This window comes from Dipteris shenzhenensis, chromosome 14, assembly GCF_047967505.1.
Source record: "Dipteris shenzhenensis isolate YYH24624 ecotype China chromosome 14, Dip_SZ_1.0, whole genome shotgun sequence".
In the NCBI taxonomy this organism is placed as follows: Eukaryota; Viridiplantae; Streptophyta; class Polypodiopsida; order Gleicheniales; family Dipteridaceae; genus Dipteris; species Dipteris shenzhenensis.
In genome coordinates, this window is record NC_141609.1 from 46684475 (window position 1) to 46803831 (window position 119357).

At 43.6% G+C, this 119357-nt stretch overlaps 2 protein-coding genes and 1 pseudogene across 6 annotated transcripts; 2 read left to right on the forward strand and 1 right to left on the reverse strand.

Moving 5' to 3' along the window:
* Positions 1-18962: 18962 nt before the first annotated feature.
* Positions 18963-22185, forward strand: LOC147894725 (early-responsive to dehydration stress protein (ERD4)). The gene has a single exon (XM_087385200.1). It carries the CDS (start codon positions 19369-19371, stop codon positions 21904-21906), a length of 2538 nt encoding a protein of 845 aa, XP_087241326.1. The 5' UTR covers positions 18963-19368; the 3' UTR covers positions 21907-22185.
* A 10012-nt stretch (positions 22186-32197) lies between these two features.
* LOC147894726 (transducin family protein / WD-40 repeat family protein) lies at positions 32198-104024 on the forward strand. 5 transcript variants are annotated; one of them, XM_087384933.1, is made up of 14 exons: positions 32198-32457; positions 52793-53008; positions 53135-54223; positions 66098-66220; positions 66331-66512; positions 75536-75767; positions 76059-76268; positions 76461-76580; positions 76721-76789; positions 76928-77050; positions 90429-90479; positions 102913-103076; positions 103249-103335; positions 103523-104024. In XM_087384933.1, the coding sequence occupies exons 1-12, from the start codon at positions 32221-32223 to the stop codon at positions 103063-103065; spliced, it is 2805 nt and encodes a 934-aa protein (XP_087241059.1). In that variant the 5' UTR covers positions 32198-32220; the 3' UTR covers positions 103066-103076; positions 103249-103335; positions 103523-104024. The 5 variants fall into 5 exon arrangements, with proteins under 5 accessions (XP_087241059.1, XP_087241057.1, XP_087241058.1 ...); XM_087384931.1 differs by having other exon boundaries at positions 102913-103087; positions 103523-104022; XM_087384932.1 differs by having other exon boundaries at positions 102913-103087; positions 103545-104022.
* Positions 77639-82486, reverse strand: LOC147894727 (uncharacterized; annotated as a pseudogene).
* Positions 104025-119357: the final 15333 nt, after the last annotated feature.

A 119357-nucleotide genomic window follows, 5' to 3' on the forward strand; every position in this document is an offset into this window, starting at 1 on the left:
GATGGTGTTTTCATTATCCTTGTAGCCCTCATAAAGACTTCGTGAGAAACACTCACTATACTTCCTTTGATTAGTCAATAAAGAAACTTGATCAATCTGCATTGTCGACACAAAATTGGTCCATCCCCCATATGTACCCTCTTAAGAAGAGTGTAATTCTAGCATGCTTATAGAAACCTTGGATAAAAGACAATCTATAAGTGCAACTTCTTCATCTACATCCTCTTCACTATCCAACTCCTTGCATGGTTATCACACTGTTGATTATCTAATCATGGAGGTGGAAGTCTTTTGGCACCTCTTTTGGGGATAAGTGTGGTTGTCACACTACTTACTATCTCAAAAATTGCTTTCCCTTGCCTTTTATAGTTAGTGATGGTGGATTTTCAGTACTTTGTGGAGCTTGGACTTGCACTTGGAGGAGTGTATCTTGAGGTGCTCCGAGTACATTACAACTCCGTTAATCCATCCCATATATACTTCAAAGAGTCCAAGTCTCAAACTATATGTGGAAAACTTGTAGAATCTAGCAATTGCTTCATATTGATGGTTATAATCATCCTCTATTATTGATGATAATACCAAATAATTTATCAATGGTGTCTCACTTATAAATTTATCCTTTTCTTGAAAAATGCCATTAAAAGCTATGTTAGTATCTTGTAGTGTTCAATATGTAACTATAAGCCCACTTTGCCATGGGCTTATCATGATCAATAGTGAAAACATACACAAACACATAACTCACATGAAATCATTTATTTTCTCGAGAAAAAATATTCCCAAAAAACAAAGTGACATTCAATGCTTATACTACTAAAGATCTACCAAGTCTAGTGTTTAATCTATGTCTTTTGCCATGCTAACTTGTCAATATTGTGGATGATTCCATGTTAACACTAGTGTTATCGCTGTTGTGTTTGATTCTTGTCATGATGATATTGGGATTGGTTGATCTAGTGATTCATGCCATTGATTGTTAACAACTAATGTGATTGGGGATTGAGTATAGGTGATGGAAATAATGACAAGGATCACAGTTAGTGCAAGAGTACCAATTGAGGTGTCACAGAGCACATATCATATGGCCATAGACCAATTTTTTATAACGTTGATAATGTGTACCCTAAGCAATATTTTTGTAAGAGGACATCAATCATTTTTTTTGTGAACCGATCTTAAAGAGGCTTTGAAAACATAATCCCTTATTTGGATGAGAGAGGGATAATTTTGGCTCCTTATTCTTTAATGGAAGATCTTAAATATTCTAGCTGAGGAAGTGGAGCCACTCATCTAGGGCGGGGATATTGTATCTAGTTGGTTGTTATTGCCTCTTTGTGTATTGGTTTTTCTCTTCAATTTATCAAGTAGTGCGTTGGGTATTTGAGAATTCCTATTCTTTCTTTCGATTCCTTGTAGGTTCAATAATGTTGAACCTGCAAGCTAGATTATTAGTGTCCCTTCTAGTGCTTCAATCTTTGCACTTTAGCATTAGAATTAGAAGCAAAAATTAAAGCAAATTTAAGTAGAAACTTAAGATACCAATAGTTTCTCCACCCCTATCTTCTTTATGCTCAATGAAAGACTCTCTACTCTATTCATCTTTTTAGGTAATGTTCCATTAATGACTTTAATCTCTTGCAAAGTTAGAATGGTTGGAGAGAGATGTTGAGCCTCAATAATTTTTCCAATTCCTAAGCTCTATTGAGGTATGCAAGCTCACAAACATTCAAACTCATGACACTCATAGTTTGACTTACCATTTTCATTTTTTCTAGAGCTAAAGATTAGAAAGGAAAGGAACAACTTGTGTCCCAAAATCAATCATCTAAACAAGCCACATGGTACAAACATGTCTTCCTTTAATCCTCCTCTTGTTTTGAATTATTTGCAACCTACTCTTTAACCATTGCATCCATGAATATTCTTGCATTTCCTCTATTGTTTCTAGTCCTCCTTATCTTGACTACACATCACAATTGCATCTACTCACCATCTACCTAATCTACTTATAAGTCTAGTTCATCTCTTCATGCAATAACATCTCTTAATGTACGCTTTATTTACTTATTAATCAAACTCAACCCAAACATCTAATAAGGTTTCTCAATATCCTATGTGATCCTCCTAGTGCTAAGGAAATTATATGTATTCTAGCATTTCCTCTTTTGTTTTGAACTCTGTCTTGTCTTGACTATCCATTACAATTGCATACTCCTAATTCTTATGCTTCTAGATCTTTTATCCATGCAATTTTATCTCTTTATCTAACTCCTCCTCACTATCAATTGCAAATGTATCTACCTAATTTACATATGCTTCTACATCATTTCTCTATGGATGGTGCTTGAGATGACAATCCCATCGTGCTGACCGAGACACTTATCTCAAGCAAAAGTGTCATGCTCCTATGCTGGTAGCCTTACACCATGATGGGCTACCTCATGCTATTTGGCAATACAATTGTGCTACTTACTAGGTCAAAAAATCGTTTAATCATGAATTGGACGGACTAATAGTAGATGGCAGGGTGGTATGTCTAACTATCTATTGTGGCAATGGTAGTAGCGTGACTCCAAGTAGAGAATAATTTATGCTGCATTTGTTGATTTACCAATTGCTACAATAGATCTACAAGATCATGAGTTGTGGCTTAATTCTACTTTAGATCCATGTCTTCCTTCAATGTAATAGGATTGCTTGCATTTGGCTATATTAGAATTCAAAATCATCATTTATGTGGTTTTTGCCTATATTAAAACTCAAATATCTGTTACCGATGGAACCCAAAAAAAACCATGGATGGGTTCTTACCACATGGTAGCTTGGAGGAGAAGAGCTTAGGAAATGCTACCACATGCCACCCTTGGACTCTTGGACTATCACAAGCTCTTGAATTACCACCCTTGGACTTTTGGACTTTTAGGGACTCATGACCAGAAGCTCTTGGACTACCATGAGCTCTTGGAGTACCACCCTTCAACTTTGGACTCTTTGACTACTGTAGCATTGTGCGGGTCCCCTATTAGTTCTCTTTTATAATCCTCCTTCATGATATTATTTTAATATAATGTTTTTTGAAATTTGGCACCTTCTAGTGGTTTTAAACAACTATTTTTATTAGCATTGCCTCCTCAAAGGTATTAGTATTGCCTCGTCAGAGGTAGTTCTAGAGTGAAGGATTAAAACTCTCTTGTGAATTTGCACATGTAATTTTGAATATAATTATTTAATGTGTGTCTTATAGATTGCCATTTATGGAATTCATTGGCGATTCATGGAGGGGGGGGAAGGATTGAGAAAGAGCATTGAAATCTGCTTTGTACTTCCTTTTTATGCTTTTATGGAGCTCTTTGGCATCATAGGAGGCTCTTGACTCCTGAGAGCTCATCTCACAAAGGACAATGGCTAGTCTTCTTAACAACCTTCATCTCGTCCCTCGTCAGATAAATTGTATTGTATATACATTCATGCGCCTTTGCTTCATTGTTCGCAGAAATTGGAAGCTCCATGCACCTCTGCTTCATTGTCCGTAGAGATACTGAGGCCTTATTTTTGGTCCTGTGCCACTTCTCGATGCCCACAATTCTCCATGCCCGCTTCATCTCCTACTTGCGGCTCCTCAAAGCACTCCCTGAGTCCTTGCCGCTCTTCAAAGAACACTTCTCACTGTCGCGGCCTTTTGAACAAATATTCATTTCAACAGCACTAATCTAAGGGACGAAACTACAAATCAGAGCTCCGACTTACAAAATCAGGTGAGAGGTGGGGTTGGTGGATGGTGAGAGCAAGAGGGAGAGGGAGGCCCATCTCCAACATCTAATCAAAACTTTTTGAATAGCTTTAATATGCTTAAAGCATTCACGGTTTAGATCAATGGTCTATATCTATGACATGTGATACGAAGCTAAGAGATGATTATGATGATGCTACTGGTAGTGTTGTTGTTGCTAGGGCTAGGACTAGGGCTAGGGCTGGGGTTGAGAAGAAGCTGCATTTGGAAGAAGTCTCTACTACAGTAGGATTGAATGGCTCGTGTTGGTTCAAAATTTCTTCTTTCACAATATTTTAATCAGATTCCACTGGTGTGTTAGATTTGGGTCAATCCTTTATTCCATTCAAGACGAGATTCAATAATGCCTTCATGGGTTCAAGTTTCACTACTACTATAAACAATAATCTTCTTTTTAACATAGAGAAAATTCTTGAGATAATTTCTCTTTGTGGTTCCAACTCTTTGATTCAACCGCCCCCGTAGCTCGCATGAAATCTGAATATAGAAAGCTCCTCCAGAACCAAGCATTCATCAATGACTTCATCAACTAGCACGCAACAATCTAGCAATAAAGAAAAGCTCAAGGCCTCAAACTAGAAGAAAATGGAGACAAGTAAAAAAAAGAATCTGCAAGCTCCAAAGAAGAACAAAATGAAGTTTCAAAGTCGACCCAAAAAATAGAATAAAGTTCCTTCATCATATCTTGATGTCCTTCACCTATATGGCGAAGGAAATTTTGACTTTCCTTGTATGTAATAAGGGGAAAATACATACGCTTGCATGTCGACAATGACAAACCAAGCATTAGAAATTTTGAGCAAAACCATTGTCTATATTGAATAATACATCGTTGCAATTAATGTACCTAATATTGTCTACACACATATAGCACATTCAATATGTGTACTGTAATCTTAAATATAATTTGAAAACTTTCACAACTTGCAAGGAAAGTTTTTTAATGTGCTAATTCAATATTTGTTAAAGGTAGTAAGAATGACATTGTTCTTTCGATATGCACTCCATTTTTTATGTTTCTTTTTGCACGTTTGCAAAAGGACACCCATATATACGTACTAATTTCGACCAAGATATCTCTTTCCTGCAGTGTAGTACAAGATCAATAATTAACATTCAGGTACAAAATTAGCATCCTATGCATTGACACTACCTCTTTGTGATGCTACAAGATGCTACTAATCTTGATGCTTGAAAACTCAATGCCTAGGGAAGGGCCCATTCCCTCGGATTATAACTCTTTGGGGAAGGAAGCACGTTGCCTCCCCGCCCACAATATGTGTGGTTACTATAATTATACTTTCTATTCTTAGACGAACGTATTTCATTCCTCGTTCTTTGTCACCTTCTTCTTGTTTCATGATCTAACTTCATTTCCTTGCATTGCTTGAGGTGCTTTTGCTCTCCCTAAAGTTCTAATCATCTCAACGAGCAGAAGATACTTTCCTTCTCTCTAACTTTGTTACGCAATTGTTATTGAATTCTAGAAAATACACATAATAGGTGTGTGATATTCCTTTCGCATAGAATATGTATCGATTAGTTTGAGAAATGATGAAACTAACTTATATGCTTACACCTGGCAATAGGATAGCTATGCTTACAACTACCTTAAAGATGAGGCAGTCGATTATCGAGAGGCATCGCCTTGCTGTACGAAACGTTTGATATGAAGAAGTGTAAATTACAGGCATCAACAAGAAATTGGATCTTTCTAGATTGAACACTAGTAAACTAGAATAATGATTGCTCACAACGAATTAAAAATCTCCAATTTTGTGCTTCATGTGGAAAGTGTGAGCTCTGGACCGGCAAAAGTCAAAAACTTTCACAATTCCAGAATACACTGGAATCAAACATAGTCCCTCCTTATTGCTTCTCTAATATCACGCAGAGAAAGCTCACGGTAACTTGGCACCATATATGTTTAGTAAGGGATGCATCTCTCAACCTTTTCGAAAGTTATATTAAGTTCCATATGAGGTTCAATATATACAAGGCATCCTTTGCACAAATGCCTTCCACATGCAAATGCCATCGCTACTAGATGTCAGAATAAACATCAGCAAAGTGATGCAATCATTGGTAGTAGGGCAGCTGACATCAAGATCATTGTTAGATAATCCTCTCATTTGCTGGAATCGAGAAGAGCAATTCTGTCAAGACACTAAAGATTTCTTGATGGCCACTAGAGACATCCTCTCTTTAAATCTCGTCTTGAACTCAGTGTTAAAGCAATACAAGACAATGCTAGAAAGACCTCATCCAAGACTATGGATCAGCGTTGTCTTGCCAGACGCTATTGCAATAATACTAGAAAAACACTCTGCTAATTCTCCATTTGAGGCGATGGGTGCTACACATGAAAGAAACTATTTGTCTATTTTTGAACGCACTGACCAAGTTCCCAATAAGTCACAATGTTCTAGGCCAACTAGAGAGGTTGGGTCGATCACCGTAGGTACAAATGAAAATTCAAGGGAGTAAGTGGCAGTCACCACAAGAACGACATGATACTAAGGCGAGGAATTGATGATTGAGAGTGCCCTCTCTCCATTTCTTTTCCCTTTTGGGCATGGTTGGCACGATGGTTGTCTTTTCTTCCATGACTATTTCAAAATGAGGGTATCTACATTCTTCTCGCTATTCACATTGTACAAGCCGTATCTTTTGCTAATGTATCAACTCCGTCAAGTATTTGCAGTAGCAAACGGGACATAAACAGCTATTCTTCAAAGAGACATCGATCAAAATTGCCATGAAAGACCAAACTCAAAAAGTGAGGACTTGATAAGAGACATAATCAAATTTGAGATCCCAGCAACACTCCCAGGCTATCCCTTCTCGCATAGAAGAAACCTAAAGGATCTAATGGCAATGATGGATCAGTGGGGTCTACCCCATATATTCTTGACTTTAACAGTTGATGAGGTTATAGATACATGATGGCTAGAGTTTGACGATCTTGAGCATCTCATAGAGTAGTACAAACCATAGTTCACTTGGCGAGATTGCCCTATTTAGTGTGCCATGATTTTCCACCTCAGGTCAACAGTTCTTGCAACAATATATTTTTAGCAAACAATAGCTTGTTGGGATGAGTCAATCATTTTTTTAAATGCAAAAAGTAGTGCTAGTTATATTGCTTGAAAACGAGAGTACAAGAGGGCCTAAAGGCCAGCGGGCTGTAATCACAAAATGGATACAGCCCGTGGTAACAAAATACTAATTACAAGCCTCTTAGGGCATAATCATTGGAGTGTGGACAAACAACCATGGTGGGGGGGAGTAATGCCACTGAAGACTCTGAGCAGAGTGCTGGAAGAACAGCTCTCGATGGTCCCAATCACGAAGGAAGCACCATCTCTTCTCCTTCCCTACCCAGGACTCCCCCAGAATCTGATCCCATTGACCCTTGAGCGTGTGAATGATCGTGCTCCAAATGTTCGCTAGGGTCTGGGTAGCAGAAGAAGCCTGATCTCCTAAGGTCTGTGCGCATCTAGAAGTCCAGATATGCCAGCCTACAATACTCCCTATGATCTCCCAAACTGGGTGCCGAGTCATCGCTCCTGCATCTGTCTCTGTCAGATGCCAAGGGAAGCTGTCCATGTATGCCCAAGTGGCCTGTGTGATGAAGAAAACTGGATCCTACCTAGAGAACTCATAAGCCAAGTGCTGTCCCATCTCGATGCTGCACCAACAAACAGCTCCCCAAGTGACCGGTCCTAGCTCAGGTGCAGCCCTCGCTAAGATCCCCATGACTCCCTTCCACACTATCTGAGCATGCGAACAGCTCCAAAGGCAATGCTTCAGGGACTCCTCCTCGTGAAAACACATCTGGCAGTGCCCCTCCTGCCCCATCTGCCTCAGCCAACTGCCAACTGGTAGCCCCGTGTGGGCCACCATCCAAAGAAAGTAAGAGATCTCCCTCGGCCGCCAGCTTGCCCAAAGAGTCTTCCAGAATGTGCGAAGAAAAACCAGAGATATCCCTTGGGCATACCAACTATGTGCCTGTGTGGGTAGCCTGCGCTGGAGGGCCCCAAGAGCATGCCTACCAGTATGCGCACTGTATGAGAAGAAGGGGGTAGGGTTTTCTGAGGTCTCCAGTGGTGGCCAGCGCCACTCCCCTGGGTCCCACTCCACCTCTGTTAAGGAGCGGCCCTCCCGAGTCTCCACTCCTGGTCCTGCATAATCAGGGGGTCTATATGCCACGTTTTCCTTTGCAGCCCTATGATGCGAAGGCACTGCCAGGGAAGTTGGGGGTCGATCACGGCCTCTCTGCTCTGGAGATGGCTACCATCGGCGACAGAGAAGAAGTGAATTGAGGAGTCCGAGAAAAGGCCTGCAACCACCAAAGGAATGCCACGGGGTGTGAACTGCCCTAGCCACCTCTCATCTCCTGAGAGGAGCTGTCTGGTGATCATGGGAATCCTCTAACCTGAAGGAATAGCAGCATTGATCTCTGCTCACCGAGCCTGGATTCCACGTGCCGTACCTACTGCTGCTGCCAGCTCGCCTGGGCTCAAATCAGCTATAGACGTCCCTCCAAACCCGGAGCGAGCGCACAGGCCCACGCGCCCAGAGCGCCCATGGGATATGGAATCTCTCTCCAAGCTGGCGACCTGTATCATCTGTCACTTGGCTGCTCCAGATCAAGGGCTGTCTGTCTATCTCCTCTCGGCAGCTCGGGGAACCTGGGAGAGGCTGTGCCGCAACTTCCTCTAGACCAAGACGAGGCTATGGAGGAAGGGGGAACGGGGCGGAGTCAGTGGGGTAGAAGTGAAAATCCACCGGATAGATGGTTGCCAATCACCCCCTCTCTAGAGGATACATGTGCTGAGACCATGCTGAAGCAAGAGCTTCCACGTCTGCCCTCGTGGGGTCAGACTGCGGATGACTAACTTGCCAAGTAATGCCTGACTCTGCAGTTCTGGATCTATGATGCCAAGACCGCCCTCTGTTTGGGGGAGAATGATCGTCTGCCATGCGACTCGGGCTCTGGTGGTGCCGGAACCATCTGAGCCAGACCAAAGAAAGTTTCGCACTAGTCTCCTTAACTGGGCTACACACAATCTCGAGAAACACCAGAAAGATGCCACGTACCAAGCGGTGGCAAGAAGGACCTGGTTGACCACAAGGGCCCTGCCTGCCAAGGATGGCCAAGCCGTGCTCTAGAAGGCTAGCTTCTATCGTATGGAGACTAGGACCAGTAAGAACTGCTGAGCCGGCGTGATATCCAGACCTACCTGGAATCCCAAGTAACGTGTCATCTGTCCTCTAGGGATCCAACGAAACCCCAAGAAAATACCCCACCATTGTGAGCTGGCTCCCGGATCCATAAGAAAACCAACTGACTTATGCCAGTTGATTTTTGCCCCAGCGGCTAGGCAAAAAACCTCTAAAGATATTCTCACTCGCTCCAGTGACTCGATATCATCCTGCACATACAGGGCCGTGTCGTCTGCATACTAGGAGTCCAGAAGTTTTGCATCGTCCCGAATAGGGAGGCGCATCCCTCGAAGAACAGTGGTACGGGCTCGTAGGAAGTGAGTCATGGCCTCTGCAAAAAATAGGAAGAGGTAGGGCACAACCGGGCAGCCCTGACGCACCGAGCGCTCGAGGGTGAATCTCTCCCCCATCCTGCCACTGATGATAACCCGACTAGAGGCCGACCTGTAGAGACTAGCAATACCTCTGATCCACTCATCTGGAAAATCGAACCGAGAGTGTACCTTCCAAGAAGGACCAGTCTACCCTATCGTACGCCTTCTCAAAGTCAAGAAGGAGTATGGCAAGGTGCTGGCTACTGTGCCGGGCCCACTCCATCGCCTCTGAGAATGTGAAAATGTTGTCCAAAATGCTGCGATCTTGGACAAAACCAGCCTGGGTGTCATGGATCAAGTCATGTAGTAGGGGGCGGATACGGCCACTATTCATCTTGGCAAGGATTTTGTAGGCAATCGGGAGGAGGGTGATAGGGCGCCACTGTTTGATCTCCTGACGGTCCCCCCCTTTGGGGATGAGGCAAATCAAGCCTATTGCAAGGCTCTCTCGCATCTGTCCGCTGGAGAATATATGCTAGAAGGCTGCGAGCAAGGGCTGGTGGACCTACTCCCAGAAGGTGGTGAAGAAAGCTCTAGAGAGCCCATCCTCACCTGGGCATTTCTGCCCATCAATAGTGCTCACCGCATCCTGCATCTTTGCCACAGTGAAAGGGGCGAGAAGGGTTTCACTCATGCTAGGCTGCACGAGCGATGGTGTATACCGCCACACCTCCTCCCTACAACGGCGGGCACGAGGGTCTGGGGGCTCCTGTTGGAACAGGGATCTATAGAAATCTATCGCCAAGTCCCGAACCTCGTCTGGATCTGTCCTGACACTACCATCCTGCGCTCTAAGAGATTGGAGTTGTTCCCCTGCTGACCTCTGGCCATGAGTCCTGAAGAACTCTCTGCACATCCTGTCACCTTTCCTAGCCCAAAAGGACTTAGAAGCATGAAACGAGAACTCTGAGTGTCACTGGGTGATCTCCTCTAGCATGGCTCGGGCTCTAACCTCCTGTTGTCTGAGCTCCTCAAACCTGGAGAAGACTGATGTATCCGTTGTATCAAGGCAAGATCTCGTCTAAGACCCCTCTCCTTCACCCACCACTGCTACCTGACCTGAATCGCCTCCTGCTAATAGATGAGACTAGACTCGGCAAGAACCTGAGCTACCTGAGCTGCCATATCCCCCATGGGGTCCCAATCCTACTCCCACAGGTCCACTATCCTGCTGCGGACTACTGCTCTAGAGTAGATGGAGTCTAGGATCTGGCACGAGCGTGGAGGTAAGGAGCGAGAGGCTAAGTCCAGGACTAGGATGACTGGGGCATGGTCAGAGAGGGTCGTTCGTGGAACCACTCCTGACTCTCCACCTCTGCCTAGCACCCAATCGCTGACATAGAAACGGTCCAACCGCTCCAGAAGTCTGCCTCCCTCCCTCCTGTAACCCCAAGAGAAGTCCAGACTCCCTGTCCATCTGCAAAAGGAAGGCTCCCTCTAGCTGTCCCGACCTCCCACAGCGAACAAGAAGGAGTCCCAATCTGCCTGCTCCGCCTGAGCTATACCAAGGAACTCTGGGCCCCATCCCTACTGATCCTCTAAAGTCTCAAGGTTATTGAAGTCCCCTCCTACAATCCAAGAATCCATCTCTAGCAATAAGTCTGTTAAGGAGCTCCAGAAAGCAGCTCTTCTGGTCGGGGCATAGATATTGAGAATGCCGATGCGGGATCCCTCAATATTCAAGCCCACCCAAAGTGCTCGTCCTGGGATCAGGGTGCCAAAACCACACACATGCTGAACTAGAGAAGCATCGATGGAGGTACAGACACCCCCGCTCCTCCCCTGCTCGCCAATCGAAGGTTCCCAATAGGTGTGGGAGCGTCTTGTGAGGATCTTCCCACACTTACTGGTCTGAGAAGCTGAAAGCTTGTGTTCTCGCAATAGGAGCACATCTACCCTTCCCACCAAGGCTGGCTGGAGCTCTTGTCTGAGCACCATCTTCCCGGGGCCGTGGGTTCCTGATGAGTGGAATCCGTTGATGTTCCAAGAGATAATGCGTATACTCATGAAGAGGGGAGATGGGCCACAAACAGCTGTCTGCTTGCGGTCGATGTCGAGGTGGTCGGAGGATGTCCAGTGTGCAGACAAAGGCGCTTCTGTAAGGGTTTCGAAGGAGAGGCCGGATCATCGGACCCATCCTCTAAAACCTTCAACAGAGGGGATAGGCCCTTTGTCCCATGGTGGTAAGCTCTCTCTAACCAACTCGAAGCCTCCACCAGGGAAATATTGTAGAAGCCCGCTACCTTTGAGGTCCTCCAAGGGTGGAGCCCTTCCGCGTAGATCCACTTGAGGTGGTCAAATGATGACCAAAATGTGGAATCGTTTGGCGCTGTGGCGCCATCTCAGACGAACATCACCCTCCTTCCACTACTGCTGAAGAAGCTCCGCTGCTCTGCCAGTCCTGCACCTGAGTCCTGCACCTGCTCCTAGGACTGATCTTGAATCTTCTCCCAAACATTTTCATTCGTCCATTGCTCATTCCCGTCACTGGTGATAGTGAAGGAATAGCTAGGACCATCATGGGGGCAAGGACGGACACCTTACCCTCCGCCCCCTTTCGGAGGAAGAAGATGTTGATGTCTAGGCATGCAGGGAAGGAGCCAATACCTGCTGCATCCAAAAAATCCCAAGGTCCTGCTCGGTAAAACTCCAAAGGTAGAGCTCTAGGAGCTGCCCTTGGGTGTGGGGACGAGGATGAGGAGTGTGAACTAGAAGGAGGGGTGCTGGATGTCAAACAAGCTGGAGTGGTGCTGGCCATCTGCGGGGAAGGGCCTCTCCCCTCCACCGGGCCAGGAGGGATAGGCGCGGAGGAGGTCTGTGCTAGCTTTGGGGCTGCAGGTGGCGCAGGCGGAAGGGGGGGTTCCCTCGGGATCATGCTCGAGGGAGAGAGGGGGGCTGAAACCAAAGGTGCTAGGGGGGATCCTGGAGGGGGGGGAGGTATGGGGACCGAGGAGGAGGGGGGAGGGGGGGGGGTAGGGTGAAGGATGAGGGGGAGGCTGGCTGATCTTCTCCTTCCCTTTCTCCTTCCACTTACCAAGCTGCTGCTGATTGGTGACCACAGGGGTCTCTTGCTGTAGATCGGAAGGCCTTTTTGGTCCTGTTTTGTTTCCTTTCCGTTTTCTTTTGACCTCAGTCCAGCCTTCCCCTTCGGGAGGGGGTGTCGATGCCTGGCGGGGGGGATCCTCAGTTGCCTGGATGGGGGCCATCTGAGGTTCTGTCCTCGTGAAGCGAGGGCAGGAGCACGCCTGATGCCCGAAGCCGTGGCATCTCAGACACTGATCTGGGCGACTAGTGACCATAATGCGCTGTGTCACCACACCTATGTCCGTCTCAATCTTGAACTCCAAGGGGATACTCTGCAGATCTAGGACTGCCACTTTGACACGTGGCACCCCTTGGGCTGTCGTCGCATCAACGAAGGTGTCCTGCATGAGCCAGCCAAAGTGCACCCCCAGGTCCTTGATGATCGGGCGAAGCTCTATTGCGAGGCCTGGGAAAATGAGGGTAACTGGATGGCGAGGAATGCGGAAGTGGGCATTGAAGTCCGCTACACTGAAACCCCTATACCATGGGACCATAAGGATGATCTTCCCACCCACAGAAGTAGGGGACCGTCTGACCATATCGCTCGTAGCCTGTGCTGAGGAGAGCTTGAGCCAGAAGATACCACATCCCATGAGTGCGACCTCCTCAATGTGGCTGTCCTCAAGGTAGAGGGTGGACTGCAACCAGTCCCTAATGTCTGCTCGTGAAGGGGCATAGCCAATGAATCTCCCATAAACGGACGTCTGGGAGAAGTTCGTGGCGGCCTGCTTCACCAAGGAGACCTGACGCTCTATCAGTGTTATGCGGTAGGCTGATGGAGGGGGGGGTCCGTCTGGGCCACCAGTTCTGGGCTCACGGCCGCCATACCACACCGACAAACTGCGAAAGCTCCAAAAGGCGGGGGAAGGAAATGGCAGAGGTGAGGGAGGGGGGAGTGGGACGGAGGTGGGGCAGGAAAGAGGGAGGGATGGAGAAGTACGAGGAAGCGGGGGGAGGAGAGGTGGTGGAGAGGGAGTGAATGGCGAAGGGGGAAGGAAAGGAGGAGGGAGGGGGGGGCAGCGCAGCGCAGGGCGGGGAAGAGGAGGGAGGAGAAGGGGGGTGTGGCAGCATAGCGCGAGAGGGGGCAGGGAAGAAAGGCGAGGAGGGAGGGGAAGGGGGGGGTGGCAGCATTGCGCAATAGCGGGGAGGGGGTGGAAGGGGCAGGGGGTGGTAGCGCAACGCGAGGGGGGGGGAGGCAGGGAGAGGACGGAGGGGCGGAGAAGGAAGGAGAGGGGGGGATGGCAGGCGGAGAAGGAGGACAGGGGGACGAAGGGGCGCGACAGGCAGCTGCGAGCTGGGAGGCAGTGGAGAGAGAGGAGGGGGAGGGGAGAGGGGGCCGTGCAGCACGAGGGGGGGGTAGACGGGAGCGGGGGAGGGGTGGGAGCATTCGCAGGAGCTCCATCCAAGTTGGGCTCTTATGGAAGAGTCAATCATTACTTGATTACGTATGAAATGCAAAATTGTGGATCACTTTATGCGCACATTATGCTACAACTCCATGATGATGATGTCAAGCAAGTGACAAATGAAATAGACGCCCACGTTCCATATGAAGAAGATCGGGTTCCACAGCTTTCGCATGCTTCCTCATAGATAAAACTACGAAGGCTGGTGTAGAGAAAGTAGATACATAATTGCAACAATTCTTGCAAGCGTGATCCACAGATTTCAAGCAAATGCAAGTATTGAAGTATGGCTTCCCATTTGATGACCATCCACACACAAAGTCTTCAATAGATCCAAAGACACATCGATGGTTGTATTACCACCCAAATCAAAAGCACCAAAATGTTGTACCATATCATGCTGCAATTCTATTATTATGGCAAGGACATGAATATTCAAAGAATCACAAATACCGGTCTATCGTACTATTTGTTGAAGTATGCAATGAAAACAGAACCGGTAGGCAGACTAAACCTAAATGTCAAAGATGCCAAGGGACTCGGTCTTGAGATGCTAGATCCATTGAAGCTAAAGATGATCTCAGCATACATCTTGTCAAAATCACATCACCGACTCAGGCAACATTGGCATGTTTGCAAGTACCAACATTCCATCGCAGCGAAGCTATGTACTTGATTGACACATCTCCTCCAGAGCTTCATCAAAGATACTTGCGAAACTATTGTGTCGCAACAATGCATCCAATCGACACTTACTGTGCGCGTCCAGCCGAACTAGAGCACATCACATTTCAACAGTATTGGAAATCCTTCACGAAGCAAAAGGAATGAAGGCGCGAGACAACACATACAATGATGAAGGATTTATTCGGCAACTATGTATATCCTAGCACACAATTCGTGCGCTTCACCAATTACCATCCCGCCCATCACTTTGAGGGCTTCTTCTTCAACTAATTGCTTAAGAAGGTCCCCTTCAGGAATGAGAATGAGTTGCTCTCGACATCCAATCAAACAAGATCATACTTTTTGGAATGTCACATGCATGGCCAAACAAAGCAGGGGATCAATACACTTGTCTTGAATTACTATAAGATTCATATGCTTGTCAATGAGACAAGGAAACAATAACCAACATGATCTTGCAAAAGAGGCCTATGCAAAGCCATGGATGATACTTCTCTGACCATTTGCGAGGATGGAAGTGACAACACAATCGAGAGGAGCCGAATAAGGATTTTGCAACTACTAGAAGAATTTAACGGCATGGAAAATAGTAGGCTTACAGAAGATCAAAGTGCTATCTACAAAAACATCTTCAGACAGAAGCGGGGCTACAAATTGTTTGTGGAACTTTAAGCTCAGGTAAGACATTCATGATCAAGTACATTACATACAATCACGTTTTGCACAAAAAATCCATAGTTCTGTCTACAACAACTGGTGTTGCAGCACTATGCTTGAGCCACCTGGCAACAACAATCCATCATAAATTCGCCCTTCCAAAGAAGAACGATATGTTTCATAGTACACTTGCCAATTTAGATGAACGCTACTCTGCTTTACTCGCAGTAGACACAATCATCATCGAGGAGATATCTATGATGACATCCCAAATGATGAACCTAGTGGTTCGACAATTATGTGGGGTTTGCAACAATAGTATACTAGACCCGTTCCAATCCAAGAAGGTAATTCTTTTTTACGACATGCCACGACTGCCACCAGTATGCAAATGTAGAGTCGCTACAAAGGACTATTATCGCAAATGCCACATTAGTAATTAACCCTTCTGGAGAATGGGAAGATTTCACTATCTATATGCATGCCTCAAAGAACCAGATTTCGATACCTTCTTAAACATCATTCGCACAACACCACCAACAGAAGACCAGATCCAACGATACCTCGGTGGCCTCATGATCACAGAAGAGGAGGCAGCAACATTCATCGACACAAAGACAACTATTTTATGCACTCACAGACAGGATGTACATCGATTTAACAACGCAATATTAACATCATGATTCGTGGGCTTCGACATCATACCAGTCCAAGTCATGTTGAATTCCACCGACCTTGATGAATTACAAGATTGGATCATGGACCTAGATTTCCACGAAGTTCCACATGTGGCGATTGGGGCAAAAATCATGCTAACAGAGAATATCAACTTGATGATCGAGGCGGCCAATGGAGCAATAGCAGCTATTCAAAGGCTGGAGTGGGAAGAAAAAACATCCACATTACTAAGGATTCATGGCATCATCTCCTCGACAAGAGAGTGTATAATCCTTAGATGCTCAAAGCACAAATGAAAGGTGCTAAATGGAACATGGTACCACAAAATGACATTTCCAATTACACTCACATACGCCATGACTGGCCACAAGTCACAAGGTGCAACACTGCAAGGAAAGGCATTAATCAAGATACGGCAGTCGTTCGCTCTAGGACTTACGTATGTCATGCTATCTCGAGTGACTACTCGTCGGAATCTTTGTATCTTGCATGACATAAAATTGAAGATATTCTTCAACGACAAACAAATGCGAAGAGCTAACATAGTAGGAGTACTACCAATAGAATACATATACAGATTCCATTCTCATGAAGAATATCATCCACTAATGACAAGAGTAACCTAGATCTTGGTAAACAAACCAAAAGGGTCCAACAACCTCACAGATGGGCTAATTAAGTACATCATATAGAAACTCTCAGATGGAAACAAATCAGTCAACGAACAATTGACTTGTTTGATGGTGCAGATGCTCCTTGATAAATATGGCAAAGGAATATCCATGTATTACATGACACTCCTATAATTTGCATTTAATGTCGACATCAAAGAGCTCACCCAATTAGACAAAAAAGAAGTGGATAACATACTTCATCAATTGAGAGACGTATACAATGTGGAGGCAAGTCAATGGTCAGTAACTATTGAAAAAGTGACATACAAGGTGGACCCAAAATTTGCTGAAGAACATTACGAGAAGGCAGAAACTATCTTCCCAGCACCAACAAAGATGAAAGCTAAAGGTAAACTAGAGTTTACATAATTGTCTACTAGCTTGCTTTGAGAATACCATGAAATTACACTAACACTTTTATCCACTGTATCCACAAACATTGCAGAGATAGACCAAAGTGCCAGCAGCGATAAGGAGACTTCAGTAATGAATTTTATCTACTGCATCACTTGTCTTAACAACGGAAAGAAATACATTGGCCAAACTACGGACACCGTAAAGCGACTACAACAACACAAGGCTAACCCACCAACTAAAATGCTCAATGATGTACACAAGTACGCACCATTTGAAAGGCACTTCAAGATGGACATACTAGCATCAACTCAAAGCAAAATTGAGGCAAATATCTTGGAGCGCCAGCACATTCTATGCCTAGGAACAACAACGATCTCAAGGGGTTACAATAACATAAAAGGAAACCCAACAAGTCTTAGGAAGTATTACTACTTAAAGCGAAGGAGACTTATTTAATTGCATTCTTTTTTTTGCTCCAATCTAGCTTGATTTTTCGAGGCAACTTCATCACAACTATACGTTTTGGTTACTCCTTTTCAAATCATGTATAAAAAATTTTCGACTGCTTTTTGTTACTCCTTTTCAACACTTTTGGCTCTTTTGGTTATGGTTCACCTATATTAAAATTCAAAAAACTACAGAGGAAAATCAGTGCTCATTTTTGCACCAGTGTCATTTAACAATAAACAAAAAACTGGCAAAAAAATAAATTCATTACATTTGGCAGTCTTCTTGATTATGCCTCACTGTCTGCCTACAGCGAATCTAGTTCCTTTTTACAGCGGTAGGCAGATAGTGAGGTGTAATCATAAGCACTGCGAATTGTGCTTTTTTTTTGTCGCGTTTTTTATTTTATTATTAAATGAGACTATCCTAGGTGTAGAATGTGCTGGCGCTCCAAGATATTTGCTTCTTTTTTGCTTCGAGTTGATGCTAGTATGTCCATCTTGAAGTGGCTTTCAAATGGGGCGTACCTGCGTACATCATTGAGCATTTTAGTTGGTGGGTTAGTCTTGTGCTGTTGTAGTCACTTTATGGCGTCTGAGTTTGGCCAATGTATTTCTTTCCGTTGTCAAGACAAGTGATGCAATAGATAAAAGTCATTACCGAAGTCTCCTTTTCAATTTTGGCACTTTGGTTTGTGTCTGCAAGGTTTGTGGATACAGTGGAGAAAAGTGTTAGTGTAATTTCATGGTGTTCTGAAAGCAAGATAGTAGACAATTATGTAAACTCTACTTTACCTTCAACTTTCATCTTTGTTGGTGCCGGGAAGATGGTTTCTACCTTTTCGTAATGTTCTTCATCGAATTGTGGGTCCACCTTGTACGTCACTTTTTCAATAGTTACCGGCCATTGACCTACCTCCACATCATATACGTCTCTCTCTGTATGTTATCTACTTCTTTTTTGTCTAATTGTGAGATCCTTGATGTCAACATTGAATGCAAAGTATAGGATTGTCATGCAGTACGTGGATATTCCTTTGCCATATTTATCAAGGAGCGTTTGCACCATCGCACGAGTAAACTGTTCGTTGATGACTAATTCATTTCCATCTAAGATTTTTTGTATGATGTGCTTAATTAGCCCATCTGCGAGGTGGTTGGTTTTTTGCGCAAGGCAGCTAATTTTTATAATCAAGGGGAGCTTGGACAAGATAACGAGTAGATCATGGACGCTGCTATGGAGAACTTCAGCTCTGGATTCACGAACATGCTTTTCGTGGATATAAAGAAAAACACATAATCAAACGAGAGCAAAGTACCTCGAGCAGATACTTCGTGGGCAAAAACTTCGTTGAAGAGTACAAAAAGATTGGCAACTAACTCTATTAATAAGTGACGGAAAGGTAGAAATCTCGAGCTTCCACTAAATTAATAAGTGAGAGAAAAGCTACAAAACTTTCAAATATAGATTTTCTTATTGAAAAGCGATGAAGGTTACCTACCATAATAAAAATTTTAAACAAAAGCGAGTGGGGCCATGCGCAGTTGTGCACTATTTGTTGTGGTTGAATTTTCTTTGGAAATTCCACCTTTAACGTGACTTAAACACAAGTTAACGAAAGTTCAACACGTTAATTTGACGCCTAAAAGTCAAGTGGAACTCGCCCTTCATTTGACTCGAACTCGCAGGGGAAATCTGTTTCTCGAATCCGATTTACTCACTGGTTGACATTGGAAGAGAACGGAGCAGCAGGATTCGGATTTAGGAAGTTCGGTGCAAGACATCCCTGCAGATTTTAAGTCAGGAAGGTTAACTTATATTTCGCACCAGCGAACAATTCAATATCTATTCGTAAAGCTCTGTGCTTCTGAGGAATTTGGTGCTTTTGATTATTCCTATGGTGGGATAACATGGGTGACTGGTTCCGGTGTAAAACCCGAGATCCTTAGGGGTAAAAACTCGTTGTTTTCACAGAAATAGCTATGATTGCACTCGACTCTAGAGCATCCTCTGCAGCTATGTCAGGAATAGCGTTCTCGTTTGTTGGATCGACCCAACAAGAAGAAGATCGAGGAGGAGGAGACTGGCAGCCTCCCGAGAATTGGTATGGCAATATACAATACTTGATAAATATATCGATAATTGGAGCATTTTGTTGTATGCTGCTTTTCCTGGTCGTGAAGCTTCGAAGTGATCATCAGTTGCCTGGTCCTGCCAGCTTGGCAGCCAAGCTTTTGGCTGTTTGGCATGCAACGGGCCAGCAAGTAGCGCGCCTCTGTGGGGCAAATGCATCACAGTATCTGGCTGTGGAGGGCTTTAGCTTCGTAGGCTTCCTGACTATAGCATTGCTCGCATTGCTCTTGCTTCTTCCTTTGAATTTGTATGGCGGTACAGTTCCACTTCAAGACCAATTTACCAGGTCCACAGTTATACATGTAGAAAAGGGTTCTTCCCTATTATGGGGCCATTTTTTGTTCATGGTTGCAGTGGTGGGAGTGATGCATCTGTGTATACGAGCTTTGGATGAAAGACTTGTATCCACACGATTTCATGGAGAGGTAACTACAGACTGTATTGCTGCATTTACACTTATGATTCATGGGATTCCTAGGACGTTAGCAGCAAACACGAGACCACTACAAGAGTACTTCGAACACCACTACCCTGGCAAAATATATCGTGTTGTTGTGCCCCCAGATCTGTCTTCTTTTAGATGTCTCGAGAAGAATTTGGTAAAAAAAAGAAAGCAGCTGTCATGGTTGCAAGCACAGGCCCGGAGAAGACTTCTTACTTTCGGAGAAGCAGAGCTTTTCGTGGATTACAAAGAGGATGCAAACGGTTTTGTGGATTTGGCAGGGGCACGGAGGAGCAGGTTTGCGGGGTTGAGGGAGGGTTGGCATTTATGGAAATCAATATTGAAGCAGTGCTGGTTCAGGTTCTTGGCATGTGGGGGATGTACTGAAGAGGATGCCATGTCTAAACTTCAAGCAGACTGTACAGATATCGAAAGTAAATTGATGCCATACAGGGAAGGCAGAGCACCAGGCGCAGGCATTGCCTTCATTGTGTTCAAGGATTTGCATACTGCAAGCAGAGCATTACAAGATGTTAAGTCTCAGTCAGAAAGGTTTATAACTTTTGTGACAGAAATAGACCTGGCTAGAAGCTGCTGGAAGGTAGAAAGGGCACCACCTGCTCGAGATATCTATTGGCACCATTTAGGCAGCAGTAGTTTGTCCAGGATCATTCGACGAGTTGCTGTGAATGCTTGTCTGCTCTTTTTGCTCTTCTTTTGCAGTTCCCCACTCGCAGCTTTCACTGCCCTTCACAATGTCGGGAGATTGATAAACCCAGAAGCCATGGATCATGTTCAAATCTGGTTAGCTTGGGTACAAAGTTCCAGTTGGGCAGCAGCTGTCATACTGCAGTTCTTACCGAATGTCCTTATTTTTCTCAGTATGTATATAGTGATCCCTGCAGCGTTAGCGTATTTATCCAGTTTTGAGAGCCACTTAACATTGTCAGGGGAGCAACGTGCAGCCCTTGTGAAGACAGTATTATTTTTTCTGGTAAATTTGATCTTTCTTAGGGGCCTGTTGGAGACTTCCCTCGAGGCTTTACTACTGCGAATGAGGCGCTGTTATGAGGAGGGTGCTGATTGTAAGGATATAGAACAATATATGAGTTCGTCATTTCTTGCCAACTCGTGCCTATCAGCTACAGCATTTCTAATCACTAGCTCCTTCTTAGGCATTTCCTATGATTTGCTGTCTCCAATTCCATGGATTAAGCGCAAAATACAGCAGTTGAAGGGACGGGATGGTGGGCTAGATCATGACTCTGGAATCCTTTCACTGGATCACACCATAATTGCAGAGGAAAGTTTGCAGGAGGAGCTGCTACCAGATGGCTCTTTCAACTTCCCAAGCGTGGAACCTGTGACACCACAAGTTGGAGGTTCCATGGGTATAGATGTTGATGGACAGGATTTATCTGTGTACCCCTTGGCAAGAAATGTTAGTTGGCAGACACAAGCGTTTGACTATGCCCAGTATTATGCATTTAATTTGACTATATTTGCTATGGCTCTCATCTATTCATCCTTTGTACCAGTGATTGTGCCCATAGCAGCACTATACTTTGGTTATAGATATATCGTAGACAAGTACAATTTCCTTTTCATGTACAGACTTCGTGGTTTTCCGGCAACTAATGATGGAAAACTGATGGGCACAGTGCTCAGGGTTATGAAGATATGCATCATTCTGTACCTTCTTGCGATGCTATATTTCTTCTATGTCAGAGGGGATCGAGAGAGGCTACAGTTTTTGTGCACTTTAGCAGTTGTTTTGCTAGTTTGTACCAAGTATGGGATTGAAAAGCTTATCTCCCCTCCGAAGGATGCATTTGATTTTACAGCTGTTGAGAGCTTGGGCTCAGTTGAGAATTTCCTGAGTGGACCATTGGAGTATGAAGTGTTTGCTCAGCCCAATTTTGACTGGGACACTCCAGATTCTTAGATCTCCAAGTTACCTCATGAAATTGTATATATTAGATGTGGGGATTCTTGTTATCTGATTTTTAAAGACAGTGTATTCTTTAAAGAAGCTGTTAAATTTTAGAACATCTCCTGGTAAACTTTTGGGGGGGTGTGGAGACAAACAAGAGAGATGAAATGAAATGTTCTTCTATGATCCTCTGGAGAACCAAGAGGACTTAATGGACAAACTACATAAAGCTGAGCATGCTTATCTCCTGTGGAGGTTGAAATAGCTGCATGACTTATGACAAATTATGAATTCAGTGAAATATCCACACTATGTAGTTTTAATTCCAAAGTTTTCAATGATCTTTTTGGGTGCTCCCACATGTTTTTAATTTAGCTCCCAATTTGCTTGGGAGACAATTCAAAAATATTGTAGCGAGGGTGCTAGTTCGGGATGCCAAATTTCATTCTAATGTGCTCATAGTTGCTGCAATAAAGCATTTATGTGTGCTTCATCCTCTACCAACTCTCTTGTACATAGCTTGCAGATCCTCTCTTCTTGGCTAGTATTCCTCCATCGGCCAGGTTCACCTTCTACATTGTGAGAACTGACTCCTACCCTGCATATCATCTGCCTTCTACGCATTGAGATACCATCTTGGGGGTTGTAGCATGGATATCATGATCAATATCAAAGCAAAATCTCACATCAGAAGCTTTATACATGGATGCTCGCCTGTCCCTACATACCTGTTGTATAGGTGACAGGTAATACAAAGGGCAGCGTTGAGATTTGCCTATCAGGTAATACAAAGGACAGCTTTATACATGGATGCTCGCCGGTTCCTACATACCTGTTGTATGGGTGACAGGTAATACAAAGGGCAGCATTGAGAGATTGGAGCAGTTTGGAGTGACTCTAAGATTTAAGATTTCTACTTCGTCGAACCCCTCATCAGCCCTGAAAATAAGGTTAATAGTGCAAACTTCCAGCTCAAGTGTTCCGAACCATTCCTCTTTACAGAGATTGGGCTTGCTGAGCCATTAGTGTGCTCCATTTCTATTGAAGTTATTTTGTTCAATTTTGGAAATCAGAGCCATGAGCTTACTCTTGTAACGAGTTCAAGTGGTCTGAGGTCCTAAACCTGCAGTGTAATGACAACTTCTGCACAATTGCAGGCAGCGGTGTAGCTGCAAGGCACCACATATGTTCGAATGGGGGAAGGGCTGCCCTGTTCATAAGCTTTCTGACAAAAATGCTGAAGTTGAGAAAGGGAAACTGCAGACCAGCCTTCTGCAAAAGGCTGCTTCATCGTACACTCAATCATAGGTTCCTGATTCACATGTTGAGTGTCCAGTAACAATGAAATTTCTCAAAAAAGAATGCAATCAGGAGAACATTTACCAAACCACTTTGTACAGGTCATGCAGGGTCCACCTTTTGAATGACTTGATATGCCTTCTGAATTGATACAGCGCTGCTAACCTACACTAAGAGGTAATCACCAAGTCCCTTGGCATGTGTTCAGCTTGTCATCTTCTTATTCAGTTGATTCATCAATCCTCTGCATCAGCTAAAACAGGAAGAACATGGCTGCCTGTCTCACCAAGCAACCATAGGCTCCGTGATAGCCAGTTTCAAGTGTGGCTTAAAATTTAACACATTAAGCATGCATTTTTTAAGCTTGCAATCCTTCTGCTCCTTCACTTCCTGTACACAGGCTATCTGATCACTCCATAACAGGTAGGGCATGGCTGCTCAACTCACTGCGTGATCATAGGCTTCCCACAAGAGCCCAAAACTTGACAGTTCAAAGATCCTAGCTCTACCTGTAATGCATACCATGTCTGCTGTTAAGTATAACCTATGGACTAACCTGGGAAAGCCCTTACCATGTGCTAGCACCCAAGCTACCTAGCTAGGCATCTAGTCGCCTCATTTAGGACAGTCCTAAGTAGGATGCATGAGTTTAATGTTAGGAATCAGTTGGACAACCCAACGATGGCACTCCTTGGGTGGTATGGAACACATGAGTTACTAGGTTGAAGTTTTGACCTTAGGTGTGGGGGAGACCTTTTTAGGGATTCGAGGTTGGGTTCTAAGTCTGCTAGCCGGCCTCACATTGTTTGTAGACGCCAGTCGAGTTTCTGTAAGGAAAGTGACTAAAAGTTTTGCATAGGAATGACCACTTGTGCATTCTATGTGTGTAAAGACCTCATATGTGCTTTCATTGCTGAATGTAAACAATGCCTTCTGCTTTTTCAACTCTCAGCTTTCAAAACCAAACAAACAATTCCTTGACGTATACCAAGCTGTTTGTAAATGATTGCCACAGACGGGATCATAACCGGCAAGTCCTTTCTAGTTGGATGAGGAATCTAAACAACTATTTTGTGCGATGTGAGTCATAAAAAAGGCAAAGTTGAACTTTGTTTGAGCATTCAGCCACCTTGTGGCAGCAGGTTTGGAACAGGAAGGAAAAATGGTAGAGACATGGGAAGTATTTAAAAAGCAACTCCTATCTCCAGAGTTTGAGAGGGAGATTCTCATGGAGTGGGAAAATTTCAGGCAAAGATTGAGACAGTGTTGGTGAGCACACCAATGGTTTTTGCATGACTTGTGTGTGAAGGTGAAATCATTTTTTGTCCAAGAGCAAAGAAGAACATGTGAGGATGTATGTAGGAGGTTATTGATGTTATTGAAGGATTTCATCACCTTAGCATTGCAGCCAAGTTGGGGAACCAAATTTTGTTCAATCTGCTGAATAGACAACCTCTGGAGAAAAGAGGAGCAAGGATAGAAGGCTTGAAACTAGGAGAGAGAGACCAAAGTTCAGGAGAATAAGGGACTGATTTTAGTTTAATAGACGACAGGCTTTTCTAGGCTGAGGAGGAGGAAAGCCAAATATTGTACAAGGAGGCGGCAATATGACATTGTCTAGAAATATAGGAACGGTTGTGCATGAGATATGATGGAGCACACAAGTTTTTGTGCGCTCCATCTCATGCGCAACCCTTGCTAGATTTCTAGACAATCTTTTCCCCCTTAGAAATTCGTTTTCTTGGTCATATTGTATCTGAGGGAGAATTAAAGATGGATCTAGATAAGTTGAAGCTTTTCCTAGAATGGCCAAACTTAAGGAATGTCATGAGGTTGGGTCTTTCCTAGGCTTGTGCTTTTCCTATTGGAGGATCCACGCTTTAAGGCTTCACCATTATATGACTTAACTATGAAGAGTATGCCCTTTTGGATGGGGTAAGAAAGAAAAGGTGGAAGAAAATAGTGAGACGGCATGCCTACTGATTGAGGAGGAGGTTATCGTTTGGTGAAGGTATTAGAGACCCAAATGGAGGAAACTCCATTTCAATTGACAATAATGGGGTTGATGCACATGGTTGGAGGCAAGTGGGAGAAAATAATCATGAATGTTGCCATTTGGGCATTTTGTTCTAGGCGGAGACCCGTGACAGAAATAAAAGCATGATAAGGGAAGGTCTGCTTTGCAGCACCTACAAGCACCACCTAAAGATTCTCTTACCAGACTAGCACCTTTTTTGCATCCCCCCCAACACTTCCATGCAAGAAAGAGCTAGGGTTGCCATCCATGATGATCCATGATGCCGCCGTTTAAGGGATTTTTCGTAGCTTTTTGATTTGTGAAGCAATCACACAAGGACATGGGATTTCACATTTTTTTTATATGTTATATCTCATTGTTGTTCTCAAATGCTAACACCAAGGGTATGCCTCACGGGCGCATTGTCTGAAGCATTAAGTTGAAATGCTCTACTAAACAGAGTTGTCCTATTTCTGATTGATGATAAAGTGACAGCTGGGTAGTTAAGAGGCATTACATTACTAGATGGGAGTGAGCTTATTTGTAGACAATACTTAGCTGACACCTAGGAACACTGAAGAGAATCTCAACATGGTCGTTGATTGTATGATGACTTTTTATGAGGCATCATAATTAATCAGATTAAAACTGAGATCCATGCTCACATGGTTAATACTGAGCAAGCTGCTTAGAGACTAGCAGCCAAATAGATCCTCCACATGCTTGATAAACTTGAAGAAATCAATTCCCAACTTCTTTTCATGAATTTAACTACATCAGACCTAAAAGGTTTTTGAGATGGAAAGATTACCCACAATGGGTAGCCTTTTCTATCAAGAACCTACTAGATCTACTTCCAATGATCTTTGGAAATCTCTTTGGCTAGATTGGGAAATAATGAAACATCATTTGCAATCGGAGCATCCTAGGAAATTTATGGCTCCAAACTTGATCAGCTAGTTCTTTACTCTATTCCAACAAAAGCCTTTGAAGATGAAGATATTATTTGTGCTTTCAACATTGAAAGGTCATAGTATGGGAAGATGCTTGGTACAAGACTAAGATGAGGTGGAAAGGTTGGAGAGAGATTAGAAGAGAGAGAGTTTCATATCAATGCTTCAACGTTGATACGAAAGGTCATAGTGTGTTTGGAAATGGTTGGCACAAGACTAAGATAGGGTAGAAAAGATATAGAGAGATTAGAAGAGAGAGATCATAGTATATGGGGAGATGTGTTGCACTAGATTGAGATGAGGTGGAAAGGCTAGTGAGAGATCAAAAGAGAGAGCTCATAATCTGTGGGGAGACACTTAGCACAAGATTGAGATGAGGTGGAAAGGTTAGAGAGAGATGACAAGAACCACAATCGAGGTGTAGTAATGAGCAGAATTAATCTTTGGCAAGAATCCATGATTACTTGAAAAGGGGGCACTCAAATTAATAACCTCAGGGAATTTGTGTTGGAAGGAAAATCTTCACTAAGATATATTCCTTTATTTACAAAGAACATCAACGAATTGATTAATTTGTTGAAGAATAAATAGATGAAGAGAGACTTTCCTCTATGAATTATCAACAAAATAGAAATCAAGGCAATCACCTTTCAAGTGGTAACTATCAAAACAGAAGTATTTCTTTAAACAAAGGAAATTTTCAATGTAGAGGAAAATCATTAAGAAATATATCAAGCATACAATATAAAATTATTGTCATTATGTAAGACATTATAGAAAGAAGCAATATGATTAACAAGTATGTACAACAATAACAAACAAAATTTCAAAAAAAGAGGAAATTCTCATGGACAAAATCAAAGTCACAGTCATAATTGCCAATTAGCAAGAGCAAGGTTACGGATATAACATGAGAATGTGTACATTGCAATGGAGAGTTTGGAAGGTGAAATAGAAATGCACCTGATTACATAATCAAAAGGTGAAGGAAATTACATGTTAAGAATGTGAAAGATAAAGACCAAGACCCACGGTATATTGACAATGGAACATCATCCTACATGATAGGTCATAAAGAATGGTTCACAAATGAAAGGATCAAAGAATGCAAACTATAATGCTGATGATACACTGAATCCTATTCAAGGAAAAGACAAAGTACCCGTGGACAATTTTATAGGTAAGAATGGATTGATAGAGGATGCACTTGATTTTCCAAAGCTTAGTAAGAATCTCTCATTAGTTAGACAAAAGACAGAGAAGAAGCATAGAGTAATCTTGATGGAGATGAATGCATGATTAGAGACAAATCAAAATCATGTAAACTTTTTGGAAAAGCAATGAAAGAAGGTAGATTATTCAGAATGATAGCCTCGATACCAAATTTGCATGCAATGTTGGGTGAAAAACAGCCTATGCCACTTTCCAAAAGCTTGATGTTGGTAAAAAATAAACGATGGCAATGAAATTCTAGGACTGGAATTCTTGCAAAAGTTTGTTAAGCATGTGACTTTGGCAAACAAACAGAAGCCTTCTTTGGCAGAGGTGCAACTAGAGCGAAAGATGCTCTTGACTTGATATATGTATTGGGTTGTGCATAGACTAGAAGCATCCATGGTGCATTATATTCTTTTAACTTTATTGATGACTAGAACAAATAGTATTGGATGTACTTTATCAAATAAAAGTTTGAAGTCTTTGACAGATTCAAAGAACCGAAAGCCATGGTTGAGAACCAGACAAGAAGAAAAGTCAAGGTACTAAGGCCAAATGGAAGAGGACAACTAGATATTCATTATTTGGCAAGAATCATGAAATAAGAAGGCAGTTATGCAAATACTCCTCAACATAATGCATTTACAAAAAGAGCAAACAGAGTTTTAACAAAAAGTTCTAGAGCAAGGCTCAATGAAAAGCATTTTACTATACGAATATTGGATAGAATCCATTGATATAACAAAGTATTTGCTCGACAAGTTACATAACTGATCAAGGAATGATCCCTTTGAGGCATGAAATAGGTAAACACTAAGGATTGGACATCTCATAATTTTTAGATGCATAGCATATGCACATATTCATGATGATACATGAGAAAGTACAACATATAAAGCTATATGGGTTAGAAGACTATTGTTAGAGATAGATTAGATCGCTTTTCTAAAGAACTCAAAACGAGAAGCATAAACCAACTTTGGTTTAACTCAGAATAGACATTTCCATTAAAAGAGTGTTATAGATAATAATACTAACATGTCAAATAGGCCAAATACTTTCTTCTGTACAATTCTCATATCTACTCCCACCCTTATCTCCACAATCCTTCTCTCCCGCTCTGAATCCACCCTTGCAACCTTGAAACTCTTAGATTAGACTCCTCAACCCTGATGCCATTTAATCCATGAAAGAGACTCGCTCTCTCATTTCTCAAGCCTATCCCCTTTTTGAACTTTGAAACCTTTTGCGTGAACCCTACAACCCTTAAAACTCTCGAAAGAGTTGAAAACCTCCATCAACCTTCATGGACAACTTGTTTAGCAAAGCTAATGCAAGAACTGCTTTGCACACATTAGCCTACATTTCTAACCAACATACGACTCGATGCCCCATGGCACAAGTGTGATCACTTTGCTACAACGAGCAACTAAACATATTTGCAGGTGACCAAAACCTCAAAACTTAGAAATGAAAAATAGTGGCAACATTTTGGCACTATTTCCAAGGAGATTAGCGTCTTAAGAACAAGTAGGTCATCCATAAGCATGTGTGAGGAAGAAACGCTATGAAAATTATCATGGATGAATCACTTTAAGGGCAAGAAGTGCAATAATGATTCCAATTATTGACATTCTCTATGTGATGCTAGCATAAACACTTGTAAAAATTCCTGTAGCACCACAATCTTGCTTCAAACAATATTAGGGGTCATATCCTTTAGTCTTATTTCATAAAAGTTGAAAGTCTATTCTTTATAATTCTAGGGACTTCCAAATCACAACCGTGAATATAGGTTGTAAGAAATAACTAAACTTAAACTAATTAGATTTGAAAATTATGCACAAACTTTCCCATCCTCATAGGTTTTCCAACTTGTCATATAATGCATTAGTATCTTCCTAAACAATAAAAACTATATAACATAGCCTGGGCACAGTATATCTAAAAGAAAAGATCTACTGCTAGATAACTCTAAGAAAAGAGTTTCATTAAGAATAAAAGGAGAGAGGAACATATCTAATGCAAGGTCTTCAAGGCTTTAACTAGGGTAAGGGGCCAGTCTTGTGCACCCTTAACTCTTTAATAGTGTAAGTGGTTTTTTCTATTGATTTTTTAAAATATAAAGGCATCAAATGAATAAATGAATAAATGTAGAGGGAGAATATACATTTTCAAAAAAAAGAGGAAAAAATTAGCTTGGTGGAAAACCTAAATACCGCGTACAAAAGGCATTGGTGGGCCAGTACGATGCCACATGTTAACTAGCTCGAGTTTTTATAAGAGATTGACACACAAGCACACTTTACCTTTTTCATGCCTCTTTATTGGGTCTTCCCATGGAGAAAAAAGGGGGCTACTGACAATGTGAAGGCACTTGTATAAAGCTTTCTGAAAATCTTTGCGAGCTTACGTTTAATGACTTTAATAGTTGATTTTGGGTGTGACTGTGGCGGCACAATCTGTAGATCTGAGCTAGCATGGTGGATGCAACTCTTCGTATGAACACATCACATTGTACTCTGATCTGGCTATTCGGGGCTACTAGCTAGAGTGCAATGCTGCAATCTTGGCATAAATTATAGGTTTGGAGCCTTCAAATATATGTGCACAAATCACACAAAAAGCTAACACATCTAGCCTATGGTATTGTACTTTGGAATTGCCTTTGCAGGCTATAGCTATGTTGCAAATTACAAGCCTGTGCTACTATTGCAAACTGTGCAATCTAGAAATCTAGGCTAGTGGCCTACCTACACTATGCTTAAGGTTGTAGTTAGATACAATCAGAATGATTACCCTTCATATATGAGTTATGGAGAAATGGATCGTTATACCCATTTTTGGACTTCCATGCTTCCTACTATTTAATGATTAAATGAGAGGAATTAGATGACAACTTATTGCCCTAGCCCCAACTAAAGAAGTTGCTTCTTCTATGGCTAGTAAGGACTCTTGCTATACCCCACTTTTAAACTATTCCTTCAATGTGTTATATAATCTATTAGATATTGTTTATCTTTAAGTTGTTGGTCATATGGCCTTCATAAGTTTGTTTGAAAGGAAATTCCACTTTGTGCTAATACTCCTTCATGTACATCAGATGTAACTCATCCTCATTTTAGTTTTTGTATGTTCACTAGTCATGCAAGTTCAATTAATCTTTGGCTTACTACATAGGATCTTATTCATTGACAAATTCTATACAATATACAAAATATCATCATAGTAAGTCTCTCAATATTTTAGTTTGTAGGATCTTATTTATTGATAAATACTAAACAATGTACAAAATATAAGTCTCTCAATAGTTAAGGTGCTTGTTGGGTTAAGGCACTTCACTTAAAAGAACATTAGATTATATTGATTTATTTGCCCAAGTTAATCTATTCTATATTTAACCAACTTTGAAGCCCTTTTTGTATTGATTTATTTGTCCATAGTCTATTCTTTATTTTAACCAATGTTGGAGCCCTTTTTGTTGTAAGTATTCTTCATACTAATCCTCTATGGGTTAATGTTAATTGAGAAAGGTATCAAGCTTTCTAACAAACCTATTGCATCTACATACTTTCTTAAGTATTGGAAACATTTGGTGATTGACTATTTAAATTATATTTATTTTATAGAAAGGAGATGAAAGAAATCCATGTTAATAGTTTATTTGACTTAGCTAAATGAAGCTTGTTTAGATAAGGAATAATAGATTCATGATGGCAAGAAATTTTTTAAATAGCACTACCAAGCTTTGTGTTATGCATGCATATGTGAGCAGCTTAAATAGCCATTGTGGACTGTCTATGAAGCCTATCTACCAATTGCTAACATTAGGATGGTGATAGGTTAGTCAACCTGCTTCTAATTTATGTATACATGACTTGGTTCTTGAAACTTTGCTTGTTGCAAATTCTTGCACTAAAAGATGGATTGATGTTGATGTCCACTATGTCTCCTATCTCTTTTCACCAACTTTTGACAATATTGTTATCTAAAAAGGCTACTCTCCTAGCCTTTTTAATGAGTCACTTATAAAAAGCTAAATGATCCACTTTTGACTAAATATTGGGATTGTTCCAGAGATAGGGAGAGGCATGAAGGGCTCATCAAGAAGGAGTGGGAGCTACAAGCTCAAGAGAAGAAGAGGCAAGAGGGCACTACAAACTAGATGCTTAGGCGGAAATGCAAGAGAGTGATTCTTTTATAGGAATTGAAGGGCAATCTGACTTGGCATTATCAATCCAATGTGGCCATCTCATGTCGTGATGACTGGTTTGCCAATTGTTTCACTTTGTGTACGATATTGCCATGTGCTTCTTGTTATGGCCTAGCCTTGTAGTCAAATTGGGCTTTATAAGGTTCATGCTTTTTAAGCTACTACTATAAACTTAAATGAAGACAACGATGTACTACCTCATGTAGATGCCCAACATATTTCTAGTTTACCAATCTTTTTGTAGCTATTTTGTGAAGCTTGTAAAAGTGTAAATCTCTCTCTCTCCCTCTACTAGGCCCGTTTCACATCCGTTCGGACACGATGGGTGATTATTCCTATCCTGGTGGTATTCCTTTACACACATAGTCCAGGATGGGTTTGCACTAATCTAATCCTTGGAAAGGAGAACTCCAAAGTCTTGATCTGAAGGATCTCGAACTCATGGAAGTCAAAGCCCTAACCAGTTTTATAAAAAAGGCCTCCAATAATCCCCAAGCTATGTGTGAAACCTGACTAAAACTCGAACTTAAGTGGCTTAGAAGAGACTAAGATTAGATTAGAGAGGCGATTTATTATATGGACCTAAGCCAAGGTTTTTGGATTCAGTTGAAGGAGCCCTTGAAGCTGCAATGGTGAAAGCTTACCTGCGCTACGAGCACAAGGCCGTGTTTGGCTTGGTGGCCTCCGTGGATGCCAATGTATGCTATGATCATTCTGGGAAGCTCTTGGTCGCAGGAGCTTTGGAGAGCTTGATCGTTTGGAACGTTAAGCAAGGTCGCTGTGTGCATGCGCTTGCACCTTCGCTTTCATCTACCCCACAGGCGGGCGTCACCTCAATCGCTTGCATGCCCTCGTCCACGTCCCTGGTACCTCTTGCTCGGAACTTTGTATTAAGCTACCCAGACGATCGCAAACTCTGTCTTCATTCTTGATCCAAGCCGTCAAAAGACTTTTGGCATGCATTAGACAAGCCAGGCGACATGACATTCCCATATTACGATAGCTTCTTCCGTGCTGGAATAGCCTATGCAACCTTGTCGTCTGAAATTTCAAATCACTTGTTCGTAGCTTCATAAGGGGACAAACAATTGCAGGGTTTCTTCGTGTCGAAAGTACACCAACATTTTTCACAAAGATTGTAAAGTGCTAGCTAGAAGACCGAGTTTGAAAGGATATTCCCAAATGTAAACTCTAGAACGTACACGTGTTATCATATGAGACGACTTGCTTTTACAAAAGCAACTTGTATGCGGTAGAGTGTGTTTTGGGTGCTCTTAGCCTCGGCGAGGAGGAGGAGGGAGGGGTGGAAGGTAAAAGAGAGGGGAAGCTTAACCAAAGGTTAGCATCTGAATTAATTTGTTAAAATAAGGGTGGCAGTCGCTGAATGAAGTTTGACGGTCATTTTTGCAGGGCAGTTTTTAAGAGGTTACTGCTCTAAATATTAGTACGGCATATCACTACAGAGTGATGGTCAAACTTAAGGGGTTAAGTCAAGTCATAGTAGTAGGATATGCTACTGCCATAAGGCAAACTAATTGGGAAGAGTATCCACCCATTTTAGTATTTGGATATAATAATGCCGAACATTTTGCAATAGGCTTTAATCCATGCTTGGATCCAGGCAGCTAAGGATTTTCTCGAAGATGTGGATCAAATGCTTAAGATAGCTAAAGCAAGAAGCTATGAAAATGCACACTTTAGAAAGGTGAAGGGAGAAAGTCTATTGACATGCTAAATGCGAGAATCTTCACAAACGCTTAGAATGGATAAATGTCCAAAGTTGTCTCTTAGGTATTGTGGACCATTGCTAATAGTCAAGAATTAGAGAACGTACATTGGCTCTACAGGAAGGACGTAGGGTGCATCAAGTAAAAGCAAGCTGGCTGATGATAGATAAAGAAGTCCTGGTTCTTTACCACAGGAAGTAGAAAAAAGAACAATCTGGATCCCATTGAAGCCCTTCCAAAGGCATGCATGGCAGATCTACTGGAGGACCCTTCTCTCTACATTCAAATTAATGCACAGAAGAATTTATACCCAGTGGATTATTGGACCCGTATTAATATGGTGCAGCCGGATAAATAGGACTGGCGCCTGCAAGTACGGAAAGGAAAGGGCTGGAAAAACGATTTTGAGGAGGTACCTTAGCTCTGCACAGTCTCCCTTGAGTGTATTTTGCCCAACACTCTGCTGGATGCTTGTGACTTCACCCTAAAGCAGTTCGGGTACTCTTGTGGTGACCTAAACTGAGTATATTTTGGTGGCTGCTCTATGTCTCTGTTTCATTTACAGTTTGTGGATTCAAATTTGATGGTGTGTATTGGAGAGAGTTGTCTGCGTTTTCCACTGTGCACAGGTGCACATTTCAGCGCCTGAAATTCTGAGATGGTATCAGAGCCTCATCAGCGACTCTTGTAAGTTGTGATACCCCTCAGCAGTGAAAGAAGGAGCCCCTCCATGAGAAAGAGGCAACCCCGTTTTCACGAGCAGATTTCTGTCTTCCGACTCCCGCTCCTATGCCTTTTACATCCTTGTCATGGCCAACAAACTTCCCATCCAATTCCCAAACGTTTGGGGACTCGGGAAAGCTCGACGGAACAAATTATCCCCTCAAGAAGATGAAGATCTGGAGCCATCTCATGGTAAGGAGTTGAGCTAAGGCCACAGGACATCAAGAATGCTGTTGGGGTAGTGAACTCTCCGTAATTGGTCAACAGATGGATTCGGCTTGGATTGCTAGGCTTTTGTGTAGAAGCTACAAGGGTTTCATAATGACTGTGATTGCAGGGCAACGGTTGGCACCAATCACTTTCAAAGAGCTAGTGTAACCGGCCTAAAGGAAACTAAGGGCCAGTGAACCTTTGCTTAACTGTCAAATGCCTCAAATACAGCCACAATGCATTATGCCAAACACTTCCTTTACTTAAATTCACTATGAAATAAACTGAAAAACAACTGTATGGAGGCTAGAATGCCCCTGCTCAAAGAAAACAGTACACAAGACACCCACTGGTCCCAAATGCCTTGGTGCCCCTTTCGGTATTTTTTTAATTCTTTTGAATGGAAAAATGCTTTACACCAGGGGCTCACCCCTGCATTGTTCCTCTTGCAATTCCTCTTACTGTCTTCTGGGCATCTATTCCACAGTGTGACATGCTTGTTGAATTGATGGCTGTAGCAAAAATGTAATGAAGGTTTCCTTCACCCAGCACTACCAGGGCTCACCTTTGTCGAAAGTTGGTGACTATCCCGGCAATGGAACCATTGTAACCGGCCTTCAAGAAACTAAAGGGCAGTGAACCTCTGCTAAACTGTCTAATGCCTTAAACACAGCCACAATGCATCATGCCAAACTCTTCCTTTACTTAAATTCACGTAGAAATAAACTGAAAAACAACTGTGTGGAGGCTAGAATGCCCCTGCTCAAAGAAAACAGTACACAAGACACTCAGTGGCCCCAAATGCCTTGGAACCCCTTTCGGTATTTATTTAATTCTTCTGAATGGAAAAATGCTTTACACCAAGGGCTCACCCCTGCACTGTTCCTCTTGCAATTCCTCTGACTGTCTTCTGGGCATCTATTCCACAGTGCACCACCAGGATCCAACTGGCAAGGCAATCTTAGGCATTCACTTCTGTCTTGAATCAATTGAAAGCATCAAGGCATCCAGACCAACATATAAAATGTGCTCAAGGTAGCCTCAAGGCTCTTGAGGGGAGCACATGCATTCACATGCATGCCATTTGGCCCTTCATTAAAGTCCTAACCACCATACCGCCCAACTTTAAAACCCCTCTTAAATGCCTTTGCCTTGCCCCTAGGACCTAGTGGGTACACCTAGAATTCGCCCCTAGGAACTTTAGGAAGTCTGCACTTCCTCTAGCCAGTCCCTCACGGCCAAAGTATTACTTGACTTAACCATAGTTAACCCCGGGTTGACTTACAATAGACTTTTCATGAGTTACAATAGACTTTTCACGTCCCCATGACATACCCTCCTCTTAAAACAGCAAACCAGCCAAGATGCTGCTGAAAACTTACAGGAAAAATAAAGAAAATAGGCAAAAATAGCCCATACCAGAATATACATCATCTGTAAGATACAACTTGCAATGATAATATGGGCTAGGAGAGCTCGAGAGTCCATCCATACATCAATGCATCCGCTCTGTGGAGTGTCGCCAACACTCATCATGAAGACCTTAGGGTAGATATACTGTCAGCAAGCAGCATCTCGGGTGAGACAATCGGTGTCACTAGGCGATCTCCAAATCTGTGAGCAGTCTGTATCAAGGAAGTTGAGGTGCTACTCTCTGCTCGAGCACCAGGCAATGCTCCAGATCTCTGCTTTGCTGAACCCGTAGGAGCCTGCATTGCAGTGGGCTGAAGCTGAAATGTATTCAGGTAGAGCAGCAAAACTCTACCAAATCACCCTCCTCCCTCCACTTCACATCCAGTGCAGGATTGTTCTTGAACTTCACCAGGTAGCGATGGGAAACTCTACCTCTTACTTTTCTTTCCATATGTGCCAAAATCTGTTTCGGAACCAAGATTTCATCCTACTCTTCAACCATCGGGCTGATCCTCATGAAGCAGGTCAGCATGCACATCGCCATGGAAAGGCTTTAGTAAACTCACATGAAAGGCATTGTGTATCGTCCAATTTTCAGGTAGCTTCACAGCCTGTAAGCTATCCTTTCAGAAACCTGGAAAGGACCATAATGCCTCATCTTCAGCTTTGTGTACACTTTGTCCTTGCCTTTCATCTTCCTGAGTCGCGCTTTCTGGAAACGCAGCAGCACCCAATTGCCCTCTTTCAAGAGCAGCTTGCAGCGATGTTTATCTGCTGCCTGTTTGTGCTTCTCCTGGCTTTTCTGGAGGGTTGTTTTGACGTGATGATAGGCAACATCCAGGCTTTCCACAAATCTGTCCACTTCAAAAATCTTCTTTCGTATGCAGAATGGGAGGTACCTTCTGTTCTCCTGCCACAATCTCGAAGGGTGCTTTCCTTGTAGATGAATGTACAATGTCGTTGTACGCAAACTCAACAAGTGGTAGAAATTGCTCCCATTTGGATTGCTGGTCCAAAACATAACACTTGAGAAGATCAAGAGCAGTGGAGTTGGCTTCTTCTGACTGTCCATCAGATTCAGGATGGAAAGAGGATGAAAAGTTCAGCGTGGTACCCATATTCTCAAAGATACCTCTCCAGAAAAGACTTGTCATCCGCGGGTTTCAATCACTGATAATCGATTGAGCCATCCCGTGATGTTTGAACACATGAGACGTAAAAAGTCTCGCCATGTGGTCTGCTGTAATCTTCTTCCGTATGGGAATAAAGTGCAAATAATGGTCCATATCTCATCATGTCCGATGATGTGTGTGGACGATCGAAGATGAAATCCATGGCAATGCTTTGCCAGGGTCGGTCGGAAATGGGTAAAGGCTGCAGCAGTCCAGCCAGCTTCTGTTTGTCATATTTCACCTTCTGGCAGGTGATGCATGTCCTGACATATGCCTTGACATCCCGCCTCAATGTCGGCCAAAAGAAATAATGCTCCACAGCTTTGACGGTGGCATAAATGCCTTTGTGTCCTGCATAAGGTGGGGCATGACTCTTGGTCAAAACTTTTGGCCTTAACTGGTGCGTGACACAATTTGCCATGCATCATCAGAAAACCCTCCTTGAAAGTATAGTGCTCATGTCTCTGGCCCTCGACTAACTGATCATAAATCCGTGCAAAATCAGCATCATTGGCATATTGATCCTTCATGGCATCAAGCTCATCATGATACGCAATGGTGGTAGCGGCTGAAACTTGCGGCTTAATAGACACTGCATATGCGGTGGGCTTTCGGGAAAGTGTGTCTGCAACAACATTCTTCTTTCCAGGCACATGCACAATCTGGAAATGAAACATAGAAAGAAAGTTGGCCCACCTCATGTGCTTTTCAGGCAGCTTTCTCTAGGTGAGAAAGTCACTGCGAGGATTGGTGATCGGTCTGAACATAAAAATAAACACCTAAAAGATAATGCTTCCAGGTCGAAAGAGCATATATGACATCCAACATTTCTTTCTCACGTATGCCACCACTCTATTTCTTGGGGGATTCCAGCTTGCTGCCCTTTGACTTTGGTATCTCCTGGTGGCTACCTCTGAACCCAAAAACCTTCCCTTACATGAGCACATAAGCTGTAGTGGCATTCTCAATTAATCGAGACATGTTGGAGACCTTTGTCTTTGTGCAGTAGTCCCGAATTTTTTTTGGCAGCCCGCAGCAATACCTTTCAATTTTCTCGGACAATGGTACATGCCTGTAGGAGTTCACTGGCAACAAGGATTTTGAAAACTTCTTATTGTATTCTTCCAAATTTCTGCAATTCCCCGCATCTAGCTTGTACCAAGCGGCCATAATATCCGCCTCGAAAGTGGTGGTTAACCATGCGGCTGAGAGCACTCGTTTGAATTCAACCCAGGTGGTAGGTGCTCTGCCCTGCAAAAAGTAAATTGGTCCACCATTGGAGTGCATCTCCCTTCAGAAAGGTGGCTGCCTTTCGAACTTTGGAAGAGACTGTGAAATGTCCACCTGAATAGGCGGCATCAAACTATTGCACAAATGTCAAAGCCTTTAGTTTCAAACTCCTCCATCCCATTGAAAGTTTCAAACTTCACAGTTGCCCCTTCCTCCTTTTAATCTTTCAGCTTGCCTTTGGGGGTAAGATTATCAAAAACGGGGGGCTGTAAAAATGGCGGAGTCACCATTGATCCTGCATTTTGAGCCATACCACAAGTGCCCATGGTGGGGTTAAACATTCCGGGTCCCACTCCTTGCATTTGTGGCATATCTAAGTCCCAAGATTTGCATACATCATGTTGGCATTAGCAGGGGGCACACTCATCATATGCTGTTGCGTGGCATTACAAGCCCTACCGTGGGCTGTCCCACCATTGCTTGGAACATCGAACCCCCTCCAATATACCCTAGATGCAGCATGGTATGTGGAAAAACTTGCTGTCCTTGATTCATTGAGTGAAAGTTAATTGGCATTGCCCATTCCAGTGATAACCGAGGGCATCACTGGTGGCTGTTCGTATGAGGGAGCGTGCCTGTGATTCTTCTTATGCTTCTGCCTGGATGTCTTTTTGCTTCCAGGAGGAGCTTGCATAATCTCCATAAAACTCTGCTGCAACTGTGACAAGACTCCCACTGCATTTTGCATTTGCAACTGAAAAAGGGCATTGGGATCAAGCTCCTCAGCCTCATCTGCCTCATCCTGTGAGTCCTCAGTGGCATGCTCAGGAGGAAGAGGCTGTTCCCCACTGTCTTGCTCCTCATCACCTCACTGGTACTATGCTTCTCCTCATAGCTCTTTGATGCGCTATCTTCCTCTTGCCCCTCTTGCTTTGAGATGGTCAATGACCTCTCAAGGTGTGACATGCTTGTTGAATTGATGGCTGTAGCAAAAATGCAATGAAGGTTTCCTTCACCCAACACTACCAGGGCTCACCTTTGTCGAAAGATGGTGACTATCCCGGCAATGGAACCATTGTAACCGGCCTTCAGGAAACTAAAGGGCAGTGAACCTCTGCTAAACTGTCAAATGCCTCAAACACAGCCACAATGCATCACGCCAAACTCTTCCTTTACTTAAATTCACGTAGAAATAAACTGAAAAACAATTGTGTGGAGGCTAGAATGCCCTTGCTCAAAGAAAACAGTACACAAGACACTCACTGAACGGAAAAATGCTTTACACCAGGGGCTCACCCCTGCACTGTTCCTCTTGCAATTCCTCTGACTGTCTTGTGGGCATCTATTCCACAGTGCACCACTAGGATTCAACTGGCAAGGCAATTACAACCGAGGTGGTGGGGAAAATAAAACAGCTATGGCTTCACGTCATATACTGAATTACATGCTTCAAAGACTCTCCCTCACTCCCTCTCTCTGAACAAACACTAGGGCCCAGGACAAATAGTCGGGCTGGACCCCCCCGAAGGTCTTTATTACTTTCAGAAATTCCGTTACAGAAGTTCAGCCGGAAGCTGTCTCGTAAGTCTCTCCTAAAACGTGAAAAGAATTCTCTTTCTTACAAGAGCTTCAAGCCCCATTCAAATTGGCAACATGCCACTTGTCTAAAATCTAGACTAACTCTTATTACAAGCCACTTAGGGCCATTCTGGAGTCTTCAAAACTCTCGGTCACACGAACCGCTTCCTAGGTGCTTGTCAGGCTCCCATTTCGCTTAGGAAAAATAATCCTTCTAGTACCTGCAACAATTAATTAAAGCGCACCACCATGGTACCCATTAATTGTTAGCACTTTGCATGCAAATAACACACTGTGGACTAATCCTAGTCACGGTGGGCGTCCCCACTGAACACATGTGCACATCTAAACAAATATATATATAAATAAATAAATATATATATTTTCTCTGGTTGACCGAGGTCAACACTCTTGATTATAATTAAAGAGCTTCGACCAAAGGTCAAGGCGCTTTAATTATAGCCAAGTCTCTCCAACCGGAGTTGGCACATCTTGGTTAACCGGGGTTAACCCTCTTGGCGCAGGCCAAGTCTTGTTGACCGAAGTCAACATTCTCTGACCGTAGTCAGGTTTACTTGACTGGAGTCAAGTATCTTTGACCGTAGTCAATCCTTTGACCATTAAAATGACTCTTCGACCGTAATTAACACATATAACATTCTTTAATTAAGATCAAATAAATGGTCAACTGTACTTTGACTTAGGATATTTACATTGTGGTGACATCCCCTCGGCTTCTATTCAGTTGACCTCAACTGAAAAGCTTCCTTGTAAACATCCAAAAGCTGTGGATGATCGGATAACATGTCTTCGTCCATCCACTTGGCATCTAATGCCGTATAATTCTTGAATTTTACAAGATACCTGTAAAATTCCTTACCCTGAGGGCCTTTACGTACAGTATGGTACACAATTTGCTCTGGCTGAAGGACTTCCTCCAGCTCATCCACTTCTGGTGGATCTTCTGATACTGGTTCTGTAGGCTCTGGTCCTTGAAATTTCTTTAGAAGACTCACATGGAATGCATTGTGAATCCTCCAATGCTCTGGCAATGCTAATCTGTATGCAACCTCATTTATTCTTTCTGTAATCCTGAAAGGGCCATAGTATCTGGGAGATAACTTTGCATACACTTTGTGTTTGCCTTTAAACTTGCGGAGCCTAGCTTTTTCAAACTTTAAAAGTACCCAGTCCCCTTCCTTGAGATCCAACTGTCTCCTATGTTTATCTGCAGCTCTTTTATGTTTCTCTTGAGACCTTTCAATTGCTGTCCGGACTTGGCTGTAAGCTGTCTGGAGGTCCCTCACAAACTGATCAGCTGCAAATATTTCATCTTTAGTCCTTAATATAGGTGGCAAAATCACCTTTCCATATATGACTTCAAAAGGGGCTTTCCCTGTAGAGCTATGTACTGTATTATTGTAAGCAAACTCTACTAACGGTAGGTACTTTTCCCAGTCTGAACTTTGGTCACCCACGTAGCATTTCAGCATATCCAAAATGGTAGAATTTGCTACTTCACTTTGACCATCTGTCTGGGGATGGAAAGAAGAAGAAAAATTCAGATTCGTCCCCATGTTATCAAATAAAGCTCTCCAGAATAGACTGGTCATTCTGGGGTCTCGATCACTAACAATGGACTTAGGCATACCATGATGTTTAAAGATCTGTGCCATGAATAGCTTAGCCATATGATCTGCCTTTATGGTTTTGCGAACCGGAAGGAAATGAGCTTGCTTGCTGAATCTGTCTATGATAGTCCAAATTCCGTCATTCCCTGACTTTGATCTTGGCAAATCAAAAATAAAGTCCATTGTAATATCTTCCCATGGTGCCTGAGGCACGGGAAGAGGCATAAGTAGGCCAGGTGCCTTGTGTCTATCATATTTCATTTTCTGACACGTAAGGCATTCAGTAACAAACTGATGTATATCTTTGCGCATTCCTGGCCAAAAGAAATACCTCTCTAGTGCTAGAGTTGTTGCTGTAATTCCTCTATGTCCAGCATAGGGAGGTGCATGGCATTCCCCCAAAATCTTTTTCCTCATCTCCTGGGTGATGCATAGGCAATCATCTTTCATTAAATACCCATCTTTCAGGGAATAGTGACTGGTGGGTTGCCCTTCTTGCATCTGCTGTAAAATTTCACCAAAATCAGAATCATGAACATATTGTTCCCTCATGCTTTCCAGGTCCTGATGATAAGCAATAGTTACATTATTGACCTGGGGTCTTCGGGACAAGGCATCTGCCACTCTGTTCCGAATTCCTGGAGTATGGACAATCTGAAAATGATACATTGACAGCATGTTTGCCCATTTCATATGCTTCTCTGAAAGCTTGGTCTGAGTCAAAAAGTATTTCAGACTTTGGTGATCTGTTTTGACAGTAAAATCTGCACCCAAAAGATAGTGTTTCCATGTATGGATGGCATGAATTACAGCCAATAACTCTTTCTCATAGATTCCTAAATATCTTTCCGCATCCCGAAGTCGTCTGCTTTCATAGGCTACTACATGACCATTCTGATGCAATGCAGCCCCAACACATTCTCCACAAGCATCACAATCCACATCAAAAGACTGATACAGATCCGGAACTACCAGAATAGGCTCTGTAGTCAACTTTTCCTTGAGTGTATTGAATGCTTTCTTCTGTGATAATCCCCATGTGAAAGCTGCATTTTTCTTAGTGAGGTTATGTAATGGAGCTGCGATATCAGCAAAATGTCTGATAAATCTTCTGTAGTAAGAACACAAGCCTAAAAAGCTTCGAACTTCATGCACAGTTTTCAGCTCTGGCCATTCCTGAATGGCACGGATCTTCGCTGGATCCATTTGTATCCCGTTCTTGGATATTATATGCCCCAGATAGTGGATTTCTTCCAAGAAGAACTCACTTTTCTTGCTGTTTGCATAGAGCTGATGATTTCTTAGCTCTTGAAACACTATAGCAAGATGTTCTCTGTGCTCTTCCTCTGTCTTAGAAAAAACTAAGATATCATCAAAGAAAGTACCCGTAAAATGCCTGTACTTCCGGAAGATGCGATCCATCATTCTATTGAATGTGGCTGGAGCATTTGTTAACCCAAAAGGCATCACTAAGTATTCATACAGCCCAAATGTTGTGCGGAATGCTGTCTTATGCACATCCTGAGGTTGTATCCTCACTTGGTGGTAGCCACTCTTCAAGTCTATCCTGCTGAAAACTGAAGCTCCATTTAACTGATCCAAGACATCATCAATACGCGGAATAGGGAATCTATTCTTGATGGTCATTTTGTTCAGTGCGCGATAATCAACACACATACGAAATGAACCATCTTTCTTCTGTACTAACAGTACAGGGGAACAAAAAGGAGACGAGCTGGGCTGAATCAAGCCTTTGGACAGCAAGTCCTGTACCTGAGCCATAATCTCCTCTCTCTGAGTCGCACTGACTCTATAAGGGGGTCTGTTTGGTGGCTCACTACCAGGCATTAACTCTATCTGATGATCTTCTGGTCTCTCTGGGGGTAACTCCCCTGGCAAAACATCAGAAAAGCAATCTTTAAAGTTTACCAAAAACTGAAACTTATCTTTGTCTGCATCATTCATTTCAGCATGCATATCAGTCTCTTTTTCTTTTACAAAAACCATGTACGCAGAAATTGCAGACTTTATTGCTTTACCGCATGAAACATCAGATACAATGGGGATAGTGTCCCCTTTATTCCTGGCAATTACACGCTGATTTTTCCCCCTATGTACAAATTCCAGCACTCTTTCAGGAAGAGTCAACTTCACTGCCTTGCGGTGAAACCAAGGCATCCCCAAAACTACATCATAATGTTTCAGTGGAGAAATAAAGAAGTCTTCCTGATCCACATAACTTTGAACATGTAGACGGAGTTTCCCTATCAAGGGAGTAACTGGCACAGGGTTCCCACAAAACATTTGATCGGCATCCAAAGCCCTGCCTAACTCTTCCGTCTTTATTCCCAGCCTCAGGGCTAGATCCTCTGATATGAAATTATCAGTAGCCCCTGGATCAAATAAAATTAGCGCTTGCTGGTCTCTAACTTTGCCCCATGATAGCAGCAATTCTCGTTCTTCTGGGTTCAAAGCATGACCCAGTATATCAGGAATACCCCCCGCCATTGGCTTTTGCGGTCCTCGTGGCTTCTCTGCCTCTTTTCCCTTCGATGATGAAGGCTTTTCTGGGCACTGGGCAGCCACATGCCCCTCTTTACCGCACCTGAAGCATTTCCCATCTCTACGGAATTCCGCTATCTGTTCAGGGGTAAAAATAGATTTGCCTTTATAGGTCTTTGAGAACTGAGTACCCCTCGACTTCTGAGGCTGAAACCCTTTCTTTTCAGCCTTAGGGGACTCTTTCTTTTCTGATTTTATGAAATCAGATTTCTTTTTATCAGCACGTCCTGCATGCAAGGATGGCACTGTAGATGGATCTTGTAGCGGTACAAGACTCGCTACTGAGGCTGAATGCATAAGATCTTGAATATTCTTTGCCCCCAAAGCATTCACTACTGCCTGAATTCTTGGAGTGAGACCTGCTCTGTACTTTCTCATCTGGGTACCTTTGGAGATCTTTTTGAACGGTGCAACCTGCAAATAAGCATCCCAGAACTTTTGGTTGTACCCATCCACTGTATCTCCTGCATCCATGTGCAAGCTGTCCCAGTCTTGAAGAACATGGTCTCTGAACTGTTTAGGCATGAACTGCTGGTAGAAGGCTTTCTTGAAGCCCTTCCACTTTCTTGGGGCTGACCCATCTGTAGTCAGTGCACTCCACCATGCACTAGCCGTTGCTGTTAAGTGTAAGCTGACCATTCTTAATTTGGAGGATTCTGAAAATTTCTCTGTACCGAATGCAGCATCAAACTGTCTGATAAACTGCAATGCTTTGTCTGTATGACCATACTGTCCATTGTAGGTCATAAACTTGACAGATTTTCCTCCCTCTTTAAATCCCCTGGTCGCTTTGGAAGACTTTCTCTTCCCAGACTTCTCGTGTTTCCTTCTTTTCCTGGATGGTTTATCTGATAAGGAAGAAGAAGACACAGAAGTCGAACTCAAGGTAGACGGTGATGGACTAGGAGATCGGTGATGACGCCTCGATCTCTTTTTACTATGGGACCGTCTCCTATGAGATCTATGAGATCTCTCTCTCTCAGACTGTACACGGGAGTGTGCCTCTGGCATTGGCACGTCATATACTGGATTAGGCATAGCCTCTGCTGGAAACAAACGCTGAGCCCTGGGATCCCTTTTAAAATTTTCCAGCTCTTGTATACGAGTGCGTACCATTTGTTCAAATTCCTGTTGAGTTTGTGGCACATTCCTCTGTCTTGGATGCACATCCCTATCTTGAGAATCCCACTGGATAGGTGATTGATCCATATTCTGAGATCTGCAGATTTTCTCACACAGTGCAAGTAACTAAGGCACACTACCTTTGCTTTTCCAACAGAAAAGGGTACCTCAACAAGAGGTGTTTTGCATTCACAATCTATACCAGTACTGGCTGTCAGTTCAAGGCATGTACCCACACAGTTGCCAAAGCATCATCAACTATGTTGCCCTTTTCTGGCTGCTGCAGATGGCTTCAAAAGGCATCTGTTTTTCCCTCTTTTTACTGCTCAAAGGCATGCATTCTCCTTTTTCTGCAAATCTCTGTTTTCTCTGCTTTTCTCTGGTTTTCTGCTACTTTTCTGACAGTAAAAGTCTGACAGGCAGGAGAAAATTGATAGCCAAAACTGTCTCTGCAACTGTCTCTTTTTTTTTTTTTTGTGAAACAGTAACCAGATGAGTAACTACTGGTTACTCTAACCGACTGTCTGGTTCTGGTCTGGTTAGTCTGCAACTGGACTAACTAGACTGATTACACCAACCAAACTGGTCTGGTTAGGCCAGATTAACTGGACCAAAGTTGAACTAACTGGATACTGGTTCAACTAACCAGAGTTAACTGACTGCGGTTGACTTAACCAAGGTTTCACTAACCACGGGTCAACCAACCAGGGTTTAACTTTACCAGGATTAACTTAACCACTGGTCTGCCAGGCTGGCTGCCACATGTCAGTGCCATGTCAGCATCTGAGCTGTCTGCCACCTGTACTGCGCCACGTCAGCGCCACGTGTCCTGTGCCACGTGTCACTGCCACGTCATCTGGTGCACTGTGTACCTGCTGGCTGCCACGTCAGCATCGCGTCAGCACCACGTGTCAGATCTGCCACGTCAGCAGAGATGACATCAGCGCTCCACGTCAGCCTCAGCGCAGCACCCTTGCAGGCACCATGATGCCGCGCGTGAAGAACAGGAGTCACCGTGACACCCGTCTACAAAAATTCCAGCGGGAAGTGTTCCGTCAACGTACACCTGCGTGGAGGTGTGTTAGCGCTGTTCTCTGGTGAAGGCGCGTCAGGTCCCGTCTCAAGGAACAAAGCCTCTGTCGACCAGCGTAGCTCTTCGTCATCATTCACCAGCTGACACCCCCGCGCTTGCCTTTGGGATCATCAGCAGAAGATTGCCTTCCCGATTTCCATTGTTCGTCCTTTTGCATTCACAGGAGCCCTTCCTTTGCCGTTCACGATGGCTCATGGAATCTCTCCTTAGCTTCCTTTGGGAATTCCATCACATAATTACCCAGCAAGACACGACGCTGCTTGGGCTCTTGCCTAAAAAAAGAGTTGCACTTCCGGTAGGGCAATATGTTTAGCCAGACTTGCCGCCGTATGCATAAACACTCGCTTGCTCCTCTTTATTCCAACACTTTGAATCGTCAAAAACTTCAGTAAGTTTTTGAGCCTCGGCTCTGATACCAATACAACCGAGGTGGTGGGGAAAATAAAACAGCTATGGCTTCACGTCATATACTGAATTACATGCTTCAAAGACTCTCCCTCACTCCCTCTCTCTGAACAAACACTAGGGCCCAGGACAAATAGTCGGGCTGGACCCCCCCGAAGGTCTTTATTACTTTCAGAAATTCCGTTACAGAAGTTCAGCCGGAAGCTGTCTCGTAAGTCTCTCCTAAAACGTGAAAAGAATTCTCTTTCTTACAAGAGCTTCAAGCCCCATTCAAATTGGCAACATGCCACTTGTCTAAAATCTAGACTAACTCTTATTACAAGCCACTTAGGGCCATTCTGGAGTCTTCAAAACTCTCGGTCACACGAACCGCTTCCTAGGTGCTTGTCAGGCTCCCATTTCGCTTAGGAAAAATAATCCTTCTAGTACCTGCAACAATTAATTAAAGCGCACCACCATGGTACCCATTAATTGTTAGCACTTTGCATGCAAATAACACACTGTGGACTAATCCTAGTCACGGTGGGCGTCCCCACTGAACACATGTGCACATCTAAACAAATATATATATAAATAAATAAATATATATATTTTCTCTGGTTGACCGAGGTCAACACTCTTGATTATAATTAAAGAGCTTCGACCAAAGGTCAAGGCGCTTTAATTATAGCCAAGTCTCTCCAACCGGAGTTGGCACATCTTGGTTAACCGGGGTTAACCCTCTTGGCGCAGGCCAAGTCTTGTTGACCGAAGTCAACATTCTCTGACCGTAGTCAGGTTTACTTGACTGGAGTCAAGTATCTTTGACCGTAGTCAATCCTTTGACCATTAAAATGACTCTTCGACCGTAATTAACACATATAACATTCTTTAATTAAGATCAAATAAATGGTCAACTGTACTTTGACTTAGGATATTTACATTGTGGTGACAGCAATCTTAGGCATTCACTTCTGTCTTGACCCAATTGAAAGCATCAAGGCATCCAGACCAACATATAAACTGTGCTCAAGGTAGCCTCAAGGTTCTCACATGCATCAACACTGTCCTCTGGCCTTTCCCAAGCACACCCTTGCTTCTGAGTGCTTGCTTGAGCGTGTGGGAACCAAAAAGGACTTCAAACACAAGAAAAGTATTGCAAATAGGTTCAAAACAAGAAAGGCAATCAAATGGAAGACAAAAACCAAATACCTGCTGTCTGTGGCAGAGGGGCGAGCTCAGTCCTCGCGCCTATCCCATGACCAGGCTCCCAGTAGGGTGTAGGAGTTTTCCAGCTTCCAAGAAAAGAGAGAATGAACAGATAGAAGGCAGAAGGAAGGCAAGAAAAGAGCTGTAGAGGCTAGGTTCCACAGATCTGCCCCAAATTGCAAGGAATATCTATACAGATGGACGATCTACCTCGGGATTTGTTCCACCGCTATAATCACCTCGGAATCTGTGCCTAAATGCTTGTACAATCACCTCACGGCAGCCTACACTGGTTAGTATGGAGTTCGTACAGTTGTACGGCTGCTGTAAATGCAGCAAATGTTGCAATGAATGTGTGAAAGCAGCTGCAAGCACCTCGATTTGTGTGCCAGAATAGAGCAGGTGGAGTTAGACAAGTTGCAAGTGATGCAGGTGCATTGGGAAGTGTGCCAGCAGGTGCAGATCAGCCACAATGCATGGAAATGAACAAGAAAACATGGAAAACTGTTATGGTAGCGTGGAAATCTGCTCCAGACTCCTTCTACAGGCTCTGGGATGCTCCAAGAGGGTTAGGGAGAGAGATGGTAGGTTGGGGGAAGCACATGCATTCACATGCATGCCATTTGGCCCTTCATTGAAGTCCTAACCACCATACCAAGGACAACGTTGGTTGTCCTTGGGCCCAACTTTAAAACCCCTCTTAAATGCCTTTGCCTTGCCCCTAGGACCTAGTGGGTACACCTAGAGTTTGCCCCTAGGAACTTCTAGGAAGTCTTCACTTCGTCTAGCCAGTCCCTCATGGCCAAACTATTACTTGACTTAACCATGGTTAACCCTGGGTTGAGTTACAATAGACTTTTCACGAGTTACAATAGACTTTTCACATCCGCGTGACAGCTAGTGTCCCTTCTCCTACTAGAAGAAGATCGGGAGAGGAAGTTCGATGTTTTCAGCGACACAGCCTTTCCCATGAAGCGGAAAGCAAAGGATAAAGCCACCGAGGGTAAGCCACAGTCTGATGGAGACTCCAAAGAAGACAAGTCAAGTAATTCAAAGAAGAAATAGAAGTGCTTCTACTGTGAGAAGGTAGGGCAATTTGCCAAAGATTGCTAGAAGAAGATGGAGGAACTTTTCCTAGTCAAATCATTTAAAAGTGCCCATCACTTGCAGTGATTGATGGATGAGACAATTGGTATGCCGACAACGCTGCCTCAAAGCACATGACAAAGAGGAAGCAATGGTTCAAGAATCCAGCTGGAGTTAGTGCTGCTTCATCCATGACTGTGGGGGGCAATCAGAGCTGCCCAATCAAAGGCATTGGGAGCGTCCCATTCACAACTACTACGGGTGAAGACAAGGTATTAACACATGTTGTATATGTCCAAAATCTTCTTTCTCTTAGTGAGCTTGCAAAGAATAGGATGAGAGTCATATTCAACGCGGACGAAGTGGTCATCGCATCCAAGACAATGGAGAAAGTGATAGTTGGAAGAAGAGGGCATGTACAAAATTAGTGCTATGGTGGTACAAGGGAACATTGGGATGTCTTAGCTAAGAACGAGAGATTATGGCACACTAGAGGAGATGTGCAAGGCAAGCATGGTGGATGGACTTCACAATTGTCAACAAGCAATAGGTTTGTAGGGCTTGCATGGATGGCAAGTAGAGAGCCAGTGGACATTGTTTATTTGGATATTTGTGGGCCCACCCAATGTTCCTAGCTAAGAACAAGAGATTCTGGCACACTAGAGGAGATGTGCAAGGCAAGCATGGTGAATGGACTTCCATAATTGTTAAACAAGCTTGCAGGGCTTTGCATGGATGGCAAGCGGAGAGCCCGTGGACATTGTTTATTTGGATATTTGTGGGCCCATGCCTACCAAATCACTTTCAGTACTTTCTCACTTTTATAGATGATTTCAATAGAATGACTTAGTTATATTGTTATTATAAGGGTCACAGGGCCTTGAGAAATTCAAGGAATGAAGGCAAAGATGGAGAAAGAAACAGGAAAAAGAGTCAAGACTTTCAGAACAGACCAAGGGGGAGAATTCACGTCAGATGAACTCAATAGTTACTACAAGGAGAATGGCATCAAATACAGTTGACGACAACATGCACATCCCAACAAAACCGGGTGGCTAAGCGAAAGAATCAAGCAATAGTAGAGATGCCTTTGAGCATGTTGAGAGGCAAGAATGTCCCAATGTCCTTTTGGGAGGAGGCGGTCAATACTTCTGTCCACATCTTCAATAGGATGATGGAAGACACCTCTGGAGGCTTACTCTGTAAAAAACTCGTGATAAAACATTTAAGAGTTTTTGGTTCTGTGCATGCCCACAAAAGATGCCAGAAACAAATGGATATATATGTGTGTGTGTGTGTGTGTGTTGTGTGTGTGTGAGAGAGAGAGGTGTGTGTGTGTGGTGCGATGGAGACCTCCTCCTCTGCCCTGCCAGCCTCGTCTTCCTCTCCGTTTCGATCCGTACAGTCACCCTCGACGTCCCTGTTGCCTACCTTGCCTTCCGTACAGCTGCCGTCAGCTGTACAGCCTTCCGTATAGTGTCCGTGCAGCCTGCTGCCCCCCGTACAGCCCCCGTCCTCCCTGCACCTCCTCGTACGGCCATGCGTACAGCCTGTACGGATGGCCGTACGAGGAGGTGCAGGGAGGACGGGGGCTGTACGGGGGGTAGACCGTACAGCCTGTATGGTCAACTGCGCAGCCTCCTTCCTCCTCTTTTGTTTTCTTTGCCTCAGCGCCTCCTTCTGCCTCTGCTCCTCCTACTCGTGTTTTTCTTCGGCGGAAGCATGGTGGTTTGTCTGTCTCACCTTTGATCAAATCGGCAAAGCTGGTGTTTTCGATGGCCCTTCTTCTTCCCTCCAGCTGGATCTTCTTTGCCAATTGTGCTCTGCCTCTATCACAGAAGTTCCTTCATCGAGTTTCCCACTTGTTTGTTCCTTGGATTTTGCCCTTTTGGTCTCTGGTCTTCGACAGGCTCAACAATTTGGAGTCTGCCTCTATTTCATGGGCAGGGTTTTATCTTCAGCTCAGCTTCGTTATTGGGCTGATGTTGCAGTGGGTCTGGATTGTATTTCTTCCTTTGTCTTTCTGGGCAAAGGATTTTACTATGCCCACTGCTCTTCAACTGAGGTGGTAGAGCGCCTTGTCAGTCATGCTGGTGTTCCTGGGGCTGGTTTCTTCGCTTATGTCATGCCCTGGGATCCACTTTTCGATCCTTCTGCAACCCTTCTGACTCACTGTCCGGTTTGGATTACTCTCAAAGCGCTGCTTGTGCCTCTTCTTCAACATCTTTCAACTCTTGCAGCTTTTTTGGGAAGGCCTCTTCATGTTCCGAGATAGGAGTTCTTGCAAGCCTCCCGTGATGTTTGTCTTTGCATTTTGTGGGATATGATGCACCCCATGCCATCTACTCTGGATCTTGATTTGGGATTTGCCCACCTGATGCGCATCAGGCTCCATTTTGCATCTTTTCCCACTGCATGTTATCGGTGCCGACAGGTTGGTCATTTTGCACATGCTTGCCCTTCTATATCCAGACCCATTCCTCCTGCTTCTTCTTCAGCTGTCAAGGTTACTCTCCCTTCTCCTCCGGTTTCTGCTATGGCTTCTTTGGCGAAGCCCTCTACTGCTCCGAAGCACTACTGGAGGAAGGTTGATAAATCACCGGCAAATCTTCCTCTTGCTGCAGAAGCTCAGGATTGCACCCTTGTTGAGCACCATCAGTTTCCTTCTACTCAGGATATGGATGTACCCCTTGCAGAGGGCATTTTACAGGATGATATGCATGCTCTCTCTCAGGATGCTGCCCCTGCTCTTACTCAGATTGATCCTCAGAATGAAGCTCAAATGCTAAACCCTGCTTTATCAGATGCAGCTTTTTCATTGGAAGATACGGATGTTGATTTAGATTCTCTGCCTTTGATGCCTGTGCCAGAGTTTTCTTCTGTCCGGGATGCAGAAGTACCTTTTTTATTGGAATCTTTTCATCCCATGTTACAACAGGTTTTTGACCCTCTGATTCAAACATTTCGGGTACCAGCCTATCAAGAAGAATCACAAGGGCAAAAAACAGCTTGTTTTTATTGATGGTGTGGTTTCATCACTGCATCAGTTTTTACAGAGCAACAATTTGAAGCTGGAGGATGCCGTGTTTGATCCTCCTCCAGCTTGATATGTCACTTTTTACTTGGCTACCTCATGACTTTTGCTCTGAGGTTTTACTTGTAAAAACTTTTTCCTTGTACTTATTGGTGGGTTTTTACCTCTTTTGAGGTTTCCCACACAGAAATATAAAGATTTCACTATTAAAAAAAAAGTGTGTACACACACACACACACACACACACACATGTAAGTATGTATGTAATTTTTTAATCTTTGTTTCAGTTTATTGCCATACCTATTGTACACTTAGGGACAAGGTGTGAAATGCTATGTAATTATGTGTGGATAATTTTGTTTTTGCTGGTGACTTCAACATGATTGTGGTAAAAATAGATTGATAGATGTGGGAAGGTTACCATCATTAGAGGAGAATTGAAGACTGAGAAGCAGTGAAAGTAGTTGACATTGGGACAAAAGCTGAATTCACATGGTCCAATAGACAAGTAGGAGAAAATAGGAGGGAAGCAAGATAGGGCAGAATGTATATCTCTAAAAAACTTGTAGACGGAGCCTTAAAAGTTTAAAGTGAAGTGTAGTCCACCCTTTTTCTTTCAGCTAATAAGCCAGTTTTGGCCAATGTGGTTTAAGGCCATCTCAATATTTTTAGAGATCAAATAGTGCAATGCCAAATGCACAAAGTTTGAGCAAAAGGTCTCTATCGTGCGTGCGTGCGCGCACGCACACAAAGCAAATCCTTTTTCTCTACCTCTTTCTTGCATTTGTTTTGATAAATTTCAGTTTGTAAATTCCAATCATGTGAAGTAGATTGTAGATTTTGTAATCTCATAAGCTTAATCTTAGGAAGGTAACTTTCTGTCTTCTCACCCCCTTGTGGCAATACTTTAATGTAATGTCGAGATTGGACAGACTTTTGAGTTTTAGCCTACTGCGGTATGTGGCATGTTATTTGTTCCTTGTGCTTATTTCTGTGTTCAGACATAATGAGGCTCCAATGCTGGCAGGTTGCTGTAGGGTACAATGATGGTTCTGTCAGAATATGGGATATTCTCAATGGTTCATGTGAGACAACTTTAAATGGCCACAAGAAATCTGTCACTGCTTTGCGTTACAACAAATTAGGCTCTCTACTTGCTTCGGGTAGTAAAGATACAGATATCATAATCTGGGATGCGGTTGGAGAGATGGGATTATTTCGGCTACGTGGACATAAAGACCAGGTGGTACAGCTGTTTTCCTTGGAGAAATGATTAAATAGTGTCATCTATTCTCCTTGTTTACTTTTGTGTAAGATTTTCAAATGATTGTTTTTTTGCAGTTCTAACTGACATATATGGAGATTGCAGGTTACAGATGTGGTCTTCCTGGAAAAGAGAAAGAGGTTGGTGAGTTGCTCAAAAGATACATTTGTGAAGGTGTGGGACCTGGATACCAAATACTGTGTGCAAACAGTGGTTGGTCACAAGACTGAGATATGGTCTTTGGATGTTGATCCTTCAGAAAGGTATCTTGTATCTGGTTCAGCAGACGTAGAGCTTCGGGTCTATTCTGTGAATGGAGAAATGTCAGAGACAGAAGGGAAAACTTCTGTAAAGGCAGAAAGTTCAAGCAGTTTAAGGCATATTGGTGACTTAAAGCGTCAAAGCGCTGATCGCGTTGTTACAGTTCGTTTTGATAATACTGGATCTCTTTTGGGTTGTCAAATGGCTGGAAAATCGCTAGAGGTGTACAGGGTCCGAGATGAAGCAGAGGCTCTGAAAAAGGCAAAGAGAAGAATGAAAAGGAAGCGTGAGAAGATCAATAAAGCTGCAGAGGCTGAGACTGTAGGCTTGAAGGAAAACACTGAGAAAGAAACGGAGGGAAAATTGGAAGATGCATTATCTGCATCAGACAAGTTTCAGCTATTACAAGTGCTGCGTCTGAAACAAAAAGCTCGTTCATTCTCGTTCTCCCCTGCTTCGTCTAAAAAGGGTCATATTGGAACTGTGGCTCTCTCTTTGCACAATAATATGTTGGAAGTGTATGAACTTACAGATGAATCTTCATCTCGGACACATTCAATTGACCTACCTGGTCACAGGTCTGATGTAAGAAGTCTCACACTGAGTCATGACAATACTCTACTATTGTCAACAAGCCATAATGCTGTAAAAATTTGGAATCCAATGACTGGCTCATGTCTGCGTACTATAGAAGCAGGCTATGGTCTGAGTGGAATTTTTGTGCCAGGGAATCGGTATGCTGTTGTTGGTACAAAGGCAGGAATACTGGAGATCTTTGATGTTGGAGCAAGTGAGAGGGTGAATGAGGTAGAAGCCCATTCAGGTGCAGTATGGTCAGTCACACCATTTCCAAATGGGCAAGGGTTTGTAAGTGGGAGTGCAGATCACGATGTCAAGTTCTGGGATTACGAGCTAGTAGCAGATAAAAATGATGTACGAACTGCACAGTGATTTTGAATTATGACTTGCTTTCCTGCTTACATGAAATTTTCATGTCTATTCAAGTCTTATTAGATAATGTGCATGTATCCCACCACAAAATCTATGATTCAAGTTAAAGAACAAGTGCATCCCAAATATTACTATTTTGTATAGCATAGATTGGCACAAACTTTTGTCACAAAAATACCTTCAAGGATGGCCGGTAATTTACCAAATTTGATGCCTCTCCTTCAGTCTACAGTCCCAAGCTTGGTTATCCCAGGCATAGTTGAAACATGCTGTAGATTTTTACTAAATAGCTAACAGGCTATCGACCAGGCATAATTTACTAGCTTAAGATGCAGCCCGCTGAGCAGCAATTCATCCTCACTTAATTCTTTAATTCTATGTAGTCCCAATCAGCTACCTTTGTGGGCTAATTTCTGGTAGTCCTTCCCTTGCAGTGGAATGCATTTTTCTAAAGGGCTTATGGTACAGCACAAACCTGCTCTTCTCATGCAGCAACTTGATCTTCACATGCATATACATGCTTTTTACTACTTCTATTAAATTATGTTGGTTTTACAGGTTCAGGAGAAGCATTTAGGCTTCCTTTTTGATGTATTGACTTTGAATTCCATATTGGTCCCTTCGACCCTCTGGGTCTTGGTAGACATTCATGAAATAGAGGGTCACATTTCAAGCTCCAAGTCATAAATGGAACCTTGCAAGTGTCCAAAAAAATGTCATTTTATGTAATAACTGTTCATTCACTCAAAGCTATTAGGCCAGGTATTTGAAACTCTTCAACGCCATTTTGTTTATTCGGTAACTTGGGAGTGACAAGGGGTGGGGCTCATGAGATCTAACAGGAGGGCAATAAATGTGGAAATATATGGGACATGTGTCTGATACAGTAAGAGCTCCATGAGCAGCCACTACATTGATAATGAAATTTCAATCAATTTGAGTGGGTTGTTTTACCCAAGAGCTTTTAGCAAATGCAATTAGATGGTAACATTTTTGAGTTGTCTTCATGCTACCCAAAGCAACACGAGTTTTGGTTTGGGCACTACTTTGTGTCAGTGCTAGATTGAAAAGAACATTTAAAGCGTTGTGTCTTGGTGGCTTTGTACTAGTAATAACAATTAGCAGGGGAATTTCGTAAAGGATTGATTGAGATCAAAGCCAAATGCAGCCTTTGATTGAGGGCACAGAGTCTAGAGTTTGCAGTTATACCAGCATTGAAGGAGGTACAAACGTTGTGATGTTATTGATCAAAAAGTAGTCAAGGGAAAATACTTTTTTTAAAGCACAAGGCAAGCCCTAAGGGCACACATAGGTATGCATATGTGCTCTATTGCAGAAGAAAATAGGTATGCTGATAAAGTAGGCCCTGTGATGGGCTAGGTTGTGTAGGTATGAAGCCCATGATAGAACGCTGTCAAATGTCTGGAAGTGTAGTCGGCTATGACCTCCCGACGACGACTCTGCGCCTGACAAGTACCACAGTGACCCCTGTCGGCATGTCTTGGGTCTGAACATGGATGAGATATCAGCTAGTGCTCTGTCGAATGTGTCACGTCTCGATCTTGGGGTCTCTGCTTCGCTTGCTATCCATGATCAGGGGGGTAGCATGTTCTGGCTGGAAGAACTGCGTGATCACACTCTGAGATGAGTCTGATAAGGCCCCTCGTCCGTGTCTCTGTGATCTGATGAGATGCTCTCTATGTCGAGCCACCTCATAACTGAAAGTGGCGATGCACTTGTGGTTTGGGTATGAGAGAAGTCTGGAAAGGGGCCCGAAGCCGTCTCTGAAGAGGCAGTGGTATCGTCCACGGATCTGGTACTAGACTGGGCAATAGAAGGCGAAGTGCTCCTCTGACTCAATCTCATGTTGGTCACATAGTGTGTAGATGCGGCTCTCTCTAGGTATCCCCTTCGCTCATGCACTCTCAATACGGAGTCGATCACATAATTGCCCAATGGAAATCCTAAGCAAGTATGTTAAGTGGATCTTAGTGTACCTTGGCGGGTCAATGAAACCCTCCTTGGAGATGCGCAAAAGCAATGATCCCTACATAAGCTGAGCTTCACAAGAAGCTCTCCCGGTGCCAACCAGGTCTTGAATGTGTATAGCTGTAAAAGGTCCTCTCGGATGATCGGGTTGAACTCGTTGCCCTGAAACGGGACAAATAGGGCGTGAATGCTATACTAGAAGGGTGGCAGCTTGTCTATGTGGAAACCTGGTCTCTCAAACCATCCGCGTGTGTGCATACGAACATCTTTGATCACCCTCAGCTGCTAATGCCATAGAAGAGGACAGCGCCAACCAGGTAAGTAATAGTCTGGAATCCTGCATCCAATTGCAATGGAGATGCCCCGAACTCAGCCTGAACAATCTGATGATGAACCGATGGCTTGCTGCGGATCATGTGTGATAGCAAGAGAGCTTGTAATCGCTCCACTCGATTCCACTCTGTATCCTCTCCTGGGTTCAATCACCGAATGTTCATAACTCTTTTGCACTTTGTGCACTCAGCTTTTTCGGCTCCGGCGGGGTGGGTCCTAGACTATTCAACGACAAACCAGATTTATCTCCAAGCCATGCCTGCGGGTCGGACCAAGGAGTGGAAGAGGAGAACCTTGGTTTGTGGGTCCTGAAAATGTGAGTGGAAGCATTGTCTCAAGCGGGCCTGCATCGCCGGTCTCATCGTGGAAATAGGGCCAGAGAATGGAACCCCTAGGTATTTGTATGATGAGAGAATCTCAACCAGTGACCCGTCAAAAGTAAACTGGTCTGTGTGCATAGCAGCTTGGGAGGTGTTGAAGATCATAACCTTGGTTTTACCTAGGTTGGCCTTCAAGTCATGGGACTCACAAAAAGTCAGTAGTGCATCTAGGTGTCTTTGGAGCCCCTCAACGGATGAAGATAACAACACCACATCATCAGCATATAATAGAATTTGGATCAAGGAGCCTGCAAGAGAGCATCCAACTCCCCCTAGGGTCCCCATAAAAGACTCAAGCTCGTCTATATAAATGCCAAACAAGGTTGGAGAAAGGGGGCAACATGTGTGATGTGAAGGCAAGGGGTCCCAAGATGTAATCAATCACACTAGTCCCTCCATGTGGGAAGCAGGTGAAGCCACCAGAGGAGGGCCATTGCTCAAGACCATTGTAGAGAATGAGATCATGTGCTGTACCCAGACCAAGAAGCGCATGCCCATAAGAGGTGATAGGGGCCTACTTGTCATTGAACACTCGTGATATGCCAACACCAACAAGATCTATGTTGGGTAGTAGAAGTGCATCCTCTTGGAAATCTAGCAGTGGTACCTAACGTGCTCCTGTCCTCGCGTTTAAGTCTCCAACTAGGAGGGCATCTCTGCGACTCGAAAAATTCATGATATCTTGGTGAAGAGGTGCGCACGGTGACATCTCGGCCTCCTCTCGTATTGCTCTAATGAAATGTGATGTCTCTGGTGGAAAGTAGCAAGATATCCCGAGTAGTCGTGCATCGTATCCGTATCTAAAGGAATCTAGAGTGTGGGTCCCTCCTCTCAATTGAAATCGTCCCAATGAGGGATGATCTATATAGTACTCCCACTCCACTGGATCCCACGTACTCCACCTGTCTCCCTTGTCTCCTCCCTATAGCCTGATTCCCAAGTGTACCCACTGACTATTGGTGGGGGACGCTCTAGGCTCTGATGTGTCTTTGTACAGAAAAAACTGTCTTGTCCTGTGTAGGATTTCGAGAAATTCCCAGGTTCTGACCAGGCCCTCAATATCAAGGGGTGATCTCGTAAAGTCGATCGCCACGCAATGCCCACATGCTCTCTTGTAATTAATGCTGCCCAACTAAAAATTCTACCCTTGAATAGGTTGTGATTTTGAGCTGCTCTCTATTGGGATATCTCCCCACTCGCCGTGCTCCCACAATAGCATGATTAGGAACCCCTAAAGTGTTTGCAACAAAGGTGGTTGCATTGTCCTTCGGTGTGACCTCTGTGCGTGGGATCCCGCGGACTCTGATGTTGAGAGCCTTATTGGCCCTTTGCTGCTGTTCCAAAAGGGTAGCTGAAATGGTTGCTTTCGTAGGTTCCCGCTTCACCACATCTACCCATTTGGATGTCAGTGTAATGGCAGACTTGCATAGGGGCCATCTGGGCCTGCTTTGTTGCTGCTGGTGTGCGCCCTGAAGCAATGCTCAAAGAAGACATCTCCTTCTTGAGTTCTACGATGTCTTGCTTGAGCTCATGAATGAGACTAATGTGTTGCTGTATAATAAGTGCCTGCTCCTACGTGAAACGCGCCTGCTCCTGTGCAGAGTGGGTCAGCTCCACCTACCGCGCACGAATGCTATGTACCTCTATGAGAAGAGACTCGTAGGCATCCAGTGTATCAACCTTTGTGAAGCCTGGTCCTCTCGGGATCTCAAACTAGAAGGGAGTTGGTATAAACGTGGAGGGGTGGGGTTGGATGCTAGGTGGCGATCGAGTGAGCTTAGCAGAGAAAGAAAAGAAAAAAATATATATTAACGTCCACGGAGGCCTCGCGGGCCTATGGTGTGAAGAACCAGACTTTTCGAGAATGCAAATGTGTGCAAAGTTTGGAGAATTGGAATGCCAATTGGCCCTCCAATGGGGAAGAGCGCCCTCGTGAGAGTACTTGTTGCTAATTCGACCTACATGCAAGGTGTGTGTGAGATGGCAGATGAATGCAAGGTGAATGAAGAATGCTACGTGAGATTCACAATGAAAGGGTGATACCCTTTCATTAATGTCCCTCGAGATCACTCAAGTTCCATCTTCCCATTTACACCTACCCTTAGCCTATGACCCATGCATCTACCATTCAATGCACCTTAGTGCACCCTTCCCTTCCTATTGCCCCTAGGACCTAGACATGTGTGTGCACATTTTTATTAATAGAATAAGTATCACATGTCCAAATTCGATGCCGTCTGAAGCAGTGGCTCCAGCTTGACTAGTCCTATCTACTCAGATGATCCACATTTGCATCTCCTCTTCATAATCTGCAAATAATCTTCTCTTGGTAGTACACTATCTCTTCTGAATCGGAACTTAAATCCCATCTTCAAGTTCTGATTCCTCTTGATGCTGAATATTCAAAATGCAGAAGTACCACTGCAGTGCCTCTTCAGTATCTCTTCATGCTCAGAATCTTCTTCTGAATACTTAGCTGCTGAAATCTCTTTACAGTAAGCTGAAACGTATTCTCAACAAACTGGTCAGTATTAAAACGATTCCCTCACCCAAATGTTTCATTGAACTAGGTAGACCTTGGCTATGGATGATTTTGCGATGGAGAGCTACTTAGTCTATAGAAACTATAGACCTTCAATCTCTTTTTCCAACTCTTCTATTTCAGCCCTATTTATCCTATCAGACGCTCTACATGGAGGAGAAAAATATTTATTCTCTGTCCATACTCTACAATGAATATGCTTACTCTCTATTCAGTTCACACATCCATACACCAGTGTTGGCTGAATGGATAGCATTTACTCTTGGTTCTATGTTCACCGTAGAGTCTTGGGATGAGGAGGTTGAAGCCTCACCCTCCTGCTTGGATGCTTTTCCTTTCCCTTTTACAGAATTTGTTTTGGCAATTTTGGCTAATAGAATAGGACATTTATGCCATGGATGCCTTGGCTTGTGTTTCGGAAACATTTACCCTCCTTAATTAGCTTTTCCTTCTCATCGTCAATCATGGAAGGAAATGGTATCCATCTAGTACGTGATTGGCTGTTAACATTTTGTACAATAGCTTTCTCCTTTCCTTTGTTGAAGGGTTTACAAGGATTCAATTTCCTCTTAGCAATCTCAGCCAATTTAGTGAGGTCTTTCAAGGTGGTTGGCTTGAACATTTCAACCTCATACCTCACTTTCGGGGTTAGGGTCGCTAAATACTTCTTCCTTCTATAATAGTCCCAACAATCGTGATCGACTACAATCCGCTCTCAATCCCTCCCTCCTCCATGGGGTTTTGGCATGGAGCATCTGGACCAACAAGGGGAGCAAGAAGGGTGAAGCGAGGAGATGGAGAAACTAAAGGGGCCACACCAAGAGCATGGATGGTTTTTTCCTCTTACTTTTGTTAAGAAGAAAAAAATTTGTATTGGAGTTGAGAGTTTGTATGCCCTATTAAAAATGAAGGATTGAGACATTTGAAGAAGTGTGCAGGATAGAATACGTGCATCATGACACAAAGAGAGAGAGCTCAAGTGAGGCAAAATCCATGGATTAGAATGAAGGAAGATCCTCCATTATAGAGAGTGAGAGGAAGGTGTAGGCACCTCCCCTACATTAGTGGCAACATCAGTGGGACTGGATAAATCAAAGGAACCTCCCATGTGGGGGCCTTTGTGCTTACATCATCTCCCCTAGATACACACATGCACCTAAAAGCAAGCCCTTGATCACAGGTAACTCTAAAGAGAGTTTCGAGAACCTAGCTGTAAATTCAGCGTTACTCTCGTTTTCGAATTGCCTGAACCTTTCCGAGCGGAAGGTCAATTCTTCTTCATGCCTCGAAGGCATGAAAGTGGCCTTAAGTTGCTCTACAAATTTGGACCATTGAAGAATAGGCTCTTTTCCTGTTTGTGATAAAGACCACCACATCAAAGCATCCTTCTGTAGATGCAGTGTGGCAAGAGCAAGCTTCTCGTGGTCGGTCTTATCTTGATGGGCAAAATATAGCTCAAAATGGCGAATCCAATTGAGGATTTTATCCGCCTCTGTTGCTCCATCATACTTTGGGAACTCTATTCTTTCTCGAGGTTGGAATTTAGCTCTCTTTGAGGGGGTACTTAAATCATCATCCCCAAAATTCAGCACTCTCTTAGTCCCTAATTTTGTCATAATGGATTGTTCAATCATATGGCTAAGCTAAGAAACCAGCTTATCAACGGGAGACTCCTCTTTCCCTCTTGCACTTGGATTATAATCCATGTGTAAGGGATTTTGAGTTAAAGGCGTAAACTCAACGTCTTGCTCTTGGATGAACTCATTTCTCCCTTCATTTCTAAAGGAAAACTCCCTATCAAGAGATCTTGAAAGAGAGATGAAGGTAATTCTATACGTGGGTTATCATACTCAATATGTGTGTAACTCTCATCTACATTATCCTTTTCAGGAGGAGGTGATGGTGTTCTCTCCCTATGTCCTTCTGGTAGTGGAGGGAAAAGGACAAGTTCATTATTAAATATCCTTTCTCCTTCCATTCTTTCCTTTTAGTAATACAAGAGAGAAAATGACTTCTTGTAATTTCAGAAAAGGGGTTTGTTTTACAGCAAAAAGTCAAGTGTTGTAGAGTTGGTGGTACTTATTTGACTCACGCTTTGTTTGTGTTGAGAAAACACTTGAAATAACCTCTTCTTCCTTCTTTTTTAAGCTTTTCTTCTTGTATTTCTGCTGTAAACTGGTATGCTCCGTTTGGGCTACTTGTTTTGAGTGGATTGGAGCTCTAGATACCGTTATAGGAGGTACTTGATGGGTGGATCACCCCCTTAAAATCTTGTTCCAATCCGACTTTTCGTTGGGGAGAACAGGGGGGGGGGTCTCTTTTTCCCACGGTTTAAGGGTTTTAAGGATCTATTCGCACGGGGGGAGTGTCACCCCGTTCCCGTCCAAAGACCAGAAAAATCAGGGAAAGCCCTTTCCTTTGGGGGGTTCCTATTTGACCCGTTCAAAATTTTACTGCAGGAATTCTGTCGCCCTTGTCACCAGGCCACGATCTTCCCACACAGCGCTGATCTGCGCAAAGATCTGCAGCACTCTGTTTGCTCCTTCACACGAGGCTTCCACGCACGTTGTCCTTCATCCGGCTCTTCTCGCACATGTCTTTCCACGCCACTCCCCTGCTGCGCCTTCCGTGTAGCCTTCCCTCTGTGGCTCTCTTCCGCGCGGCCTTCTCGTGCCCTCACACCCTCCGCCCCGCGCACTCTCTTGCTGTCCCGGTGGTGGATCGTCGATGCTTTGATACCAAATGTGAAGAACAAGACTTTTCGAGAATGCAAATGTGTGCAATGTATGCAGAATTTGAATGCCAATTGGCCCTCCAATGGGGAAGAGCGCCCTCGTGAGAGTACTTGTTTCTAATTCGACCTACATGCAAGGTGTGTGTGAGATGGCAGATGAATGCAAGGTGAATGAAGAATGCTACGTGAGATTCACAATGAAAGGGTGATACCCTTTCATTAATGTTCTTTGAGATCACTCAAGTTCCATCTTCCCATTTACACCTACCCTTAGCCTATGACCCATGCATCTACCATTCAGTGCACCTTAATGCACCCTTCCCTTCCTATTGCCCCTAGGACCTAGACACGTGTGTGCACATTCTTATTAATAGAATAAGTATCACATGTCCAAATTCGATGCCGTCTGAAGCAGTGGCTCTAGCTCGACTAGTCCTATCTACTTAGATGATCCACCGCCATGACAAATCGGTCGGTGTCCATCATAAATACATATTCATGATACACCATTGGCGTATAATATATAATAATGTTTTAATGTCTACTAATCACGGATTAGTGATTTCTCTTGTCATGAGATATGGGACAAAGTGACATCAAAGAGAGAAACTCATACAAGCCACAAAGGGCTGAGGCAAAGGGTGCGCTAAGGCCCCTTGCTGAGTACTGTGCTGAAAAAAAAAAGAGAGAGAAGATGTCTGAGACAGTGATGAAGTGACTCCGATTGAGTATTGGAAGGAGGGCTGGTTGAGAGGGAAGAGAAAGAGTACTATGGACCAATTTAGGTCTTCGGAGACTGCGAAGTAGGCGGTGAACTTGGTGTACCGACTGTAGTAGCAATCGATGTGGATGTCAAAGTCGATGACCCCAAAGTGGATGTTGATGATGCAGCCGAAGGGGATGATGTAGAGTGCTTCATTATTGCTTTGCTGTCCACTCCTAGTCCGCTTTGATTGAAGCGTGTGTTCACATCCTCTAAATTTGGCTGTTTTGGATTCTTGTCCTCTTTCTTGCTTCTCCCCTTGTTCTTGTCATTCTCCCTTTCTCCTTTCCCCATGTTTCTGGCGCTGATTTTTTTGTGTTCTTTTGGGAGATTTGTGAAGCAATGTATCTAGGGGGAGCTGCAAACCTCATAGATGTCTGCCAAAACATCCTTGGACAAGACAATGGGATGCGGAGCAAAGGGGGGAGGCTGCAAGACACCCTGGGGGGGAGGGGGCTGAAGCGGAGAGGGGGGTTGAGATGGAGAGGGTGAGGTGGACGGTGGGGCTGAGAGCAGAGAGGGGGACTGAGGCGGAGAGGGGGGACCGAGGCGGCAAGGGGGGGAGCTGCAAAGAGGGGGTGGGGCTGAGGCGGCGAGGGAGGGAGCTGCAACAAGGGGGGGGGCTGAAGCACATAGAGAGAGAGAGAGAGAGAGAGAGAGAGAGAGATTTACGTCTTCATCAAGCCTCGCGGGCCTATGAGACAAAGTACAATCAAAGAGTAACTCATACCACTGTGGGTTGAAAGAAGAAAGAAAGAAGAAAGAAAGTTTATTAAAGTCTTCGGAAGACCGATGGGTCTATGAGACTGTGAAATACCTAGTACAAACGAGTTGTGGTGGTGGAGCTACTAAACGAGCATCCACACCAATGCAAAATGCAAAAAATGCAGAATGGTAGTACTAAGTCCTAAGTACAACATAGTCATGAGGCAAAGGGCTCGCTAGGGCCTAGGGCCCTTGTTGAGTGTTATACTAACAAGCTCAAAACACAAAACTCAAAACTAGTACTAGTACTAAAAAATACATTACCAGGTGCCATTGTCATGAAAGTGGACCAGTCGAGAGAGTGGCCCAAAACCAATCCCCTTTTGAAAAAGACAATGGTATCCAGGTTCTATCCGTGAGCTTCTACACTACAATGCAAGTCTTGTTCGTCTCGTCGGTTCCGAGGAGTGATATTTTGTCAATCTCGAGTTGCTGCTCTAAGCAGGTTTGGCTAGCCGTGCCATGCGACAATGGGGTTATAAATCCCTCCTGGACCTTTGTAGCGCCTTGTTCTGCGAATTTCAGAAGACGGGGCAGGGCATGGTAGCTAGCTCGAGCACGAAATAGGAAGCACAAAACGGCAATGGCATAGGCTTGTCTAGTGAACTGTCGTCAAATTCAATCGACGTCTCACCGTGGTAGTTCTCTTTCCAGTGAATCGCTATCAAATTCCATCAACGTCTCACCATAATTGTTCTCTCTCTATCGAATTGCTGTTAGATTCATCATAGTTGCTAATACATAAAAATGTCCGCGCCCATGGAGAGGATGGAAACTGTGGTGTAGATCACTATAATGATCCTCTGGAAGCTAGCGGGGTGGTTAAGCCCAAGGGGGAGCAGGAGGCTGCGGTGCCATTAAACTTGTGATAGAGTGCTGGCGATGCTTGGTATCTGTGATCTGGCGTGGTCTCTTAGCTATGGCCCTGCGTGGGACAAGAGCCACTGCTACCCCTGTCGACCGTGCCTTTGGTCTAGTGAACATGGACGGAAGGTCCCCAAGCCCAATCTGTGCATCAATCTGTGGCGAGTTGTTGGGCTGCCACATGGGCAGCACATGGGATGCCATGTGGGCAGCAGAGAGGATGCACAAGTACCTGGCAGAGGAGATCCACCATGGAGGGCAGATCTGACAGAGAAGGCTCTAGATGCTTGGAGAGGACATACTGCACAGGGAAACCAGCAAGCTATGGATGGCCAAAGGGCTTGGGAACTAGGCTGGATATGGGCAGGCCTGCTTGGGCCAGTGGCAGCCACGTGGCTAGGCAGGGCTAGCAAAAGGCCTGCAAGAGTGGCCTCGGGGGGGGGGGCGTATGGTCTGCAGCAAGGAGTCGGCCTGTTTGAGTTGGCTACAGTGTTTGGAGCAGTCGGTTATTTTGGCCCTGTAAAAGGGGGCATTTGGGCCCCCATTTATGATCACTTGGAGCAGCCCTCAGGACCAGCAAACAAGAGCAGCAAAGGGGCAGCCTTCGGCCTACATTTCAGGAGAAGAATGTGACGTTGAAGGAGCCGTAGATTGAGCTAGAGTGGCAGCCCACCTAGGCTGGTATCCAGACAATAAGGTGGAAGAGATCCTTTGGACAGAGACTCTACCTATGTTCAGTGGAGCACGCGGGCTCAGAGGTGTAGAGGTGATAGTAGGAGGACATTTTGGTATTGTGTTATGTCTGGTTTTGGACGGATGGAAATATATACGCCTTGCTTCTATATTTGTCTTTGAGCATAGTCTATTTGCTGCTTGCACTCACATGAATGGTTGTGAAGTACAACCATGTTGATGAAGCTTGATTCCATAGTGAAACACTTCCGCGTGCAATTCCTGGGCCCATCTATCAGTCTTCCGTTGAGGGATACCCTCTGTAAGGATTTCATCTTCTAACAAGTTTGTCGTGTCTCTTAGAAGTCAGTGTGTATGGATATTGCTAGAGTATCATGGTCGATCTGCAAAAAGCTTGGCTATTTCCGTGCCAACTTGAAAAAGTATGAATAATTTCACATGCGGCTGTCAAATCTGGTACACGATTGTTGCCTTAGCTTATACAACTTTTGAAGCTTTCATTTGCAAGTTTCTGAAATGGAAGCAAATGTATATAGTGGATAGTGATACACCCAAAGTATTGGCAAATGCCATGGGAAAAAGGCTGGTTATAGTTGAATTGTAGACATGATTTTTTGAACCACTGGATTCTGGCAAAATATAAATTCAAGATTCAAAACAACTCACTAATGGGCACACTAAATATTGTGTGCATGTTGATTTCAAGTGGAACTTTTGTGCAAATTAGTTTCTTGCTACCCATATGGTTGTTCCACCTCCTTCCACTCTTATGATTGTTTGCCTCTTATTCCAGGCAACAAAGCGCTTGGCCATTACAAATGTACGCACTTTGAAGATGGCTGAAGATGTACTCTGTGTGCGCTTTAGTCCTGATGCCAAGTATATTGCTGTTGCTCTTCTTGATTCAACTATCAAGGTAAAGGTTAATGAGTCTTTTGAAATTTAGATTAGTCTTTACGCTCAACGTAAATTGTCTTACAAGCATCTGTTTTGGATGCATTGACATGAACCCCTTTCCTGTGGCAGGTCTTTTTTGCAGACTCTTTGAAATTCTTTCTCTCACTTTATGGTCACAAGCTGCCAGTCCTCTGTATGGACATCTCCTCCGATGCTGCTTTGTTGGTTAGTGGATCTGCAGACAAGAACATGAAAATTTGGGGATTGGACTTTGGAGATTGCCATCGGTCATTATTTGCTCATGCAGATAGGTCAGCTCTATAGCCTATCGCTTTTATGCCAATGTTTTGATAACATTTAAAGCGGTTGAAAGATAAAATTGCACATGTTAAAGGATTGCATAGGATGACGATTTTGGGAAAAGGAAAGAGAAAATGAGGGGTCTCCATCTGCATCAAAAAACCTGCCACTGCCAGGATGATGGATATTATTCTACTCTAGAGCATAGTTGGGTCCGTATGCGTATGGTTGGCTGAACCATACACGTATGAAATAATTATTCCGTACACGTATGGTTGGTCAATCATACTTGCTTTTTTTTTGGGGGGGGGGGGGGGGGGAACAGGGTTCCCAGACCTTTATGGAAACATTTTAAAATCAGTTTCTTGACTTCAAAATTAATAAAAGTTTGAAGTGGAAAGTTTTGTAGCTCTCTGTCAATTAAATGTGAACAATGTATATTTCCTGTTCACGCATGATTCAGCCCCAGGGGCTGATCCATACTCAATCATACTCCCGTACTACCCGTATGCAGTATGTGTGTGGTAATGTATGGAAAAAACTATGCTCTAGGGCTGCACAGTTTGGTTTCCTCTAATTTTATTAGATGACCTCTAAGTGTGTGACTTCTGTCTCCTTCCTATGGCTATTCTGAAGAAATTGATCGGCTGCCTTTCCACTAAAATTGTGCCCTTGTTGGTTCTGGAAGCGATGTTTAAAGATCTGGCTTTTTTTTCAATATCACCATGAGCTAGATTCTTTTCATTTACAATGTTCGCATGGAAGCACGGCAACAGCATCTGCAGGCCGAACCTGGGACAGGACCCCGACGAAAGAACTTTCCAAAATTCATGTCTCCTTCGCCTCTTGGCACACTCCTGGTTTCTGTGGTCCTTCGATCAGATTTGGTGGTACCAAAAGAAGAGGTCTAGCTACAGCATGCAGTCAGTCCTGAGTTCTATCTCCTCATTTTGTTGTTTTGGGGCAGAGAATATGATGTAAAAGTTAAAACTTTTAAACTTTTAAAATACAAACCCTCATTTCTGGGAAAAAAAGAGATTCTTTTCATTGACAAGTGAGCAGGTGACCTTCTCTCATCTTATCATGTTCTCATTAAACAAGGCTATCTAAAATATGTTGAAATGTATATTGGGAAAGTGCTTCTTTAGTTCTTGTGTATTTTTGCAACCATATTGTTTGACATGTATCACCTTGATTTGTTGTTAGAGCTCCTCCCTCGCGTGCACTCAAACCTTGGGCAGCTCTAGTTTTAGCTTAATTGCTGATTCTAATCAGGCCTGCAGCACTCTGTTGTATAGAGCTACAGCTACTATTGGCAAGCAGCAACATCTAACTTCTGTTTGCTTTTGTGAGTCACTCTCATTTGATTACACATTTTCTGAGAGAGATCTTCCACATCCGCCCTCAATGTCCACACTCATCACCATGGGTAGATGAACAACTGAGGGTCATCGTCCCTCAAAGTATCCTTTCGTGATGCCTTTTTCTGTCTTCATATGGGGCCTTATGAAATTGGGCATCTGTGGTTTAATACCCCTAATCCAAGAACATTGGTAGGGCATGCCCCTTGCTCAATTTTGTAGCTTGCATTTGTAGGTGCAATTTCCTACAGGAAATTGGGGCATTTTGTGGAAAATTTGAGGCTTTTCTTGAATTGCCCTGTTTTTGGATCAATTTTATTCAACAAATTGGGGCTTAATTGGGCTGCAATTTTGTAGTACAAAAGGCATTTGACAGCTTTTCTGGCATTTTAACACTCAGTGTGAGTAAAATTTCAAACATTGCTATTTTTAGCAGTCCGATTTGGCGGATTTTGGGGATTTTTGAGGCTAGGGGCAATTTATTGAGACATTGTAAGGAGGAACATTGACATTGGCTAGAAATTGCAGCACATAATCACATTTGCAAAATTGCAGGCAAATGTGGGGCTTTTTTTCAATTTGCTCTCTTTTTGGCATTTTCGCCCTCCCCACATTTGGGGCTTTTGCTAGATTTGCTCCCAATTTTAGTGACATTTGCTTGATTAAGCCAAATTTGGGATTTTCTTGCATTTTCCCTTTGATTGGGTAATTTGTTCTTTAAAATTTGGGGCTTTGTATCCTGAGCCCTCTATTTGTGGACAGATTTAGCTCATATCTTCATTGGACAGATTTGTAGACATTTGCCTTCTAATTTGGGCTGGTCACTTTCGCAAGACAGCCTTTTGCAGGCCAGTGTTTTGTTGGACAGATTCTTGCGGCAGATTTTGGGGACAGCTTGTATATTTTGCTCAGTGTTTGAGCAGCCACTTTTGGCATTCACATTTGCAGAGATTGCTGTCATTTTTTACCTGACATTTGGAGCTAGCAGTCAGATACTTGGAGCAGCCATCTCTTTGTAGTTATAGCCTCAAGTCTTTTACATTTGCAGGGCACCTGCTTGCCCATGAAGACAAGCTTGATGGTACCGAGTATCCCATGTGGTCGTAATTGGTGCGCCACTTGTTGGTATCCCAAAATTTTTGGGGTATTGTCAATGGATCAGAGACTAGACCTGTCTCTCCACCATAGGCACCTGCTCCCACCACGGCCACTTCTGCCACTTTTGGTTCATTTACCACTACTCACAGTGTCTGCTGTAGACCCTCCAACACCCCAATATATTCATTGGGATTAGAGAGATGCACATGCACATGCTGTGATTGCTACGAATAGCAAGACAGGTCATACCTCATATTCGGTCGTGCAAGACAGCCAGGGATGCATGGGATACTTTGGCTAGTCTCTATCAGATTCGTAATGAGGCCCGGGTTGCCTATTTATTCAGGTAGCTGGATAAAGTTAAGATGAACGAAGGGGACAACATGGATACCTATCCCACCAAGATTAAGGATTTTAGAGGGCAGCTCATAAATGTTGATGAGATTGTCCCAGATTCACAGGTAGTGTCAATGACACTTGATGGGCTCTTTGGCTCATACGTGATTTGCTATGACATTGGGGCTAGTGGCCATGTGTAATCCTGACCACTATAGCTTCAATCAACTTGTTGCCCTTCTATTGCAAGGGAGCAGAGTTGTCAAAACAGGGTTGCTTCTATTCATGCAGATCAGGCCTTTGCCACCGATCACCGGGACAAAGGCAAAGGGAGGGAAAATGACAGCAAGCCCAAATCTTCATCTGGTACCTCATCATCATCTTCTCCTGACTGATGGAAAGAAGAAGAAGCCCTATAATTATTGTAGGAAGCCCGGCCATGACATCTTTGAATGTTGCCACTGCATTGCTTCGGAGAAGAAAAAACAGCAGCAAGGTCTTGCAGTTGCAAATGCTCCTGCTACCCATGATCATCCTCATGAGGCAGCAAACTTGGCCTAGGATGAGTGGGCATTTGTTGTGACTTGTCACTACAATCTGGAGGTGCATGCTTCAGCTTTATCTATTCCATATTCGAAGTCAGCCTAGTATTTTGATGGCGGTGCTTGAGTGATTCCAAACGGGGGCATTGTCACTTGTGCAAACAATGCAGCTTATCCCGTGAAAAGGATTGGTGAGGTGCTGGTCACATCAATGTCAAGTGATACATTGACCCTTGTGGATGCTTTGTATGTTCCAAGTATCAAGAAGAATCTGATTTCTATTTTAGCCATCTTGACAAATGGCTTCAGACTTATTTTCAACGTACATTGTTGTGTTGTGTATAACTGGTACGAAAAATATATTGTACTCAGTGTGACACTTTACTATGGGCTGTATCACCTTGATACCTTTGAGGCTGCTATAGAAGCTAATGCCATTGCTGAATCTTGATTTCCGATACTCAATTATGGCATGAGAGATTGGGGCATCTTAACTTTGATAGTTTGGTCAAGATGCATCCAAAGGACATGGTGGTAGATCTCCCATCCATGCATGCAATTACAAAACATGTCTGTGAGGGCTGCTTATTGTTTCCCATTTCCAAAAGACGGGACCCTTGGTGCATCCGGGAAGTTGCATCTCATACATAGTGATGTATGTGGGCCGATGCAGACAACGTCACTTGGAGGATACTTCTACTTTGTTACTTTTGTGGATGACTTCATGCGCTTTACTTGGATTATTCCAAGAAATTGAAGTCAGATGTCTTCTCTAGCTTCAAACATTTTCTTGCCTTAGCAGAGAATGAGAGTGGGGAAACACTCTTGACCCTTCGCCTTGACAAGGAGGGTGAGTACTTTGATTTTTTAGCAGCCTAGGGTATCATACATCAGTGCACAGTGCCATACACTCGGCAACAAAATGGACTTTCAAAGCGAAAAAATAGTACAGAAATAGAAATGGGTATGATAAGGCCATCAAATGCATTTTCATTGGCTACAGCTCATAGAGCAAAGTATATAGGTTGTTTCAGCTTAGCACATGCAAGGTAATTGTCAGTAGAGATGTAGTTTTTTGCTGAGCATGCCCTTTTGCCTTGGCTAGGCTGTAAAAACAGCCATCAGTAGAAGCCTCTGATGTATTTGATGCCATACTGCCCTTCATAGATTCATATGACACTGTATAGTATCTGGCTCGAAATGCTTCTAGCAGGCCTATATTGGCCAACACTTGTCCTTTCTCATTATCCATTTACAACTACTCTTGTTTCCTCAGCTTTTTGTTTGCCCCCTTTCATTCCATCTCCATTCCATTGCTCCCCGCACGCAACAACTTGCCTAGTCAGGTAAATGTGGTCAGAAAATGTTGGAGGAACATACAAGGAAGAATAAATCTTCCTCTTCCCGTAGCAGGGGTTGAAGCATTTGTTGTCCAAAATAAGAGTCAGGGGAGGCATAAAGGTGGTATGCAGTTTAAGGCTGCTTTAGGATAGCCACCTAGGAAGGCAAACGGCGATTCATGCAAAGGATAAAAATGAATGCAAGAGTGGAAAAAGAGAAGAAGGAAGCTAGAATGTCAGTTCCAGTTTCTAATGCTTCAAATGGGGACAAGGATAATCTTTCAGCAAACTATGTGGCTGAAGAGTGGTCCTTTCTAGTATGCAGCTGTGATCCCAATCTTGAGGTCAGTTCAATTAGTGTGAGTTATAATTCAGATGCAATCTGGTAGTTTGACAGTGGTACATCCTTGCACATTACTTCTAGAAGTCATGTTTGTTGATTTGCAGCCTAGCCCTGTTGGCAAAACAATATCATTTGCTAACAATTCCTCATATATTGTGAAGGGAGTTGGGATGATTATTTTGTCCTCAATAGATGGAATTGATTTATTCTTCTAGACGCCCGATATGTTCCAGAAATGAAGAAGAATTTGCTTTGAGTTTCCTCTTTTGGTAGAGCAGGGGGATTTCGTCATGATCAGTGCATTGTAAGAAATGAGAAAAAGGCTGCCAAATAGTCACTACAAGCACTTACATCATGGTTATATCAGTTGGATATACATGACAGCAGTATGCAAAATGCTTATGTGGCAACAAGAAAATCTGCAATGAAAGATGCAGAATTATGGCATGCCAGATTTGGCCATGTGAATTATGTCAGTTTGCAGCTTTTATAGAAACATAATATGCCTACACTGGAGACCCCTTCAAAACATAGTATGGTGTTGGATAATATGTGAATTATGGCAGTTTGCAGCTTTTACAGAAATATAATGGGTGTTGGATATGCCTACACTGGAGACCCGTTCAAAACATGTCTGTGAAGGATATGTTTTGGGAAAGATGCACAGGAAATCCTTTCCAAGGGATGGATCAGTTAGGGCTGTTGAAGAAAATTGCAGCTTATACACATTGATGTGTGTGGGCCTCTTGAGGACACCATCCTTGGGAAGTAATTTGTACTTCGTGACCTTTATTGAGATTTACACGGGGTCTATCATTTGGCGGAGAAATCTGACATATTTGTGTTTCAGCATATTGTTGCCGTTGTTGAAAACTGGGCGGGGTGCATGATGCAAACTGAGGACAGATAGGGGGGAAAGGGGGGAGTACATGTCAAATGTTTTTATGGCGTATTTGCAGAAAAAAGGCATGCCATACACGCCTCAACAAAATGATGTTGCTAAGAGGAAAAATAGGTCTCTGATGGAGATAGCCAGATGTATGATCAAGGGTAGAAAGGTGCCTCGTAAAATTTGGATGGAAGCCATTATGTGTGCTGCACACGTTTTGAATATATGCCCGACCAAAGCTTTGAAAACCATCACACCATTTGAGGTTGGCATGACAGAAACCGAATGTGGATATCTACAATTCTCACACTTCAGGGTTTCTTTCAGGAGGGATGTGGTTTTTGCAAAAAACTTAAATCCGTCTTTGACTGAGTCTGAAGGACATGTTCATGAGAAGTATCTAAAGGTTTTTCCCACTGCCAGTTGATAGTAGATTTGGAAAACCAACAGAAGATCAACATTTGTAGCCTGCACAACAGACTTCGGGTTAGCATTTGTAGCCTGCACAATAGACCTTGGATGCTCTAGATCAGGGTCTGGATCAGCCTGAACAGCCTATAGCACATGATGTTATGGAAGAACTTGTCAAAGAAGAGAGAACAGCTGTACAAGAAGCCGGATCAGTCACTGGTTGGATAATGCAAAATTTTGATACAGCTTGGATGAGCAATATGCTTGATCTGGATGAATGTGATAGTTATGAGGATGCACAAGAGAATGTACATTGGATGCAAGCCATGCAGTTAGAATATGACTATATTCAGAAAAATCACACTTGGGAGTTAGTGTATTTGCTTGTTGGTAGTAGGTAATATGTACAAAATGCGTGTATAAGCTAAAAAGTAAGTCAGAGGGTACCATTCATCGTATAGGGCATGGTTGGTTGCGAAAGAGCAATGGCCATGCAACTTTGATTGTCGCACCTCAGCACAGTTGCCTCATCCTCTTGCACTCCCATGTGCCATAAGATCCTCCTCAACCACACTGCTTCACATGCAGCAAAACATGCTTCCTTGTACTCAGCCTCGGTAGAAGACAATGCCACTATTGGTTGTTTCTTATTGATCCAAGAGAAGATACCTGAACCTAAAATAAAAAAATATCCAAAAACTGATAGATTAGAAGGAGACCTTGTGTTACTGCTATGGTTGCACATTTCAGTTGGCTTGTGCATCAATTTGACCTAAAAGCTGTCTTTCTTAATGGGAATCTGCTAGAAGATGTCAATCAGACCATTGGCTTTTTGATGTCTGGTCATGAGAATAAAGTATGCAAGTTGAGGAAGGCCTTGTGTGGCTTAAAACAGGCCCCTTGGGCTTGGTATGCAAAGATGGATGTGACTTGACCAGTTAGAGTCTACGTAATCGAATTGAGAGCACCCTCTACATCAAGCACGGTAAGGGGGATTTGCTGATTGTCATCCTTTATGTGGATGATATGCTGCTCATGACCACAACTAAAGAAACAAATTGCAGATTTTAAAGCTGAATAATAGTCTACATTTGAGATGTCAGACTTGGGGTTGCTACACTATCATTTGGGGATTTAGGTTATGTAGAATGATATGGGCATAGCGTTGACACAGTCCAAATATTTAAAAAAATTCTTAGAAAAGTTAAGATTTCAGGACTGTAAGCCCACCAGTGCTTGAATTGTCTATGCATGATGGCAGTTGGATGAGGATTCATATGTGCAATACCAAACCTGATGTTCAGTTTGTGGCGTCTCAATTGATATATGCATAGCCCAAGAGACACAACATTGGAAAGTGGTTAAGTGTGTATTCAATTATTTGCAGGCACACAGCCATATGGATTGTTCTTTCTTGGGGAGTTGACTTGCTGCTTGCAGTTACATGCTTTCACTGATTCAGATTGGGCTGAGACTTTCATACCCGGCAGTCCACCAATGGCCATTGCTTCTTTCTTGGAAACTAGTGCATTTCTTGGTTGCGTAAGAAATAGTGTACAGTAGCTACCTTGTCATGTGAAGCTGAGTGTAGGGAAACTTTCAGTACGACGGGGAAGTGGTATTGCAGTTAGATATATGTAGATACAGATATAGATATAGATACACATAATAACACATGCGCACACACACACACACATGTATAAAATTACATTTAAGGAAAAGAAATTTAAGCTACGGAATGTCCCTTTGGGAAGTGGAAGATACTTATTAGTTGCCATAAAAAATGAATGAACTGTTTAGAAATCACCTGTTGACACTGTGGTCAAAGCAAATTGACATAGAATTTACTCCAGTCTGCAAAGACACCTTCCACAACCCGACAGGGTAGACATGACAACAAACAATCCCGTGAAAAGACAGCAGCAATTGTGCACCATGTCACTTATATGCCAATAACACGCTGCCCTAAATCTGCAGCAAACAAGGACCATTCAAGAATTAGCGCCAAACTCCGTCCAAGAATAGCAGCAATGTATGACAGGGAATCGCCTAATTTCTGTTATACACACGCTTAAAAAAATGGCACCATTTGTGACTGTGTCCGTGAAGTGTACGTTCTTCCTTTAGAGAGGTTGGCAAGAGGTGAATGGGCAGGTGTTCATAGATAACTTCTGTGTCCCAGCCTTTCAAACTTTAAATGTTTCATGTACAAAGATCCAAATTGTTTTGGTGGAGCATTTTATGCTCGACTGTTGTTATACACACGCTTAAAAAAATGGCACCATTTGTGACTATGTGTCCGTGAAGCGTACGTTCTTCCTTTAGAGAGGTTGGCAAGAGGTGAATGGGCAGGTGTTCATAGATAACTTCTGTGTCCCAGCCTTTCAAACTTTAAATGTTTCATGTACAAAGATCCAAATTGTTTTGGTGGAGCATTTTATGCTCGACTGTTGTGAACTTAATCGTACAAGAGCCAGTCTGCATTGATACTGCAATATCTACCCTTTTGCACTGATCTGTCTTGCCCGATGAGGTCTGCCTTGTGTAGATGGCCCAAGATGAGTATTGTAATCAGGATATTGAAGCAGCCTATCATGAATGTTTGATCTTTCCAAATGAGTACAAGAGGAGTGAAAATCGATCTTTTGTTAGTAACTTGGCAAATGCAGGTCAATTTTTTATTTGGAAACCTGACAACGTGTCATGATGGGCAGTGTAATGGCAGTTCAGTTTGTGCGTAACACTCATTATGCGTTCAGCGTTGGAAAAGATCGAATGGTTAAATATTGGGATGCTGACAAATTTGAGCTTTTGCTCACTTTGGAAGGCCATCATGCAGAGATATGGTGCCTGGCTGTCAGCAGTCTTGGGGATTTTATCGTTACTGGTTCGCATGATCGCTCAATTCGAAGGTGGGAGCGTACAGAAGAGCCATTTTTTGTAGAGGTAGGTGCACCCAGAATTTTCTGATCATGACTCTTCTTTTTGTGAGTTTGGGGTGTATTGGAGGCATGATTCAGAGTCACCATATACCTGTTCCAATATTTGAGATTTAAAGTTAGAACTGACTTCCTTCTGTATTATGATATTCTTGGAATATGTTTGCTGTAGGACACAAATAATGTGACTTGGGATTCAGTTCACTTTTGGTGAAGCTATAATCAAGCGAGTGTTCGAGTTAAGTGTGACTATGTTCAACATGCATGACCCAGTTGTTTCGGGTTAATAACACTGCAGGAAGAGAGAGAAAAGCGGCTTGAAGCTCTTTTTGATTCAGGCCTTGACAATGCTGCTGATGCGCCTCTACTCCCAAGTGGAGAGGTTCCTGAGGAGGGTGCCGTGGGCCTTGCAGGAAAGCGAACACAAGAATCTGTGACTGCTGCAGACTCCATCATTGAGGCCCTGGACTTGGCTGAGATGGAGTCTGAGCGTATACAACAACATGAGGTGCATGCTTGTTTGATTTTGAAGTTAAATGAAGGATAAGGATGGGGTCTGATTATCTGTTGAGTCTAGCGCTGTAAACCTATCAAAGACTGATGCTTGTTTCAGCTGGTATCGTGAAGCTTCTATCTCAGGACATCATATCTGATTTAGCTAAGTCATATCTTCTGATGAGCGGGATATTTGAAACTGCAGGCTAATATTGGGAAAACTACCTTCCAGCCTAATGCACTGATGCTGGGACTGTCTCCATCTGCGTATGTTCTGCGGGCCCTGTCTAATGTCCGTTCAAGTGACCTGGAGCAGGCACTGCTGGTAAATTTCTAGTCTATATTGCCTTCATGGGACACTCTTAGATTCATGAAAAAGGAGCTCATCGGTTAATTTAATTGATAATCATGCCTTGAGTTCCCTACATGAAATTTGCTCAGTTAACTCGCTTCATTTGAGTGTAGGCACTGCCATTCACAGATGGATTGAAACTAATGGGGTACCTTAAAGAGTGGATGCTCGAAGGCAGCCAGGTTAGTGTTACTCAATATGTTGAAGTTCATTGCCGCTGTGTATTGGATGGCATTTTTGGTTGGGATTGGTTCCTTGATATTGGTTGCCATTACATGCTATCTTCAAGGTGCCATTATATGAGTTGCTGGTTATTGCAGGTGGAGCTAGTTTGTAAGGTTGCTGTATTGTTGCTACGTCTTCACTATACACAATTGATTGCAACTGTATCTTCTCGTCCAATTTTGACATCTCTTAATGAAGTCCTTCGAGCTGGAGTGAAGGTATGGTCAAAACTTTTGTAAGAGAACATGAAGTTGCTCTAGTTTTGAAAGTACACACGTACAACACCTAAAATTGGTTTACTTGGGGCTTTGTAAGAACTTGGTAACAGTCATTAATAGAACAGTCTGTAACAACTACAATGGTGAAAGTGTGGAAACTACTTCTTATCAAAGTGAGCTGTGGAAACTTTAGGCTTCCACTCCCCAATCTTAATTCTCAAGCTAAAGTTTACTGGGAAAGCTATAAAAGTTCATATAGATTTCACCATGACCCTACGCAAGATAGTTGTGTTCATGGATGCCTTGAAACTAATTCATCCAAGCTCCTACTGAAACTGACCTTCGGGATCTCCAAAGGGCGGTGAACAATTATTAACCACCAACCATGATTACAGCCACTTAGAGAATTATTACAGCCAACCAAATAAATAATAGAAAGTTAGATTGCCCCTGTCCTGCAAAGACACCAGATTGGCCCTAAACTTAGTGCCCCTTTTGATATTTCTTTATCATTTATTCAGAAGGCATAAAAATTCAGTAAAAGCACACTTGTGCATCCGACCAAAAGCAGCCAGCTGAATAATGTGTTCATAGGAACTTCCATCCTGCAATGCAAACAGTTTCAATCTCAGAAAGGCATCCCAGTCCAGTGCAATATCCCATGGCAGCCTTTCTTCCGATTCTGGCTGATAGTTCTAACTTGGCAGCTCTGATACCCTTCAAGGGAGTCTTGGCAGGAGAGAAATCAGCCAAGTCTGTCCTGGCAGCTGTGATACCCTTCAAGGGAGTCCTGGTATAACAAAGACCAGCAAGACGGCTGTTCCTGGCACACAGAAAGGCTAGCTGCAACAAGGCAATAGGATCTGATTCTGAAGCAGTAGGAGAGCTTCTGGGAAGCAATTGATTGATCTAAAGGCTTTGGGAACCATGAAACAGCAATAAGCAGAAAGGCGAATCTGTCTGGAGCAGTTCTCAAGCAGTCTGGTAGTTGAAATCAGCAGAAGCAGCCCTGTAAGAGGTGAAAAACAGCAAAAACGTTTTTCTGCTGGCACCCCTCAGGCTCTTGGCAATCCAATCCTGATAGGTGATTTGAATCTGGTAACAATTTGGCACTTTGGAAGGCAGGAACATTGATTTCGTCCAATTCTGGGAGCCCGGAGCTGCTCAAACAGGTGCAAATTCTGAAAATGCTTAGTCTTGGGACCCTGGAAGCAACAAAATCAGATCTAGCAGCCATGGAAAGCCTCTGAGAGGTGCGTCTTAGCAAATCCTCCCGCCTGGGAGCAAATTGAGTTGCCTGGAAGCTCCAAACTGCTTGGAAAAGTGCGATTTTGATAGGTGCTTGGTTTGGAAGGCTCGTGGAAGAAGTGCGAATCAGATTTGGGCCTCTGGGAAGGCATGAACATCATGCATGCAGCAAAAACGAACTGATCTGGAGGCTCCTAGAAAGAAAGAAAGAAAGAAAGAAATTTTATTAAAGTCTTTGGGAGACCGTGAAGGTCTATGAGACTAAAGATAACTAGTACAATGAGCATAACGGTGGCGGTCTCAAAACGGTCCGGCCAACCGTTTCTTCAAAAAAGTTATGAAGGACGGTGTGTCTAGTCCTGGTGCAAAAAATGTGTATCTATCTCCAGATGATACAAAAAAATGGCACAAAAAAAAAAGAAAGGGGAGCAGAAGGGGGGAGATACAAATATATATATATATATGCCTGTGGTGATCGTCAGAGGCCAATCATAGAGGGCCCGTCAAATGGGAGGTCGAAAAAACCCTGCGATGGATGATTGGCCTCTGACGTCACGCTGCCTAGTCGAGCTCGGTCGTCGGGGGCGGTGGACCCGGATGTGTGAGTCTGTCCGCTGGCGTAGCTGTCGTGGCTCTGGCTCTCGCTCACGTCCGCGTCGTCGGCTAGACTGAGGAGAAGTATCCTATGACTGGAAGAAATCAGTGATGGATCGCTGAGTGTCCTCATGCTGTGTGGGCTGCGCATGCTGTCGTGCTCGGAGGGATGCATCTCGGTGGCGGGTCATCTCATGTAAGAAAGCAGCTAGGCACCGCTGGTCCGGGAACTGTAGCATGCGTGTGAGGGGGCCGAATCCGTCGCGGAATAGGCAGTGGTACCGGCCTCGGATGGCATAGTAGATAGGACATCTGAAAGCAAAGTGCTCCTCCAACTCGATCTCCTGCGGGTCGCAAAGTGGGCAGATGCGGTCCTCTCGTGGGATACCCTCTGCGCGTCCTCTCTCGATCCGTAATCGGTGTGACGAAACCCTAAACTGGCCGAGTGAAATCCGGAGCGCATGCGGTAGATGAATCTGTGTATAGCCCGGGGGCGTGATGAAACCCTCCTGTGAGATCTAGAGGCAGTGTCGGCGATAGCAATCGAGCTTCACAGGAAGCTCGGGATGAAGAAACCAAGTCCTCCAGGTGTGAAGCTGGAGCAGGTCCTCTCAGATGATCTGGTTGACCTCCTGGTCAGTGGGGGAGAAAGGGGATGGTGGAGCGTCGAGGCTATACTGAAAAGGAGGCAACCGGTCCATGTCGAGGCCCAGTCGGGTGAACCAACTGGAAAGGCGTCTATACCTACATCGCTGGTCCCAATCAGCGGATAAGGCCATAGAGGAGGATAGGGCTAGCCAGGGTAGGCGGAAGCAACCGTCGGAAGAGGAGCTGAAGTCCCTGACCCTGTGTAGATAAGTGATAGCCTGGAAGGTTGCATCAAGCTGTACTGGTGAGGCGTCGAATTCTGCTAAGATGATCTGATGAGGTACCGATGGTTTGCTGCGGATCATCCGAGCAAACATCAGTATCTGTAGGCGCTCGACGCGTGCCCACTCTGTGTCTGAAAGGTCGACCCCCCACCATGGGCTGCCGTACATACCTGCTGGGCGGACCAAGGAATAAAAAAGAAGAGACTTGGTCTGCGGGTCCTGAAAGTGAGTGGTAGCACTGTCGCTCCAGTCTGGCAAGAGCGGCATAGCCTCGGCTGATCCTGGCCTGCATGGCCGGGCGCATCGTGAAGATTGGGCCTGAGAATACAACGCCCAGGTATGTATAAGAGTCGACTATCTCAACAGGGTCGCCGGCGAAGAGGAACTGCTCTCGGTGCATAGCGGGTCGGGAGGTGTTGAAGATCATGACCTTGGTTTTCCCAAGGTTGACCTTCAAGTCGTGGGTATCACAGAAGATCTGAAGTCCATCCAGGTGTCGCTGAAGACCAGAAGCAGAGGAGGATAGTAGTACTACATCGTCTGCGTATAAGAGAATCTGGATGACAGCCTCCGCAAGAGAGCAGCCTGCACCTCCGAGTGTCCTGATGGTGGTCTCGAGCTCGTCGATGTAGAGGCCAAATAGAGTTGGTGACAAGGGACATCCTTGTTTGACCCCTATAGTGCTCGTGATCTCTGTGGTCCAGCTGGTACCAATCTTGACCCGGCCCGTCACCCTCTCATAGAGAGTTACTACCGCCCATATAACCTCCGAGTCGTAACCTAACTCCTGCAAGCGTCTGACAAGGCGGGCCCGAGGAACAGTGTCGAATGCCTTGCGGAAATCCACAAAGCAATAGTATACCCTCTGTCTCCTGTGTCTAGCCTCCTCAATGATCCCTCGAAGCGTAAAAATGTGATCGTAAGTCGAGTGATCCGTCCTGAAACCGGCCTGTCCAGATGCCCTGAGGCCTCGTATCTCTGCGCGAGTGCTGACCTCACCATCTAACACTGATGCATAGATCTTGGACATAACATGTCCAATCATGATGGTCCTGTAATTCCCTGGATCCATGGGATCTCCTGCTTTGTGGATGGGTGTGATAGTGTTCACGGTCCAGGCTCTGGGGAATCCGTGGCAGACAGCTTCATTGAACAACGTTGCCAGGATGGGGGCTAGAGTTTTGATAGCATAGGTGACAAACTCTGTGCATAGGCCCTCATGATCCTTGGCTCGGCTGTTGTGAAGCTTGTGCGCTGCGTGGGTGACTCCCTCGGTTGTGAAAAGGGTGCAAGATGTGGGGCGGGGGGTGGCGGAGAGGTCAGGAGGGGGCTGATGAGGGATATCATAGAGTGTGCGTGCGTAGGAGTGCAAGAGGGAAGTGTCTGTGAGGGGGGTAGGGGATCGGCGTTCTAGAAATTTCCTCCAGAAATCCTTGGAGTTGCTACTGAACAGGATGTTTAGTAGCGTATCCTCATTCTAGCACAGGAAGGCTAGCTTCTTGCGACGGACTAGGCGGCGATATTCCCGGGTGAGGTGTGGGTCAGCCCTAGCATTTCGCTGGGTCGTGAGTCGGAGTGTGCGGCGTAAGGTTTTACATTCGTCATCATACCAGCTATTGCAAGGGGTGGAGCCAACGGGTGGGGGGCGGGTAGACCGAGTAGTGTAAGGAAAGATGTAGCGGGCTGCATTGTGGAGAGAGTGGGTGATGAGGGCGGCTCGGTGATCTAGAGAGGGTATGGTGTCTATGTGTCTGAGGAGAGAGGCTAGGTGGGCTGAGTAGTCAGGTGAGAGGTTATGATCAAAGTGTATATCATGATAAGTGGTGTAGTGCGGAGTGTGGCTGGAAGGGACTCGAGGCGTGAGGAGATGAAAGAAAAGGTAAGTGTGGTCGGATCCTGGGGGTAAGGGTGCTGTACGGAAGTCAGTGATCTGTGAGGCTAAAGCAGGAGATCCCAAAATGTAGTTGACGACACTGGCTCCTCCGCCATGTGGGAAACATGTGAAACCAGAGGAGGCGGGCCACGGATCTAGTCCATTGTAGATGACCAGATCATGTATACGTCCAAGATCCAAAAGAGCCTGCCCATATGCAGTAACGGGGGCTCGACTGTCGGCCGAAGAGCGGGGGAAGCCCGAGTCCTCTATGTCCATCTCAGGTAATAGGACCGGATCTGAGTGGAAATCGAGGAGGGATGTCTGATGTGTGCCTGTCCGTGCGTTGAAATCCCCAACTAGGAGGACCTCTCCGCGTCTGGAAAACTCCACAATGTTTGGGTGGAGATCTAAATAGGGGGATACCCCCGTATCCTCGCGTAGCACCCGTGCGAAGTGTGACGTCTCAGGGGGGAAGTAGCAGACTGCAATAAAAAGGTCGCGTGTGGAAGGGCGTCGTAAGCGGAGCCATAGGTAACGGGCGTGAACATCTTGTCTGACCACGGATATCAGACTAATGAGTGCTGAACGAAAGAGTACTGCAACTCCGCCTAAGCCTCGGACCCCCCCAGTATCTCTGGTCTCCTCACGGAATATTGACTCCCAGGTATAGCCACTGACCGGGGGGAGAGGGCGCTCGGGGCTCTGGTGTGTCTCTGTATAGAAAACTATGTCACGTCCAGTGTATGACTGTGAGAAATTCCCAGGGTCAGACCATAGGGTTCCATTACAGTTCCATATGGTGCATGCCAAGGGTACTGTGTGCTGAGTCTGAATCTCATAGACCATGTCTCCCTATTTGAGGGGGAGCGTGCTACCGTGTCTTGAGTACCTGGTGGGGCTCGGCGGTGGGGGCCAACTAGCAGGCGGCCATCTCGGACGACAGCCCACTTCCCCTCTTGACGGGCTGCATCTCGCTGCTGAAGTAGGATGCGCCGCTCCTCTACCTGCATAGGTGTGAGATCCCCATCCATGAAAATGGTAGGGTGGTCCCGTAGTGTAGCGCGCTGCCTGAGTGCTGCAAGTCGAGCCTGAGTGTCCCTGAATCAGATGATAAGTGGTTGTGGACGTGTGGGATCCCGTCCCGTGCGCCATGCATGCTCGATCCCATGCTCGGCGAGGCCGAGGGTAGAGGTCACGAAAGCAGTCGCGTCCACGAGGGGGGTAAGTGAATCTGCTCGGGGGATACCTCGAACTCGGATGTTGAGAGCCTTACTGGCCCTCTGTTCCTGCTCGGCGATGGTGGCTGAAACTGCTGCTTTGGGTGCCCGTCTCGCAACATCTACCCATCTGGTAGTCTCCTCAATAGCGGTCTGGATGGTGGCGATCCGCTCCACCTCTGGTGTGGTGCGTGGGACCGCTGTGACTGTAGCGGTGAGGGAGACCACCTCCTGACGGAGGTGAGTGATCTCCTGGCTCATGCTCTGGATAAGTTGGTCTTGTGCTACGGTACGATCCCGTAGCCGATGTAGCTTCATAAAGATGTAATCAAGCGTCTCAGGTGGGATCCGGGTGGATGCGAACTGGGACATGGCGTATGGCTGGGGGGGCGTGGGGGATATGCTGGCTGTATAGGGTAGGGGAGTCGAGAAAGGCTGCTGAGTGAGAGGTAGAGGGGACATAAGAGTGGTGGAGAAAAAAGGGAGCTGTGTGGGGAGTGAGGAATTGTGACCCTCTCCTATGGGGGGCAGGCTGAGGGCGGTGGTAACGGGGGTAGAGGGTACACTGGTAGGGGAGGCAGTGATCGGAGTCGAGCTTATAGCTGCGGTAGAAAGAACTGCATTGGTGCCCATGGCACCTGATGTTTTCAGGACTGGCTGGCTATCAATTGCTAGTCCACTCCTGGAAATACGCTTTGCGAGGTCTCCCACAATTGGCTTCGGAGACTGTTTGGGTTTGTGGGCCATGGTGGGGGCCTGTTTAGGTGCACGATAGGTTCTTGCAGAGGCAGGGCGCGTTTTTCATTGCTGTAGGGTGCGCAGGCCTGCGCAGGGCCAGTGGCAAGCCAAAGCGTACAGCTGGATGTGGCCTACAGATCAGATTAGAGTGGAAGAGGTCGAGCAGATGGTGGCACAGGTGGCGAGATAGGTCGGTGACGGGCTGATGGTGGGTAGGGCGATGGAAGGCTGATAGCGAGCAGGGTGAATGGCAGGTTGATGGAGCAGGGCGAGGGTGGACTGGTGGAGCAGGTCGATGGCGGGACTGATGGCGAGCAGGCTGACGGCGAGCAGATGGCGCAGGTGGCGTCGAGGTCGATGGCGGGCTAGAGAGGTCAGGGGCGAGGTGGCATCGAGGGCGATGGCGGGCGAGAGAGGTATGGTGCAGGTGGCGTCGAGGTATGGCGCAGGTGGCAAGAGAGGTATGGCGCAGGTGGCGTCGAGGGCGATGGCGGGCTGACGGCGAGGGGCTGTCGAGGGCGATGGCGAGGGGGCTGTCGAGGGCGATGGCGAGGGGGCTGTCGAGGGCGAGGGGGGGCTGTCGAGGGATGTCGAGGGCGATGGTGAGGGGGCTGTGGAGAGCGAGGGGGCTGTCGAGGGCGATGGCGAGGGGGTGTCGAGGGCGAGGGGGGGCTGTCGAGGGCAATAGCGAGGGGGGTGTGGAGAGCGAGGGGGCTGTCAAGGGCGATGGCGAGGGGGCTGTCGAGGGCGATGGCGAGGGGGCTGTGGAGAGCGAGGGGGCTGTCGAGGGCGATGGCGAGGGTGCTGTCGAGGGCGAGGGGGGGCTGTCGAGGGAGGGCGAGGGGGGGCTGTCGAGGCCGAGAGGCGATGGCGAGGGGGACTAGAGGGAGAGGGAGAGAGAGAGAGAGAGAGAGAGATTCTGTCAGCCCTAGTAGCCCACCAACAGCCCACAGACTGTCCTAGTAGTCAAAAGCCAGCAAGGCGATGTGATAGAATAGCCCTGGGGCACTTTCTTAGCCTGTGACTTGCCTCTCTCTGTCTTTCTGTGGTCCAGAAAACTGCCTCAAGCAATTGCACCCTTTTTTTCTTACTCCTCAAGCCAGCTTGCTAAACGTGGTCCCTTGGGCTATTTTAGTAGTGGGTTTTTAATCCATCTCTAACCTTAAGTCCCTTGCCTTGGCCCATGGAATTAATTGCAATGAAGTGTCCTTTGAACTGTTTTAATCAATTGGAGGCTAGGGTAGTCACCGTAAATTCCTAAAGCTTAGAAATTCATGTCCTCGTGACACATACACAAGTTCATGCCTGGCTGTATTTACGAGAGTTGCCTTTTTCACTTGACTGATACCTGTTTGAGATAGTTATCTTGTTTTAATTTTTCGGTGCTCAAAAAATGCCATCACTTTGGCTAACCATGTTCTGTCTCCTCTAATACTGGTTAGATTCTGTCAACCTTTGGTTAGCTAGACAAATATGATGCTTAGCTCTAGTGTATTGTTAGCATTTGGAATTCATACCAGGCAAGATGAAGCAGACATGATTGCAACAAAGAGATGCGGAAGGGTCATCCACTGAAATCCACTGAAGAGAACAAAAGTTGAAATTGACAGTGTGCAAACAGCCTCCAAGGTGTACGAGTCATCATGCTATTGGAGATTAGAGCGGACAATGATTACAAGTGAGGGAAGACCCTCTATCCTAAAGTGGTACAGTCTTTAATTGACTTTCAAAACCTAGTGTGCCAATTACTTACCCTTATTAATAGCTAGTAGCATGAATGGGCTTATTGAGTAACGTCTTACAATGCTTAATCAAATAGCTTGACTAGAACGGATTGCTCGTACAAGCCTTATGCCACCTCATTGTATGGCTAGATAATCTATACTCCTCTAGGGCACGTCTCAGAGTGAAAAAATGTCATTCACTGCTAAGGTAATATTTATGCACCCCTAGGTCTTAGACTGCAGCGCAACATCCAACAACGCCTCTTTTATCTACAACCAATAAGACTCCACATTGAGCAGACTTGATACCCGACGTGGTGTAGTGTTTAGTTACTCGCAATCGACCCATACCTGACTATAATTAAGCTGACTGAGGTACAAGGTGATTACATAATACTCCCAAAGATAGGTTGATAAGTGAAAATGGCTCTTATAGGCATGCCTTGCGACATTATATGGTTGAAACTCTATAGTCTTCTTGGGAAATGTCAATGTAAAAACCTTTCATGTTGTTCTTTCATAATGGGCTTTGTAAAAACATCCCACTAACTTTTATGTAAGGCAATATTGAAACTATTGGATTTGAACTCACTGCCAGATGTAGTGGAATTGCACAGTTACACCTCAAGTTAACTAAGTAGTGTCCAAGCTAAAGTAGGAATTGGTCAAAGGGTTCAATCCCAAAGGTCGAAAGATAGGGTTAATTAGCACTATAACATATAATTTAGGGTTAGGGTATTTATAGGTAAAATAGCTGGGGCTATTCCCCTACTGGGCCAGCGAGCTACGTTATGTTTTGGTCTTGCTCTGGATTTTGTGCTAGGATTGATTTAAAGATTACTGTGCAACTCTTGTAGGGAAATGTGGCTGTTAGGAAATGGCCTAGGAGAAGGTCCAGTTATTTGCCACCCATAGGGGCGCAATAGATCTTTGGTTCGAGAAGTAACAAGAGTTTAAGTGATTGGCAATAGGAAGGATTGCACCATATGGATGGCTAGAGTAATTGGTGATAGCAAGGAATCAGATCACCAAAAAGCATTGAAAAGTCGGAGATAAGGTAAAATTTGTGAAGCTGAAATAGCTTCTTTGTCCACATTAGTCTTTTGGCCTTGAGACAACTTATTGGCGCATAATTTTTGTTGGGCTTACCTCCCCACTTGTGAGCCCCGGGGGCCAGCATGAGGACATGGGGAAGGTTGACATGTAGCATGGGATGGGAAAGAGAGAGCTGCTTTGTGGCGGCAAACTTGCTGCCACATGGGCAGCAGAGAACAGTCATTGGATTTATTTTAGGGAAGCCACATGGGGCACACAACCAGCATATAGGACTGGCATATAGAACAGGCTTGCAAAGTCTGCCTGCAGGAGCAGGTTGGGGGTCATATGGCAGGTCGGAACTGACAGGTTGGCATATAGGGCAGTCGGCCCTGGTTGCTGGTCGCGGGCAGCTATCCTGCATGCCAGACCTAGCAGCCCTCATTGCTGGTTGGGCTAGGGGCCTAGAAGTGTCAGAGAATTAGGTTCAACTGCCCGTTTGTCAGCCCCCAAATCCCATGGGGTCAGTTTTAGGGGCATTTCAGCCTCTATATAAAGCCCCAATTCTAATAGATCAGGTTAATACCTTCTGCATGCAATCTCTCTCTGATATAATGATAGTGTATCTTAATGTGTTTTGTGCGAGATTGAAACACAGGATTTTGTGCTACTGCAATAGCACTTTGATTGTTAAGAAGGATAGGAGTGGGTGACTGCAAACTTCCATGAAGATCTCCAACAACCTCCTCAGCCACATACACCCAACCATTGTTGTGAAGGCTGCTTGTACTGGGCCCAGTGGGTTGTTTCTAACTCAACCAAGATACGCATGAGCCACTAAGAAAGACACAGTTTCCACTTGTGGATTGCCTACCATCGTAGTCAGCAGCCCCATCTGAATCAGCAGCCCCATCGTAGTCAGCACCCCCATCTGAATCACTAAATGCATGAAATTGAAATTCCCCCGCCATAGAACAATCCAAGATGCTGGGTGCCCTGCAAGTATCTGAAAATGCGCTTGACTGCCAATTAGTGCATGAGCTTAGGGCTGTGCATCTATGTGCTTACTTGTGACACTCCAAACTGATTTGTCAGGATGTGTGTTCCATAGGCGCAAAGAGGCAGCTAACAGCCTGGCTGTGTAGAATGGGATCAAAAGGCTCACTGCCATCTTCCTTTCAGAGCTTAAGCCCAGGTTTCCGGAGTTGAAAGTGGCTTACAATACTGCATTTTGAACTTGTTTTATGACAATACCCTCTTCTGACTGTATAAGTTGACTTCCAAGTATAATGCAAAGTTCCAAGTCTGGTGTCTCAAATTAAGCTTCAAGGTCGGTCTTGACTTCTGCAATTGTGTCTTCGTTGGTGCCTTTGAGCAGCATATGATATATCTTGCACATAAAGAATGATTATGATCAAATCCCCTTTGTCTCTCTTGACATAGAGGGTACTCTTAGTTGGATTGTTGTTCAAACTCTGGCTTGTTAAGTAAGTGTATATTTTCACATACCAAGCTTGTGGAGCTTGTTTGAGACCATACAATGCTTTACACAGCTTATTTCCTGTTCAGGCATCACAAATTCAACGAGCTGTCTCACATAGACTTCCTCATGCAAGTCCCCATTAAGGAAAGCAGTCTAATGTCCAACTGGTGCAATTTTCCAGGAATGAGCAGCTAATGCTATAACACAACTGATTGTTGTCATCCGGGCAAAAGTCTCATCGTAATCTATCCCCTTTTGCTGGAGCCTGGAAGTAGCCTTTAGCAGTGCCTAATTTACTTGTGTAATACATGGCCATTCAGTATGCAGTATCCCAATTGAACAGGTTTACGCACAGCCCAAAGACTTCACATTGGTAGGCTATCATCTTGTTAAGCTGGGTATAGGGCAGCTTGCACAACCATAGTGGAAGGTCTCTCGTTGAGATGCTTGTTGGTAGATTATGCATCATTGGAGGATCCTACTCCAATTTCTCACTGACAGTCAGAGTGCCATTGCCGTGGCACGGAATCTTGTGTTTCATGCACTCACGAAACATGTAGAGATGCATTATCACTATGTCAAGGAGGGACTACATGCAGGGGAGATGAGTTTGGTCTTTTGCCCTACACATCAAAATGTGGCAGATCTTTTGAACGAAGCCTTACCTGGTTCGAAGTCCGAGGCTTTCCGCAAAGCTTTAAACTTATATTTGTTTGGTGATTGTTATTATTCCTTGTACATTTTGACATTGTTACCACTTCGGGGGTGTTAGAAATACTAATCTCTAAGGCCGTGTCCAATGTGTAATAAGGGGCCAGGGGTATTTATTCCCTTTTAAGTCCCCCCCCCACCCCCCAAAAAAAAAATAATAATAATAATAAATAAAAATATAATAAGAATAATCTCTGTTAGAGGTTGAGTTACTCACCACATGTATGTTGACCACAATTAGGGTCCATCTGAGGGTTATGTCTCTATGATGACCTTAGTGTTCTTGTTGCTGCAATCTCATTTACAGCTTCCTTCAGCTTTGTGTTCTTTTTGAGCTATTGCTCCATTTCCAACAAGATGCTTTGACACATTATTCCAATCTTGAGTTTATGATGTGTAATACATTCACAACATGACTCCCTCATAAAACTCTTGCATAAAACATTCTATCTCTTCTCTAAAATTGGCTCTATTCTTTTTCTTGATAATAAGCTAGAGAAATTAATGTTTGGGTGTGGGTATTAGAGTCTTGTGAATCTGAAATATACTGACAACATAAGATTGACTTTATCTGCCCTCTTCACCACTCCTTTATGATGATCCTTTATAGGGTTTATTTGCACAAAATGATAGATTCTAGAAGAGAGTACGAAGTCTTCTTAATTTATGGAAGTATTATGAGAGCATCAGAATTTGTATCCCATGATCTGGACTTGAAAAGCAGTTAGTAGAATAGACCAATTAATGGCTTGTAAGGCAGTATCTAATATCTTTGTGCACGTACATGAGATAGTTTACTCTTAACTTAAGACTGCATAAATTTCAGCAAATACTCATAGTAGCAATGAACTTCCTCAGGCTGAAATAATTGAGAATGTTATTTCTGCTATAAGAGGGAACTTCTAGTGAAGCAATAAGCAATGTTAACCCATAACATTAAAGTACTCTAAAAGAACTTGTATACAGGAAAATCCAGCAAGATAAATTCCTCTTTTCTTGAAACATATTCAATATGACGGGTTCAAATACATCACTTCTTTGGAATGTCATGACAAGAGAAATTGCTAATCCGTGATTAGTAGACATAAAAACATTATTATATATTATATGCCAATGGTGTAACATGTATTTGTATTTATGATGGACATCGACCGACTTGTTATGGCGGTGGATCATCTGAGTAGATAGGACTAGTCAAGCTGGAGCCGTTGCTTCAGATGGCATCAAATTTGGACATGTGATAGTTATTTTATTAATAAAAATGTGCACACAGGTGTCTAGGTCCTAGGGCAATAGGAAGGGAAGGGTGCATTAAGGTGCATTGAATGGTAGATGCATGGGTCATAGGCTAAGGGTAGGTGCAAATGGGAAGATGAAACTTGAGTGATCTCAAGGGACATTAATAAAAGGGTATCACCCTTTCATTGTGAATCTCACATAGCATTCTCTCTACCACATTGCATTCATCTGCCCTCTCTCTCCCACCTTGCATGTAGGTCGAAAAATAGAAACAAGTACACTCTCACGAGGGCGCTCTTCCCCATTGGAGGGCCAATTGGCATTCAAATTCTGCATGCATTGCACACATTTGCATTCTCAAAAAGACTGGTTCTTCACATGGAAGTAGAAAACGTTAAAGACAGCTTTTCCTAATTAATCTCTACTTGAGCAAAATAGATAGAGGAGAAGGCCTTCAAGCTCGTTTTACTATGTCTAGGCGTGTTTGAGTTTGAATCACCAACTTAAACACCTTGTCTATTCTTATAGAATTTGTTAACCTTTGTAAGCTTTCTTGGAAATTAACCTAAAGCTTGTGAATGCCTCGATTCCTTGATGTTTCATTACTGTGATTCCTTATTTCATTTTATGTTTATATGCAGAGACTGAATGATACCTTGGGATTCAATTTAGCTGCCATGAGTCACTTGCAGGTGCTTACGCCCCTTCCATATGTCCCATTCATGCATGTGTGCAATATGTCAGTGGGTGGGTGGGTGTGTGCATGGATGTGGTGTAATTCATATTTAGGCTGGATGGCATCACAATGTTCGTCATTATACATAGTGAAAATACTCTAGTGTTGCTTCTTTGTCTTGTGCCCAGCCTAAAACACTTGGCGGGGCAAATTTTCATGACATGGGGTTCTCATTTCTTGTGGAGTAGTTAATGTGTGTGCGTGTTTGTGTGTGTCTCTGTGTAGATAGTTTACCCATATTTAGGCTAGAAAGCATGGCAACGCGATTTCCCTAATATCTTGATGGTTTGGTCTTGAGCTGTAGTCATACAAGAAGCCGGTTTGAAACTATAGTTTGTTAGTTTGGCTTGCATCTGGCCTAGACATTGGCATGTTCATGCATGCAGAGCCAAAAATCTTAAAACTTTCCAATAAGCGTAAATGGCAAGGCACAAGCAACGTGCCAACTTTGCGCAAGGGGACAGAAATAATGCTGCTGCTGTCATTTAGAATTCATTCTATGGATAGCACAGGGACAACTCAGCTGCCCCACCTCATACCTCAATTGTTGCTGGCACAACTGGCCCAGCAACTTGGTGCAGTTGTGCCCATGAACACTCCTACTAATGGTGACATTATTTGTTTTTCCATTGTTGTTGATGGCTTTTCCAGGTTCACATGGGCTCCTTGCTTGAAAGGAAAGTTGGAAGTGGAGTAAGTTGTATTCGTGGTTGGGGTTTTGCACTGGGGCTCTCTTAATAGGTGCCTGACAAAAATGTTACCGTGATTCCCCATCCACCTTTGACTTGCTTTCAAGAGTTTAATGAACATGTAGGGATTAAGCTGGATGGACACTGAAGAAACCTCAGAGAAGGGAGAGTATGTCTCATGCAGAACGAGTATTGCAAAGCCCATGGCATTTATAATCAATACTCTCTATGCCCTAGACTCCGTAATGAATAGATAGGATACATAGAAGTTTCATGAAAATGGTGGAGTGCTCAAGGAGAGAATCGTCCAATTCATTTATGGCGGAGCTTTAAATATAGGAGCATCTAGGTATAAGTACAAGACAAAAGTTCAAGTGAAGTGGTTTAGTCCTCTACATACTTAGATGCCACAATTAAGATGGATGATAAATGAGTCAAATGCAGTTTTGCGGGATGTAGCAATAAGAGCAAGGGAGACATTCTTTGGAATCACACAGCTCTGCAATTATGACCAACAGGGATCATGTGTTCATGAAAGAAAGAGACAGAGAGTTTATTAAAGTCTTTGAAAGACTGAAGTGTATATGAGACTTAAAAAACTAGATAGAATGAGCTGAATGGGTGGAGCCACAAAGAGACAAAGAGAGTTTATTAAAGTCTTTGAAAGACTGAAGTGTATATGAGACTTAAAAAACTAGATAGAATGAGCTGAATGGGTGGAGCCACGAAACGGGAATCTGCACCCAAAAAAAAACAAATACGAATACTGAATATCTGAACCCATGGGGAGAGATATAGATCTGTAATGTGGTATCACTGTGAAGGTCTTCTGTATGCTACCTGAGGAACCAGCCCACGGGGTGGCCGCGGGAGACAAATGCTCCAACGGTGATCCTTGTTTTTGTAGGCCATCTTCTCCCGGTTGTATTGATGCCCTCTGGGCCTTGGTATGTGCCATGTAGCCTTAGTTATTGGCACTTAGGTCACCTAGTACTTTTAGTGTCTTATGACACCTAGTACTAGTGGTACCACTAGGACACTATGTCCTAGGGTTCCCTTTTATTGTACTTCGTACTTTCATTTTCATTCATAGTTGATGTGACGGCTTTTCACTCCTTGCTCCACTCTTTGCATCCTTTCGCTTCCTACAGTGGTATCAAAGTGGGTTCTACCTGTTGCTCTTGTCACTCCCAGCTATCCTGAGCCCTCTACACCTTTGAGGCGGCTGTACCTTTGCTCTTTTACAGCTCCATCCAGCTTGTTTTTGGCATGTGTGGGTCTCTAAGGACTTTGCAACCCCCTCCATCGTCAACAATCTTCCTCTCGCTCTCTTCCACATCCCGAGGCAAATCATCGTCAGAGCAGCTCATTGCTCTTGGTGCCTGTCCTTTCTTTTGCCCTGCAAGCTTTCCTCTTGCTCCTCCGGTCCTGCCACCTCATGCTGCTCCAGCTTGGGCCATCACACAGTACACCTATCGTACCTTTGCCGTACACATGCTGTACATGCATCGTACACATGTCGTACTTGCAACGTACATATGATGTACCTGCGTCGTACATGTACCATACATTTGCTGTACTTGCGACGTACACTTGCCATACCTGCATCGTACACCTGTTCCGTACAACGCTGTAGCCCCATAAATTTGGGGCTTTTGGGTTTATTGCAGGATATTATCAGATTTGCAGGTTCATTTGCTCAAATAGAAGTGACATTTACTTGCTTTGATCTGAAATTGGTGGTTTTCAATGAAATTGACAAGACATTGTGGGACATTTGGTCACATTTGCAAAGTTGCAGCTTAAATTGGGGCTTTATGACCATTTTGCCCTCTTTTTGATCGTTTTGCCCTTTCAGATTGTGGGGTTTTTTGCCTTAGCTTCTATTTGCAGTGATCTCATTTGGTCACATTTGCAGTTGAAAGCCTTGAAGCTATTTTTGCATCACTTGGTCAGTGCACTTTTACTTGTGCTTTTTACAATGGCTGGCAACAACAATGATTTGTTTGGTGTTCTCTGTAAAGATGATAAGTTGGATGGCACCAACTACCCTATGTGGTCCTACCTTATGAAGCATATTCTAGTTGCCAGAAACTTTTGGAATATTGTTTCAGGTGTTGATTTGAGGCCAGCCAATGCTCAAGTGGCTGCCCCTAATGCTGGCACTCCTCTAGGGGGGAATCCTCCTGACTCTTCTTCCTCTAGTACTCCTATCACTACTCCTCCTACTCAGGACCAAATCAGATGGGACTCCAGAGATGCAAATGCACACTCATGTATTGCCTTATCATGCAAGAGAATCATTATTCAACACATCCGGTCATGCAGGACAGCAAAGGATGCTTGGGATAAGCTAGCTTCTCTTTATCAGGTTCACAATGAGGCACGGGTTGCATATTTGAGAAGACAATTGCAGGAACTCAGCATGAAGGAAAGTGACTCAATGGATACGTATTTAACAAAGGTCAAGGACCTCATGAAGCAACTTGCAAATATTGATGAAGTGGTGCCTAATTCTCAGCTTGTTAGCACTACATTGAATGGACTGCCAGAGACATATCAAGGGTTTGCTACAACCCTTAGACTTGTAGCCAATGGAAATCCTGATCACTACTCATTTGATCAGTTAGTTACTTTGCTTTTGCAAGAAGAGCAAAGTTGTGCTAATAGGCAAGCTACTATTCTTGATTATGCATTTACTTCACAGCAGAAAGGAAAAGGCAAGGCTTCCAAGCCTATGGGCAAGCCTAAATATGCGCCTAACAGTGGCAATTCCTTCAATGTATCTCAAAATACAGCAGATAAGTCAAAGAAGAAAAGATGCAACTATTGTCGCAAGCCAGGGCATGAAATTTTAGAATGCAGGAATCGCATTGCTTCGGAGAAGAAGAAAGTAGGATTGACAGTAAATGCCTCACATGCAATTGAATCCCATGAGCCAGTAGATGCCTCACATGCACATGCTCTCCAGGATGATTGGGCATGGGCTGTCCATTGCTCTTTTGATCCCTCCAAAGTTGATGCATTATTTTGTGCTAATGATGCTCAATCTTGGTATTTTGATAGTGGTGCTTCCAAGCATGTAACCTCTTGCAGATAGTTGTTTCATTCCTTGGCTAATGCACCTAGAGGGGGGATTGTCACATGTGCTAATAATGCTTCCTATGCTGTAAAAGGAATTGGAGACGTGCAGCTCACATCCATCTCAAGCCATCCTGTCACTCTGACAAATGTTCTTTTTGTGCCTGGAATTGTAGTCAACTTGATTTCAATTTCAGCAATTGCTACTTTAGGTTTCAGAGTGATTTTTGATGGATACAAATGCCTAGTATATGATCTTCGTGATGACAATGCCATAGTTCTCACTGGCACTTTGAAAAAGGAGCTTTATCACCTTGATTATCACTCAGTTGCACTGATATTTCATGACTCTAATTGATGAATTCACAAGATATTGCTGGGTATATGCTTTAAAAGACAAATCTGAAGTGTTTTCATGCTTTCAGAGGTGGCTGAATATGGTTGAGAATGAATCAGGATGCAAGCTTGTCACCCTAAACACAGATAGGGGAGGCGAGTATATGTCAAAGGAGTTTGATGCATTTTTGTTTTCATGGGGCATTGTTCACTCATGCACTACTCCTTACACTCCTCAGCATAATCTTGTTCCTGAAAGAAAGAACAGGTCCACTATGGAGATGGCCAGATGCATTTTTAAGGCGAAGTCCTTGCCCAATAAATTTTGGCTTGATGCAGTGATGTGTGCCAACTATGTGCTGAATAGATCACCTACAAGGGCATTGAGGATTGCTACACCTTATGAAGCATGGAAAGGTAGGAAGCCTTCACATTCACACATGAGAGTTTTTGGGTCTCTTGCATATGTCCATGTACCATCTCAGTTGAGACATAAGCTTGATGATAAGGCAATCAAATGCATATTTATTGGTTACAGCCAAGAGAGCAGAGGGTATCGGTTGTACCAACCAAATACTGGGAAGATTATTGTCAGTAGAGATGTAATCTTTGCTGAACATTCAGCTTCAACAAGCAATGATCAGCCAGCAACACATGCTGATTTGCAGGTTCCTCTTCCAGCACAAAATGATCCCAATATTCATGATGCAGTTATTGAAGAAAGAGCTATCAATAGACAGCTGAAGAAAGAGCTGTCAATAGACAGCAAAGGCAAGTTCCCAGATGGCTTCTCGAGACATTGAGGGATAGAAAACAAGATCAACCTCTTGCTGCCTGGACAAGATCAGGGAATAGACAGATGCATGGTCACTTTCTTGATTTTGCACTCCTTGCTACTGCTTGCAATGAAGAGCCTTTATGCCATAAAGATGCTTTTGACAGCAAAGAGTGGATGGATGCAATGAGAGCTGAGCTAAAATCTATTGCCAAAAATGACACATGGGAATTAGTAGATCTACCAAATGGCAAGCATGCCATTGGTACCCGGTGGGTCTACAAATTAAAAAGGAAATCTGATGGCAGCATAGATTGACAGAAAGCCCGTCTTGTTGCAAAAGGGTATGCCCAACAACAAGGCATTGACTTTGAGGAGACCTTTGCTCCCAATTCCAGGATTACGACTATCAGATGTGTCATTGCCATTGCAGCCCATCACCATTGGCAAGTGCACCAGCTTGACATCAAGACTGCCTTTCTTCATGGGGATTTGCAGGAAGAAGTTTATGTGACACAACCTCCTGGCTTTGAGGTTGTCGGCTTTGAAAACAAGGTATGCCGGCTGCGAAAAGCCCTTTATGGTTTGAAGCAGGCACCCAGGGCATGGTATGCCAAAATTCATGCACACTTACTGTCCCTTGATAGCCCAGCAGAGCCCACTCTTTATGTCCGTGGGAGTGGATCTGATTTTTTAGTGCTGATTTATATGTGGATGACATGTATATTGCAGCTTTCAAGGCTGATTTGCAGCAAGCTTTTGAAATGTCAGACATGGGACAGCTACACTATTATTTGGGCATTCAGTTTGCTCATGTTGAGGGGGGTATTATGATGTCACAATCCAAGTATATTGGACATCTCCTTGATTGTTTTCAGTTTAAGGATTGCAAGCCAATCTCTACTCCAGTGGACCTTGGCTTCAAATTTTCAGCTCATGATGGGAGCACACCATGTGATATCACTCTTTACCAGCAGGCTGTTGGATGTCTCATTTACTTGTGCCACACCAGACCTGACTTACAATATGCAGTATCCCAGCTCAGCAGGTTCATGCACATGCCCAGTTCACAGCATTGGCAGGCAGTGAAGAGAGTCTTCAGATATCTCAGAGGCACTCGGGATTTAGCCCTCTTCTATGGTGATCAGGGTTCACTTGCCATGCATGCTTACATGGATAGTGACTGGGCAAGTTGTTCAGACAACAGAGTGTCACATACCGGCAATTGTTTTTTGCTTGGCAGTTCATGTATCTCTTGGCTCAGCAAGAAGCAACCAACACTTGCCACATCCAGCTGTGAGGCTGAGTACAGGGCAGTCTTCACCGCTACAGTAGAGTGTCTGGCTTCGACAGCTACTTACAGATCTTGGTATCCACCAAACATCCTCCACTATGGTCTACATTGACAGCCAGAGTGCTTTGGCCATTGCGCGTAATCCAGTGTTTCATGCGCGTACCAAGCACATTAAGGTTCACTATCATTATGTTTGAGAGCGGTTGTCAGCAGGAGACATAGAGTTGTCCTACCTTCCCACAGAAGACAACATAGCAGATATGTTTACAAAGGCACTTCCTCGTCCCAAGTTCGAAGTCTTTTGACAGGCTTTACACTTGGTTCCCTTTGTTACATGATCTGGCATACCTTGTACATTCATAGGTGGCTATATCCCTCGGGATAAACATGTATCACCATGACCAAAAAATACCAGGTATCTTGAGATGTTTCTAGAATACTTCAGCCCATACCATGGAGGGGGGTTTGTAGGCCATCTTCTCCCAGTCATATTGATGCCCTGTGGGCCCTAGTATGTGCCATGTTATTGGCACTTAGGTCACCTAGTACTTTTAGTGTCTTATGACACCTAGTAGTAGTGGTACCACTAGGACACTATGTCCTAGGGTTTCCTTTTATGTACTTTGTACTTTCATTTTCATTCATAGTTGATGTGACGGCTTTTCACTCCTTGCTCCACTCTTTGCATCCTTTCGCTTTCGTGATCCTATAGTTGCACACTGTGTGACATATAAGAGGTTGAGACAGAGGAGCATTTCATCTTCAGGTGTCCTGTGTACTATGAGATCCGAGACGTTTCCACTGTCTCTTCAGGGATAGTTATGGGATTTTAGCCCGTTTCCTCTCCTACCCAGACCAGCGGTGTTTGACAGGTTTCATTCATGAGGCACTTAGACACGGCGAGAGGATACTCCGAGCACGGAGACAGGAGCAGACTTCTTCCTCGGTTGATCCCTCTCAGAGCTCTATCACGGAGTTCTTTCAGCTAGATCACATGGATCCCAACGAGACGAGGCCTCGACATGACCGTGATCCGGAGCCCGTGACCCGACATCTCAGACAGAGGGTCGACACACAGATCACACTCGGAGACATCCCCTCCTTGTTTAGAGTCGGAGCTCGACCGACGGGGGTCACAGTAGCCCTGGTTAGACGCAGAGCTACGACCAGGAGATGTGCCACGACCGCACCTCTAAGTGGCCGACAGCACTGTATTGCCGACTTCATGCCTCCACTGCCTCATCCATCCTGATATCTTGCTGTTGCTAGGGATGATGATGATATTGATGATGATGCTGAGATTGATATTTAGTCGACCATCAACATGACTATGTTGTACTAAGGACTTAGTACTGCCATTCTGCATTTTTGCAATTTTTGCATTTTGCATTTTGCATTGGTATGGATGATCGTTTAGTAGCTCCACTACCACAGCTCGTTGTATCAGGATTTTCACAGTCTCATAGACCCATCGGTCTTCCGAAGACTTTAATAAACTTTCTTTCTTTCTTTTCTTTCTTTGTTGGACAAGTGCAATCGTCACCCCGTCGGTTGTGTCCTTGGTTGGTGAACATGGAGGGAAGATCCCTAATCCTCATCTGTGCATCAACACGTTCGTAGGTCTATCATGTCTCCATGGATACAACTGCTCCATGCTATCTGATTGGGAAAATGAGTGGAGTCTGGCTGAGTCGCTTGATCTCGTCTTTGTGACCTGAGCTACGAACAGCTGGTCTGTGTGTGGTATAGCCTCATGAATGAAGATCGTTAAACATCATTGATTCGGATGGACCAAAACGTTGAGAGGGGTGCGAACCCATCTTTGAAAAGGCAACCGGTGACGGCCTCGAATGTCATAGGTTCGAACCCATCTTTTAAAGGCATTGGTAACGGCCTCGAATCTCATAATATACAAGGCATTTGAAAGGGAAGTGCTTCTCAGATTGTGTCGTCTCCTGGTCGTAGGTTTGCGTCTAGCGATGGGGCGAGGCTATGGGGCGAGGGTTGAGCACCAACACACATGAATGAAATTCATTTTGTTATTTGGGTAAGGGAAAATTGTTTAGAGAATAGGGCAGTCCTCAGAGATCATAGCTGGCCTTCAATGCACCATGGGCTGTAGACAAGCTAAGTAGCCAACACAGGGGGCCTCAAGGCTATATTGAAAAGTTGGCAGTCTATCCATGTGGAGTCCAAGGCTCGCAAACCATTTGCACGTATGGTTATACCAACACCTCTCATCACCCTTAACTGCCAATGTGATGGATGTGGATAAGGAGATTGAGGAACCAAAAACTTTGACTCAATGAAATGGAGTGGAGGACCCTGAACTCATCCAAGATGATATGGTATGGGGCCGATCATTCGTGCCAATAAGAGAACCTAGTGCCTCTCCATCCGAGCCTCGTCCACCTCTACAAGGTTAGGATTCCAACATTGGTTGCGATACATACCAACTGGGTGTGGACCAAAGATTCAAAGAGAAGAGACTTGGTCCAAGGAGTGAGGGTGAAAGTATTGTTGCTCAAGCATGGCAAGCGCGGCGTATCCCTTGCTTAGTCGGGCTTGCACTGTTGGTTTCGTCGTGAAGATTAAGCCAGAGAAAGCATTGCCACACATGTATAGGATGCAACGATTTGTACCCACAACCCCTTAAAGGCGAAATTTTCCCTATCCATGACTGCCCTAGATGTGTTAAAGATCTTAGTCTTGGTTTTACCAAGATTGACCTTCAATCATGTGTCTAACAAAAGGTGTGTGGTGTCACTGAAGGCCCTCTGCTGAAGAGGAGAGTAAGACCACATTGTCTGCATAGAGGAGAATCTGAATAAAAGAGGCAACAAGAGATTATACTGCTCCATCTAGTCTCTCGATAAAGGTCTCAAGCTTGTTGATGTAGAGGCCAAACATAGTTTGATAATGAACAACCCTGTTTGATGATAGCGCCCCTGATTTCCTCTATCCACCCTGTAGTTCGAACACTGCCTGAGACCCTCTCATAGAGTGCCATGACTGCCCAAATGATCTTCTGGATGTATCCCAATCTTGCAAGTGTGTAGTTCGAACACTGCCTGAGACCCTCTCATAGAGTGCCATGACTGCCTAAAGGATCTCCTGATTGTATCACAAATCTTGCAAGTGTCCGATGAGATGGGCTCTCGGCACTGTATCAAAAGCCTTGTGGAAATCCACAAAGCAACAATAAATCCTTTGTCTCTGTGCTCTGGCCTCCTCAACGGCACCTTAGAGTGTGAGTATGTGATTTAGGGTCGCACGATCCACGTGGAAGCTTGCTCGTCCATCAGCTCAGAGTCTGTGGCTTGGTTCAGACCGTTATAGATGATATGATCATGTATCATGCCCATGGCCAAGAAAGAGTGCTTGTATAAGAAGACAGAGACTCTACTGCCTGCAGATACTGAGGATGTCCTTGTCGCATCCAAATCAACATCAGACAATAGAAGAGAATCATCTCGAAAATCAAGAAGCGGTACCTATTGCATAGTTGTCATCACATTGAAGTCCCAAACAAGTACGGCTTCCCTACAAATGATAAATCCATGACGTTTGGATGTAGGGTTGTGTATGGTGATGTCGCAGCCCCCTCACCAAGATCTCTAGCAAAATGTGAGAAGGAACAACATATTGCGATGAGAGGTCATGTCGAGAGGTGCATTTGATCTGGATCCAAGATTTGTGCACACCTCTCGATAGAGATCATACCGGTGAGAGATGATCAGTATAATACCACCAAGCTTCCCAACCCATGAACACCATCTGTCTCTCAACTCTCGTCCTAGTATGCTGTCTCCCATGTGTATCCACTAATTACAGCCAAAGGGTGCTCTGGGCTCTGATGAGTCTCTTTATAGAAAGCTATATCTCGTCCTATGTATGACCCCGAGAAATTCATTGGATCTAACCATAAGCTACGAGGTCCATATCCATATGAATCTAGGTTGGTCCCATAGCATTGTTTGCTTGCATAATGCTGCAAGGCGGGCCTGAGTATCTTTGAAGCAGATGACAAAAGGCTGATCCCGAGTGGGGTCACGCCCTATGCACTGTCGCCCTCAATCCCATCTCCTAGGGTAGAAGCCACACAGTTGTAGCATCAGCTATGGCAGCAGAATCCCCGGACTCTGATGTTGAGAGCCTTACTAGATCTCTGCTGCTGCTCAAGAATGGTGGCCTAAACATGCCCTTCGCAGGCTCCCGTTTCACGCCATCCACCCCACCCATCTAGTGATCTCCTTGATGACTGACTGCATGGTGGCTATCTGCTCGACTGCTGGTCCACCGCTCGGAATTCTTGCCACCCGATGATGTACATCAACAAGCTCCTTATGGAGCTGTGTAATCTCTTGGCTGAGGCTGTAGATATACCTATCCTGCTCGTCCTCACGTGCACAAAGGTGGTGGACTCCACAGAATCTGCTTCCAGGCCTATGTGAGGGGTGAAAATTGTTGTGGTTGATACAGGTAGAGGAAGGAAGTTGATGGCTAGGGGGGTGTGGATGGAACCCGGTGGTGGGTAAGGAGGCGATGAAAGAGGGTTGAGTGAGGGGTATAGGGGATAGGGTAGGAGGCTGGAAATGCCAGAGAAATGGGAGACATATGAGAGGTGGCTAAGGTGAGTCCGGCGGTAGGTGAGAAGGGGGCCTGGCTGAGGAGGGGCGACACGAAGCTAGTATACTGTAGGGGGGGCAAGGGGGGTATGGTAGGGCTCAGACTGGAAGGGCACGCATTGCGGCTGAGGCTGGGGCTGATGCTGATGAGGAGCTGATGATGATGATGATGCTGATGCCTGAGGTCATGGCTGATGCTGAGGCTGCCACAGCTGCTAGGGCGGAGGCTCACAGCGGTACTATTATTCTGAAGTCTGCTGCCCGTCTGCTGATTGTTGATGTCGTCAACTGCCTCCTGCTGTCCCTTTTGTTGTTGTTTAGGCTGCTGATTTTTTTCTCGCCCCTCTTTTTTTTCCTAAACCACGCTGTCCTGTTCTCATGCCTATGCTTTCTGTTTTTTCTGCAGTTTCCTTCCTGAGCCCTAAGGCGTGGAAACGGCATGATGCCCTTCATACTGTTCATTTCTGCAGCAAGGAAAGGGGGGTCAAGAAGGTTGGGAAAAGGGAAAGGGGCAGCAATGCAAGGGGATAGGGAGGGGACTGAGCAGGGGAGGAGTTGCTGGGCAGGGGGGGAAGCTGTGTGAGCGGGAAAGACAGGTAGGGGAGGCAATGCGAAGGGGCAGGGAGCGGGGAAGGCAGGGAGGGGGAGTGTGGGTTGAGCCGAGGGGGGAGAGCGTTGGGGAGCGGGGGCAGAGTGAGAAGGGGGGTTAAAAGCGGAGAGGGGCAAGGCAGGGCAGAGTGGAAAGGAGGGGCGGGGCAGAGCGGAAGGGGGTCTGCGAGGGGAGGGGTGGGCCGGAGGTGGGGAGGGGAAATCAAGAGCTGTGAGGGGGCCCGGGGTAGAGTGGAAGGATGAGCGGGGCAGAGTGGAAGGGGGAGCTGCGAGGGCAGGGGAGATGTGAAGGGGTGGGGCAGGTGGGCAAGGGTGGCTGGGGCAGGTGGGAAGGGGAGCATTTAGCCTAGTCCCATGTCGATGCACATGACATTTCACTGAAGGTTGAGCTCGATGAGATATGTGAGATTCAACCTTATGCTGTTTTGTAGCCGAGTCTCCATATACACCAGAATTGGACCCTCCACTTGCTCTGCAGAATGCTTGTGTTTAGTCCTCAGATGGGATTGCAAGGCAAAGAAGGTGGCCAGATGCAACTTGCTAGGAGCCCAATACAGCAAGGCACAGCTCATTTTAGGTCAACAGGGCAGCTAGCAAGTAGACCGTAAATAAGGCTGATGAGCATTTTGATGTAGATCAACAATTTCAGTCCTACACTGATACATAGGGCAAAGCTGGATGGTAGCAAGGCAGGCAACATGGGTATAGTTCTATCATGGAGAATGGTTTGATCCACCTTCAAGAATACCCGGATCAATAGTGTCGCTCTGTTTCAGAGGTCACATGATTTTGATGCACAACCTTTCAGCTCATTGTATCATGCCCCATTGGTCTTTAGAAGACTACAATGAACCTTCTCTCTCTCTCTCTCTCCCTCTGCTTCTTCTCCACTTTTGCTCGTTGATTTAAGCTTGCATATTCATAATAATTTTTCTAAATACTTGTCGTAACTTATAATATGTTCTATCATTTTGTAGGAATTGCTGTCATCTCGTTCAGATGTTGTTTTCAAGGATGCAAGGACAAAGGTTTTGGACATTAGAGAAAAACTATCTCGGAAGCTTGACGAAAGGCCTGATCAAAATTACCAACCATTAAGAAAGCGTAGAAAACGCAAGGAAGCTGCATAATCGTGAAGATTGTGAGCTTAATGTAAAATGTGATTTGAAGCAAGAATGTTTAGTTTTCTTAGAAAAGTCTTTCATCGAAAATGTAATATGTACAATGCTTTATTTTCATCTTTAAGTCATATTCAAGGAGTCTATGAGAGGACTTCAGACTTTGATCTCATAGACCTTTTGGGGCTTGTGCAGATGGTAATAAATCTTCTCACTCCCCCCCAACTTACCTTGAAAGCAACTCTCGTCATAGAAAGTTTGGTGACTAGCTTTATGTTCTAGGTGAGTTTTCATAATCTCTTAGACCTTGTGCATATATGGTCTTTAGTGTCGTATGGATGTGTTTGGGAGCATCTCTCTCTCTCTCTCTCTCCTACTTCCCCACTTTGCTGTTGATTTTTGTTTGTATATTCATAATGATTATTCTAAATACTTATCCTAACTTACATTATGTTCTATCATTTTGTAGGAATTGCTGTCCTCTCGTTCAGATGTTGTTTTCAAGGATGCAAGGACAAAGATTTTGGACATTAGAGAAAAACTGTCTCGGAAGCTTGATGAAAGGCAATTATCAACCATTAAGAAAGCGTAGAAAACGAGCTTAATGTAAAATGTGATTTGAAGCAAGAATGTTTAATTTTCTTAGACAAACAACATTTTCGGCGAAAATGTAATATGTACAATGCTTCTTTTTCTTTTTTTTTTGGCTAAGTCATATTCAAGGGGTCTCTGAGAAGACTTCTAGTTGCTGAAGATGCCCTCAATCTCAAATTTTATAGGTGGTGAGAGTTGTGATTTGTGTAAACTCTTCGCATGAAGACTATGGAATTCTTGACAAAGTATTTAGTCAAGATGCAGACAAAATGTTTAGTCAAGATGAAGAATATTTACATGTCAGACCACTAAGATTGTGGCTTTACATTGAATGTAATGAGGTAGAGCCTTCTTGTATGCATTGATTGTATGAAAGTACAATCTCGAGGAGACTTGCTCTAAGCATTAAAAATTATTCCTATTGGATTGCTTTATTCTCTTTGTACTTTGTGCATTTGTTTGAATGCTTGAGAATTTGGGTAGTTTAGTTTGAAGAGTCGTTTTGTAAATAAAATTTGTTCATCTCTACCGAACTTAAGAGAACAAGTTTTGTGAAAACTCTAAGAGGCAAAGGGGCAGCTCAACTTGCAAGAATCCACCAATAACCTAGCAAGAAATGGCAAAACGCCAATCTTGAAAGACCCAAGAAAAAGATTGGGTTCCTACTCCCATGATTACTAGAGCATAAAATAGTTCATTTTGTTCAATAGCACAAAGTAGCGATTCAAGCAAAGGAACTCCGGCCAACCACCTTAATCTCTATGTTTGTCGTCCTTGTTCCTCTCATTTTCAAGTTCGAGGGTGTTGGTCCCCCCCTACTCATGTCATTGCTCGTTGTAGAATAGGTGGTCATATTCCAATAGGCTAAAAACATAGAAAGTAGTTCTAGTGTGCACTCATATGAGAAGAAGCAATGATCACAAAAATTGAGGGAGGTTCTCACCTTCATAGGAATTCAAGGGTTTATGAAAGGACTGCAAGGTTTAGAAAGAGGGTAGGGTTGAGAAAGCTAACTAGGGTTCCAGGGTTTAGAAAGAGTTTATGGTCGAGAAAGAGTTGCAAGCTTGAGCAGTGGAGAGCTAATATTCTTCACGTACCCATGGGGTTTATGGTTGAGGAGGGATGAACATGGGTGAGGAGGAAGAGGAGGAGGAGGAGGAAAGAGAAGGGAGGAGGGAATAGGGAGGAGGAGGGACAAGAGAGGATGAGGATGGGATATTGCAAGGTTAAGAGCATGCTATCACACGTTGATAGTATTGAGGGAGCATGGACCCAAGGAGATCAAGCACATGAACACCAAAGTGAAATGAACATTGAAACCCAATGAGTGGGAGCTTCTTTCTATTGAGAGAGATTTATACATGTTGGTCTCTACACAGGACACCTCTTGGTAGGACCTCTTTTTTAGGAGACCTCAAGGGTGAAGTCTCCACACTTTTTGTAGGAAACCTCAAGGTGGGACCTCTTTGTAGGAGACCACTTTGGTAGGGTTCTCTATACTGTCGGGAAACTCAAGGATGGTACCTGCTTTTTTAGGAGACCTCTTGGGTTTTCTACAATTTTGGTAGGAAACCTTGAGGGTAGAGTTTCTACACTTTTTGTAGGGGATCTCAAAAAGTGTAGGCTTTTAGTCTTTCTCTGTGTAGATCATGATTTTACAAGTATGAGCAGATCCTTTTGAAAGAGTATTGTGGCTATGAGTATCCTATTGCATTCCACTTAGGTGGTGAGAGAGCCAAAAGAGCATCCAATCCATGCCTTGCTCCCAAAGAGAAGCTAAGGCCATAAAGTTCCTCAATGAAAACCAAGCTTTGCTTCAAATCAATGAATGAGATGGGGAATGATCCCCACAAGAAGCGCTTGGAGGATATCAATGCTAAAGGATGTGGAGCTGCCCACCACTTAACCATAGAGAAGCATCTAGCTCTGAACTTATATAAGCACAAGGAGACTGTCCACTATAAAAAAGAAGGCCAAGTGAGGGTCTTGGTCCATAACCCAAACGACCCACAGTTGATCCAAGGAGTTAGTTTTTGCCATTGAGAGCTCACCACACCAACACATGCTTAGGAAGGATGACAACTCCTCACGGGCGGGGGGGGGGGGGGGCTATGGTTGAATGCAAGTCCCATGTTGCGGATCCAAGGAGAACATGGAAGAAACAATGGGTAGGATGACATAAATGTCTTGAAAATATGCATGTGGTAAGAGTGATCATGCCTCCCATTAGGCGGGGGTTGCTATGGTCGAATGCAAGTCCCATGTTGCAGATCCAAGGAAAACATGGAACGCACATTGACCTTCTCTTGCGCTTTCCTTATGATCTGGGTTCTCAACCACTTCCTTCGTTGCCTTCCCCAATTTGCACTCACTTGTCTTGCCTTTGGTTGTAGCCTATGCAGCCTTCTTCTCATCCACAGCCTGCTTTTTTAAGGTCATGTCCCTCTCCACTCCAATCCACGCTCCTATAGATTTAGTAATGTTGTGAAGTCCCCTTCTGTGAATATTTGGGCCTTATAGAAGTCAATGTATGGGTTTGACCCATTCTCCACCCTTAACTGGATTGTTACAATGGCATGAGAAGGTGTCCGGTCCTTGTCCAAAATTTGGTCCAAGTCCTCCTTGGCTAGGTCTAGGAAATAACGAGGTCTTTCCTCAATGAATGCAATCAACGGTTCTTCTTTGCTTGTGGGAAAGGTGCTTCTGACCTGCAATGAATCCTACAATCGCCTCTACCTCCCAATCTGCCCTTCATCCACTATCATTAGAAACAAGAACGTTCTTTTTTTGGTTTCTTGTTCAATACTTTCATAACAAGATTTGTCCTTTTGGGATTGAAGAGGGTACAATGATGAATGCTATCAATCATGCTTGCTTCTCAATCTGCCCTTCATCCTCCACAATCATTGGGCGTGCAACACAATTCTCTCTTTCCTTTGGTTTTCAATACATGAAACATGATTAGTACATCAAGTCATCTTCACCACCATGAATGCATAGGACCGATGTGGTTTTGTCAAGTGATATCCAACCTAGTCTAAATCAAAATCTAGTGTGGTAAAATGAATATTACAACTCATGAAGATATTGAATTTTTAGGTTCAATGTGAGTGCATCTCTCAATCTGTACAATTAGAGGGTGTCTTTAAGGCAGGCTCAATGTGGATGATAATTGTTCATAAAGCCATATACAATTGATGGGTAAATTATTGCTTTGGGACGATGTTTTCAAAGAGGTCCTTAGTTGACCTGAGTTTGTCTTTAACCTTGAAATACAGCTTTGGATTTGACTATGCTACGTGGACCAAGCTATCAAATGCATCCTTTAACCTAAAAATGCACAACTCTTCGAGATAGGACAGACATTGTCTAGTGTTGAGACTCTCTAATCATTCAATACTATAGACTATCTATCCAATCATACAATACTGTAGGATAAATACCTTGGGTCACAAGGACAAAATGAGTTTGCGAAGCCAGGCGATCACCCATGGCATTCCTATCTAGATTAACATACACAAATTCAACATATCAAAATTTATTTCCCATTAAAATCTCAACCCTAAGATATAGTCACATTATACAATGCATATAAAAAGTTTGAAATATACAACAACATAAAATGATAACAGAATCGAACGCTTTTCTCAACTTCTGTCTTTGACGATACCACCTGTCTCACTTAGGCAATGTTCTTTCATACATGCCCTTACTTTCAAATCATGATTATGGAGACCAATGTATCAAAAGAATCATGGTACTTTGGATTGCACTAAAGATAATCTACCTCAACTAGAGTCCTAAGGAATAGACAATGAACTTTGTATCCCTCAAGGTGCTTTTAATATAATAAGAAATCAAAACCAAAAAGGCCATTGTCTCTTGAGACTTATAGGACTTGAGAATGGAGTTGTCATAGGCAAAATTTATAATTGAGAAGAGAAACTCAAAACGTTTTGGCAAGCACACTAGATGTTGGTGAAAAATCCAATCGATGCCTTTAAAAATTGCTTAGACAATGCTTGCACCTAGGTCCTTCAGTGACTTGAGCTAGCTATTAACACTCTTCAATGGCTAGACTCTCAAATGAATCCACGAGCTTCACACAATTTGGTTCAAGACTTCAATGAAGAAGTCTAGATAGATCATCACCTTCTAACACTTTTTGAGGATTGAAATATGAATGTGAGTAAGCTTTACATGTGACATAGATTGAACATCATGCAATTTGAATAATATACAGACAAAAAATACAATCAAACAAATCCTTACAACCTTGAATCAAGATGTCAAGAGAGAAGTTCCCATTCCATTTTGTGTCAATACACACTAAATATAATTAGAATTTGCCTATCATCAAATTAAAGCTCTTAAGTTGTGTGTGTGTGTGGGTGTGGAGGATGCATTGTTGTGAACTGACTTGTCCTGTTTCACTAAGAGCTTTTGATGCTAAGGTGCCTACTTTGGGAAAATCTTACATGATAAAGTAGATTGTAAACAAGCTCTACTTGGCATGAGAGCATAAAACCACAAGGCATGTGCCTGAACAAGTGCCCAGTAAGGGTGTTTAATTTTTGCTGCATCCCCAAAAAGTATGGTTTTCTGATTCACTGGCTCTCCTAGCTACATCTGCACCATTTTCCAGACTATTTTGGTGACCAGGCATGCCACGAATAGATGGAAGACTTCTTCTTGGGACCTTGGACATTGTCGACATTTTTTGTCTCCTTTTCCAATCCTCATCCCCCTTATGTTTATCCACAATGCTTTATGCATGAGAAGCCAGAGCAGCGTTGACATCTTCTCAGGGATAACTTTTGACCAAATGTACAAAAATCTCCACTTCCAGCAGTGAGCTGAGTCAGAGATGTTCCATCTAGCATTCAGGATTAGGATCATGTCTCCTATATCTCAAACAGAGTGGGCACAAGAAGCAAGTGAGGGGAAAGGATCAAACTAAACTCTAAGGCATAGTTAAGAACCGCTTCCCCCTTACACTATATGTCTCGTTCCCAAAGAGCTAATCTATTAGTTACAAATAGTGCACTGCTTAGTTATTCAAGATGGGACTTTGTATATACAAAGATTAAGTTCCTTGTATGCCCTAGGAGTAGGGAGGCTTGGGTATCATAGGCCTAGAGATTTAGAGCAGAGCCCTTCTAAGCAAGTTAGTAGTGCGAGGCCTTACCCCATGCACAGATCCTTGGAAATTCTATTAGCTTCTCCCGAAATACCTCACACACTAGTGGCAAGTGGCAACAGTCTCATCAATGGATTTTCTTTGAGGCCCCCTTATAGGGAAGGGTGCCTTGGATCTGCCATTTTTTGTTTGGAAATCTTAGCTTTTAAATTTCAATGACAACACAGGTATGATTTTCTCAAAGTTAAATACTAGTATTCTATCCCAATGGTCCATGTCTCAAAGTGAAATAGTTTAGGGTGCCCTAGGGTGCCATTGTATGGTTTTGTATTATTTCCCGTGTATATGTGTATATGTGTAGCACTTGTGGCCTTGGATTGTCATATATCTTTTGTGTTGTTATTATTTACATCGACTTATAGGATGGAGATACGTGTATCAGTTCTCCCCTCCACGTCTCAGCCATCTAAATATATATTTCCTCTCATAAAATCCTATGGAAGAAGGCGATACCCAAAAAATTATAATAAATTGCATGTCATGACCTAACAGATTCTCTTATCCATGGGACAAAATCAAATATCTTCTGGATTGGTTAATCTAGTAAGATAACCACGTGATAGCCAAATAGTTCAATCTCCAAATTCATTTCATGTATATAAGTTGTAATTTATCATTCGGTATGAGGAAATCTTATCAACCATGGTGACAATCCAATCCCTTCTACTCCAAAGACCACCTAGAGCCACATCACAATGCCTTTCTTACCCCACCCAATTTGAAGATTAAATAGAGCAAGGATGCCACAATGTAATCCTTAGAAATTCATAGGAATATCCATGATGAATTACATACCCCTTCTACTTGAAAGACTAAAAAGAGAAAAATCACCATAGTGTTTCCATCATGATGCTTCTCTTGCCCCAATTAATCTGAGGATCAATCAAAGCAACGACACCAAAATGGAAGCCTCAAACTAAGGATGTATACTCACTCAAAATCCATGCAATTAATAATTGATTATAATCTATCAAACTATCAATCTATTCTCAGGACTGATGAAAACTATGCAACTCCTATCATATTAGAGGTTAGAGCTATGATGATATGACAATTCTAACCTTTAATTTTTGTGTATGAAATGCAAGGTTCACCTATCATAAAACATTCTTGCATCCACTATTTTTCAAGATTTTACATGAACCGCTTATTTGAAGCAGTGAGTTGATTAATGACAAATTGTATGCAACAGTTTGATTCATATTTGGTGCAATAATATGATTCATGACAATTTGATTGTATGCAAATTTCCACTTCTAAAAAGCATGAATGCAAAAATTGATAAATAAATTATCATTCATCATGCATGCAACGCTTGAATAGAAGCAACCAATCCTCAAGTGAAAGTCACAATCACGTGCATGCAAAACTTTAACATAAACAATCAATCTCATATTCATGCATGCATGCACCAAATTGAGAATCAATTCAAACATCCATGCATTCATCATTCATTAAACTCTCTCCCTTATTTCATAACATGTCTTTGTGACTCTCTCACCTCTCACCTCCTCCAGGCATTATATGCATGAAGGGACCATTGCAATGAATTTAAAGCTTATAGAAAGAGTCGTACTGCTTTGATTGTCCCTTTGTCCACTCTTTAAAAGACAAATGCACTACAATGTATTTCTCTCCCCTTGGTCCAAAAACCAAGGGGAGAAGCAATGTTGCAACATGCTTATGCCATATCAAATTCATGCACAAATAATAATAAAGAGCAATCATGATGCTTTCATACCCCACCCTATATGAGGATTAGATAGAGCGATGGCACCACAATTACACCTCTAAAAGTAAAAACACACACACATCAACCTTTAAGAGGCTGCCATAGAGATGCTTTCCTACCCCACCCAATTTGAGGATTGGACAGAGTAGCCACGGAAGCCCCATAGTAGATATAGGAACCCACCAAGTAAACTCTCCATGGCATTGTTTAGTTGTCTACATACAAAATATACTATCAATATAAGCCCATATACTACCGGTATACGAGCAAATATTGTCGATATATTAGCTATGATAGCCACAATATAATAAAGTATACCAATGGTATATGTTATTATACAAACATTAGCATATATCGGCGGTCATAAGGCTTATTCTAGCGATATAATTCCTAATAACCAAGTCATTATCAAACACGTTTTGATTTCCTATTGCTAACATGATTACCCAATCATGTGAGCCAATAACATAGAAGTTTATATAATTAAGTGATTTCCTAACCTTTGTTTTGAGAATGAAGGGAAAGAACAGTAGTGTCTAAATTGAAGGAAGCCTCTAAAATAGGAGCTTGGTTGGGCAGCATAAATAGCTACTTGATGTAAAAGGTTTGTCAAAATTGAAGCTGACCATAGAGTCTACCCATTTGAAGAAAGCTAATGATTATATACTCATAGTAGCATTTCATGTAGATAATCTTAACCTGGCAAATAACAACAATAAATTGATAAAATAAAAAGAACAAGTCAATGTGGACAATTTTATCTGAGAGATCTTCAAAAGCGGTATTGTATCCTTTACATAAAACTCAAGATAACATGAAATAGTATCTTTCTCAATAATAGAAGATACATGGCATGATTAATTAATATAAAATGATCAAATAGTTTGACATTATAAATGCTACACCACACAAATAAACAAATGCAAACAATTGTTTTAAGAGAGCAAGGATACCGAGTGCACATTAGGCCATTAGCTTAGTTAGTTAGTTCATGTTAATGCCATGTGAGCAAAGGCTAAAAGTGGGTAAAAATGATATTCATGTAGCTCAACGGTGAAATGGACCATATACATCTTCTATATCTTAAGGGTACATGTAAGAAGCCTTGCATCATTGGTCAAGCATTAAGCTAATCGTCATTTAACATGTGAACATTCCTTGAAATTGAAGAACACTCCTTGAACATTTTTTATATGTGTCTTTAATATGTTTTTTGGTAGCCTTACAATACTAAGTAGTGCTTTGAGTCTCTAATTTGACATTTGAAAACTCTATAATTAAACTTTAATGGCATTAATTCATGTGCACCCTTTTCCCCCTTACTCGATGCCTATTTATAGTATTCCCTAACTTGATGCACCCTTTCTCCCCTTACTTGATGCCTATTTATAGTATTCCCTAACTTGATGCACCCTTTTCCCCCTTACTTTTTGCATATTCATATTACTCCCTAACTTGATGCACCCTTTCCCCCCTAAATCGATGCCTAGTCCTCTACCATACACCCTGACTGCCCATAGCAACTCCAAAAGTCTTCCCTCACATTTAAGCCCTAACTCATTAGGGTTCTAAGGAATCGCTTCCTATTATTCACTTGAGCCCTTCAGACTAAGTCCTTCATTACTCGTTTCCATTCACATTGCCCACTTTAATACACCATAGTACCTAAAGCCCTTACATTTATCTCCCCTTCACACTAAGTCCTTCAGTACCCATTTCTATACATATTGCCCACTCTAGTAAAAGATAGTACCTAAAGCCCTTACATCTATCTCCACATTGTCATACTCCTAAGCACTAAGCCCTCTACCCCAAGCTTTAAATTTTTATTCAAAATAAAAAAAGGAAAACTCTAAAGCTTTTAATAATCTCCAAAGTGCATTCTAAAGCTTTTAATACTCTCCAAAGTGCATTATAAGGATAAATTTGATGCCACAATGGAGGAACCCCAAAACACATCACAAAATCCTTTCTAAAAGCATCTCAAGATCTTTTTCATGCAAACAAAACTCATCCTTCAAGGCATCTAAGGTATTCATTGCTATAACTCACAATGAAACAGATACACTTGTATGGCTCTAAGAAAAAACTATCAAATAACATAGATGGATAGAAAAAACCATCAAATAAAACAAATGGAGAGAGAAAATTTGTTTAGCTAAATCTGTAAAAACATAGTACAAAAAAAGGAGATTTGGAAACTTGGATACCAATTGAGTAATTCTGATTGTATGTCTTAGACTAGCTTAGATGAATCTATGCAAGCCAAAATAGGGAAACCTATACTCATAGGGCAATGCTCCAATCCTTTGTCTTAACCAAGCAAGGTATTGAAAATGGCTCTTTGGGGTGAAAAGCATTAGAAAAGACCATGTTTGATAAAATCATTGGGGAAAATGGATTCCAATGGGAAAATCATCTTTGGAAAATTTTAATTGCATCAAGGACTAATACATCACACACTCTTCATCCCATTCCATGGTCTTTCCCCACTCTATGCAACCAATTCAATGAAAAATGGCTCCTTGGGGGTGAAAAGCATCATAAAAATCTATAGGCAAACTGATTCTTATGGCTAAACTTTATCTGGCAAAGCCTAATTGCATCAACAAGTACTATTTCCTAGCTCACTTGTTGTCCCACTACATGTTCTTTACCAACTCTGTGCAATGAGTTTACAGAAAAATGGCTCCTTGGGGGTGAAACATGCTAGGAAAGAATATAGTTGATATAATCAGTGGCACCAATGAATTCCATTGGAAAATTGTATATGGATAAAAAACTAATGCATTGCACACTTGTTGCTCCACTCCACAATCTTACTTAATCCATACTTCATGAAGTCAAGTTATTGAAAAATCGTTCCTCTTTGAGGTGAAAAATGGTAGAAAAGACCATGTTTGATCAAAGAAATGATTCAATGGATTGTGATGGAAAAGGTACCTTTTGCAATGCTTAATTGCATCCTACATTGCACACTTGTTGTCTCACTCCATGGTATTTATCCACTTTGTGTGGCCAATTTATTGAAAAATATATCCCCCCCCCCAAAGAACATAATTTGTAGTAAGGAGAAGAAAATGTTTACAAAAGAACGAGGTAAAAAATCTCACGAGGCCTACCAAGAGGCCTAGTGTCATGGCTTAGGGATGAGGATGTAAGTGCACGAGTTGTTGAATCAATAGCAGTAGTTAGTTCTAGAGATCGTGTCATGGAGGTCGATGTGTGTCGAAATATGGTCTAATGTTGATTCATAGATGTTTGTCAATCTGTTAATTATTTGTTTGCATGATATGTGACAAAGAACGCTAGCAAGTATGTTGCAATTCAAAATGAGTTGCTAAGAACATAATTTGGAAAAAAGAATCAAATTATAGGAAAAGTTCCCTAGGAAGTTACATAAGGTCATCCTGTATTGTTGAATCGAGCACCTACATTGCATAGATTGGGTATACAAGCGTTTCAACCTAATTTAATAGAAGGGCACGCTATTCGTTTGCATCCATTGGTTCATGGGTGGGTTCAATGTAGATTTCGACAGAGATCAGATGGCCATACATGTACTTTCATCTCTAGAAGCTCAGACTGAGGCTCGTTTTCCAACATTTTCACATACAAATTCATTATCTCTTACTACGGGGGATCCCGTATTTGTACCAAGTCAAGACATGTTTCCCGAGCTCTATGTGCCGATGATTGAGAATAAACAAGGGATTTATGGAAACATACATTCTCTTGCCAATGGATGGGGAACCCAGTTCTTCCTCCAAGGTACCTTATTTCACTAGTTATGATGATGTACTTAGGGCCAAGTAATTGGGACGAATCGATTTGCATAGTCTTTTATGGCTTCGACGGAAGATGGATCTATGCATGATTAGCTCTAGAAATCACGAATTGCCCATTGAATTTCAATACAAATCCTTGGTAATGGGATGGAAGGGGTCACATACTTGGTATATATCTCACACTTGCTGGTCGTATTTCATCCAATCAACAAGTGAAAGAGGCAATATAGGGTACTTCTCAGCATCAGACTCAATTGATACCAACTCTAGAAATACATGATGAAATTCCCGAAATCAACTCGTTTTATGAACCTGAATTATGAAGAATGAGGGGGTTTTTGATGCATCCGACATATATGATCAATAGTTTGGATTTGCCAGTTAATGATACTCATACAATAAAAAAGGTTGAGGTTCTTACAACGATCGATCAAGCTGAGTCGCTTTCCTACAATAAGATGATGGACAAAATGGCAATAAGACAACTCATAAGCAAGTTGACACTTCATTTTGAGATTACGCATACGACGAATATCCTAGATCAAAAAAAGAGTTTGGGTTTCCAACAAGCTATAAAAGCACCTCTTTCATCATGCATCAAAGATCCTTACGCAATACCTATTAAAGGATGGCTTGTACAAGATGCAAAGAAACAGGGTTCTGCCTCAGAGCAATATCATCATTGGAGGAGTCTACATGCTGTAGAGAAATTATGTCAGTTGATCGAGACATGGTATCCATAAGTGAGTGTTTGAAGAGAGCCAAATTTTAGGATGACTGATCCTCTGAATTCAATCCATATGATGTCTTTTTCAAGAGCCTGAGGAAGTATAACCCAAGTCCACTAATTGCTCAGTATGAGAGGATTGATGTCGGATCCACGAGGATAGGTAATTGATCTACCTATCCATAGCAATCTGTGCAAGGGTTTATCTCTGACAGAATATTTTATTTTCCTTTATGGTGCTTGCAAAGGAGTGGTGGATACTGTGGTACAAACATCAGATGTTGGATACCTCACACATAGGCTTGTCAAAGTAGTTCAACATATTATTGTGTGTGAAAGAGATCGCAGGACTATCAGGAGCATTGCTGTGAATCTTATTGGTGAGGGGAGAGGGATCCACATGATCGATACCACAACAGAGACTAGTTGGATGTGTGTTAGCAGGCAAACGTATATCTAGATACAAGATGTATCGCTATGCGTAATCAAGATATTAATAATTAACCCATCGATATTTCAATAGTAGCAACTAAACCAATATATGTAAGATCTTTTTGGATTTGTCAGCTGTGCTATGGCTGGGGTCTCGCCCACCATGACTTGGTGGAATTGGAAGAGACTAGAGGTATTATTGCTAGCTAATCAATCGAAGAACCAAGAACCCAATTAACATCAAGAATTGGTGGAGTATTTATGCAAAACATGTATGAATCCCGTTTAATGGAATCATCAATTCCGATGAGCAGTCATTATATCCCACACATGCGACACAAACATCCCGCTTGGATGTGTCAAAATGAATTACCTATCTCTATTAGAAGTTAAGATGATACAAACAATCCACTCGAGGGGGAATCAATTCGTTGCAAATCATTTTATGCAAATTGATTGATTCCTTCATAATACCCTATAGGCATGTGAAGACACAAACTTCTTTTAGTTATCCCCATCAACAACCAACTCTTACCGCAACTCCATGAATCTATTACTCGTATTGGACCCACGAGAATTATCCCTTATTTCATGTAGCAGGTGTAGAGTGGGGAGAAATGCAATTCAATAGGTACCTTCTTTTCATTCCTCTACCCTCCTATCTCCTATTTGTCTTTCTCGAAGTTGTTCGTTATGGGTAGGTTTTGCGAAGAATAATTAAAAGGATTATGTGATGGAATTGATATTTCCCCTATGTAATAGTTGATTGGTTATGATCCTTTAGAAACCATGGATACAGTGGAGGCATTTGTCAACATACCCAAGATGGTGATGCCATGCCTACTGGGGATAAAGAAAATCACATTCGTCCCCAATATACTTTCCTCACTCCAAATGTGGGAACGAAAGGATTGTAAGATGGAAACTCTAGGAATCACTGATAGGGGATTTCCCGAAAAGCTATCAATTATTACTATCATAGTTCTATGGTGTTGCAAACATCTTTGACCTCTAGAATTTTGCTTCATCACATCTCCCACATTGTTGCAACCATGATGAATTGGAACTTCATGATACTATGTCAAAACTGTTGAGAGTTGTGGTGCCATGAGCACATGTAGAGCAAAGGTATGAGTAAAGGGCAAGCTGCCACATGGCATGGAGGAGATATCCCACATGTGAGCATGCATATGGATGTAAGTACCCACTCATATAAAAGGGAGGTTCATTTGAAGTAATATCAATCAAGCACTTTGCACTATCTCAAGATTCTCTTTATGAGTCCAAGCTAATCTATCTTGGAACCTAATTGACTTGAGTTATAGATCATGATCACTCTGAGGATTCATCCACCTTAGATGAGTGTTGTCATTAGAGTAGATTAGGGTCCATATGAGAGCTCGATCCATGCGCTTCACATAGTATCAGAGCTTAGGTCCCAACTCTCCTAGCTTAGATGTACATTTTAGGTTGAGAGATTTCCATCCATAGTTCTTTAGTTGAGTGCTCATTGAGAGTTTCTTTTTGTTCATTTGAGAGATTTCATGAGAAGATAGGGAGAAGCTTAATGAGATAGGGAGAGAGAGCCCAAATAAAATAATATACACACAGTAAGCTGAGTGTGAACTATGGTGAGGCACACAATCATCAAGAAAAATGAAGATGACCAATGTTAGCAAATTGGGTTGTTAGCCTTCATCGATGAAAGGCAACCACGAGTCCTACTGGTTTGCACAGTAGCAGCATGGAATACTTTGTTCTCAAATTGGGAAAAAATATTCCAAAGTTCATTCTAGTTGAGTCTAGAGAGCGTGGTGTATGTTTGCAACCTTGAAACGATCCGACTTTTCAAATCGATTCTCCTTCTCCAGCTCATGGTCCAGCGCCTCCTTCAACCAATCCGTCTGCCTAGTCTCTTGACTATAGCTACACACGTCGGCTCATCGACTGCATGCAACGACCCCAAAACCATAGCCAACTAGTAGACGACCAGTTGGCCATCAGAAGCATCAACAAGCGATCAAGACGAGCCTACCAACAGCAAGCGACCAAGATAAAAAGGCACTAACGCTCGCTGTCAATGAGCTCCACCTGCCCAACGCTAGCCTGTAACGAATCTCCAACCTACAACAAAATGACATGCCTCTACAAACTACAAGCAGCGACCATCCACATACAATACACTTTCAATGACACAGGCTCCTCCTTGCTCCAACACACACGGCAGCTCCAATTGCAGTGACAAATTCACCTACAAGATTCTCCAGTGCTTCACTGCGTAGTCATCGTAAGCGCTTCGTCGACGGTGCAGCAGAGATTTCTCTCTTTTCCTAAGGCCTATTTTCCTAAGGTATAGACCTTAGGACATGGGGCAGATAGAATCATACCATAGCTTAGGGCCAGGTAACCTTGGGTTAAAGTTATGGTTATACTAACTTTACCATGGTTAAGTCTTTGTAAGTTTGGTTTAGTTAGTTGCCATGTGGCATAGTGCCACCTAAGCACATAGCCCCTACTAACCACAATGTATCTGCAGCATGTGAATGCCCCCTGTGCCACATCATCATGCCTCTTCTTTCTTCATAAAAACTTCGACAAGCCATAACTCTCAATCTAGAAAGAATTTACACATGCTCCAAAAAGGAAAAATAATCGATTTTTTGAGCTCTACGCGCTTATCAACTTAGATTTTTTGTATGCAGTTAGACACTACTAGATTTGAAAGTATCTTCAACTGGTAAGACCTTTGCAATGGCAATATGCATGCCAACTATTGAGAAGTTCACTAGGGAAGGATTTCACACCTAGTCTACACAAATGAGGTATCTCCTGATGCATCAACAGCTTTGGAAGACTATAAAGAAAGACATACCCACTACACAAAATGATGCCTGGAAGGAAAAAGACAAAGCAACACTATCACTCATTGGTCTGCACTTGGGTCCAAACATAATTCATCATATAGACTCCAAGGATCATGCCAAGGATGCATGGGATATAGGAGTGGAATTGGGACAAAACCCCAGAGCTATCTCTAAAGAGGCAGTAGAAACATCCTCGGATCTCATAGTAAAGAGGACACCTAAAGATGAAGTGCTCCTCCATCTCAACCTCCTGTATGTCACATAATGTGCATATGTGCCTCTCCTTGGGTAGCCCTTTGCTGTGTCACTCTCGATATGGAGTCTATGTGAAGAGACACAAAATTGGCCAATAGAGGTCCTTAGTGAGTGGGGTAAGCAAATCTGCATGTATCCTAGTGGGTCAATGAATCCCTCATCTATGATATGCAGGCATTGATCCTTGTAGAAAATGAGCTTCACTAGAAGCTCTCTCGATCTGAAATATGTGTAGCTATAAGAGATCTTCATGAATGACCTGGTTGACCGCACGTGACAGGAGGGGAGAAAATGGAGCGTCCATACTATATTGGAAGGGAGGGATTCTATCCATGTGGAGCCCCAGTCGCTCAAACCATCTCTCTATGCATGCATACTAGCATCTCTAGTCACCTCTTGTTGAAAGAGCCATAAAGGAGGAAAATGCTAGCCATGGTAGCCTGCTATACCTAGAAGTGTAATCCCCATACTCCCTGACTCGGTACAGATACGTGATGACCTAAAATGCAGCATCTAATGGTAATAGGGATGAGCCAAACTTAGCTTGAATGATCTGGTGAGGAACATATGGCTTACCGTGAATCATCCATGATAGCATGACATCCCCACTGGGTGGACCAAGGAGTAAGAAAGAAGCCCCTTGGTTCGTGGATCCTAAAATTGAGCGAAAGCACTGCCTCTCTAGTGTGGCCAATGAAGCATATTCTCTGCC

What these genes read in the sequence shown, in the direction of transcription:
- LOC147894725 (XM_087385200.1), top strand. Translation starts at nt 19,369, where the DNA reads ATGATTGCACTCGACTCTAGAGCATCCTCTGCAGCTATGTCAGGAATA.
- LOC147894726 (XM_087384933.1), top strand. Translation starts at nt 32,221, where the DNA reads ATGGTGAAAGCTTACCTGCGCTACGAGCACAAGGCCGTGTTTGGCTTG. An exon ending in TGCCCTCGTCCACGTCCCTG is followed by an intron (nt 32,458 to 52,792) that starts GTACCTCTTGCT and finishes CAATGCTGGCAG; the next exon opens with GTTGCTGTAGGGTACAATGA. An exon ending in CTGCCATGAGTCACTTGCAG is followed by an intron (nt 90,480 to 102,912) that starts GTGCTTACGCCC and finishes ATCATTTTGTAG; the next exon opens with GAATTGCTGTCATCTCGTTC.